Consider the following 144,179-nt stretch of genomic DNA (forward strand, 5'->3'; position numbering starts at 1 on the left):
AGCAAGAGCGCGCGCTCAGATGGCAAACGCTCCCCAGCGTGGCGTTTTACCTGAAACGAATGTTAAGTCGCGCTGTGCCTTCAGTCCTGTCCCAGGAGTCATTAAAAATAAAAAGATAAGAGAAGTTCGCCCAGCAGTTGCCGAGCGGGATTTACCACGTCCTCTTGAAGCACACGCTGAGAGGTGCTGGTGAATCGAGGCCGGGGGGCGGCCGGGACCGGCCTGGCACTGCCCCCCAGCCGCGCCTCGGCCTGCGGGAGGGGGTGTCCCAGCGGGGGTCGCTGCCGGGCGGGGGGCAGGGGAGGGCGGCCGCCGGCCCAAGGCCACAGCGCGGCTCCGGCCGCGGCCCCGCCGCGGGGCTCGGCAGCGCGGGGCGTGTGCTGGGGCCGGGGGCGCCCCGCTCGCCCGCACGGCCCGGCGCTCACACCGCCCCCCCGCCTCTCCCCCCGGGCACCCCCCCGCCCCCCGCCGCGGTCCCTCCGGCACCGCCCGGCCCCGGGGCCGGCTTCCCCCCTCCGCCTCCCCCGTTCCGCCGGCGGCGGCGGCGGCGCAGGAGCCCGCGGGCGGCCGCGCAGGAGGCGCGCTCGGGCGCCGCCGCCTCCCCGCCCCGCCGCCGCCGCCATGGCGGTGCGGAGCCGCGGCGCTTGGCGGCGGCTCCTGCTGCTGCTGCTCCTGGCCGGCTCCGCCGCCAGCCCGGCGGAGGAGGGCGGCGGGCGGCGGGAGGCGGGCGGCGGGGAGCACGGCGAGGAGGCGGCGCGGCCTCACCACGACTCCTCGTACGGCACCTTTGCCAGCGAGTTCTACGACCTGCGCTACCTCTCCGAGGAGGGTGCGGCGGCCGGGGCCAGGCGGGGCGCGGCGGCCGGCGGGGCGAGCCCGGCGCGGGGAGGGAGGGGGGGAGGCCGGGCCGGGCCGGGCCGGGCCGGGCCGGGCCGGGCCGGGCGGCTGGTGGCGGCCCGGCGGGCGAGCGGCGGCGGCGTTGGCGTTCAGCACGAAGGCCAGCGCCCGCCGCCATCTTCCGCCCGCCGCCGCCGCCCGGGCGGCCTCTGGCCCTGCCGGCCTCCAGCCGTGCCGCTCGGGGCCCGGGCGCGGGCGCGGGGGGAGCCCCGGGTGCCCTGCCCGACGACCGGACCCCCGCAGGGCTGGCGCCTGTCTCCCTCCGGGCCGCGGCGCGGCGGCACCCCGGGGCCCGGGCGTCTCCCCCAGGCGGGGGCCGGGCAGCCCGCTCTGGCGGCAGGGCCGGGGGCCGCGGGGGGCGGCAGGAGCCCGGCAGGGGACCGGGGGTCCCGGCTCCGTCCTCGTCCCGCTGAGCGCGGCCGGCCGGCGGGGGTTCGCCTTCCGAGGTGCAAAGCCCCTGGCGAACAGCCGTCCGGACCGCGCACTTAAGAGGAGTCCTGGTGTTTGTGGGTCTCGCAGTGTCGCGTGATGCCCCAAGTAGTAAGCAGCACGGTAGTCGCGGATTTTGGGGTGGTTTTTTGAATTTACAAATGGCAGAATGTTAAAACTCTGAGTTTGTGGCTAGGCTGCATTGAAAAGCAGTTGTTTGATGCATTTGGAAAAAAGGGAGGAAGAGAGAAGATAGGATGTCCTGTGACCAGGCTTCCAGTGGTGCTCCGCTGCCAGCTGCTGTGAAATTTGGCCAACTTAATGCGTTTAATTTGGGTGATTTACCCAGGCCCCTGATACAGATAATGGAGGCTCTAATTTGCAGTTTACAACGCGGCATTCTCAGAAATCTAGGAAAGCAGATCAATGGCTCCCAAATGCCTAAAGCTGTGCAGGTTAAACGCTTGTTTGCAGATGCCGTAACTGATCACAGTGTTTGTTTCCAATTTTAATGAAGCACTTCCAGTGGACTTTCTGGTTTCATAACTAGCACTTTGGTTTTCAGTTGGCTAAGTAAGAGAATGTCCTATTAAAATGTCTGTGTTCATGCGACAGACACAGACTTCTACCGGCCAAGACAGAAGTCTGTTGCAAACGTCTGCACTTTCTCTTTGGGGTTATTATACAGCAGACAGGGATTGCTTGGAATCATAACTCTCATTGTCCAGCCTTTCTGGGTCTTCTTTCACAAGTGATTGAAGCTTATAACTAGGGGCAATTCCCTGGTTTTTTTTCACCTTTTATTGCAATGTGTGTTTTATTTCACTTCTTAATGGAGGATGTATTACAAGGTCCTTATGGTATCCATTCCTACAGCTCTGAACCTGGTGCCCTGCATTTATACTTAATACTGTCATTTCTGGCTAAGGAGTCAGATTTAGTTCCCTTATGGATTTCCTGAGCGGACTGAGAGTGCACAAAAGGGTAGCTGAGTGGAGATCCCTAATTGTTAAGTGACTGTACTACTCCATGTTCCTGCTGCCTTAAGTTAACTTTTGCCCTTCGTGTAGCAAAGCCATGCTTCTCCCTTCTCGATGAACGTAGGAAACCTGAGAAAATTTTTGTTTTCAGTTATCAGTGTTACTTTGGTACCTGAATCCAGGACCACCTGAGCAAGGGGTTGTGTATGTGACAAAGTAGTCCCTCATCTGAACAGCTTAGTTATCAGCAAAGTAAACTGAAACCCTTTCTCTTTAGTATTACCACTTTTTATTCCTTGTATTTTATTTAGTAATGGTATATTCTGATTATACAGGTTACCCCTTCCCAACTGCTCCTCCTGTGGATCCATTTGCAAAAATCAGAGTGGATGACTGTGGAAAAACCAAGGGTTGCTTCAGGTCAGTCTAAGACTGCAGATACCTTTATCTTTGCAAATGCTGACTGATTGCATTGGAGACTTTGGTAAATGTTCCATATTCATTTTAATAACTTCATTATTTAAGAACATGCTTTGTAGTTATGGTCTATACTATCTGAGGAAACCAGATTATTTAAGGATATACATTTTAGTTATGGACCTACAGTTATGGACCTATGTTATGGACCTATGTTATGGAACTACAGTTATTTCATGTCTCTTATATTTTCATGAAGTACTTACAAAACTAGGGCTAGCAATGTCAAGAGTAATACTGTGTGTAGTTAATTGGTTGCTGTACTGCTCAAATACCATACATTCTTACACAAAAAGAGTAATAATTGTGAACACTTAAGTAATGGTACTTTGTGTATAGCATAATATAATATATTTTACTGCATTATACCAAAATTCAGTCTTTCAGTTTTTTCTTGCAAAGATGTAATTAAATTCCATAGTGGAAAATTGCAAGGAAAAATTTTACATACATTTCCAATTCCATTTAGGTATGGTAAACCTGGATGCAATGCGGAGACTTGTGACTACTTTCTGAGTTACCGTAGAATAGGAGCTGATGTTGAATTTGAGTTGAGTGCTGATACGGATGGCTGGGTGGCAGTGGGATTTTCCTCAGACAAGAAAATGGTAAGACTCATACAGTTATTCGTGTTGACAGTGTGCACACTTTTACGTGCTAGGCTATAAATGGTTTATATTAGGTCTGTGAGAAATGGAGCATATAAGGGAAAACTGACCTGCTGAAAAGGAAGCACCATTTGGTAGCTACCCTGAGAGCAGAAGCCAGGCCTACTGCCTCCCAGAAAACTGCCTCATCCTTCCTAACGTGTCCTCTCCCTTCTTCTCTGAGAATTACAGGAGTAATTTGGTTCAGCTCTGAATGTTATTAGGTTTTTGTCTTTTTATTAGAAAAGCCCTCAGGGATAAGCCAATTCACATGAGAATGTCCTGTTGCACTTTATAGCAGTGTTACTTGGACAAAAGGCACATCAGAAACTAAACAGCAACTTATTTTAGTCTTCAGTAAATCAGTTGACTTTCAGCAATATAAATATGACTTTGGCTGTTAAATTTTGGAAGTCTTTTTGTTTCTTTCATACCTGTGTATTTGTTGTTCAGGGAAGCCACAAATGTGTGACAAAGTTACTCCTGCTTATTTAAACATGCATATTTCAGAAAGCAGTCTTGTTAAAATTTCTTCTTCCATCTCTCCTGGATTTTATTTGGTTTCAGTTTATGCTTATTCCTGTATTTCTTCATTCAAAAGCTTCATGTTTCATTGTGTCTCAATGAGCAATACAGGAGCATGTAGTGTGTGACCTTCAAAAAACCTGAGCAACAGACAACTTAGGCAAAGATGTTTTGTCTGTGAGCCTGGGTAAAATGTTCAGGATTAAAATGCAGTTCGTAATGTAGGTGTTCATACACAGAAACACTCCTGAGAATATAAACCAATACTGAGCCTATCTCCTAAATTCCCTGTCAAAGGACAGGACTATTTCTTGTACAGTTCTGAGCAGTAGTCTGAAAAAATACAGAATTTGGACGTCCTGGGCTAGGACCCACAAACAGGAATGAAGAAACTCATGCTGACTTAACAGTGTTTTTATCAGAACCAAAATGAGTAATAGAAAGAAAATGTGAGGGTAAGTGCTTTTCATCATTACTATATATGTTTTAACATGACACTGTAAATACAGAAGTGTTTTGTGTCATACAGAACAGTTCACGTGACAAGAAACAGTTCATGTTTTCAGTGTGGTGAGAAACAGTTTTACAGCCAAATTTTGGGACTAGTTTAGATGCCTGGAAATACAAGTACTCAACAGGGTTTTCAAAGCAGCTCAGCACCTTTAATTATTTGGCTCCAAGCTATCAGAGATGGTGTTACCAGTTTGTAACTCTGATCTACCTGCAGTAGACCTCAGGGTCCCATTGCCTGCATCTCATCAGCCACTTGAAAAGCAGATGTTACCTTTTGTCCCAGGCACACCAAGCAGCATATTAAGTCTCAGCTTATTCTAAGAAGAATGAAGTCCAAAGTGTAAAGTTTTGCTTCCAAATTTGCTGCGTATGTGATCTAATGCCCACCAGTCAGCTGGACTAAACCAGCTAGCATCTGTCTTCCTCTCTTGTTCTCCTGCTGACTTCATCCTTTCTCATAACTTCCAGGATGTTTTGGTGTCCTGGGATGCACATGCTCTAATGGTAAAATGACTCTGGGTCAAAACAGCTTAGCTGTGAGAAGTGAGCTGTGCTTTGGAGGCCCTAATCAAAATGGTATGGCCTGGATAGCTACAAGAGTTCAGGGGAAAAAAAAACTATTTTGTGTCCTCAATATATTTTTTTTTTTTCCCCAAAGTCCTGTGACCTATTCTTTGTCTTAAATAACATTATGCTTTTCCACTTGCAGGCTTTTGTGCCTAGGCAGGATTTTGTAATATCATTTTGTTAATTGAGATTCAGAATGCTTTTTACTTTCCTTTTTATTTTTTCCCTCTGTGCAAAACCAGCTTTATTTTTGCCTCATGGTACTTAAGAATGAGAGATTTCTACTCAGAGATACAAAAACTAAACTTGGAAAATAAGTTATGGAGAGCAAGGATAGGCTCAAGACAGAAGCTGGAAAGGTTGCTTGCAGCAGCACCAAGATGCACAAACTATTCAAGCTTGTTTTACGTAGTTGTCCCCCTTTTCCTCACTTTTGGCACATCTTTTACAAATCTAGATAGCAATGTTCTTAGAGAGCTGAAACACACCCTTTTTCTTTCCTTTCCCTATAACAAAGAACTGAGAGATGATCATGCTAGTAAGCATCGTGTCTATCATCAGCATGACATATCAGAAAGGTGAGTATTGGAGAAGTAGGGCCTGCATTTAATATGGCACTGATACCTGTGGCAGTGCTGCTCAGTAAAATGCCATTTGTCCAACTTGGACAGTGTTTTAATGGCTCTTGATACTAAGGCTTCTGTGAGAGAATGCCCCTAAAATTAATGCTAATTCCTGAGTGATACAGTGCTCTACCACTTTGATAGTGACCTTGAGTAACTGAACTGTTCTAGCAACTGGTTTAATATTTCTACAAGTCACCTTTACAAGCAATTGTCTCACACTTCCTTCTGTCCGTTGTTTCTTTGCTTGATTGTAATGCTTGGTGGCTGTTTATGCTATGTGAAGAAGCACATACTGTTACTTTTTTTCTTGTATCTTTTGGTATTCTGTGTTCTGTTAGTACATGCTGATCATTTTTCATTTTCTCTTAAGAGATATAGAAGTGATGGTCCCTTAAGTGAACATGGGAAGAGATTAGAAAAGACAGGCTGTGATTTATTCTGTTATTTTCCCATATTTGGTAGATTAATCTCCTCTGTTATACTAATTTATATTGGTTTTCTGTTCATGATCTGATGCAATGGATTTGGTACATGTCAAGTATTCAAAACTGCTAGTTTTTATGAAGCAGGATCCCAGAACTTCACGAATTATGAAAGAAAACAGCCTTCTGCTACTCAATTAATTATGTGATGTCAGGTTGATATCGTATCTTATAAATATGTTATATCTAATAGATAAAATAACTCTTAGAAAGATCCAAAAGAGGGTTCAGAGATAGTAAGGCTAAGTAAATATTACTGTCTACTTTGTGCTTTTCAATCTGATTGAAGACACATGGTTAGGGAAACAAATACATGTGTATATATAAGTTAGAGAGAAGGAATGAGAGCCCTAGGTCTTGATTGGTTTTTGACGATTAAAATTATATACATGTGGGAAATGCTTTTCTTTTCCTTCTACCAATATTTTTTACCGTGTAGGGAGGAGATGATGTCATGGCTTGTGTTCATGATGATAATGGAAGAGTCCGAATACAGCACTTCTACAATGTCGGTCAGTGGGCTAAAGAAATCCAGAGAAATCCTGCTAGAGATGAAGAAGGGGTTTTTGAAAACAATCGTGTAACATGTCGATTCAAGCGTCCTGTATATGTTCCCCGAGAGGAAACCATCGTAGATCTGCACTTGAGTTGGTACTATCTGTTTGCTTGGGGCCCAGCAATTCAGGGTAAGTTGATATCTGTGTTACTGACAAAACAGAGGTGTCAAAATTGATAAATGTCTTTCAATTACATTATTCTTACTGGAATCTCTTTTTTTAAATGAACTAAAATTCTGGCACCATGAAGCTTGAAAACAGATAAGAAGAAAGAAAAGATAAATAACAGAGTCCTACCTGTTGTGTTCTCTTGGCAATATAGTTATTACCCCTACTCCCCAAAGCTAAATTTAGAAGAACTTCATAACTAGAAGTTCTGAATTCCTTTGAAGGATGTTTATTGTTTATATGAATTTAAGTTGTTTTATTCAGAAGTTTAATTTCAAAAAGCAGAGAAAGAGAAATGACCCTATTCATTGACGGTGTCATATTGCATGCTCCTGTAGGCTTGAAAATTGTTTGGCTGTCTACCTGTTTCTTTGGTAGAGTTATAGAAAAAATGCATCTGACATAATTTCTTTCTGCCCTCTACCTGTTAAAGGTTCTATAACTCGTCATGATATAGACTCACCACCTGTATCAGAGCGTGTTGTCAGTATTTACAAGTATGAAGATATTTTCATGCCATCAGCTGCCTATCAGACCTTCTCGTCTCCATTCTGCTTGCTCCTCATTGTTGCACTGACCTTCTATTTATTGATGGGAACTCCATGACTGATGAAAAATAGCAAGAATTTGTCAGTGGAAGTTTCTCAGGGTGGACGGCTATATGGATGGACAATGCATTTTTCTATTGGAATTTATATCACACCACCATCCTCATCTAGCTGCTTTTGAACATAGTTCACGTCTCAGAAGAGTGAAATAACCATCTCCTTTAAGTGGCAGAGTGGTGACAAATCATTTAAAAATAATCAGTGAACACAGTGAACAAATATTTCCAGTGTTGTAACTACTTGCTTAAAGAAAAGGAGACTTGTAAAATCAATGTTTATGCGTGTGTGTGTCTGTGTGAGTGTTTGGGAGGGGTGTCTGTACATGTGTTTAGGCAAATTTAGTGATGGACATCTTATCAAATAACAAAATTGCCTTCCAAATGGCTCCAAAAAAGCAAATTTGGGAAAACATTATAATGCTGTTTGGTACTTCTGGAGCAGACAGCACAGCTCCAAGTGCAGTTTCTGAACTTAAGATCCGGATACCGACACAGCAGTATAAAGCCTGCCCTTCAGTAATGGACAGTTCTCCCAATTTTTTTTTTTTTTTAATATATATATTTATCAAGGTTTACTTGCTCTAGAATTAGTACTTTCCAAAATTAAACTTGCATAATCAAGCATTAACATGATTTTTTTTTCAATGGAAAATAAGTGATGAATGTCTTCATAATAATAGTGTTTCAATAGCCTCCTTGAATGAAATGGCTACTTCTTTTACAAGTGAGATATAAAGTTATTTAAACAAGGGGAAGGGAGAATACAGTAATGTAAATTCTCCATACATAGGAAAAACCGATGTAAAACATAGAGAACATAGAAGTTCCCAACAAGCCATAGGACATCCTCCCAATCAATTTTTCTCTTTTTATGAAAAAACAGTAATTTTGCTGACATGTAAATATATTTTTAAGCAGTTGTGTAGTAGTATGAAGTAATCTGTTCTTCTGTGTTGTAAGCCTGCGTATCCTGTTCATGTTAAAGATGAATATGGACAGCTGGTGTTAATTTTCAAAGAAATGAAAATATAACTGAGATTATTTGTAAGGAAAGATAGGGATTAATAAGAGCAGGATCTTTAGTTTCATCAAACCATTGCTAAGATGTAGTTACTGTGGAAAATTATGAGCTAAGGAGAAAATACATTAGATTTTTTTATCATCAATAAATATTACAAAGATGAATGCTAAAAATTACAGAACTGGAATTTGTCAAAATGTATTTATGAGCCACAGAATATTATGAAAACTTTGAGTTCCTGTGGAGAATTCCTGTTCTTCACATAATAGGAAGTGTATGACACAGTTCTACATGTAGCGATTAAATGTGCTTAGATAAGGTTGATCATTCACTTCCCAACCTGCATTAAGAGTCTGTTTAGATAGAATTAAAGCTTCAGTTGGGCCAAAGTTCTATGTAACAGAGGACTCTGTAACATAGAATCTGGTAAAGTATGCGATGGACCTCCTTTTTATTCTCGTTGCTGCATAGAGTGTAAAAAGAATAACTAGCTTTGTTGGGTTTGCATCATTATTCACAGACTGAAGTTTGCAGGCTAATTTTCTTTAGGCTCAGCATTCTTCAAACCTGTGCTTAAAGTATGTGAATTAGATTGAAAATTAATTTAACTCCATCACAAACACCTTATCCCTATTTCAAAAGAATTATTGCTTTGTAATAGATATTTTCATTGATGTCTTTAGGGATTTGTTCACTTGAAATTACAGGTCTAGAGTTCAGGACGGGGAAGAGAAATCCAGAATTAAGTGAACTTTAAAAGTGCATATAGTAGCTTTATTTAGTATGAATTCTCTCGAGTTGGATAACCTATTCATCATCTGACGAAATATGTAGGAGAGACCACCTAATAAGGAAGGTCTGCTTTGGTCCACGACGACTGTAAAATTTAGCCTTAAGATTGGCTGAAGCGGATAGCTGAAGCCTGGATAATGAGCTTTCTATTCAGCAACCAGTTGAAGTGAAGAAGTCATTAGGGCAAATTATTTCTTGTTTGTGCTAATTTGTAGGCAGCTGAGATGGTGTAGCTCCTTCTCAGAGATCACAGCTATTTAAAGTAGCCTCAGGATTGTTTTAGTTTATGGCCTTGTATTTGCTATTTTAGTTTCAGCCATTTACTTGATCACCCGCTAAAGGGCTAAGCTAATAACTGAAAGGTACTGAAGTAGGATAGAAACCCATTTTGGCTCCTCTCCTCTTCTCTTCTTTAATGCAGTGCCGGATTTAGGATAGCCCAGCTGGACCTGAGGACAGTGGTATGTTAAAGATGACAATAATAATACCAAGCTAAATGTGCAACACCCATAGAACTGCTTTCCACTTACACGAGTCAGTTGTGTTTAAGTTCAGGCTATAAAGCAACAGCAAATTCAGAGCAGGGGCAGAGCTGCTTAAGGATACATCTGCTGCAAAGTATAAACTGCCTCAGACTTCAGATGTACCCATGTTCTCGGTTAGGGTAAAAAATACATTTATTTTTTTTTCCTCTTTCAGTTTACTTCTCAGTGTGCTGTCTAGTGTTTTTGTCATTGAATTTTCCTCTTGTTGAAGTATTAGCAGAAATGTGCAATTCTATGAAAACTGTCACCCAAGCTTCAAAGTACTTAATTAGCACTAATTAAGTTTTTCTAATCAAATGGGAGGAAATAAAAGGCTACAACAAACAGCAAAGCAATTTAATCTTTGGCATATCAACTGATGGTTGAGAGTTGCTCTTCAGAGTGGGAAAAGCAGAATAAGAGATTCAAGCTGACAAACAAAGAAGGTACAAGTGTTTAGAAATTACCAGTTGGGAAGGAATATGAGAAGGAAAAGGCCGTAAGAGAAATGAAAGAGCTTTAGCTCAATGGTATTTAACTTTGTCTGATACTTGGTAAGTCCTAATATTTTAGTGGACGTAGTAACTTGTCATGGAAGGTATTTTGGTTTTCATCTGGTTTTTAAAATTATTTTTAATATTGAAAAGCAGGATTTATCTATGTTATACAAAGTTACTACAAAGTAACTTTCTTCAAAGTAGTTTTTAAAAGATGATGGCATTTAAAATTGTTTTCTGGATTTTTGTAATTAACAGATACCAACACAAACTAGAGAAAAAGGCCTCCTTTGGGAAAGGAAGCAGACATTTCCTTCTCCAAATGAAATAGTTTTTAGTTTCTTTATGGTGACTACTAGCAAGGAGCTGTTAAAGAACACATTTCCAAAGTGCTTTTATTTTGAGAATTACTTGCTGCAGGGTGACCTAATACAGAAGCACAGAATTTAGAAAGTGCATGTTTACAGTATGGTGTCCTTTGGAAATTTAACTTTGATTATTAATTAGAAAGATAGGACTGCCAAAGACCATAAGATATTAATTAATGTCCTTGAATATGTTCTTTCCATGCAGAACAAAATATAGTTGTGTTCATTGCTTGTTAAATCAACCATAATATCACCTTCTGCTCACTCTGTCCATCTTATCTACAATGTTTTGTACTTAAAGTTTGTAAGTTAGTTGGAGGAGAGATCAACTGCTTGTATTTGTGTCAGTGCCTATTGCAACGGGGCCTTGTTTTTGACTGTAGTATCTGACTGGTCCTGCTACAAATAATAAGCTAGGCCCAAAATAACATTAATAGTAAGTAGGATAGGAAAGGAAGAAAAATAAGTGGAGAGGGCAGTTACTCAGAAATTCATTTTTTTCTTTGCTGGAATCAAATAATTGTATATTTTTATGGATAGTTGAGATACTCCTAGATGCTAATTGACACACCTTACCCCCAAAACCAATCAAAAAAAAAAAAAAAGGCTGAGGTGATTTGATAATGTCATTGCATACAGGCTGATGCTTTCTTCAAAATTATATTATTAGAAGGAAAATTCAGCACTGGAGACCCCAACATGAGAAGGACATGGATCTGTTGGAGCGAGTCCAGAGGAGGGCCACGAAGATGATCAGAGGGCTGCAGCACCTCTCCTATGAAGGCAGGTTGAGAGATTTGGGATTGTTCAGCCCAGAGAAGAGAAGGCTCCAGGCAGACCTTGTAGCTGCCTTCCAGTACCTAAAGGGGCCTACCAGACAGCTGGAGAGGGACTTCTTACAAGGGCATGTAGCGACAGGACAAGGGCGAATGAGTAAACTGAAAGAGGGTAGATTTAATCAGATATTAGGAAGCAACCTGGTCTAGTGGAAGATGCCCCTGCCCATGGCAGGGGGCTCGGAACTAGGTGATCTGTAAGATCCCCTCCATACCAAAGCGTTCTGATTTTTTTTGCTGAACTGTGGATGGTGTTCTAGTCTTCCTCCAAAAAGTACTGTGATCCTTGTCAGTAGCCTATGTCCTGTGCATGTTTTCACAGATGCCTTATGCTATTTAGCAAGGTGATCCTGAGAAGTCTTAGCCCAGCTGTGAAGAGGAGTTAGTAGGTAAGGAGGACTGACACACAGCTGTCATTATCTATGTTACAATTAGAAATCTGTGTCATTGATGATACTCCAGTTCTGTGAGTAAATCTGTAACTAAATGACTGCTCTAAGGGAAGACACTGGCCTCCCTTTTTTTTGTCTGTCTTGTCCTCATTTTCCCATCCCTCCAATGCATCAGACATACGCAGAGAAGCAAATTATTATCCTCTTAGAGAACAGATCCTCTGTCTGGTCTTTGTGATCTCTCCTGGGTCCACTGGAAGTTAGTACCATGCCATACTCTAGAGGCAAAATTAAAGCTTATACACAAAATTCATAACTTTTAGTAGCATTAAGTTGCATTATTATGACTCTATGTTTTCATGGGTTTGCCACACCGATATGTAGCAGGCATACTCCCCCCTTACCCTTTTATTTTTTTTTTTAACATCTCCAAAGAGTTTCCCCAAACAAAAGTATTGGGTAATATCTTTAGGAGCAGGAAATGTGTTTCAGAGAATTACAAAAGGTCTGATATCACTTATTTTCAGAGATAACTGTTGTGAGAGTGCTAATATTTTCTACAACGTATAACTTTGTATAGAGCCTTAGATTTATGATAGAAGTGGAAACATGTTTAAATATTACAGTTGTTTCACTGTTTCATGGAGTTGTGTATGTGCATAACTCATAAGAATTAGCATCCTCTATTTCAACCCTGACTCCACAGTGTGTAATGAACAGGTAAAGCAGTCTGCTTGAATGTTACACAGTGGGTCATTGGTGACCTCAAGTAGTTTGGGACAGAAGAATGGAAAGACTGGTAGTAAGGCTGAATGACAAGGAAGGGCTAACATTTTGGCATACTTCCTATTTTTGCATGAGTCTGCGTGTGGCAGAGCACATCTGGACTCTTAATCACAAGTAACTTACTTGATGTGAACAGAAGGAACGGAGTGACTCTAATGAGAATTTAGCTTTTATGCAGGTCCTAGCTGTGTAAGGGCTGATGTGGGCACAAGGTCAGACTATGCCACAAGATACGTACTCCCATCAGAACCCAAGGTAAGAGGTAGAGGCTTGACCTCACCTTCAGAGGTATGAAAACCTGTCAAGACCCTGTAGGCAGTAGTGGCATTGGCTGCTGTGGGAAGCACCTGCTCACTGGCCATTTTACAAACTGTCTTCTTGGGGCAGTTTGAGTATCAAAAGATGGGGGCTCTAAATCTTCATAGCTTTCATTTTACATTTATCTATTTCCTTTAATTAAAATTTCATCATCAGTATTTCTGTACTAGTGTGTTAGGGCCTAATGCAGCTGTCCCACAACCTGTCCAGCATAGACATGGATCTGACTGGAAGGCTTTAAAGAAAATTCTGATTTCCTGAGCACAAAAACTAATCAAAAGAAAAGATTTTTTTTTGCACCATATGTCAATTTTTCACATCTTTTTTCATATCTAGTTATTTCTGTGTAATTTATGTTGAGGTATCTGATTTTTGCAGGTACAGAATAAGATCTAGGTAAACCTTCCCTTTCATAAACCTGTTTTATTAGTATGAAATAATAATTTTGGTAACTTCCTTTTTCTTTTTTTAATTTTTACAGTGGGTTTGGTAAAATTATATCCTTGAACTTGGTTATTTAACTTATCTAATTTGGGCTCAGATAGTGAAGCAAAACCAGTGTAATTTTGAAATGTCAAGGAGGACGTGTGCAGCTTGTGGAGTTGATAGGTGTGAAAAAGCAGACTTAAAAGATTACTTGCTTTGAAAAATCTGTGATTTGACTTGGCAACAGCAATGAATCTGCTGTAAGGAAAGGGGCAGATTTTAATTTTTTTTTTTCTCCTTGGATTGCTAAGTAGCTTGAATTGCACTCATAGAATATCTCAGATTGGAAGGGACCCATCATCAAGTCCAACCCCTTGCTCCTCACAGGACTACGTAAAACTAACCCATATGACTAAGAGTGTCATCCAGATGCTTCTGGAACTCTTGACATGCTTGGTGCCATGACCACCTCCCCGGGGAGTCTGTTCCAGTGACTGACCACCCTCTTAGTGAAGAATCTTTTCCATTATGTCCAATCAGAACTTCCCCTGACACAGCTTCATAGGCACTCACAACTGCTTTTGCCCTACTTCTGTGTTATCTAAGTAGGAATGTTCTTTCAAACCAACGTGTGCAGGACTTCACATACCATATTTAGAACAGCTGCTGCTCCGTTTAGGCTCGTTTTGATCTGCAATTAGAGGCTATTTAGGAATGTCCTTACAAGGTGAACTTTTGTGTGGCGCTCTTAGGAAACTTTCTGTAAAAGTGTTGTGCTCTTTCTAGACTAGAGTGTTACAGAATTACCTGATAGCGGTACTTTTCTGAGCTGTGTCTAAATGATACTCAGATTCATGTTTACATTTTTAAAGTAGTAATTGGATTTTTTAAAAGTGCCGAACAGCTGCAAGTCTTTTATGGCTCCAATGCCTACTTGCAGCAGAGAACATTTTATGGCAACTAGTGATTGCAACATGTTGCCTAATTTAGTTTCACATCTTTCTTAAGCCTAGACATTCAGTTCAGTTTCATAATATGGTATTAGTAGAAGACTAAATAAAGGAACACTTCACTTCAGTTGTGTGCCAAGGAATGCAAATATTCTTGCGGATTTCTCACAACATCTGCAAATCAAAAATATTTTCCCAAGAATTAATATTTAGGCAATGTAATTTTGCTGAAGGTATTTGTGTGTGTGTGTAAGTCTAAGAACTGTATAAGGGAGTTTAAAAACAGAAAGCTAGACTCTGCTTTGGAGACAAAAGAAGACAAAACACAGAATCCTACATGTTCTGTGACTCCTAGCTGATTTTTTGGGAGGCAGAATGATCCAAAAGAATATATAGAAACCTGAAATATTAAGTGCTAGGGTATTATGTTTGCAGTTTTTATATACTAACCTTCTGTCACCTTCTTCAGTATAAAAATTAGCTTCACATTAGTCTTTTTACAGTATTATTTTAATTGTTTTTCGAGACAAGATAAAGCAAAGATAAATTCAATAAGTCAAGAAAATATTGTCATATAGGGTATTAGGATAATCGGAAAGGAAGCACAGATGCCATATTTAAATCTAGGAGGAAAAAAACCTTATTATTTAAGCCTAAAATACGATACTTGCTTCTGAAATATTGGACTGTTCATGTACAAAGCAATTACTACTTCTTCAGTTTTTCAGTTGGTGAGATGAAACCAATGATAAACTTTGACTTAGTAAAAACTACCACAATAGATACTCTCTAAAACTTGAAGATTCATTCAAGTCCTGACTCAGATTCAAAGATGAAATTCCCAAACCTATTAACTCATTAGAAAAATGAAATGGTGGGGCCCTAATATTTGTGTGTGATGTCCCAGCCTTTATTTAGGCAAAATATATTTTGTTAGCATATTTGAAGCAGCATGACTTCTGTTTAGGTTAAAACAGATGCCTAGTATGCCTTTGTATTTCTGATTAATGTGTTCGGAGGTCTGGTTTGCTTTAAACTCTTTGCAAGTAAGCAGGCTGTTGCAACTATGTTAACTCTTGCTACTTGTTTTGTATTACATGAAGTGCAGTGGTTGAAGCTGAAATGTCACCTCTTAACTTTTGACTTTGTTCAGCATTCTCAAGATTAATACATAGAGAAAATGTACAAATAAGCAACTTGTAACTATATTGTTAATTGGTGTTCTGCATTCTTTATGCTAGGCTCTGTTCTGTATGCCAGTACCTAGCACCCACGTGAAGTCAATGAGCATTTGGTTGGATAGGAGTGCAGAACTGGGGTTTCGTAGTCCAGAAGTAATCCTCCAAATTCTTTGTATTTATGCACTAGTCTTTTCAGGAAAATAACACTGAATGAATACATAATGAAATCATGGTTATCTACGGGACTACTTTACAATCAGTGCATGCCCTAAAATGTTGCTTTGTAATGTGTGTTTTATACTACATGTTGGTGTTCAAGTGAGCCTTGTTAGCTATTCGACAGTGACAGACAACAATATTTATAAACCTGTTACAATAAATGCCTTTTTAGTTTAAGAAAATGTGTGGTATGGCATTTGTAAAAGGGGAAAAATAAAAATCTCTGTGAGGCTAAAGAAGTTGCTGCTGCTGCTGCCTTGTGTTAACAACTCCATCCTGTGCCATGGGCTTAAATTTATTACCCTGAGTAATTCCATTTAAGTCAATGAGGCTGGTCACAGGAGCAAATTAACAGATGTGGGGGACTACATATTTTTTTTTCTTTTTCACCATCTGAATAACAGTGAAGCTGTAAATAAATGTAATCATCTGTATTTTAATAAAGTATTAACCCAATTGTCACTTACTATAAGTAAGTAGAATGTAGAGGTTCCTGTGGTAATCTCTGTGCTGTGTTTTTGTAACCTATTGGATGCAACTATCATCACGTTGCCAATGTAACAAATCTGGGTGTTCTTTACTTGCTGGCATTGCTGCCCTGTTGCTTGGCCAGGCAGAGTCACTCCTGAAGCAGTCACAACAGGCTTTTGCAGAAAAGAAGAAAATGAAATTATATTAGAGATTGGCAATAGAGAGGAGGAAGTCCCGTGATACTCAGCAAGCAAAAGCAGCTGTAGAAGTCTCTCCAACAGGGATGCTTCAATTTCTGAGATCTCTCAGGTCTGAGCAGCTGTTTTAGCTCCTTGGTGGTGTACTGCAAAAAGTTGCCTCAAGGCACCAAGAAATGTACTTTTTACACTGTGTGCTCTGTTTGTTTTGTTTGTAGTATTGCTGCCCTGTAGTTGCAGGCTGCAAGAAAGAATGAATCTCATGTGTGTCAGCTACTTGCACACTATCCAAGTGACCATGGTCAATAAAGGCCTTAAATATACTCAGTAGAAGGCCTTATATTATATTCTGTTTGTCTTCTGCCACATGACACTTGACAGGTTGGTAAGCCATTTCGTCACAAACTTGACTGAGGCCAAAATGTTCTTGTTACTTGGATCTCTGTATGTCCAACTCTTGTTCATGGGCTAACCCTGCAAGACAGTGCTCTGGATTTTGTCCTCCCAAGGTCTTCCTGGTGCTGTTTTGCATGCGAGTCCACTGAGTGAACAACTCTGTGTTAGTGCTACCGACTGCTTTGCCTTACAACCATGCATTTCGTTCCCCTTGTTAACTGAACAAGAGTCATAGTCTTCTATATGAATCATTCAAGTATAGCACTGCTGATAATGCCATGTACTTTAAGATACTGAACGAAGTTTCTGCAGTAAAGTCAGTCACTGCTATAATCACTGGGTACAACCAGAGCTGGTGTTCCTAAGAGCTGGTCTTCATTTTACCCCTATTTTGCAAATGGCATTTAATTTGGAGTCATCTCATTTTAGCAGTTGATTTGCATAAAGAATTTTCTTTCTTTAGCCCAAAATTCAAATGTATGTGCCAATGACCTCAACAATGACTGAAATTTAAAGATTATGTATTTCTTTCTTTGGTTCTGCTACTGTTGAAACTATAGTAGTTTATGCTGAGTATTTTTCATTCACCTGAAGAGGATATGACTTTGTCATTAAACTGAAGTGAATTAATGAAGTGTGATTAACCTCTACTGGATGTTCACAAATGTTCAGTAACAGGTTAAAACAAACAAAAAGTGTCTCTAGCAGGTATAGTGAGTTATTTCCTTAATACACAGGCCAGTGCTGACACCTTGTGGCTTCATTACTGAGTTATTTCATAGTTACGTGTAGTTATTTCAGGTATAAATCATTATTAACTTGCTATTGTCAGCGCTGTCTGTTTTCTCTGCTTCATGGCCACCTCAGTACCCAGTATTTTGAGTATTTAGGTATCACATGTAAGGCAGCTTGTACCTTGGGGATGCATTCATTGCATGTTGAGTAAATAAGAAATAGAGGTGCCTGGGATCTCTGGAAGGAGACTCAAAAAGATTCAGTTCCATGCGCAAAATCATGGGTGCCAGTGTAGCAGCAGACAGAAGTTACAAGCTTCTCTCTTAATAGGGAATACCTTTTCTTATATTTTCCTCTATAGGGGAGAGCACCAAGGACTATTAATACTTGCCATGTGTACTTTTGGGCACATACATGTTTTCTACATTGACACAAAAGCATTCCTTTGCTGTCCTTTTCACCCCTGAAGAATTACTTGCAAAAAGACTGTTGGAGAATTTCTGGTAATATAGGATCCTGAGGTGCACTACTTATCTATGGCCATAAAAATGCCTAAACCACAATGTATTAGTGCAATTTATACCTAAATGGGTATCTAATCTAAAAATCACATAGCATTTCAGATCTTAAACAAAACCAGCTGTTAAGGCTGCAGTCACTGTTTGGTATCTGTTGTGGAATTCAGTTTTCATAGCTTGAGGTATGTCTTGTGAATATCATACATCCTCTCTCAGCTGTCACCTCAGAGATTGTTTTCTAATGTTTATGGCTGTGTCCCTGTTCTTAAGTGTTTGTGTTGTAGTAAGACATGAGTTAGAAATCTTTATTTTATTGCATCGTGGTTTTGTTGTTTGTGGTTTGGGTATTTTTTAATTTTATTTCTATAACAGAAATAAGTTTAGTTGCTTATAATGAATAGTGGAACAGAAATGGAAAGGAAATGTTTCCTAGAGGAGGGAACAAATCCTCAGCTTATGTAAATCAGTATTTATAGCTTCACTCAAGTCAAAGAGGTGATATTAATTTCTGTTCCTGAAGAACATGACTGCCAGAGCCTGTTAAAAAAAAAAAAATCAAAGGAATAAAGATGTGCCTATGAAGACTAGATTTGCCAGCATCTCTGTTTACCTAACAGAAGGATTTGCTCCCAACTCCACTCCCCCCACCCCCCCCGCCACCCATGTAAATCTTAATTGACACCTGCTAATTGAACTTTAATGCAACAAATGTATTATAATGAGCCATTAGAGTATCTTTTTGGCATGCTTCCTCTGCTGTGCAGGAGCTGAAGGAAAAAAAGTTTCAGGTAGCAACGAATACTTCTACCTATTTCAACACCCCGCCAGGAGGCAGATCTGTCTGACCAAAGAGCAGTGAGTGACAGTATTGTTTTAAGGTGTAATAGAAGCTTCTCATATGGAAAATTGCTTGTAATGGCTCACGACTGTCCGGATCAAACGAGGTACCTGTGGGTCTATAAATACCTCTGCTGCATGAAATTAAAGCCCTTTGTCGAACCTACATGTGATCTATTCAGCAAAGGAAAACAAGGAGCTGCAGCAGCCAGGAGGGACCTTCAAAAGCACGGCAGGGAAGGCTTTGCAGCGTGGACAAGTCGGGACTGCAGTTCAAAAGCTCTAGGAAACCCGCTGGGCCCAGCCCCACCTACAGCTGTAGGGTGGAAAAGAGTTACCGGAAGAGTGTGGAAAAACCTTTACCTTTTCTGCTTGGGATGGTGATAGGGATAGGTTTCGCCTATAGATTGTTTTCTTTCTGTTGTTTTGTTTAAAAGCTGGGCTATGAACAGCTGTATTCCCACTTTACAAGTTTAAAATGTGTGTCCAGGTAATTTCAGCTTTAGACATCTGCATTGTGCAAGAAATGCTCCACCAAAATCCTGGTGGACAGACATCTACCATGAAATTACAAAAATCCTAAAGAATACCCCCCCCCCCCAAAACAACAAAACCAAAAATCAAATTTCCATATCTATATACTTTTTACATGCAACCTCTGTAATAAGTTATAGAAGCTATGTTGCAACTCTTGTTCAGAAGAGAGGGAAAGATGCCAGTGCTGGGGGCTTTACGGTAGCGTTGCCAGTAACTTTAGTCCCTGCTGAAGGGTTGCATTAGGTGTGAAAGAAAACTCTTTGAGCAGCACAGTGCCAGCACTGAGCTAGTTCAAACGTCATGGATTCCAGCCCTCACAAAATTTGCTCAGGCCAAGCATGTTTATTTATAGGGGCATTTAGACCACCTGTAAAATGTTAGCTGTCACCCTCCTGCGTGGATACAGGGGTCTGGTGTATGCCAGATGCAGGAAATTAGCTCCTCTCTAGAACATTTGCAAAAAAAAAATAATAAAAAAATATGCAAAATAATGTCACAAACATCAGGTCTAAATAACCAGGCAGAACAACTACAGTGGGGCTAATTCCCAGTAAAAGCGCAGAGGTTTCCTTGTTAAATAATTTGATGCCAGAACGTGTTCAGACAAGGCAAAATTCTCCAGCTGGTCTAACCAGCCCTGCTCTCCCCCTTGCGATGACACTGCAGATTTCCGGGTATTTTCTGCTTCCAGAGACTAAAGCAGCAGTGGGAGCGGGAGCGCTTAACGGAGCCGAGACAGGGCTGTGCCGCCGGGATGGGGACCAGGACGCGAAACGAGCTGCTGAGCTCCCCAAGGGCCAGCCCTCGGCCGGCGCCTTCAGCGAGGGTAACGCGGGCGCCGGAAGCCTCGGCCCGCGCTCGGCGGTGCCGGCAGCGGCGGGGGCGGGATAACGGAGTGCCGGGACAGCCCCCCGCCGCCCCGGCAGGCCCCACCGCCGTGCGGGGGGCGCGGCCGCCGGCACTCCCTGCGCAGAACTACATTTCCCAGAACGCTTCGCCACCGGCGCCTCCCCTTCCCTGCCGGGCTGGGCGCACGCCCGTGCCCGGAGCCCTGGCGGCGGCACTACAGTCCCCGGCAGCCCCGGCCACCTCCGCGCCCTCGCCCGTGGCGGCGGCGGCAGCTGCGCGTCGCTCCCTGGCAGCGGCGTCCGGAGCCGCGGCCGGCGCTGCGCGGGAGGGAGCGGGCGCCATGGCTGACAGCGGAGAGCCCCCGGCGGCTCCGGCCGCCGTCCCTCCGGGCTCGCCGGAGCAGAAGCGGCGGCCGGGCGGCTCCCCCAGCGCGGGTGCCGCCGGGGCGGAGGGCGCGGCGGCGGCCATGCCGCGGCTGCCGGTGGGCGGCCCGGGCGGGGCGGCGGGAATGTCGCTGCCGCGGCTGGAGAAGCCGATCAAGCAGGCCTTCTACAACACCGGGGCGCTGCTCTTCGCGGGGCTCTGCTGCGGCGCCGCCGTCCTGGTCTACTTCATCCTGGAGGCCTTCCTGCGGCCGCTGCTCTGGGCCGTGCTCTGCGGCACCTTCCTGCACCCCTTCAAGAGCTCCCTGACGGCGCTGGGCCGCCGCTGGCTCGGCCGCCTGCACCGTTCCCGCACGCCCGTCCTGCTGGCCGCCCTCCTCCTCCCCATCTGCTTCGCCAACTACGGGGTGGAAGCGCTGGGCGAGCAGGTGCTGCGGCGGCGGCGGCTCCTGCTGCTGCTGGGCGCCGGCGGGCCCCTGCTCTACGGGCTGTACTGCCTGGGCAGCTCCCTGGGCGTGCAGGTGCTGCTGGCCCAAGCCGCCCGCCTCATCTGCCAGGGGCTGGACTACTTCAGCAGCCAGTGGGTGAGTGCCCGCCTCGGGCGGGAAGGGGCTTCGGCGGCGGCCGGGCTCCTCTGGGGGGGCGGTGGTGGGCGCCACTTTCCCCCTCCCCGCCCCGGGTGTAGGGGGCCCGCCGGGCCGGGGCGCGATGTGCCCCCGGCCTCCCTCCTGCTCTGGCGGGCCGCGGCACCCGCCCTCCGCCTGCCCGCCCGGCGGCCCGTGGCTGCTCTGGGGGCCGGCGCCGCGGGCCGCCATCTCACTTGTTGCGCGGCGGGGTTGGGAGGGGGGGCTGCCTGGGCGGGAAGGTGGCGGACCCGGAGGTGAGGCGGCTGTTTGAAGTCACCGCCGCGCCTTTTCGTTATTTTTTAGAAACTTGTATTTTATTGCGCTGCAGAAGGCAGAAACTCCCCTGGCAGCACGTGGGTGCGACTTGGGGCGCGGGGGCGCACAGCCCCGGGGCGGGCACGGGGGTACCGGGGCACAGCCGACCTGCGCTGTGGAAACCGGGTGTGAAGTAACTTGGGGAAAAGCTCCTGTGCTGTAACCCGGGGCGCGGGGAAGTGTCCTTTGTCATCACGTGGGTGCAGCTGGAGCAGAAGCCTTGCCTCGGTCGCTGTGTCCCGTCCAGTTCAGTCCTGCGCGGTGCTGGGGTGCTGTGAAGCCTGAGGTAATTCAGGTGAGGTGCTGAGCAAGCACCGACTCCTGTGGAGGTGTGAAATGTGTAGTAAGTGTTGTGAAGTAGCAGCTCAGCTCCGCGAGTAGTTAACTTGGGGGGGGGATGGCACCTTAAGGCTTGTCTCTCAGTGTATTTTTTTTTTTCTTTTTAATGTATCAAACGATGCAAACAGTTTGAACGTTGAAAAGTGAAGCTGTTTAATTTAGCGATGTTATTTAAGGTAATAAAGATTCTGGCAGACTACTCTCCCCGGTTGTTGTCTTCAGTAGGTAAACTAGTTAAAACCTCCGGCAGAACTCATTTTCACTTCGTTATGTAGTGGGTTTTGCACTTTTAATTATATCTTAAGTAAATGGATATGTGAAAGCACAGAAGGAACAGTAAGTTGTACTTTTATTAAATACTGGTGTACAATAGGCATGCTCAAATTGCCTGGTGTCAAGGATTTGTTATTTTTTTTAAGCTGCTCTAGTTTTTTAAACAAACAAAACGATGCCTCCCCCTTGAGTGGAGAATGACGTACACATTTGGTTTAGTGGTTTTATATGTGGAGATAAAACTGAAGAACTACCTAAAACTGATTTTATGTGGACAAGAGAGAGAAACTGTCAAGAAAAGTCGCCCAACAAACTAACAAGCTTGTGCAGGCTTCTGATTTTGAATTACACATGTTCTTTGAATACTAGTTTTATTCCCTTAGTGGAGCTGGTGCATGCTGGTATCTCAAACAAAACTTTGGAGGTGTGTACCAGAAGCAAGAGCTTTCCTGAATGCTCTGACAAAGGACACTTTGAGCTTTTTCTAGTATAAATAGGATGGAGTGGAGAATGTGTTTTGTCACTCGAAGGTAAACATTGGAAGAAGAGATTTTCTTGGCTATCTATTCTGAGATGTCATATGCTGGAAAGTGTCGGGAGATCTGTTTCTGGTGTGTTTTGTCTTCAGAAGTATAATTAAGACTGAGTAGACAGACAGAGACACGCTCTCTGTTTTTATGAAGAGGCAAGATACAACCCAACCATCTTTACCTTCAGCTGAGAGGTACAAGAATCTAAGCATGGCTTGATACTGGTGGGAAGATTTGATTAGTTGTCATAAAGTTTACTTTCCTTTGCATTGGCCTGTTTTATTTTTAACAGATCAGCAATATTACTACACTAACTGACTTGGCTAAGTCCAGGCCTTTATTCAAACTTTGTTAATTAAGCTATGCTTACATGGGGTGAGTATATGGGTACTAAAGGAAGCTGCACTGATTTAACCTCGTAACTATGGTTGTAATGCACTGGTCTATGTGCACGCTCAGTGCAGTTTCGGTTAGCAGTGCCTGATACTTCTGTTTTGCACTAATGTTTCTGATGTGATACTTGTGTTCATTGAAGTGCTGTAAGATTTTAACTGGGCAAAAGGTAGTAAGCTCCCAGAACTCTTCAGACCTGAGTTCCTTGGGAAGATTTTGGGTTTGTGTCAAACTGACCACAGATGTCCTTAAGCAAACCAGTTACAGTAGTTTTTTAAGGAAGCTGCCGGTGTCTCTTTCTGGGGTGCTAGATGAGAAAGAAACTGGACTTCCCTTTGTAAATAACCTTAACCTAGTCCAGTTTTTTTGAATGTTGCTGTTAATTAATATTTATTATCTCAGACCTGTAGCAGGATAGTTTAATTTTCTTCGTGCTGTTGAGCCTCGAGGTGGACCCATTAGTAGTATCTGGTTTAACCTCGGTTAAGCATTTTAAGCCCTTTAATTGCCATATTATATTGCAGGACTCTGTTTTCATGCATAAGTTCTGTTGTTAGTTGCACAGGAATTTTGGTTGTCACAAGTCAGTTTGCTCCATTGTACTTCTCTGGGATGTGAATCCTTCACGGTTTCTTCTGTATCTTATCTTGCATGAAGATTATAACTACTTTTGTTTGTAGATACTCTATGTGATATGCAGAAGTAATGGTAATTCCATTTTTTGCACTGTTTCTTTTAGCAGCCCACTAAGCCAATCTAGATTTCTGTGTTTCAAAATACTTTAATATGCAGTAATGTTATTAATATAAGTAGATTTTCCCCTTAGCAAGAAATATTTTTTTGCCAAGAATACGATATAGAATTTACTAAAAGCATGAAAAAGACAAGCAAGCATGGTTTGTTTTAAGTGTGAGACTAGTATCTGACTAGCATAGTGCAGTTGTTTGTGGTAGGTTTAATCTTTTGAGCTATGAATGTCTGTGCTCCAGGTACCAGTGAGCCTGCCTTGGGCTGCAGAGGTGTACAATGTATTTGTTCTTGTTTGGAACTTTGCCCCACCTGGATGGCACTGCTGCTTACAGAGGGGAAAAACATGCACAGTTGTCATTTCCCTTTCTCATTCCTTCTGCTGTATGAGAGAAGTGAGAAGATGCCTATCATTAGAATTTGACTGAGAACAACTATGAGGTTTTTGGGGTACCAATTTGGTGTTCTCTAGCTAAAGGTATTTTTATGGTATCTACTAGGCCATGAAACAGACATTCTTTTAAGTTCCAGAAAGAAATGTTCTCAAAATACAGCAATTGCATGTGATAATGACATGGTAAACTGTTATCTTGGCACCAGTGTGTTACTGAGCTTTCTTGTACTGTTGTCTTCAAATCTAGGAAAGCCATTCATGGTGTTGATGAATTAAGGTTTGGAAATAGCTATATTCCTGTCTGTGGTTCTTCAGTCACACCTGCAGTTTAGGAACTGGGAATCCTAGATACCTCCATGATAGGACCGTTTGATAGGTGATTGCAAAACACTGCATTGAAGAAAAACTTCAAGATCTTAAGCTATTCTACAAGCATCTCGTTCCCACGGTCTCCTTTTCCTTCCCTTTCTGCTTTACAGTTCTTGCAATGTCTTTGAAGAAACTTGCTCAAGAAATGTAGTATGCTTCTGGGCCTTAAAGCTAGGAGCTGGTTATAAATTCTAGATGAGTTCCTTGCTCTGATTCTGACCTTCTCTAGGGTTGTTTTAGAAGTCTTACGTAGAGGACATGCACTCTACATGAACTTCACAGATAATAGGGAAGGTGAACATTTTTCTGTATATTTTTTTTTTTGTAGGAAGGGAGAGTTTATCTCATAGCAGGCATAATATACCCTTACATGTTTACCTGCTCTGACAATTTCAATGTGGTTACACTTGCAGTTAGCATACCTTCTGAAGACTAAACTTGAACTGTCTTGTCATCCTAGTTTTATAGGAGGTATGCTTGTATCTGGTGCCGTATCTAAGGTACAGGAAACTCTTCTGCTTTATTGCAAGAGTTCCATTTAGCCTGATGTTTTACACTTAGAGTACTATACAGGAAATGCCAGCTGTATTGGTTGTATTTTCTTTTTTTATTTTTGGTAGGGTTCACATGCTCGTATTTATTTAGAAAATGGTTAGTTTGTAGATCCTGGCAGGTGACATAAATTACACAGCTGCTTTACATTGACTCTGAAGTTCATTTTAGTAAATTAAATATGATATAATTGGCAGAATTATCTGGAGTGAACTTGGTTATGGGGCTGTCAAAATCTTTCTCTGCTGGCCAGTCTTTCTTCCTCGGTTTGTCACAGCTATTGGTCAGGATCAGAACTATGTACTCATATGTGTGTGTCAGTCTGTTTTTGTATTTCTAACTGTGCTAGGTACAACTCATGTTCTAGCGGTTAGCATGCAATTAGAGGACCTAATCAATCTTTTTCTCACTGCGGTGCTGGGCAAATCTGGAAACACCATTTGCTGTGACCACTGCATTGGAATATGGTCAAAGTAGGTGTTTGTTTTGGCTAGTGGACTGTCTGCTCCCTGTCAGGGAAGCTATCAAAGACATCAGTCAGGGAACCCTCCATCTGTGTTGGCACTAGATGTCAGCAGTCCCTAAACTAACCCTTGCAGACTGAAATTCTCAAACGTGCTCCTTGGCAAATGTTTTGGGTCACAGGCTCCAAGATGCTTGTCTTCCACAGTGCTATTGAATATCACCTGTGGAGGCAAAAAAGCATCTACATTTTGTCAAGTTCACCTGATGGGGCAATTTCCCTTCTAGCAAAGGAAGGGGGTAAGCTTGACTATAATATTGGATTAACTATAAATGATAAAAACACAGTTCTGATTTTTGAGGTGTATATAATTTCTATTTTTTGAGTGTTTCAGGTAGGTCCCCCCAGCTTAGAGCAGGCTTGCTCTGTAATAAGAAATTTAGGTTCCTAAATCTATCCAGCTTAAAAAAAACCCTAAAAACCCACCAAAAAACAACCACCTGAAAAAGCCCTTAAGTATTCTTTCTGCTGATTATAGTAATCCTTTCATTATTTGGTCTTATAGCTTATAAATCATACAGCCATGTACTGATCGTAAACACCTCTTACCAAAACCACAGGTTTTGGTTTAGAGATAAACTGTGTAGAGACCACATGTGGCCTATTTAAAAACATGATGGGGAGGGGCAGGGAAAGACTGAGTTGATAGTAGGGTTTTTTTCTGCTTTTGTTTTTCCCTTCCACACCCACCTTCAGTTTTGGGAGAACCTGCTGTGTGATGTGTTCTTGAAAAGGCTTAGGAGCTTGTTTAGATTTATACACAGGAACTGCAGCCTCAGGCATTAAGCTGATTCTAGCCTTGAGCCTAATGATCTATACTACATTATGTTAATTATTTTTTGGTATTTAAATTTTTGAACACAGTGATACTACATTTTCTACGACCTCTGAAAGGAATGATTGTTACAGAACTGTCCAGCAAAATTTGAACTGTGTTCTGTATAATAAAGCGAGAAGGTAAAGAAGTTCCGTTGTTTGAGGAACCATCTCTTAAGAAAGTGTCATCATGAAGCATGTCAGAGGAGTGGTACTCCGTCTGCAGGGAGAGAATTTTATGTGCTTTGAAAAGCCTGTTTCCACAAGTGAATCTTGTCTCAATAGCATTTTTATTAACGGAGTTTCTCATAAATAACTTGTATTAAGACAGGAAAAGTGAACTGAAGAAGAACCATTTTCAACATCTATAGCTGCAGTCTTCTGGGTATCTTAGATGTAATAGATTTCCTTTAATTCACAGTGTAGGAAATGTTTCAGGGCACATCAAAAATACTTTTAACCTGTGTATGGCAGTATTGATTTTCGATGATCAGTTCCCCTCTGCCCCAAGTTTCTAGTTATAGGCTCATACTTTTGTCCCTTCAAAAAGGGGTGGTCTCAGTAAACACTAGGTTTCTGTTTGACATGGTTTAGCAGTCTGCGTGTGTTAATGCCAGGCATACCTACATGGATATGTTTCACAGTTGGGGGTTCTAGAAGAAACAGAAAGGTATGCTGTTCTAGTCGTTTGGACTTAGGAGAAGGAATAACCCAGTCTTGTCAAGTTTATCCTTACTTGTGTTCACTTAGAAAAAAAAAAATCAGGATGTCATTTACCAGCTTAGGTAAATGACAGCCCCCTTAATGCGGGGAAGAGGTGGTTGAGTTTGCTCTGAGGTGGGCATTAGTGTTGTAGGTGTGATCAGTTGGGTTTGGTTTTTTTCCTGGTTTTCTATCTGTTTGGCAAAGACTGTCTCCATGCTAAATGAAAGGCAATTACACTTTCTTCATTCTGCAAAACTCTGCACATCACAGGATATTTCCTCTTGTGTAATAAGGAATATACAGTAAAGCCACATGGAATTAATTTTGGTTCTGAAAACTGGAATCAGAATGACATTTTTGTAAGTCCTCGCCTGTCCCTTTATTGTCTTTTTTTATTGTTTAGAAAACTTTTTCAAATGAACAGACAGATAAGGAAAACACTCTGATGTTCACAATGGCAAGCACAGTTTGGCTTTTATTGATGCGTTTAATGCCTTGTGTCACTTCATTTTTCAAGTCCAACACTGCTCTGCTGAACTTCTGCCATGGGTTTGTTTTCCTTCGCCAGCCTGCATCACCACTGAGGAGAAAGAGGTAGAAATAATGAACGACTGTCTTCACGTCTTCAACCAGCTTCACTCAGTGCAGCACTGTTTTAAAAATTTGAGAAAGTGGCATGTGAATGTTTGGTCAATGTTTTTAAGGTTTTTCATTAGTTTTTCTTACAATAGAAAATCTCTATTTCCAAATGAAAACTTTATTTTTACGTGTTAAAGGGAAATGGTAAAATAAGACTTTTTATTCAAACCCTGAAACAAACTGGAAAATAGGAAATGGAATTGAATACATAGTTTTGTCAAACAGTTTTAAATCTGAATTAAAAAAAAACCCAAACAGCACAACAAACCAAACCATAAAAAACTTTGCTGTATGATTTCCAAGTGGGAAGGAGGAGCCTGGAAAAAAAGACTTTAAAATGGCAAAGGGAGAAGTTAGAGCTACAACTAGAAAATGAAAGATTTGAAACAATACCATTTGGTAGGTCTTGACTTGTTAAAAACTGAAGCTTTTGGAAGGTTGTCAGGGCACATATCGAAAGAAGCTGTTGGTTATTCTACTCAGTCTTCCCTGTTATGTTTACCGTGGAGTGGTTTACATGAAGCAGGTAGGAAATGTGTTTGCTGCTGGCTGTTGAGTTGTTGGGGCAATATTCCATTGAAGGCTGGGTTGTTTGGAAGCTTTGCTACCAGTGAAGAGCTGTTCTTGCTTACCCCATTTGTGACATATGCTTCAGTTGCCTTGTTGGTGCCCATCTTACCTGTGTGAGCTGGTTTAGCTGTAACTGAATTAGATCTTAAACTCTTGTTTAGTTTTTTTCATTTGCTTTTTTTCTGGATAGTTTTTTTATCAATGTGGGGAGCTTGAGCTAGCTCCGTGAATGTTGGAGCTGGTGTGCAGCAGATGTGGGACTGTCTGACTGGCGGTGGAAGGGAATGAACTGCCACTTCCAGTAGCAGTGAGCTGTTAAATGAGCTCATCTGTAAAACCTCTCCTGTAGAGATTAACTTGCTGATAGGAGAAAAAAAAAGGGAGTGAACTGTGTAAATAAAGAATTCCATCCTTCAGTATAAATCAATATAAATGTTGCAAAGAGCTGAGTAGTAAGAAAGAGTTCATTCTTAAGAAATGATGCCAAAGCCAAAACAAGTGTCACAGATTTTCAAATTCTCTCAACTTGCAACTGGAACTGGAAACAAACTTTCAGTAACGTTGGTGATACAGTCATGCTGATAAATCCTACACTTTCCAACACTGAAATTTAAAAGAAAAATCAAAACGCTGCATACTTCTGTGGTGTAATTTTGCCTTCAATTGGCAATTTAAAGAGAACTGAAACCCTTCAGACTTACCTTGATGTGTCTAAATCTGGCATTTTAAATTTACCACTGTAACCCAAAAGTGGATGCTGAAATCAAAGAAGTTATACTGTAGTTACAGCTATGTATAAAGGAAAGCAGGCAATTTTTCTTTATCTGTCTAAAGGCGAGACAACATTTTGTTCAGTTTGTGAGGGATGCTACGAAGTGCAAAGGAGATGTGAGAAATAGGCAATTTGGTTTAGCATGGAATTTGTATCCACTCTAGTTTCAGTGCAGTAATTACAGTAGCTTAATTTTAATAAAAGTAGGCAGTATCTTTTATTCTTTATTTCCATTATGTCAGTTGTTGAGATGGACATGTGATAGTAAAGAGGCCATTAATATTCTTACACTCTAGTGTAGCTAAAGCCTTTGGAGACCATTCAGAAGAACAGTGGGAAAGGTTATATAACATCCTTCTAAAGAGTTAAGGAGGAAAAAAAAAAGTAGGCTGTTGCCAAGTTAGTATGGGATGAAATCCTAGTCCATGTCAATTTAAGTTAATTTGCTTTGTCAGTTGCTTTCAGCTACGAATTGTTGGAAGTAGGCTACCCAGGTTCCTCTACAGTGTATTTCTTGCAGTATAGGGAAGTGCTTGGCCATAACATTAACTGATAAAGAACTAGTTTCTCCGTGGTGTCACTGAAATTATACCTCTTGCACCAGTCAGTTAACTATATATGTTTTTTACAGGGCTTCGGGATTGTTATTCCTTGATCTCCAAAGCAAGATGTCTTGTTTATTTTAAAATAATCTGTTTCTCACTATTCAGTAGAAATAAGAAATATTGGGTCATTTGCTAAGCTTTCAGAAATGAGAGTTGATGAATTATTGTAACTTACAACACAGAAATTTATTGAATACCTAAACCCTCAAATGCTAGCTTTTAGTTCAGCTATATGCATGGCTAAAAGTAGTGCAGCATGTTTCACTTTGTTGGCTGTTAAATGTAGGCTTATGCTCTATTATTATGCTTTTCTGGTGTAATTTTAATCAGAAAGTTTAATTTATTTGATTTACTGAGTCTCCTATTAGAAATTTATTAAATTTAAAAGCTAAAGAGAAAAATTGGCTTGATGCTGGAAAATTTATCATGGAATGATGTTGTGTGGCTGACATTAGGGAGTTAGGATTGCATTTTCATGCTGAGTTCTCTCTTGCAATTACAGTTGTGCTGTAATATGCCTTGTGAGTGAATTTGTTACGAGCCTGTGCTTTTAAAGGAGTGCTGCTGTGCATGTCAGTTCACAACTTAATTTTTTTTTTTTAGTCTTATTGTCTAAGGGTTGTGTTAGTTCTAGACGTTTGTCTCAAGTCCACATTTGGCCACAAGCATTATCCAGCTCCGTTGATGCAAAACTAGAGATAGCAGTGGGAAGTTGGGCTGATCAGCTTTGATGAGAGAGATTAGTATGAAAAGGGTGTAAGTTTTTTCACATTTAAGTGATTTTTAAATTACGTTTTGTGTATGTGTATGAGTGTTCCCTCTGAAGTTATCACTGCTTTGCTGCTGCATTCAGTACAATTAAGATTACCTTTGCGCCAATTGGGTGCATGGGAGATGTCGCACAAACTTGCTTTTTACAGGGACTGTTGCCTCCTCAGTGTGAGTCATATAATGTGCAAAGTAAAGAGGTGAAAGCTCTTCTGGTGTATTCTGTTTAACTACTTGTGCTATGTCTCTGCCACTACATTACTGCTTCTTACAGTGACGTCTGATTCGGCAAATGCTGTTAATAGAGGTTCTGTTTAAACTTCATTGGGATTTATGGATTTGTAAGTGTAAACTTGAAAGTGTCCTTAACTGGTTATGGATAGAGAATGTTTGTTGAATTTGGTTGGTGTTTTGTTTTTTTTTTTTGTTAAGGATGGAACACTGAGTTTCTATTTTCACAGGTTTTCATACCTCTTCTATTTCACATCTTCTGCTGAGTAGCAGCTTTTGACCTCCTGTTGCCACTTCTGGTTTCTGCTTTCTTCTTTTCAGCATTTTCAAGCTCAAATTCTTCGTCTCAAGATTCTTAATTGGAATTCTGTATTGTGATTTATCTGATGATAAATCTGAGTTACTGAAAGCAGTTAGAAGCAGCAAAACCAGTATGATCACATCTGTCTCTTGATGCATTGTCACAGACATTTTTCTGTCTAGTGTTTTTAGTTAAATATTTGATTAAATTTCATGTCACAAGTCATTAAAAGACATGACTGGTTTGTGGACCAACACTGCTCAGAAACAGCAGTTCTTGTTGTGCTTCTGAATGGCTATCTGTGACTTAAAACCCCCTTTGTCTCTTTGGACTGGAACACAGGAGCTGGCAAGCTGCTCTGTGCTGGAGTGAGCGGTGCTCTGCTGGCTCTGTCTCCGTGTGGCCCTGTTGGTGGTGCTGGTGGCCCTGTTTCATTTAGTTTCTCACCTTTCAGTGGTAGTTCCAGAATAATTGCTTGGTCTCAGGTGCAAAACCATCTTCCTTCAGGGTTTGTGTCCAGGAAAGCTTGTATACCCCCTGACATTAGAACCATACTGAAGGCAGGCCAAAGGCGTGTCTAGCCTGCCCTTATGCTTTGCACAAACTTTACATTTCTCTTACATGGAGCAAACCCTCATGTAATTAATTGGCAGTTCTGAAACACAGGCTTCTTGAAGAATTAGAACCAGAAGTCAGGTTCTAACTTCAGTTCTCTCGCCACGGCAGTTGGGGGTGTGTGTGTGTATATACACACGTATCAAAATACAGTTCTATTGTGCTCGTGTATGTATACATACCTGTGCGTATCTTTTTCTTAAAGATATGGACGCTGGTTGTTGGTTACCTGCTGATGGTTTCATTCAAGTGGAATATAAGCACTGAACGTTACTTAAAAGCAATCTCAGTCCCTGTCTGGATTATGCTGCTCTTTCACTTGGGTGAGTAACAAGGAGTTACTATTGTAATGCATCCACTGGGATTCTGTTGTCTTGCAAACAAAGCTAGTGGCTTACACTTCTGCTAAATCTTTATAATGGAGTCTTAGCTGGGGTGCATGCTGTTTTCTCTGCTCAGTAATTCTGGCTACATGTGTCCTGCAGGGACTGCTGGAGTAGGGAATGGGAAGGCATCAAGATGCTGAGCAACATGTGTCTTCAACTCCTCCTGCACAGTTTGTACTTCCCCATGGTTTTCCCTTCTTTGGCTGACAGACCTGGTACTTACTCCCTGACAGTGAAGGAGGGCTGGGGTCACATGTTTCATTTTCTGTTGTTAAAATTGTTTTCTTGTGTCAGCATAGTCTGAAGTTGCTGAAGTTAGGAATGGTAACAACTTGGTTTATTCACCAAGAAACTTGTTCACCTGTATTTTCTATTCTTTTCTGTCAATGTGGAAAACTTGTTTGCTTTATGATGTATTTTAGTTTCTGTCCAGATTGTTCTTTGTTGATGTGGTGTCTTTCTTGGTTTTGCTAAATGTAGAGTTTATTAATGGCATAATTTTTCTCATAAAAAGCACAAACCCTTGGATCTTTCAGCTTCTGTGGCAGGTTCCTGGAGAATTCCTGTGTTTCTGGTTATAGTTGTTCTGATGACTGTAGGCATGTTGCATGAACAGCAGAATGGAAAGGAGTCTTCTGGTAAGGAGAAAGTCACTATTTCTTTTATTGTTGGAGGCAAAAGTTCTTTTAAGTCACATGAAAGAATCTGGATTGTTTTAATGTAAATTCAACGTCATATGGATTGCAAGAATTTGAAACTAACAGACTAAAAATCTTACCGTTTACTCATGCTGCAATGAATCTTTTAATTCTTTACAGAAAATCATTGGTATGGATGTTTCCTTTTCATAGCAAAGGAGCAACTCTAATGATCAAGCCTGATTACATGTAGGATTCTGCAAACTTAAGTAGTTTCAAGCATAAAGAAAGCCCAGGAAATTTGGAATCGGAGGCTAATTTTGAAAGAGATGAGCAATATGGGTTTGGTAGCTCCTGTAGTATTAAGTATGAGAGAAGCTTGAGACAATTGCGTTCAGCAAGTTTCTTATAGCCACTCATTTGTTTTTAAAATACCAGTTTCTTAAAACTATGTTTTGTGTTCAGGCCAAGCAAAATTGGGTTTTCCTGTTGTGAGTCAATTTTGCATGAAAGCAAATGTCAGGTGTTGCCTTCTAGTATCAGCTATATGATTATTTTGGGGAAACTTTTTTCCTGTCTTACTGTTTTCTTGGAAGTTGTAATAAACTTGGTTAGTAAAATTTGAGTATCTGATACAGAGATTTTTAGGTTAATCAGACTGCCAGCAACTCTGAATGGCTTGGAAGCAGTTCATTAGCAAGGATAGTGCTAAGCAAATAACTGGTTTTGTATTTTGGCTCCATGTGTATTGTAATATTAAAATTAATGGCACTCATTCCTGATTGACCATATTGAATATATATAATGCATACTAAAAACAAAGTGTCTACCCATATAATTTCTGTTGGTTCACTGCTTTTGTGGACATCAAGCAACAAATAAAACATTTTAAGATTAAGCTTTTCTTTATTTACATACACATATATATTTTACAGGGGCAGAGCTTCCTGGTCAGATGATTTCCATTGCTGCTTCAACAATTGCCATGGCAATTTCAATGACAGAAGATGAATCCAATAATGAACATTCCTCACAACCCTCAGGTGACTGAACACTCTGTAAGAAACATTTGAATTTGCTCTAAAGGCATGACATTGGAGGGAATGAAGAAAAAATTTAAAATAGTCCCCATCCTCTTCATTCTGTCCAAAATAGCACATTTACACTTGCTTTGTGAAACAAGTTTTTTAAAATGTTAATAAGGAGATAATATAAAAGCTCTCTTGCAAATGATAGTTTACGTGGCTGTGTCTACATTTAGAAGGCCTGACTAGAAGGATTTATTATGGTGGTGGTGTCTTTTGGTTGTTTTTTTTGTGGGTGGTTTTTTGTGGTGGTTTTTTTTTTTTTTTTTGGAATGAGGCCATCTTTTTTCCTATTCTTTATTATTCATTTTTTAGTTTTCCCTAGCTGCCTTTTGATTTTTTGGCAGTTACGAGATATAACTGGATTTCAGGACAAGGTACAGACAGACTGGAATAATTTTTGTGTACATCAGAGTGAGAAAAAAACCTTTGTTTTCTGTTTCACTGTGGCATGCTCAAAGTCTTTCCTGTAGTGAGTGTACTTGACGTTATAGCTTGAGTCGCAATACTTCCACTTGCAGTAACCAACTAGAAATCTGTAAGAAATGGCTTGAAAGAGTTGCAAAGAAGGTGTTTAATTGTCCATCACTGGTTTTGAACCTTAGCATCATTTTTCTAGGTAGACCTTTGATGGAATGTGATACTAGAAAAATAAGTTATTATGAAGATCTCTGGAAATTGGAAGGGTTCATCCATTTCCCACAACTAGACGAAACGGGTCATTCAACTTGACAGAATGTGAACTTACAAAACTAAATATGAAAAGGGCAGTTTCAAACAGCTTATTCTTTTCTTACCTTTGTTTCTACATTGTACATGACTATTATAAAAATATAGAACCCTATGGATATATGTCCTGAAAATTTGAGAATGGAGCTTTGTGGTGACAGTTCTCTTACGTTGCTGTCTCTAATCTTTAGTTTTGTAAATGAGATTTTTTTTTTTTTAGTTGAATTTTGAACATCTGGTCAAGCAACAGTCTCCCACAAATGTGCTAATAAGTGGTTGAGTTCTTGTTTGTTGCCCCTGCTACTTCTTTTTTTTAAACTTATCAGTTTTTAATTTTTTTCTCTTTAAGACAGTTTGGTTTTTTTTCCTCTTTTCAAGTTGTAACCTTTCTTGGCCAAAAGAAAGCTACAGCAGATTTAAAAAGGTGTCTTTTACAGTGTATTTATTTTGACATAATTTCTTGAGACAGTTTACTGGATGATTTTTTTGTCTTCTGAATTCTGTTGTTTTCCTTCACAGCAGGAAAAGAACAAATACAGTTTACTGTTTTGTGTACTGTTTACTCCTAAACAATAGTTCAAACAATTTTACAACAATCTGTTGGGAACTAGCATTCTATTCTTTGATATGTGTTAAACACATCCTTTTGGTCGTCTGGTTTGGATGTTCTGTGTGAATGGTGATGAAATGTTATGCTTGTACAGCAAAAGGTTTTACTTGCAAGGTTAAGAAATTACAGCTCTTTCGTTTTTCCTTTGCAGTGATTTTTGGATGTTTCGTTATCTTGTTTTGGAACTTGTAATGCACATCTATTTTATGAGAAGCGTAATATTTTGAAAGCTTTCACATCTTCAGGCAGCAGTTGGATAGCGAATTTCAGGAGATCTTCCTTTTTTATATCTATTCTGTCAGTGGTTGTCAAGGTTAATTAGTTGTCAGTAGCAACAACAATGCTTATACCATATTAAATCAATTATAGAACAGTCAGTGCTTTGAGTTTTCACTGTTTTCCTTATGCTTAAATTTGTTCGTGAAAAAAACAGGAGGGGAAGTAAGCTGTATTGATTTTATAGTTTTTCCTGAACACTCATGCTTTTCCTTATTTCGTGGTTGAATAGTGGTATTTAGTGTTGGAGGTGAGGCGTTTAATGATACCAGTGCAGGTGGTCTAACTTCACTTTCCTGGTGTTCTAAGTATTTCCAGAGTATATACAGTAAATGAGAAGTCCACAATTGAAGAAGCAGATACCACTGCACTATTTTTTTAGCTGCCTTGTAGGCAAGCTTCTGTTGTCTTGTTGGCTTTGAATATGATAGATACTGAAAGCCTTAAATGTATGTACTCATGACTCTTACCTGCCCTTTCTGCCCCAGTTTCTTTGTTTTCTTACAAATAAAAAATAATCTTTTTCTCTTGAAATTACAGAAAGATGTGGTTATTCATGAAGGGGTACCTTCGTTCTGGTGTTCTGAAAGATTTTTTTCATTGGTAATAATAACAACACTGTTTCATCTAACTGAAGATTTTATTTTGATACCCTGCTGCATGGTGATAGACACTTGCCTTCCTGTTTATGCTGCTGTGCCTTTTCCTTTTATTTAAGGAAGGGGAGGATAATAATTCAAAATGCTATGTCAGCAAGAAGTTGACTTGACAGAGAACACATTGTGTGAAGAAAAGAATGTATCTTAACACAGCCTGGAAAATTGACTTTGTTTTTATTATATTCAAATAAGTATCATACATTCTGATTTTGCTAGAATTATACACTAGCTATTATGTTAGCCATTTGGGAAAGACTGTCATGCTTTTGTTAGCTGGAAGATGGAAAGGTGCTCTTCAGGTTTCATCTCTAAAAATATCATGAAGCACGCTAAATGGGATTTTACAGAAACTGAAGTTACTCTAAATCGATATTGTGGTAGGGGTTTTTTTTTTCCTATTTGTGTTGATAAGGCACGGTTTGCATGAGTCATGCCTCCGTTTGCAGAACATACCTTGCCAACAAAATGTGTCTTTTTCATTTTGAAAGTTTGGTGGTTTTTTTGGATGGATCAGCTTTGTGAACCAACTGGATACAGACATCTGAATGGCAGTTCTGATGTTAAGGAGTCTGTGTTTGTCACGGGGAGAATACTGTGTCATTGGCAGTGCTGATTCAGTTTTGCTTAAAGTGCTGTGGAACTGCATTCTGGAAAAGCTTTCTTGTCTTGGGATCCTCTAGGAGTTTTTAGTCTTTTTTTCTTTTTTTCCTTTCAACTCTTTCCCATCTGTGCTTTGCATTCTGTATACAGTCTGCATAAGTTAATAGGGAAACTGTAAGGGAATGAGGCTGTTTAATTGGTACTGCTCTTAACATTACTGTTATTTAATTAAGGTTTTCTTCATTGCAAAAATACATTGATCAAATTTTTCATTACTGAAAGAAGGTGTATTCTTTTTTTCTTCCATAAAAGTGACTCTTATTACTTTTTGCTCCAAAAGCCCTTATCAGATAACTTTAATCTTGAGGCATAGACTTCAGCAGATTAAATTCCTTTGTTTTTTTTATTTTAGCTTTTAACACTCCCTCCCCTGTAATAAATATTTGAGTTTCTGCTTGTTGTCATGTCACTTCTGTTTATTAATTTTGGAGCAAAAAGGTAAGAAGAAAAGTGCTAAGTGAGATGAATTGATAGGGGAGATTTCTCAGTTAAGGATGTACTGCTTTCAGATTAGTGTTCCTTTAGTGCATAGTAAGCTGGATCCATTTGTTTCTATTAGTACTGTTCTGCTTCTTTGAAAGCAGACTGAGAAGTACAGGGCAATGTACTCTATCTCTTACAACAAAAATACTTTGTTTTTTTAGGAAAACTTCTGTTTACAGGTAGCTTCCTGTCCCCTTATTAAAAAATGGACTCGTGTCTTTTTCTCCCAAGTCTAGTTGGTATGATAGGCTTCCTCCCTTTGAGACATGAGTTGATCTGCCCATAAGCACTCCACCTGAAGCTTCTGCTGTGTTTAGCTGCTTGCAGAGTTCCTTCTTTTAGGTTGCATGCTGTAATTCCTTTGGGAATATTCTGAAGTTTCACCAAATACGGTTACCAGCAACCAACTGATGTTTCTGTCATCATTCCAGTGTCCTATCAGTGGGGTTAATCAGTAGATCTGCATTATTGTATTGGTGTGTTGGGGGAAGTGTTTATAAGCTCTAAAAATAATTCCACTTACTTGTAGAACACCAGTGCAGATTTCCGCAACAAAAGAAGAGTGTTCATCCAATGTGTGAGGCTGCAGAATTTGTCACTTACCACTACTGTACACGTATGACACATTGGTCTGGTCTTTTTGTACATTCTAGCTGTCATGCTAGGCTAGGAATGGCTTTAGTGATACATTGCAGCTAAAACTGCATGTGTGGAACACGAATTGTTTGACTGGTATGCATGTAGTATATAACAAGAGTACAGCAATTTTTCTTTGTGGGAGGGAGGTGAATTGGTATTGATGTGATAAAAGTCCAGTGGAAGAGTTGTGTTCATTGCTTACCTACCTGCTGCAGTATGTACCAACATAACAAATTGCCTTTTATTCTTCAGTATAGAGTAACTTTAGAGATTTTTCTGTGTGTGTGTTCTCTATCTTGGCTGCAAATTTTTCTCAAGTACTGATGTGTGGAAAGCGTGTACATTTCATCACCAGCATGGGGCCTCAGTAGAAGTTTTTACCAGTGTTGTCCAGGAGAGTTTCTACATTGAGTGACTGAAGGTGGATTTGGTGTCACCCATACTAGGCAGATTTACCAATTAAAAGTTAAATAAATAAATAAATGACAATGTTCTCTATACAAGAATTTTAATTTGGATATAATATTTTGGCCTGAAATGACTATTTACTGTTTGTTTAGAAGTGCCTTTGACACATCAGCTCACATTTTTAAATTGAATTCCATGTTTACTAACTTACGAATGACAACATTTGTTACCTAATTTATGCTTGCTGTTGTTACTAAAATATGTTACACAAGCAAGTAATTTAGGGTCATGGTGCAAGTGCTATTTTTGTAATGTGAGTGTTCACGAAAAGAAAAAGTGTAGTAAGAAAGCTGTAAGATACAAGCTCTCTCTTCAATGTATGTTGTATTTTTTTGTTTTCTTTAAATGGGCTAAACCTAAGATTTGTTTTTCAATACTTGAAATAAAGAGAAATCAAAGATTTCTTTTAAGACTTTAGATTTCTTTTAGAATTGAATTACATTAGGTATTTTTCAGGGTTTTGTGATTCTTTGATAAAATATATTTGGCTTGTAACTTACCTGCAGTGACAGGAGGCCTCTCAGAGGCTGCAGCATCTCTTCTTCTCTCCTGCTCCCAGCACTGCTTGGCATGGTATTGCATGACGTGGGAGAGCTTACACAGCCCTGTTCTAGCTTTTCAAAATTCAGATCAGTGCCAAGGCAGTCTCTGTCTTTTAAACAAATTTAAAGAAAACCAGCCAAAACAAAAATAAAGAGCTTAATTTGGGACTAGGGAGCATATTCTGTTCTGTGGTGAACATTAATCTGATATTTCCACTTCTTTGTTTGCATTTCTTTGTTTTAGGAGCAACAGAAGGTGATGAGCCTCCACATGCTTCATCATCTTTCTCCTCTTCTTCATCTTCTGGGAGCAGACAAAGACCTGAGATTGGATCTTTTCTTAGAAAAAAGAAGACTAGTGATATTTACTTTGTTACACTTGTGTGGGCCATTGTCATTGTCCAGATCTGGCTAAATTTCTGGATTGTGCAGCTGTTGCCAGTGCCTTTTGCAGGTAATAATCCAATTATTAGAAATGCATGTTAAATAATGACTTTGATAGCCTTGGGCTTTCTGTTAAATAAAATAGAAGGAAAGGCTTGTAGGCTTGTATGAATTGTGATTTAAAACTTTTTCAAGGCTTTTTGTTAAGACAAGATATGAATTGTAGCTTCAAATAGGAAGACTGATTTGTACTGTCACCATGTAGTGAACAACTGTGTAAGATTGCTTTGTCTCTTGTAGTTACCTGGAATAATTTAGTGCCATACCTTACATTGTAAAAATACTTCTGATTTAGAGTACTTTTGTTTTTCTTCTTCGTGATGTCTTTGGTTTTGCACCTATAGAGAAAAAATATTTTAGCTGTTATTCAGTAGTGAAGTACAGCTCATGTTAACTTAATTTCCATTAAAAATGGGTTGCTAGGCTCTGTGGACAAGTGACAAGATAAATTTGGTTCTAATTCTAGCTCTAAGGTTAATTAGCTTTGTTGCTTCACATCTACATGCATCTGTTCTCTTATATGTCAAGCAAAAATGGAGTAGTTATGGTAGCTATCTAAAGAGGTGGTTATAAAACTGAATGCCTTTTTTTTTTTTTTAATACTCTTTAAGGGGAGTGAATAGGGAAGGCGGGAACTCTGGGAATATGCATGAGCTACTATGAATCTGAAGGCATTTCCTCCCACCCCCCTATTGTAAACAAAATGAGTTTCCTGATTTGCTTGGATTTTCTTTAAACTTCAGTTAAAACGCTAATTTTCAGCATTTTGAAATCTATGTAACACTTATATGTAACTATTTTACTTTTTAGCAAGTGTGGTGGGTTGGCCCCAGCTAGTGCCCAGGCGCCCTCAAGTCAATCGCTGTTTTTCTGTCTTCTAGTGTGGGCTCATCCATGTGCTGCAGTCCCCTTGGGGAGGTGCCAGCTCAGGTGTCTCCTCATCCCTCGGCCACAGTCTCTTCAATAGGTGTATCTGCTCCGGCATGGGTCCTTCGCGGGCCACGGTCCCTCTGAGTGATGTGCCTGCTGTGCTGTGGAACATTTTTACTCCCCTGGCCTTTTTATTCCCTCTGTTTCTTCTTCCTCTATTCACCTGCTCTCTCTGTGTTCCTTCCTCTTCCCCCTCTCTAGTGTTTTCTGCCCTTTCTTAGGTATATTTTCACAGAGGCACCACACCTATGCCTGATGGGCTCAGCCTTGGCCTGTGGTGGGTCCATTGTGGAGCCACCTGGAACCAGCTGTGTCTGGCACAAGGTAGCCCCTGGTTTCTCCCCATGGAGGCCACCCCAGCGGCCACCCTGCTACCAAAACCTTGCAATTTACATTCAATACACAAAGCCATTATAAACAAAGTCTAGTTGTGCATCTGGAAATTACGGCTGTGGGGCCATGTGTACAGGTTCAAGGAGCTGTGGGCACTGTGAGGCATGGTGATTGAGAGGCATGGTGCAGGGAACAGCTGCACGTTTGGTTGTGGTGCTGTAGCAGCAGCTGAAGGGTAAAGCGATGGTTAGATGTATGAACAGCTGAACGCAGCGTAAGAGCAGAGAGGGGGTTCATCTTTGTTTCATTCCAGCGTAGTTCCTACAGAAGAAACTGCCCAGCTTTGGTGTGTGGGCATCCTGGGAAATGGCGATGCCAGGTTGGATGTAGCTCATAAATAAATCATAAAACTGATAAAGGATTAGACAATAAATTTTAGACTTGCTAGAAGCAGAGTTGACATGGCTTAATTTATTGAAAAGTCAAGGAGTGACATAACCGCTGTTCAGAAATACATACTTGGCTGGGACGAAAAATGGATGCGATAGTTTTACAGTTAGGCAGACAACAATGAATGATTTTAAACTTGAGCCAGACAAATCTAAAAAGCGCACGTATAGAACTGAAATGGATGAATACTGCTGCTGCCAGCCATAAGGTCTAAAAAGGCTATCTGAAAAAATAAACTCATGTCAAAATATAAATCAATTTTGAGAATATTTGTGACTTGCCTTAGCAGTGACACGGCCGTTTAAGTGCTTTTTCTTGTGATGTAACTGATTATTACTAGATCACCACAAAAATACAGTGAAGAGGCAATATAATGATGAGGAGAACCACATTTTTAGAACAGTGGATCACATTAAGCATCGGATGGTGAATGATGATAACCTGGATTGTTAGAAGAGAGGTGGTAGTAAAAATAGGAGGGCTTATAAAGGAAGTTTCCTTGCAACTGTTCGAGTTTAAGGAGACTAATAACTAAGCATTTTTGAGATGCTAGGGAGAATGCTTCTATGTTTAGTAAAATAAAATAACCCTTCAAAGCCTTAAATAGAAAGGTGTTAAATTCATCATTGTGTTTACGAATATAAGGAACACGAAGCAGCATTTAGAGTATTAGAAATACCTTGGTACCGTTAACATATTTTTTTTTTTAATGCATTTGTACTTCAGTATAATGGGATGCTCTTTTAAAATTGCTTAATGTAGAGAGGGTGGAAGAATTATAATTGCACCATCAAATGAAAAGGTGAAAAGATTACTTTTGAATTCAAAGGCTAAGCAATAAAGCTGGTTGTAGAACGCTTGTAGCCTTTTGTTCAGTAATGTGAGCCTGGGAATCATGGTATTGTCTCTTTTTAAGCGCTTTCATTCCTTGTTTGCTCTGTTACATCTCTCTTTTTTGCTTCTGTTTTTGTCTGTCTGCAGGTCATTTTCTGCTTCCTGGAAATGTGTGGAATCTCTTAATTATGCAGCCTTTCTCTTTTGCTCAGAACTTTCTAAAAACAGCCCTCCTTCAGCCTTTTCTCTCTTGCCTCTTTTTAATCTAACATAGTTACAGCTGTGTGGCTGTAGCACCTTCTGACATCACCTTTGCAATGAGCGTGCACTCAGTTGTTCTAGAACATACTATTTAAACACTTAATAGCAAAAGGTTAGAATGCCGTTTCAGGTATGTTGTTCACCTTGTAAAATGCAAGCTTGCCTTCTTTTGCTGAGCAGTAGTTTGTGTATTTGCCGTGAGTTGCATTTCATTATACAAAATTTCAACCTGTAATTCAGGTGCTGGCACTTGCACTGTGTTTTCTTCTTTTTTGTATGTTTGCCACGTGATCTTTAGTAGAAAGATTATTTTATTTAAGAGAACAGAGCCCGTATTGGCCACAAGGTGGTGCCAGAGGGCAAGTCAACCAAGTATCGGCAAATCCTTGAACGAGCTCTCTGAACCAGTACTTACACGAGTGGCTTTGCAGGTAACCGGGGCTTGTGGAACTTTGGTAAATGCCCTGTAGCTATTAAAAGTTAAACTTTTCGGCTATGTATGTCATTGTACACATCTCCAAGTAGAAGCATGAGGTGAATTTTTGAGGCTGAAGGAGTTACTGTACTGTTGATGTATAGCGGTAATTAATGGATCTAGTTTGGAGAGTAGTCCTTCATACAAAAAAATCCCAAAACACTTTATTAAAAATATGCTTGAATGTATTGATGGGGAGTTCAGTATCAAATGGTGCTATAAATATGATACAATTGGAGGCGTACAGGGAGCATTTTTGCAGAAAGTGATTTTACTGTGTTAAGTAGATTTTTTTTAACACAGACTGTAGTTTTTGGTCTACGTGTGACATTCGCTGTTACTGAATTCTGGTATAAAAAGGGAGCAACTAGGAGAATGAAGTGACTGTTGATAATAGGTTCACTTTGTTTACCTTTAGAACCACAGTTTTCAGGTTTTGGGGATGGAGCATAGTTTTGTTCAGAGGTTTGTGTGTAAGTAGTTCATGCCAGGACTGGGTTATGAGACCTTCTGGTCTGTTACTGCTACGTAAAAGTGTCTTTGTGACTGATACTTTTGCAACAGTACTCCATTTAAACCAGTTGTAATACAAATATTTGTTTATAATGTGATTTAATTAAGTCTTCTGTTAGTAAATTTGCTAGTGGCTTTGGAAGATTACTTGCTTTTCTTATTTTCAGTGATGAGAAGATAGATAATTGGTGTAACATTATGTTGAATAAAAAAAGAATATGGCAAGTAGTTCATGGCTGTTAAAGTTAGAGTCCAAAGAAAGTTTCATCTGTGTCATGTGGGTTTACTTTTACGTTCCTGATTGTGATGATTCACAAGTTTTGCGTGTGTACTCGGTAAGTCAGGGAGAGCAGTGCCATCACAGAACTGGAACAATAAGCCTTATGCAAGAAGTCTCTGGGCCTTATTTCATGGCAAGTAAATGGACATGAGCTTTTATTTCTGTAACTGTAATGCTGGATGTTTCTAGGGTTACTGAGAAGCTCTATTTTACAGTGGAAATAGGTTAAGACTGTTGGAGAAAAGCTGCTTGTGGTAGCAAAATTCTTCTTTTGGGGAAGAAGACTTGTAACTATTGTCTGGTTTTGAGGAGTGTTATGAATTTTTCTGAAACTTTGTGCGATTGTTTTCAACTCAGGATAATACACTGATCTCAAAACAATGTTTTTGATGTTTAAAAGCAAAATTAATCAGCAGTTGTGTTTCAGTTGTAGGTTTATGTGATCTGTGAAATTGCATGTGATCTGTTAGTTCTTAAAGGAAAGATAAGAGCTTGAACAGTATAGAAGGCCTAAAATTTAGGAATTGAAGCTGAAAATTTTATTTTATGCATAACATACTGTTAAGTTCTGAATGTGGTATTTTATGTGTAGTCGTGTGGCGTGGTGTATGTGTGAAGATGTTATAAATCCACTTTACTGGAATTGTGGAATGGCACCTGCTAATGCCAGGCCTTGCTCAAGTCTGTTAGCTGTGTGTTTGGGTAGTGCGGAGGCACCTTTCTTCTGCTGCCATCTAAATGCCCTGTGGATAAGCACAGCTGTAAAGTGAGTGAGGAGATTTGGAATTTTCAAGTGATTTTAGTACTAAAATGATGTCTAATGGGAAATAAAACTCAAGAATATTTTTTGTTCTTTTTCATAGGTCTTTCAGAATGGAATAGTTGCATAGTCTTGTGGAGCTCCTCTGAAATCTCTCATAATTAATTCCCTTCTTGTGGTTACAGTTTGGGCACTTAAAAAACTTGTGGCTCATTTTGGAGTTTTGAACTTCATGGCAAACCGTTGCAACAGTTGGTGGCAGCTTGTTGAAAATTTTGTGAAGGAACGTCAGGAAGCTCTTGCTCCACGGCCCATCAGAGGGCTTGGAAGAGTCATGCTAAAGCTTGACAGTAAGGTATTTCTACTTTTTTCCTTAAGCAACCTGAAAGTTTTTTATTCTCTGTTCACTGTATGCTGAGACGCTTTAATTCTAAAATAAATGTCTGTCACTAATGGACCTGTCTCTCATGTAAGACTATATCTGTTTTATGGCGTATTTTAAACCATGTCTCTTCTGTCACTATTCACACTTAAGTACACGTTCAAACTTCGTTAAATGATTACATACAAAGCTTGACAGAAGTTGATTTTTAAATTTCGAGTTAGCTTTAGAAGATTCCTTATCTGAGTAAAGCAAACTTTTCATGGTTTACCATGATCGCAGAGATTTTGAAGTTAAACAATGAGCTTTAATCTGAAGGATGAGACATTCCGACTTCTGTTGTGAAAACTTAATGTAAAAAGTAACCCATTTTATTCTGTAAGTAGGGCCTGAGCTAGTTTGAACGCATTTATTTATATTGTGTAGAAGTACAGTTGCTGAACACAGTGGAGTGATGGTACAGAAGGGAGGCTCCCTTCTGTAAGAGAAGAAATAATGTGGCATAAGGTACCTGGGAAGTGCCATAGAATGAGGCTTCTGTGCTCCCCTCCCTTCTCCACTCAAAATGCACCCACATTTGCATTGCAAATGGTGGAGTTGGAAAGCTCCACAAAGTTATGAAGGCTCCTCCATTCAGAATTGTAAGTTTTGACTTAAACTGATAAGATTTTGTTTGTAATACCAATGCCAGTGTGTAAAAATGTGCTTTCTGTAACTGTTGTTGAAGTATTCTCTGATTTAGAAAAAGCTGTTACTTCAGAGTTTGTAGAACTGAAGAGCTGAACCTTGTAAGTACATTTGTCAGAGCATCTGTACTTTGGCAGAACTGTCTGCAGTTCATAGCTCTGAATTCCTGCAGGAAAAGGAAGAGCTGAAGCCCAGATCTAATGCGTAGATGGATTCAAAAGGTCAACAAAAGCATTAAAATGGCTGTAGGAAATAAGTAAGTATTTCAGAGTTCATTGGGGAAGTATTTGAAAGAGGAAAAGCCTTTCAGAATACAGCTATGAATGAGATAAAGGGTTTTTTTTCAAAGGTAGTGGAAAGTATTAGCACGTGAGGATCAAAGCTTACCTTATACAAAGCCTTTCATTAAAAGCTTTTGTAAGAAGACTCTCCAGACATAATATTGTATGTGTTACATTTCATGAGTTGTCATGTTTAGTATCCTTGTATGGCATAACTATATGATACAGTGTCCTTCTTAATTCCACTAAGTCTTTTTTCCTTAAAGAAGGTAGGGCTTTTGTTGTAATGTGCAGCAGAACTTCCTGCTTTTTGGCTTACATGTATCTGAGGTCAGTTTATATTGGTGGTGTTCTTGTCTAAGCAGAAGAACAGTGTTGGCAAAACTCATTTCTCCATCTCCTCCCCCACCCCCATTTTTTAGATGACAGTCATATTCTTCTGAGTCTGTGCTCTGTATATTAAAGAAATTCTTGCTCTTCTAGCCATTACAAGAAGGACATTTGATACTCTGCATGATTCTCTTGTCCTTGTTTGTGCCTGTTCTAATTACAGTTCACCTGGCTTTATCATGGGTGACTGGAATTATATGTGGTCTTCCAATGTTTGTCACACTAATGCTTTCGTATCTTTTAAATTCTAGGGTATGCTTATTCCGTGTGTTCTAGAATCATGAATGCATCTTATCTCTGAGAATTTGGGAAGAAATGCCATAGATTATTGGCAGTTGTGATTTTTTTTTTTGTGGTGACAGGGAAAGGAGAGGAATGAAAATTACATCCTTGTAATTTTTTTTTAGGAAGGATGGAAGAGCTGTATTTAAGAGCTGTATGATTACCAAACATTTTGGCTTCAGTAGGCACTGTTGAAGAGCAAGTAAAAATATGCAAACACAAAATAGAAATTCATGGAGTATATTGTTACAGCTTACCTTTTTTGTGTGTGTGAGAAACCAAGAATGAGAGATCATTTCCTTTGCAATTAGATGTTTAATTTTTTAGTATTATCTGTAACTTTCTTTTCCTGGGAGCTGTAGCTGCCTAGTGATTTTTTTGGTTTTGCTTTCTGTATATGGAGTTAATTGCAGGCTGAATCTCAGCATCAGAATTCTTGGGGCTCTTGTCAATGGCTTCTTGTACTTAGCTGAGGTCTGTTTCACATAAATATCTAGTGGTACTACTTGGTCTTTCTAAAGTGGTATGCCTGATTAGGAAATAATTCCAGTTTTGAGTAAAAGGCAGTGAGGATGAGGAAGGCGTCTTAGAGTGGCATGTTGTCTTCTCCCAGATGAAGTGCAGGAGGCTAGTGTAGATGGTCTGGAAAAGGACCCATTATGAGAAATTATGGGAGAGTACTGCTTACGCATGCCAATCTCTGAGCTTTACTGATTATGTCTGTTTCTTAAATAAAAGTAAGAAAAGAACTGCTCTGCTTCTTTCCCACTGCTTGTCGACCTCTGGTTTCCTCTTGGAAATGCACACAGATTTGAACTGAAGAGAAGCTCTGGTCCAGAGGAAAGAAAGTAGGGCATTGCTTTTCATTTTCTTTATAAATACTAGGTCAAACTGTGCCTGTATGTGCAGGCCTGCTCTAAATATGGACTATGGAAATAAGATGTCCTTACTGTATTCCTTAGTCCTTGGTTGTGCATTGCCCTGTGGAGCCATCAGATGCAGCAGTTCAGGTGTGAGAGACTTCTTGGAGGAAAGATTAGGAGGTTTTCATCAAGTCATCTTAAAACTTAGTAGATAGGATATCATACATGTTTTTATCAAGTCAGGAACTAATAACTTTTTTTTTTGTTTAAAAGACAACTGTTGTCTTTAATATTGAGACTGTAGTTTTGTTTTTTATTGGAATTTGCGAGGGAGTTGAGCAGTATAGGCTGTTGCTCAACTGCATGCACTAGACTTATTAATTAGAATGTACTAGTATTTTGCCTGCATGCTTTCTGGTAGACTTCAGTGAGTCATGTAGTTGTTACGCTTTTTCTAGGTATAGCATACTGGAATTTTTTTATATGGAGGACAGTAATAAAGTGTTTGGACTTTTGGTAAAGTCAAGGTTTCATTCTTCTGGTACCAAATTTAGCAAGTGGTTAAACCAAGCACAGAAAACGAGCAGAATCTCTACTAGTGCATGTATTATTTTAGGAAATACTTCCTAAGATGTGTAAGATCTTATATAAATAGTTTTCCAATAAAATAATGCAAAAGTGACTGTGGGCTTAGTTTTTTTGGATAACTTGAAGATTAAAATTAAGCTGTAGCCTATTTTCAGATGTGTTTGTTTACATTTATAGAACTACTTAACATTGGTGTTGGTAAGATAATAGGCAGGTAAACTCTCCCAGATAGCATCTTAAATGTTAATAAAAAATTGCTGGTTTTTTGACGTATAATGTTATTTCCTAGTTACTGTATTTATGATCCAATGCCAGAAGGCTGAAATAACAGAAAAATACCAAAGACTTCCTTTCACATTCTGCTAAAATCTCAGGCTAAGAATAGAGCTCTAGTTTCTATTGCATTGGACTTACAAAGTGGAGAGGTAAGAGCCATGAGATCTCTGTTCCAAAACAAACCTAAACCCCTGTAGTGGGTTTTAATGTGCAGAAGTGAAGTTAGAGGCAAAAGTGTGTTGTTGAATCAGTAAACAACTTCACCTTTTTTGACTGATAAATTATCCCATAGGTGAAGAGGTGAAATAGAAACAAATTTTATAGTGTCAGTTGGAGGCTTTCGGAACTTTGCCGTCTTTACATTACTGTGATTCTTTCCACGAGTAGTAAAAGCGGATGCTTTGTGACGTATTTTATTTTCACGTTTCCTGATGTTCATGTTTCTTCGTAAACCTGTTTCTTGTTTCTGATTCAACTTAATTAACAGTCTGAGATTTATTTTTTTTTTTATTTGAATTGTTCTTAGATGTTTTCATTGAACTATTATTTTCTGGCAACTGGTGAAAACACTAGATTTACTTGAGCATTCAGTGATGATGTTTTCCGGGAGAAGCAGACTTCACTTACTTGATTTAATCTCTTAACACAGAGGAATAACATTGAAGCTTTTGACTGTTGTGATTATGCTGCTAACTGATTACTAATGGCTAGAATTAAGAGTATAGTCCTACATCAGCTAGGTCCTAAAATGGGTGTACTTGAGCAGCATGGGTGAGAATTAGCAAGGAAAAATAACTGTAGCACAAAAAGAGAAATTGACAGTTGAGAAGTGGAGAGCCTTCTGCACAAACAATAAAATTATATGAAATCTGTACATTTATTTGATCAACAATTTGCTGTTGTGTGTATATCAGATTTAATTAATTATATTTGATATTGTGCCATTGAATATCAATGTTGTAATATGAATGTGGTACTAAAAACCATACAAAATTTGTTTAACAGTAGTTGACATGATAGGAATGTTTTGAAATACATAGGAAACTGCCTGAATGGGACTATTAGTGCAATAAACAAGTATCTCATGTTAAGTTTTCATGTTTCAGTAAAGTGCCCTTCTCAGAGTACTTCTACAAATCCTGCTCTGAAATGTTAGCTCTTGGTATAATTAAAGTGGAATTGCCCAGATCATGCTGATAGCTCTGTTAATATGATTAAAATTGTTCTTATTTGTTACATCCCTCTTTGTTTCAAAAAGTGCATGTTAATAGTAAAATCTAGATTCTTGCATTAGAAGTTGTGATCTTTTCTTCCTATTGCAATTTACCTTTGTGTCTGGAACAAATTCATTTTCATTCTGTGGATGACTTTGCCTGCCTCTCATTGTTGGTTGGTTTTTTTTTTTTCCCCTATTACTGCATTTTCCAATAATTTTCCACTGTGTTCTTGTCTTTTTTTCCCTTTTCTTCCCTCTCCCCCTGCCACTGACAAGCTGTGGCACTGGCTTAATAAGAAGGTAAATAAACAGAAAAATTGTGATTCCAACTAATGGATTCTGTGGTTTTGGGGAGCGGTGGGGTTTTTTTGGTGTGCTGCTTTTTTTTTTTTTTTTTCAGCATGAACACTCCTTAACATGCCTTGCTTAATTTTTTTTTCTCTCCCAAGTGTTTCTTTTCCAGCTCTTGATATAAGCTACTGAAGGTCATAAATAATGCCTGATCTCTTGTCTTCTACCGAAATGAATGCACATAGTTAAATGTTTTGTACAGCAGGATATTGGATTAGCCTTTCAAGTGGTAGTTTCATTTAGCGACACTTCCATTTAACAACAGTTGATTTCTACCTGGTCTCCACTTGTATGCATAACAAACCCAGTTTTTTCCCAGACTAGAGAGCTGTTCTCTGCTCAGAGAAAACATCAGTTAACTACATTAACATGGGAGTGGTGAGGGTGAAGCACAGTTGTGAAACTATGAATGTAAGTGCTTGCAAATAGTGCATTGACTGGCTTCAGTCGGTGCTGTGAATCTTTTGCTTCTGAAGTGTCAAACTGGCCTGTGTACTTTGTGGTATTTAGTGTAGCAGGAGTGAAATGAGAATATGTGTGGTCTCAGAGCTGCTGAACCTAATGACAGTCTTCAGGGAAGAAAAAATAATTATAAAAGCAGTTGGTATAGCTAAAACGTGGTGGTTTTTTTTCTTCTTTTGTGTAGCTTTTAAAAGCATGTGATATCTTTTATAAGACATGTACTCAGTTCCCATGGTTCATCCTAGTCAACTAGAGCTAACTATTGTTCTTTGGGGGATTGTCATCCCAAGAGAAGTTAAAACTGATTCAGTCCATGTTTGGCCTCATGTGCAACTGAAATCTGGACATCATCTCAATGCAGTGATACCTCTCTGGGACTTGGGCAGTGTCATTGCTTCAAACAAGTGCAGAGCTGGAGAGGGATGTCTGAAGTGTATGTATATGTGCAGGACCTCAGAATTTTAAAGGTGAAAATCTTACATGTGATAAAATACATGAAAACTAAGTAGCTAAATGAGAGACAATCAGATACCATATTTGCAAATAGGTTATGCTTCCAGCAGTAACTTTTATCCTCACTTACCACTTCAGTATTAGTGGGAGAGTCAGGGTGGTTACTGTGGTTTTATAAACAACAACTCATCCTTTCCATTTGGTAGCTAGCACAATAGAAACCATAGATCTTGTTTGACTTGCATGTTGTGAAAGACACCTGAAATCCTGTAGTTAGAAACAAGTGGAACAGAGTAGAGCATGGAGGCACTGGCACAACTCTGCAAAAGGTTCTTGAAAACAATGAAATGGGGCTGCAGAGCTGTGGGTGTAAGATGGGGAATAACGCTGGACACCTGTGGTGTCCAGGCTGAGCAGCTATAATGAATTTAGAAAGTCTGATCTTCAGTATTTAATCAGTGAACTCAGGGTTATATGATGGGGGGGCTCTCTGTTTCTGAACAAGAGGGTAGAGTTGCTTCCTTCATGATTCAGCTGTAACTGTACACTAAGAGGGCAATTTTAAACGTTCTTTTGCCCTTGAATATAGTTTGGTTGATTTTAAATTACATTTTTATTTTCTGACTTTGAAATGTTTGTGTTACGTGAGTGACTTACAATTAGTAAATATGTACAACCATAACCCTTCATAATTTTTTTTTAATTGGGTATTGGTTTGTTAGCACAGTTTGGATGAAGAGCTGAGTTCAGTGAGCCGCAGGTGAAAGTTTAGGCTCAGCTACTCCTTTTTCTGGCTCTGAGTTTGTCATTTGCTTGTTTGAAAATTCATGTATGTAGGTCGATTTTTTTTTTTTTTTTTTTTTCCCTTAATATTGATAGGTTGCAAAAATACTTTCTCTGTGATTGATTTGAACTCTGTAAGTCTAGATTTTATTTTTAGTATAGAGATTTGCATTATTGGGCAAAACTTATGGATATAGTTTCTTAACAGAGTTTTTTTAGATCCTAGGAGCTATTTTTGAAAACTACTGTTTAGCTTTACAGTGTCATAGGAGATCCTGAAAGTCCCGTAGTGTGAGCAAGTAGTAATAATATTATAATCCAGATGGGAAGGGGAAGGAAACAAAAAGAAGGCAAAAAAATACTGTGCAAACTGTATCAGGTTCTTGGAGTTTTGTTTTGTTGATTTGTGGTGATTTTTCTAAAAATAATTACGTTTGGAAAAAAAAATCATACTCTACAAGAGGCAAAGAAAGTAGGAGTTTTGTAATACAGAACACTGGATGCAGTTAAAAGGTTGATTTCTTTGCACCTTTCTCCTTTTTGTCTGTCTTTGAAGGGAAGTACTTGGTGGATTATCAGATATTTATCTTTGTGTTCTCCCAAGAAACTAAAAATATGCCATCTAGAGGCGGCATAGTTTGAAATGATGGTTGGTTATGGCTGATAGTGATAAACTTTTTTCATTTTTGGGTTGGTTTGTTGTTGTTTTTTCTGTTCTAAGAGCTTCTGTCAAGGAGCTGCTTGCAAGTCTCTGGTTTTTGTTGGGTTTTTGTTGTTGTTTTGGGGTTTGGTAGTTTACCTGTGAAGTTTTTGGTGGTTTGGTGTTTGGTTTTTTTGGCAAACAATAGTATATAATTACTTAGTTTAACACTGTATATGTAGCCTAAAGAATAGAATAAGTTTGGTTGAACTAGCATGACTTGTTCTTTATAACATTGTCTATGGCAGGAGTCCTTAGAAAGAGTTGCTGAATTCTGCTGTTGCTATTGGAGGAACAGTGGTTGTGAGTAGGCTTGAGACCTCATATAGACCATTCTGTAGCTTTTCTAACTTAACTATTCATCTGACTCATTTTAACGTAACCCTGAGATGTGTCCTGATTGCAGGTTTCCCCTTATTCTCAATCAGATGGTATTAATAAGATGATATCCTCAAATATTAACTGAACTAAAAGGAGATATCAAGTCTAAGAAATGTCTTGGAAAAAAATCCTGATAGACAGTGAAGTTGTTTAAAGAAAAAAAAATAGTCCTTTTTGGTAATTTCATGTAGATTTAATTGAAAATGAAGTAGATGTCCAGGTATGCTTCACTGTGTGGGTAAAGCAGTAAATAAAACATAGCAGAAAAACTAGTATTCTGATGGCTATGCAGTGTGAAGCATGAAAATATGAATTCATAGATGATGTATCATTCTGCGTAACATGGAGAACCTGACTAGATAGTAGGTTTCTAGATTGTTAAGCGTGAACTATAGTTCTCTTACAGTTCAGTGTAATACAGTTTGTATCATCATCCAAAGTTGAAAGCAGAGAGTACTTGCAAATTATTGAGAAGCATTTGAACAGAATGCAACTTACCTTAAAAACTTTTTTACAGTGAGATAAATTAAAAAAAAAATAAAGCTGATACCTTCGCCTTCAAAACTTTGGCAATTGAGGATATTTTTTTGGTGGACAGTATTACAAATCAGTAACATTTCAGTTTGGTTTCAGAAGTGTGACCTTCTGTAGCTTAGGAGCCTGGCTTTCCTTTTACCTTTGTGTAATTTTGGATGTTGTGACAGCATTGGCTTCCTGCTGTTGACTAACCATTAGATTAGAAGCTTGGAACTGAATTTCATGATCCCTGGCTAATGACTAGTGTTTAGTTAGTACATGTTTGTCTTTGTGTGCATGCCCATGGTTTACAGGAAGGATGTAAAGGGAGGTCTGACAGGGTTGGGGGTAAGAACAAAGTCTGGACCTGATGCAGTGGTAAGTACGAGCACACAGGGATTTAACAGTCTAGCTTACCTGCAGCAGCATAGCACCTCTGCATTATTTAGCGTGAGTGCGCAAAGGTGAGTGCTTCTTAAGGAAGTATTGTGGGTGAATGTAGAGGAGGGATGGGAGGTTTAATAGAAAGCAAATTAAAGGCAAAGGAGTAAATATATCCCTAAATGAGTGTTGGGCATCTGCTTTTGCTTCTACAATACTCAATCCAATTCAGTCTTCTCCTGTGATGTCTGTACCAGTTGTATATCTTGAATTTCCTTAAGACTATGGTGAGACATGTAATTGCAGTACCTGTAGGCATATCAGAGCTGGCTTTCATCTAGCTTGCTTGGGCTGCCTGCCCAAGTAAATAAACACAGGGTGGGCTTGCATGGCTGAGGCTGCTGCCTGTACTGTACATCAGTGCTACCATTACTAACTAGATTAAAGGTAGTTTAGGCTTTACATGTGCTGCAGCTGCACTTCAGTGGCTGTGTAGGTGTACTCCAACCCACAGTAAAGAGTGTCAAGGAAAGATCAGCTGTTTGTCACGTTCCAGTTCAGAGAGAGTCCTCCACTATTTGCTACCATGGTGAAACATCTAAAGCTTCCAGCTTCAGCTGTACTGAGATTTTATCTATTGGTTACCACTTACACAATCATTGAGGCTAGTGTTTTTTGAAATCTCTTCACAGTACCTCCAATTTCTTGGATTCAGTGAGTCTGATTAAGGTACTATGTGTAAGACTAGCCAGTGGATTTCTTTCATCTCTAACTTAGAAAGTAAACAGCAAATAGTTTGAACCTAGTTAATTAAGAAATAACAAGGGCAGCTTTAATTTTCAATAGCCTCATTTTGAAGCCCATGCTAGAAAATTTCCACCCCCTGGCTGTCAGTTTTTCAGTGATACTTTTGTGTTCTGTCTTTTAAAACAGGGAATTTTTTTCTATCACATAATCCATAGATGTATTCGCTTGGAAGGGCACAGCAAATTCTGTTTTCGGTCTAATTTCCAAAGAGGTAGCAGCCCTATGTAGGGTCTACTAGAGTTTTTCAGAAAGCGTACAGGACTGCTGCAGGAAGGTACCTTCCCTCTAGCACTGGCGAGGCAATATCTGATGGCTGAATTATTACAGTAATGCTGAAAAATGTTAAAAAATATCTAACCCAGAAGATTTTGCAGTTTTCTTCAGGTTCTCGGAATTCATTTCTGCAGGTCATAATATAGTGCAGATTTTGTTACAAAAAATTGCTGGCTCAACACCTTGTTTCTTGTAAAAGGATTTTGCTTTTTTTCCATTTTTTTCTTTATAATTTTAAACAACAGTTCTCAGATGCTGAATATAATCCTTGTGTTAATTTAGGTAACGTGAAGTTTAAAAATAATTGCTTCATGCACTTAACTGTTCAGATTCTTCAGGATGAGCATAAAAAAAATAAAAATCCTTACTTTTGGTTCAGATAGGAGGTGTTACTTCCATGTTAACCAATTCAGTCATCACAGAGCAGTCTGTGGGAGTGAGTTGTTCCAGGGCCCTCTTCATGTGTAGGGATGGGATAAATAATGAAGAAAGAACTAATGTAAACCGTCAGCAAGCATATTAGTAGTTCTGTAAAATCTTTTAACTGAGAAGTTACCAGCTTAATTGCTGAATATATACCTTGTTACTCACTTGGAAATACTTTCATCTACTGTACATTGGCTTTGACCTCAGTCCTCTTAAAGCAAAAGTTTTACAGCTGCCCTGCTGCTGCTGCTTTTTCCTGCAGTAGTGCTAAATGGAGTAGAAATAGCCTTTGTATTTGAACCATAGAAGCTAGGAAAATTTATTTGGTCATACTTGCATGGGCTTTCACAGCTTTTTATGTAAACAGTCAGTTTTGTGTATGAGATGAAGCTCAGCTTGCTGTGTTCTAGAGCACTGCATAGTCATGTTGCAGAGCAGTTTTATTGTTTTAAATGGTGTTATCAGAATTTCTCTCATCTTAAGTGCTGTCACTCTTTGTGGACATGTATAGAATGGGTCTTTCCATAAACTGACAGAGGAACGTACACACCTCTTTCCTCTATCAGTAGGTTTAGCTGATGCATGTGTAATACTGAGCATCCTTTTGAGATTGAAAGTGGATAGAAATAGTCACTGCTGAATAATTGGCCTGATGTTCAATCATGTAGAAAACCTCCCGTCCCATTTCAGTTCAGAAGGTGACGAACAGCTTTAAAAGTTTGGTTACTTGCAGAAATACCTCATTTGCTGTTTAGATGGCCAGTAGCTGTTCAGGGTTCAAAGTCATGGTTGTGCATTACAGTGTACTTTCATGGCTTCCAAGGCCTGTGCAGATAGTATCTGTAAGTTTCCAAGTTGCTGAAGGACAAGAAACAAAGGCAAATTTCTAGGTTCATAGCTGACATGAATGCTAGCTTCTTTAGTTCTAGTACGTAAATGTTGAATTATTGCTTGCTTTGCAAAGAGCTTGCTGTGTCTTGTGGTAATATGTAAGTGGTGTTTGCAAAATCACATGTCATACCATGATCTTAATCATGCTAACATTGCTTGTTAATTGTTCATCTCCAAGCTTGGGCATAAATGCTGTTTGATTAGAGCCTGGTTTTGCACTGTGACTGTAAATAAACAGAACAATACTGTCATGTAACATTGCTTTCATTAAAGGTTGATTTATATGCTACCATTTGTCTTTTTTCTTTTTTTCTGCACAGATGATCGTGTGGTTGGAGAAAATGCTAGATAAAATAATCAGCATTTTCATAATATTTTTGCTAGTGATAGGAACCCTTCTGCTAGCCCTGCTCCTTACTGCAAAGGTACAGTGCACTAAGGAATATAATAACAGAGCTTATTTTAAATGCTGAATGAAAGTTACTGATATTTATGCAAAATTGTGTAGCTTAAAGAATTATCTTAAAAATGTAGCAACTAAAATGTTTTGTAGTTGAACTTGTTACCATTCTAAGACTTCTTATATGTAAAAATCTATGTGATTATGTTTGTCTTTATATGTTTATTTACATATATGACAACACTAATGCATAGGCACTTGGAAAAATGGAGTTTATTCTAGTGAAAGAATTACTAGCTTATATAATACAGGAGCAGATCTGTTTTGCATTCTGTTACACTTTTCTTGTCAACATCAGATCCGCTTAGATTTTTTTTTTTTTTTTACAATTTACCTTGCATCAGAAACATTTGCAAAATGCGTAAGGTGTGTTTATCGATTTGTTTGTGTAATTGCCTGTAATAACCTTATGGTATTCTGTTCCGAGTTTAAATGTGCTGAGATACATGATCAGATGTTCTCTGAAATTGAGTTTTGGTTTGTTAGGATTTTTTTTTGCTCACCAGAAGAGGTCACTGGTGTACTTTTTTGTTTGGTGTTTTTTTTTTTTTTTTTAATAGCGTGTGTTCATACTTTAAAAGAGTCAGCGGAGATTGAATGTTTGACTTGAATACAGCTATGGAACAAAAATCAATGGGTTCTGATGTCAATCTTCCCCCCCCGCCCCCCCCGATGTAGGCTTATATAATGTATAATGTCGAGTACTTAAAATTGAAAACCTTTAAGAGTTGTGCAAACATTCCTGCCTAAAGCTTCCTTATGTTCATAAAAGGAACATTAAGATATTTATAAAAACTATCTTTTATCACTCTTATCAAAGAATTAATTGCTGAGGCACTTTATAGTGTGGTTAGTCATGTTAGAGCTGCGCATTCATTAATTTTTACACTTATTTGATCCATGGCTTAAAGTATATCTGAAACTGTGCTCTGTATTTTAGTACTTTCCCTGACATCACTATTTTTTTTGCCACTGATGAGATAAGCTTTAAATTTCTGTTTGCTATTACTAGTCACAGAGTGTGTGACCAAAATTGTCAGAACAGACTGATGATTATTGTATTGACTGCTTTTTTTGGTTAATGGCACTTCATTCTTCATAATGGGTTGTCTGCATTGGAAGAGTTATTCTTTGAATGTACAAACTGGTCCTCCCCCCACCCCCCCAAAAAAAAAGTAGCCTCTCAATGTTGGAACAGTTCTAGTTTACATTACATAACATTTTCCCTCTCTATATTTAATTTAGGTACATCAAGAGAGTGTTCACATGATTCAAGTCACAAGCAGCTTGATCAATGAGACAGTAGCCAGTCATCCAGAATGGGCAAAGTAAGAATGCTGAAGTTAAGCAAATAGTATAGGGTGGATGAGCAAGCTTCCAGGTGCTCTTATGCATAGCTTTTTAATTTAAAAAAATCCCCTAGGTGAGCGGAAATGGCAGTGACTGTTGCAGGCAGATGTAAAAGCTAAACTCCTAGGCAGCAGTAGGGTTTATGCATTACTCTGGAGGACTGTCAGTGTGGTATCTCATTTGAGGACTCGGACTTTGTTGGAGAAGGACAGCTGTATAAACTTACGTAGTTACAGTTTTGGAGAAAAAACTTGTATAGTGCAGAGAATAAAGAGGTCAATATTCTTTTCCCTTTTAGCTGCAAAAGAAAAGTAATGGCAAAGAGTGCTCTCTTATAGAAAGTTAGGATAGGAGAGCTGAATTACTTTTTCAATGTGGAAAGCTGGCTGCAGAATGCCTTTGAAGGAATAGGAGTTGAAGAAAATGTTTTTGGAGTGAATCAAAGAAGAGTTCAAGGGTGGAAAGAATGGTAGATAGGGAGAGTTTTGTATGAATCAGTTGGGAAGGGCTGTTGCTGTTAAGAGTATAGTGTATGTAGTGGGAAGCTTGTAAGATCTGGTCTATGTAATAATTAAAGCAAGCACTAAGGCAAATATTAAAGGAGAATAAAGATTTTGAGAGAACTGCATACAGAGAAAAACAAGGGCACACTGGTAAGCAAAGAAGTATTTGCACGAACAGCAGAGGGGGAATGGGCAAGACTGAAGAGTGTGATTTTGAAGGGGAAGATGTTAGTTTGCTTTCGTTTTGCTTCAGCTAAACAGACATGGGGTAGAGATGAGTCCAGGTACTTAGTAGCAAAAAGAATCCTCTCCTGGACAAAAATGGTTGACTTCTTTCAAGGGCACTTTCTTAACAAAAGTGATGATGGTTATAACAGGATTGGAAGAAAGTGCATGCTGTATTGTAAGAGCAAGAGAAATTTTCAAAACCAGAACTAAAATGTTACAGTTAAAATAAGTGCTTTAGCAATACTTAAGTAATCACAATCAAGAGAACAGAAAGTACTTCAAAATGTGTTTTAGTCCTTCATGGCATCTCTGGTGTTGTTCGGCCTTTCCGTCTTGCCATAAAATGGAATATAAGTAGGAAAATGGAAATTTGACTGTCAGAAGTTTATTCGCATAATGAAAATACTGGAGTACTATTTAAGTAATTAGCAGAATTTTAGCTAAAATTTTTACTTCCAGTGTTTGCATCCAAACACTCTCTTTTAATTCATTAGTAGTAAGTACATGTCTTGCTAAATGCATCAAGCTTAACCAGCTTTCAGAGCTTGATGCTCATTATGTTTAGAGGTGACTGAAATTTCTTGGAATTCCTATGTAGACCATTTCTGAAGTGTTACACAGACAGAAGAGCTTCCATGTTGATCTTCAGTGAAGTAGAACAAATGCAGCAGTTTTATTTCCGGAATTATTTCATGTTTTGGAAGGGCTGCAACATGTGCCATTGAATTAAGATGTAGAAAGAAGGTCAAAGCAGAGAATGTGTGCCCTGTATTCACAAGTGTTGAAATGCTGGCAACTCAGTAGGTCCATTGCTTGAAAGTGACCTGATGCTGGGGACTTAGAAATAACTAGTGGCCAAACCTGTTGCTTCATCTGGTCACCTTTTCAGGGAAACTACGTGAAGAATTTACATTCAGCTTGTAATTCGAAAGGTTGTCTTTGCAGCCAGATAAGACTGCTTCGTATAGTATTTTCAGAAAACTAGAACCCTAGGAAAATTTCTAAGAATGTAGTGTGAGTAGCATGCCTACAGATGGAAGAGCAGATCTTTCTTGAAAAGTTGAGATACCAATTTAACTAAGGTTTAAGGAACGTTGGAGAAGTCTAAATTCAATGACATGCCCGAAACTTACTTGTGCTTTGCTTTGAGAAAATCTGTTCCTTGATATGTAAAGGAAATATTCTAGTTGTAGTAAGCTTATATGTATTAAACTTTAACTGTTTGTTTGAAAATGTTAATTTTTAATGTGTTTTGGATGTAATGAAATGAGTAAGATATGTAGCAGTTAATTTTTTTTTTTCCTTCTTAAAAAAACCAACAACTAGCTGGCTCCCAGAAGCCCAGGTTATTCAGAAGGCACTCAATTCGGCAGCTAACAATGTATACCAATATGGCCGAGAATGGATCACACATAAGGTAAGAGTGAGCTCCCCCACCTTTTTTCATGTTTTCATTTCTTGTATCTCATAAAAGTAAAAAGAAATAAAAAGATTTTTGTTAGTGATTCTTTTCTGTGTGGTTAACCATTTTGGTGACAGATCTATTCTTTAAACGCTCCGGTTTGTGAGTTGAAGGAAGAGTGGGAGTGATTTCAGTAGTCTTTTCTGCTCAGAGAAATAATTATTTTTAAGAGCTGAAAAATCTGACATCATTTTAATACTATTGCCAGCAAAAATGCATCAACTAAAGGTGAATAATTTTTTTCATTTGGCTTTAGCTGTCCAATTGCAGACAATGTTGATTCCTCCCTTCCGCCCTGCCCTTCTAATTTCTGTGTGGGCTGGGTGTGGTAGATAAATAAAAAAAAATCTTATTTTTCAAATTACAGTCTATTTATTTAAGTTAACTTTCTTCAGGAGAATTTGCCAAGATCCTTATTTATACCTTTTGCTATCTGGCACACATCTCAGATTATTGGAAATATTTAAAGATGATCAAGGATTTTGGATTAAGCATTTCAGAGATGGCATTGGTTTTTCAGTGTAGAAAGAAGTCCTTGTCTTAGTGCAGCAGAATATTTATTTTGCTGATAAAATCTTCATGTTGTGAACAGTGTTGTCTGAAGTGTGTATTCCATACTGATACTCAGCTCTTCTAATAATTTGGTTTGAGCTATGCCTTTACTCACAATCTTAGGTGATTTATCTAGCTTGGAGTTTATCGGTAGATGCCAGCTTCATAGTGTCCTGTATAATAAAAAGATTTCTATGTCTTTTAGCTCCACAAGATTTTAGGGGAAAAAGTGAATAACACCGCTGTGATTGAAAAACAAGTGCTAGAGCTCTGGGACAGGCTTTATCACTCTTGGTTTGTGAAGGTAGGCAACTTAAATGGTATTTATATGAACTTTCACTTAGTGCTTTGAGGTAATTATTCTAAGTATGCGTTTCTGAGAAAGATCAGCAAAAAGTTGGAATGCTGAGTAAAGGTAGTCATAATAAAAAGCTGGTAAAGATTTTGGGTTTGTAAGAAGATATATCATTCGACAGTCACGGTTTGAGTACAGCTAGAGCTATGTCCTTCGCTTAAATAGTTATGTATGTTTTTATGTATGCCATTTAATTTAGTCCTTGCTTAATTATTATATTCAGTATTTCATAGTTCAGAGCTTTCTGTTGAATTTTTGTTATGTTGAGAGGTTAGGAGGAGAAACTGGTGTTCTGCATGGTTTGTGTAATTTTTATTAGTTTGAAATTTTGAGAAAGAAATTGTCCTTTCACTAAGTTTCTTACAATGCGTTTTTGCCAACTGTATTAGTCTTCCTATAATAGGTTCTGCATGCTGAATCTTGAAAAGTTGGTAAGAGTTAAATCATTTCCATGCTGCCAGTGCTGTTTGCCTTTTAAAGGAAAAAGCAATTAATTAGCCATGGTGCAATGGAAATATCAAAATCCAGATGTACCCCTGAAATACTCCTGTATATTTAAGTAATTGCAATTATAGTATATTAACACTTTTCTTTATACGGTCTTTTTTAAAGTACTTGTAAAGTTCCAAGAAGATCTCTGTATTATAGCAAGAGTTTCAATATAGCAGTCAGAATAGAAAGGGAAAGAATCAGGGTTTTTTTCTGACAAGATAATGTTTTAGAAGAGCATGTAGAGAGACTACATACTATTGAGGAAATATGAGATTGCTGAGGAGAAAGGAGAGCTTGTATCTACAATAGATTTTGCTGGCCTTAAGCACTTTGGGAGTATTCAGTGTTAAATGCTCGACCAAGAAAAGTGCCTACTTTTGATACAGTTACACTGATAAACCTTTGTGTTGGGTGGTCCATAGCACTGTATCCTTCAGCAGGGCTGTGTGTCACCATGTGTGCTGTGGGAGTACAGCTTGTTTGTTGCTGCAGTGTGCAGCACAGGTTGTGTCTTTGTTCACTGCGTTAGGTGATTTCATTCCTGCAACTATTACTTGATGGAATGCTATGAGGCTTCTTTCTTGTAGGTGCTTTTGTGTTAGGGTAAGAAACAGCTTTCCTAGCAATCAAAATGGCAGAAAGAGCTTCAGGAACACACTGATGCTTGCTGCCTACAGTCTGGGAGCCTGTTCCCCTGGATGCTGTTGGCATACTAGACATCCTATGTTACCATTGGCTTCCTGGGCTGCAGCTGATTATCTGCAGGCTGCAGGTAACTACTCCAGAGTCTTTCTGATCTTGCCTCTTCTATCACACTCCATATCCACATAAATGTCTCATCTAAGTGCTTTCCACCTGGCCATTTCCTTCTGTAATATTACAATAGCCTTGTGTGGTCCTTCAGCGTATCTGAAAACTGGTAAACTGGATGATAGTGCAGTGTGGAGGACAACTGTACCATACCTAACTCACTCAGTACAGCTTTCAAGCTCCCCGTTATTTCAATTGTATGAGCATAATAAATACACTTCATTTTGAAGCCTGCATGGTGTTGCTCTAGTCTGTAGGTGACTGAAGAACCCAGGCTCAGGTGATGCTCTTCCACGGAAGCCATAGAGTTGAGGAAGAACTGCTGATGAAACATGGATTCAGCCATTAACTGGCTACTTTCTGAGAAGATCAGTGGGTAGCAAATGGTGTATATTTTAAAAGATTCTAGAGATGTGGTAGATCAGTTACCATTGTGTCTATGTACCCAGTGAAGTAAAATAGCAACAGACTAATAAACCACTTGGAAGGTGATAGCGTAACTCTGCAATCAAGCTGTCTTTTTCAAGGACAAGAATCTCCTTTTCCTAGCCCATTCAGGTGTGGGATTTTGTTTTGCTTTTAAGATCCAGTCAATTTGTTGAAAAGGAACCAGATGATAATTTCTTCAGATTCCTTATTTATCAACACCTGAGGCCTTTGGTACTACAATATATATATTATGTAGTTGCTGAACAACAATGAACTTGAAATGTTTATGAGTAACTGTTAGAAAATTTGCAAATGATATCTAATTCTGCTAGTTAATGGCAAGAGCTGTCTGCAGATAGAACTAGATGAACAGGGAATAGGTTCTTGATATTCTTAATACAGTTTACAAATACAAAGGGCCTATTGGAGGGGGATTTTCAACTACTCTTATGTTTCTGCTCTAAATAAGCTGCTAACTCAGAATAAAGATCTCTGCGTTGCTGTGGATTGTTAAAGGACGTTGCTAATCGTGCATCATAAAGTCTAACAGTGCATCTAGGGAGACTTGGTAGTAAGTGGAAGATGTAATGCTCATAGATTAATCATTGCAGGGACTTTGCTACTTGCTGTGTATGTCAAAAAAGATACTGTCGTTCTGATTGCAGACTGATAAAGCTAAAAGTTTTGGGAAGATTCTAACAATAGTATTGGGATGCTTTTATAAACAACAGAGTTGCGAACTTCAGAAGTCTCTTGTTATTAAAGATTAGGATGAGATCTATTGTAGTCAACAGGTTTGCTTAAACTTGCTTATGGTAGCATTTTGGTATCCTTCCCTGAAACGCTTGTCACAGTCTCAGACTGAGTCAAATAGTCTCATACTAGACGGTGATCAGGTGTGATGCCGTTGGACAATAGGTAACTTCATAAGTAGGGTGAAACCACTTAAAGAATTGGCTGCTGTGGTGATGGCCAATGTGTTGCTGAAGAAAGCCTCCATGCTTTCAGTTTAGCTTTTAGATTTTGCATGACTGAAAGTTGCCAGTGGAGGTGCAGACACTAACTGTGAGAAAACTACTTGTTTTGGCTTTTGCTTGAGTGTTCCTTTGTGGGTTGTACTGGGAAAAGTTGTATGTTGCAAACAGTAAATTAGGTAGGCAGTAACTGACATCATTGCCTGTTTCTTGTGTACTATCCTAAAGAGCAAGACAGATATCATTGTATCAGTCAAGCAGTAAAGTTAAACTGAGGTGAATCAGTACTATATACAGAACTGTAATTACATAGGATGATTAACTACAGTTTTCTGTCAGACTTTGATTTTTCCTGTGTACAGAGTACTTCCAGTATTTTTGAGGATGCAAATTAAAGCAGCTCTCAGTATTTAGATGCATGTTTGATCTCTTCCTCTGTAAGAAAACTTTAGTCTCTAACTTTCTTCTGTCTGTAAGTTACTCAAATGTCTCTCTTCTTTATGTCTTTGTCTCTCTTTTTAAGAATGTAACACATTCTGGAAGACACAGAGGACACAAATGGCACATAAACCGTCAAAACAGCTGGCTTGGTGATATTCTGGACTGGCAAGATGTTGCATCGTTTGTTCATGATAACATTGAAACATTTCTTTCGGTATGTATTTTTTGCCCTTATTACAAAATTGGTCTCATTTTTAGCTGATAACAATTCCTCCTTGGACGACCATTAAGGTTATGGATTCAAATACATAGAAAATTATATAAACACTGCTAGTATTACTTACAATTACCCAAGCGATTATTGTAAGCCTACTTAGGATCTGACCATACTCCAGACGGAACTGGTTGTGATGAAGAAGCCTTCCTGATTAGAGCATCTTCATTAATACTAGCTTTCTAGACCTCGTCCTGAGAGAGATTGTTACTGTAGGATTATGTGTGTCACCTGCAAGCTGATTTTAAATGCTTTTTGTTATGTAGTTGTCTCTTTTAAAAAATGAGACCAATTTGTCTAGGTTATAATTGTGGAAACTATTGACCAAGAGGTTGGAAAACAATTATTTTTTTTCCCCTCAAGTTACTATTCATTGGGTTGAAAGCAGCTTATTTCTGTCATCTTTTATGAAAGTTCTGTGGAGAATGAAATTAATTTTTTACACTCTGTGAATTCCTGAATAGATGAACTGGACCTTTCTCCTCACGAGGAGAAAAAGCATTGAAAGCAATCCAAACTGAAGCAACTACGTTTCTCTAGAAAATTATGTTAAGTCTGAAATGCTTAATATAGTCAGTCCCTGATATAGTTAATATTTAACTTAAGCTGTTGTCATAAATCAAAGTATCTTCAGGTTACTATTTATCCATTTTGCAAAAAATGTTATTTATACCTAACTGACAACGTAACATTTCTGTGGATGCAATTAAAGCTAGTATTTGCCTCAAGGCAGGTTTTTGTTTAGACTGATGGGCATGTGTGCTTTTTCTGTGCTTTCTCAACTGCTGCTTAAATGGTTACAGTTCCTGTCACAGCAGATGTGAGTCAAGAAAAAGTCAAGAGAAACTCTTTATTGCAGTGAATCTTTCTTCAGTTAATAGTGAAATTTGCTTAATACTTTCTGGAAGTTGACCATGCATGCTTGAGGCAAAGTTACAAAAATACACAACGCTTCATCATTTAAAATCAATATGGAGTTTCCTTCTAGGCAAGAGTGAGAGAAGAAGAAACTACGATAGGTGCTAGCCATGTCATTTACAGCTTTACTGCACAGTGCTCAGAAACCATGGTGGTAAGTGTGCTTCAGTAGTCTAAATAGGCTAGAATAATGCAGGAAATGGTGTAAAGAGGAAAAAATATTTAAGATTGAAAGATGTTAATATTAAAATTTTCATCTAGCTAGCATGCTTTGCTTTACTTCTAAAATCTGGTTGAGAAGTTCAGGAAAAAAAGTGCCAGCAGTTGACTTCCTTTCCTGTTTATTTCCATGAACTCGTTACTCATCATCTGTGGGGAAACACCTGCCCTTTTTCTCCATACACTCGTGTCTTTAATGACAGCCTCTAAACCAGTCAGAGTAGAGCTCTAAATCCTGATGTCACATCCTTAGCGGGCAGCATTTTCTTTGGGGGCTTGCTCATCCACAGTGCATAGCGTAAATATTACTCACACTGATATTGCAAATTAAACCCACTGAAAATCTGACTTCTCTGTTTGTTTGGGCCATTAAAACTTGGAGATGATGAAAATAAGAATAGTTTTTTCCTGTTTAGTGTTTCTAAGCAAGTTGTTTACCTACCCTAGGATACAATGGAAACTTGCTGTATTCAGGATTTGTGTTTTTATCAAAGCATGAAAATCTTTTGGTATGTTGAAGAGGAACAAGGAGTTATTAGAATGGCATACTGAAGTGGGAAGAATCAATGTTTGAGATTATGTGGGTGCTTTTGAGGGGGGATGTTTTTGAGCATTTCTTTTTTTCCTTTGGGTGGGTTTTCTTTGGTTTGGGGTTTTTTTTTTGGCTTTTTTTCTTTTTTGTGTATGGGATTTTGTTTTTTGTTTGGTGGAAAGGTTTAAATAGGTTAGCTGCAATTCAAACTGTAGGATGTTTCTGCATTTGGACACTTGAAATCAGTGCTAACCTACAATTCTTAAGCATACAACAAGACACAGTACAGTCCCAAAACTGCTTTGACAGTTTTTTAAAACACAAACCATTTAAAGACAATGAGATAAGTGGAAAGAAGTATATGTGGATATGCAGCTATAGTGAGATTTCTTCCACCTTTGGAAAAGAATAAACATTACACTGCTTGCACATAGGAAGTACATATGCATGGATTGAGGCTAGAATTTACCATAGAATAACTGTCTTGCTAGCCCTTTGGCTTTCTGAAGTGTTTCTGAATAGTACAGATGACTCTGTATTCCCTGAAAATACAACTGTTTGATGATGGCATATTGCAATCACAAGCAGATAAGCTCTTTTCCATTGATGGATATCATAGGAAATGTTCATCCTCTTTAAAAGAAGGAGCATTTTCTGTAAGAAAAATGTTAAAAGAAGACAGATGCAAGTGTTTCACTTTGGGCTTTTCCTGTTGTGGAAGAAACTTTAATATTAGTTGAAAGCATATAATTAAATCACTGGTATAGATGTCCTGGGAAATCACATGTGTTCATTTAGTTTATAAAAATATGTATCGATTCAGTACTTTTGAGTATCAGACAAAGCACAGAAGACTTATGTACTCCCCTCAAAATGCACTGTTCAATATAGCAGTTATGCCTAGGTCTAGTTTGATGTAGACAGACCTTAATTATTTTAAAATAATTCACTGTATAAACATGTAAATTGCCTGAAGATTTAATAAGAAGAGAAGCTTTTCCAAATCAGCAGCTTGCCTTTTTTTGAAAAGCTTTAGTGTTAGGAGCACTGCTGCCTTTCAGCTTTGGATTTTCCCAGTATTCTTTAGAAGTAGTATTATAAACTAGTTTGGCCAGCGATGTATTTCTGAAATGGGTTGGTTTTTTTTCATCCTGTTCTTAGTTTGGAGAGAATTTGAGTGGATCCTCATGTAGGCCTTGAATTTTGCACCCTGTGCTCTATTCTAAGGTAGTTTTTCAGGTGAATGAAATATGCAATCCATAGCTGGACTATTAAGATTTAGTTTCTGAAAAATAAAAAAGCCTCATTCCTTCCCCACGTACCTGCTTTTCCATTCATTCCCTTTTCCTCCATTCCTTGAAGGCTTGAAACCTTGAAAAAGTAAATTGCTGCTGGCTAAATCTCTGAATGATGGCTCGGAACTTCCTTGATGGTATATGAGACATTGCTAATGTCTCCTTAAATTAATCTTTCTGCTTCTCACACAAGAAAATTCATTGTTCCACCAGCAGCCAGTATCTCATTGAGAGATTTCCTGGACAGGAAGAAAGAAGACTTTCCATTAAGACATACACTGTGAGCTTCAGCTCAGTTAGATTTCTCTATCCTTGCCTTTAGCACGACTGATCTGTGTGTTCCAAATCAAGTCAGCTTCTCAGATATTTCACTGAGTTACCACACATCCTATTATTTTCTCTGATCCTGAGAATTTCTTCAGATAATCTCTGAAGTTTATAACTAATACAGTCCATTCTTCAGTAATAATTCAACTACCATGCATTTTTTATTTTCTAGTAAGGTAAGCGTTTAGAGGTTTGGTGTTCCCATCTTTGTAATGGGTGTTGGTTTTTTCAGGGTAGGTGAAATTCAACCTGATGCATATTTTTAGAGGAGGAGTTGATTTCTTCACAGTCAGAAAGTCAAAGGCAAGATGCTGGAGGATAGTTCTTTTTCTGTGGCTGTTTTGTCTCTGTTTCATGTAAAGGTCAAGCAAAGATGTCTTTTCAAAAATGAGCTGTTGAGCCCTGAAGGGTTAGCTCGGAACTTTATGGGTAAACATTTATTTGGAAATCAGCTTTTAACTGGAGCAGGGAGCTTTTGATCTTGTGCATACTGTATTGTTCTTCACAAAAGTCCATTGCTTGCCTTTTACCTTAAAGGTTTATTGACTCATTCTGTTGCTGTCATTTTTGAGTTGTCAGGATGATATGTCTTTCTGAACAGGAAAAAAGTAAAAAGTATACAGAAGGATAAAGTTTTTTATTCCTAATACCTTTTTGTGTCCAGTTTTATTCCTTTATAAATCTGTTAATGATCTCTATAACCAAATTACGTACATGAATTTACCTGGCTTCCAGAAGTGTGTTAAGTTCTCAACAAATAAAATGTACTTGACCAGAACAAGTTAAACCTTGCTTGCAGGTGTTGGCCAGTTTAAGTGGCCATTGGGACACCTTAGATATCAAAATTGCACTTAATGTTCTTAGCTTTCTTGCCTGCTAAGGATTGGAAAGACACAGCAACTGATGCTGATGGTGACACATCATGGTGTGATGCATAAGGGAGTCTTGAATTCTGTTCAGCTTTGTAGCTCTTATAAGCAGTGTTCTCTTAAGGCTACTTATAAAGCAGCGTTTTGGGGAAAGAAGTGTGGTCTTCAGTTAATTAAGAACAGTAATATTAAAAGTATCATTATTGCATAAATATTTGCAGTTGTGTTTTGGAGAACTTGTCTCAGCTGGCAAGGTGTTAGAAATCTTTTATGTGTAGTAAGTGAGCTCTTGAACTCAGCTGCGGTATGTTCTGAGTATCAAATGACATTACAAACTCTTAGGTGCAGGTACATAATCTTCCCTCAAGTTAAGGAGGTTGTCCTTTTACAAGGTGTTTTTGTTTCTGGGCACCTCCCACCCCTTGACCTATGACCTGGACTGTATGTTGTGTGATACTTGGAGAGGCATTACTTTTCCAGGTCATGGCAGGTAGCTTGTCCTCTTGCTTGCCTATTTGTTGGGTTGGTTTTTCCCCCTTCCTTAGTTGCTAGCATGTTTTCTTAAAGCAAAAGCAGTCTTTTCCTAGCTCTTAAGTTACCCATATTCAATACCTTCTTCCTCAATAAACTGCTTGTGTTTCAAATCCCTTTGTTTTCAACCCATGTCCCTATTTTCAAGGATTTTACTGCTGTTCATGATTAAAATCCACATTCTAATAGGAGCCCTGTGACACCAAGTTCTAGTAACAGGAGTAAATATCTGGGACTGGAGTGCCTTGCACAGTTAGCATACAACTTAGGGCCTGTTGTTAGCAATGGTGGTACTATCTTTACTGAAACCACCTAGAGGCCTCTACTTTAGCTACAGATTGTTCCCTCAAAAGTCGTTGTCCTCTATGTTTACAGTCCTCATAGTGTAATGTACATTTAATAAAGTTACCTGGTGGATGCATGAACGTATACTGCTGCTGCACCCCAAGAATGAATTCTTAATCCATAGAAGAAGGAAAGGGACAGGTACCAGTGAGAGACATTTTTCAGCAGAATGGTCTCTTCCCTTCTAACCTCACTTGAATTTTCAAGAGACTAATAAAATCTGTTCAAAAGATGAGCTTTAGAATTAATATTTCCCATTAAATAGTAAGAAGCATGGACTAAGTGGATCTTTCTGGTTTTACTATGTGTTGTAATTCCCTGTCACTTCCCCCAGCATTTATTCCCTCCCAAATTATGGCTAATAAATTATCTTCTGTATGTTTCATTCAGTTGCAAAGGAAAGGTGATCACTCAGCTCACACTCCTTTGTCTGCTCTACAAATGCCATCTACTAGAGTTTTTTTGTGATTTTTCTTTTTTTGTTTGTTTTAATTCAGTCTAATTAAGCTGTTCATTACACCAAGAGTAACTGTTGCTAATATTGAAGTCTTCACTTGCAGCTTTGAACCTGGAGAAGGGGTTTTGTGTCAGAACTTTTAGTTTTTTCTAGTTATATTAGTCTGAAAGAAGGTATATCTTTTTGTTTGTAACCTTGCTTCTTTTATGTTTGAATCACTTTGGCTAATACATTCTTACTGTAGTCCTTCTGAATGAAATATTTTTTTATGAAATTACTGTGCATTGTATTTAGGGTGCCTCCATGTGCCATACCATACCATGTTTTTACGTCCTTAATGTCTCATGAAGTTGCTGCCCTATTCAGCTTGATGTGCCTGCATCCGTACATAAACTGATTTGCCTATAGTGGGTATTCTATGTTTAAAGGTATATCTTAAATATACTGTACACTGTCTGTAACTAATAAGCAATCAGTTCCTAAAGCCAATACCAAATCTAATAGATCGTATGGCATTGTTTATTTTACGTAATTGCTTGACTAACTGATGCATCCCTACTCAATCACAGTGTGTAGTTGTCTGCAGACATTATAAAAATTATGCATCTCATTACCATAAAACATTTTTAAAATAAATTTATTGAAGTAGTAATTCTGTTACTTGATTTGACACTCTCTTCAGATTTATTCCTACCTTGTGATGTTACTCCTTGTTCTTCGTGTTTTAGCATTTCTGCCTTTGAAAAGATGAGCTTTCTCTCCCAAGACAAGACCTGCTTTCTGTTGATGGTGATGTTAATCACAATAAACGAGTCAGTGCTTCTAGGATTCTTGCAGTTTTGCATAATGAAATAATTTTGAGCTTGGGAGGAAAACTCTAAAACCTTGTAACCATCTACCTAGAAACTTGTGTTTCATAAAGTAGACATTTTCACTTGACATTACCTGCTGTAACTTAGGAGTGAGGGAAGATGTTTTTTTAAAAAATGTCACTTTGTATGACTTGATGGAGATGCATCACTCTAAGCAGTTCTCTGTCCTAGCTGATACCATCTGGTGACTGACTTAACTTCATCTTCGATTCCCCCTCCTTTTCCAGATACTTGAGTCTTTGTGGATAGTGATGAGTCGCAATGTGAGCCTCCTGTTTACTACAGTTACAACATTGGTGACAATCCTCTTCCATAGTGGGACAGCTCTTCTCAATTTTGTGCTTTCAGTGGTAAGTGGTATGTCATCGGTTTACATGGGCTGTTTTATTGAAGGAACCTAATTGCATGTTATAACAATGAAAAATCAAACCTAAAGCATTGAAAACATCTTCTAACCTTATCTAATACCAAAATTCTTCAAGATTTTGCACCTTTCAAATCTGTTGCTTGGGGGGCATTCTAGGCAGAGGGCAAGATTTGTAATGTCAGTATTAGGGAGCTGGCAGTCTTCGTATCACTCCATTCATGGAAAGCTCTTGTTTCTGGCCTTGAAGGTATTGAGCTGTAACTTGTGATATCCTGCATAACTACTGAAATGTTATGGCATATCCTCATAAACGTATCCTTAAACAAGGCAATGTGCTCAGAAGAGGTGGAGAATTGTTACAGGGAAATGTCAGCAAAAGTATTTATTTCACAAGGATTACCTTGTATTCCCTTTTTTAATGAAGTGTCTTCAGCAGATCTGCAAGGTGGTTTTTGCATTGTTTTTATTTAACCTCTGTGAGGTCTGAGTTGTGGAATGCTTCTGACACAAAGTTCTTGTTAATGTTATTGCCCACACTGAGTTAGTAGTCTCTGAAACCTTTTTATTAGAGGTGTTTTGTTTAAAGGGGATATTATTTTTTAGTGTATTATGTAAAATAGATGTTTATAGTTTCTTTTGCTTCTAAATGCCACAGCTGTGTCGAGTATTTTATAATGGTAGAGGTAGCTTCTTTTGTCTCATTTGCTGTGACAGCTGTTACTTAAAGTAAAAAACTCCTAAAAGACTGGCTTGGGACTTTTTCCTGTTTTAACTAAGCAAATGCTGGTCTTGGAACCTTGACTGAAATCCATGTGTCCTAGTTTTTAGTTCAGAATTCAAAAACATTTGTTAGAAAACAAATTGTTTTGCCAATTCAGCTTCATTGCTTTCATTGATGCTTGCTCAGGAGGGAGGTCTTTGTAGACAAAGCTGCAAAATTGAAATAGTGTTTAACAGCACTTCAAGGCAGCTGTGTGGATTCTTTTCAATATATAAGAAAGAATGGATCACAATAAGACAATGGAATGGCTGTCTTGAACTAGAGAAAATCACTGTCACTTAATGTTCTTTAGTTATTTTTCAGTTAGTAAAGAAAAAAATTCATGGCAATATTTCATATCTCTTCTTCCTTTGTCCACAACTTCACCTGTCATGACACATTGAAAACGGTGTCTGAGAAGTTAGTATACTTGAAAGAGACAAGTTTGGGTTGTAATTGCAGATGATTTCAATGTGCTCACTGCCTAGACACAAGATTCTCCTCTAGATGCCTGATGGCTTATACCAAGTTCATTGCATGCTGGTGCTGTGGTGCGTGATCCTGCCTTTTTGTCTGTCAGTGGGTCCTGCAACTTGCTTGGGCACTGTGCAGTCTGGTTTAGCAGAGCTAGTTCGGACATTGCTGTGTGGAAGTTCTTTTAAGGATTAGATGCCTTAATGGCTACTGTTTCCTCCACTTCTGTTTTAGGTTGAAGGTGTAACTTAAAATGCTCATATAAAGCTTTCCCCACCAAAACACATCAGTCCTGCACTCCTTGTTTCTTGGATCTGACCATGTGTTTCCATTTGCACTCCTAGTGGTTACATACATAGGAAAGATTTGTTTTAATAAATGTATAGGTTCTTTCTGTAGATTCTTGATAATGGTAGTTTGAAATGCAAACAGCAGAACTGATAAATTTTAAGTTCATAAACTTAAGTTATGAAGTGAAGAAACACTTCAAATTTTAAGACATAAGGCAAAAAAAAAACCATCACTGAAGAGCATTGTCCTGTTAAAACTGTACTTCAAATACACAAGGGTAAAGGGATATGCTTGTCTCCATGTCTATGCACAGAAAAAGTAATGTATAAGGGTTAGTATTCTTGTAACTGCACTACCTCTCTTGAAGGTTTAAAATTTGAATGTCTGCCTGAAGAGTAGTTATTAATGCTGTTGAACACTGTGGGAGAGTGCTAAACTTAGTCTTGTTTGCACTGTATATTTCATAGGCCATTGTGTCTGTTCCGAGGCATAGTTTCTCATCTTTATGAAAGTCTTTCACAAAGGTTCTTGCTACAAAAGCTGAATGGATTTTCTTAAAACACAAAAAAGTATGTTAATGGAACTTGTGTTAATAGTGTTTAGTGTGGGTTTGTTAGCAGCTTATGATTAAAAGAGAAAGGACTTAAACTGAGGATATTCAGTAAATAGCCTGCGCTAAATGAAGACTAATGCAGCCCATTTGGGGTAAGAAGTAAATGAAAATGCTAGTTGTTGTGAGAACTTAGTTAAACCTTAAAGTACTAAGGACAACTCAACTGAACTGTTGCAGAGTCCATGTAGAAATAACATAACTGCTTCTTAATTTTTCCTTGTGTTTTTTTTTCTCTTTCCCTGCTGCAACAGCTTAATGTTGTATGCAGAGAAAATCCGTATGTGAGCCTTTGATAAATCACTGCAGCTTTGTTAACTTTTGTGATAGGCATTGTTACCGATTCCCATTTGGTGCTATGTCATTGTTACATTTACCTGCTATTCAAGTTCCTTCCTTCAGAGTTAAGGAAAAACACCCTTTAAGTGAGGAAGAAGAGAGAAGACCAGAAGGGACCTTAACGGTTCTTATTCTTCTGTGGTCTTGAAGCATATTTACATCTTTCAACATAGTGAGATTTCCCCCCACCGCCAGTAATTTGCTTTCTAAGGGTGGATATCTTTAATATTTTAGTGTTTCTTTAAGCTGAGATTTCAGCATGAGCTGTTTTCTGCTCTCTTCTGGAAAGTCTTGAATTAAAAAGTTCCTGGTTTCCTGGAAAAATTCTCACTATTCTCCAGAAAGGAGAGAGAGCTTCTGCATAGCGTTTATTTGCCTTGACATTAAAATGGTGTTGGAGTCTTTGATTATTCTAGTTTAGTTGCTGCATCTTTGATGGCTACCTGGCCCAATATAGTTTCCCCACCTCCACTCTTTTTTTTTTAAAATGCAGTTTTGGAATGGAATATTTACATTTTTAATGGACTGAACCCTAAGGTAGGCAACACGTGATCACATTTTGTATGTTGCCGTGGTACAGCCAGCACTGTCAGCTAAAAAAGCTGACTCTTCTGAAAATGCCGTGTCTGTGTTTTGACAAAAGATATATTTAGTGGGCTACTGAGGGAAGTAGTTCTTTTCTAAATGGGAAACAGAAGGAATTCTTGCAAATTATGTCTAGGTAGAGCTGTGTTTATAAGAAAGCACTACTCCAGCTTTAACTGTACTCTTTATTTTTTCATTTTGCAGGATTCTTAGTTGCTACAGAAGAGTTTTTACTCATTTGAAGTAGCACAAGCTCATTTAAATTTTCCAACAAGATAATTTCTGAAGTGCTTAACTTTTTAACTGATTGCATTCATGTCCAGTTTTATTCATCTTGAATAAAAATAGTGAATTTTATTTTGGTAAATGGTTTTAGAAAAATGTGCCTTAAAATACAGAAATAGCGGACACTTTGTTCAGAACCTCCATTTTGAAAAACACATCTACCATTGAAACACTCAGTAGGAAGTTACCTGTGTAGCATATCCATCCATGATCCAGTAGGACTGTATTCAAAGCCTTAACAGACATCTGGAAACTGATAATTAGTTAGAAGATTGGCACTTCTATTTCACTTCTGAATAGAAATTCCTATCTGCACACACATGCACATCGATGTATATAATTTGCCATTGTGTCCACATAATTTGCCATATCCACACATGCACACTCAGACATGTATGTGCACACTCACTCTCTCTGCTTGTACTCAGTTACAAAGGTCAGAAGAGAAGAGCTCCGTTTGGCTGACAGTCAACTACAGTCCTGTTGGAAAAACACAAATTTTTGATGCTGGGGGGAAAAGAAAAGCCAAGAACAAAGCTTTTGTGCAGAAAATTGAGTATGAAAGGCAGATACAGAAATAATTCCTGAGTCTATGGACCTGATGCACAAGCAATTAAGATATGTGTTCCTCAGTAAGTGTGGAAATGAGAGATGCTGAATTACCATTTTAGTATAAAGTGTTTACCTATAGCTTTCTCCTTGATTTCAGTCTGCTCTCAAATTAGAGTACTTAACGATTTGGTCTACGGAACAAATTCTACAGCAAGAAAGTAATCCATTGACTGTTTAACAATGGAATGATGTTATTATTTTATCTTTGTTCAATTCTTCCTCATAGTCATCAGCAGATTCTTGAATTGTTGCTTAGGAAACAATCTGGGAAACATTGGAAATCTCAGCTATCCTGTAAAAGAGGCCTGAAAACTTTCAGGCTCCAGTTGATATAGGGTAGGATGCATCTTTTTGCTGCTGAATGTACTCTTGAGGCTATTCTACTTGAAGAGTCAGCAAGCCACTCGTTAATAAATTATTAAATTCTCTGCTGCTTCATTTTGCTTTTCTGTACCAATTGAGCTTAAGTAAATATATTAATTCCCCCAAATGCAGATAATCTAAAATTCAGTTGAATTTTAATGATGCTATAGAATACATGCGTCTTGTCTTAACAGAAATGGAGCTAGGTTTATATCTTTTCTTGACTTGTAGTTCAGTTTAACACCATTTTATTCTCTTGCCGTTTATCCTCAGCTGTCACTTTGGCTTTTATAGTTCAGGTGGGTATGTGTATGTTGGTGTGCTGTTACTCCCTAAGAAAGCAAGTTTCTTTTGTAAACTGAGGAAAAACAGCTTTTCCAGTCAGTACAGGTGCTGTGTGTGTTGCTACTTGAACTAATCCCCAGCTCTTATTCATAGCCTGCCTCAAGTCAGCCGTGTATGCTTCTCATACCACAGGGAATCAAGCTTTGCCTGTTTGCTGCACTTAATTTGCTTGTTCCCTGGCTGCTGTATTGTTTTTAGAAGGCAACATCTTCAGGAGTGAACTGAGACTGTCCTAATAAAACAAGATCCGGTGGAGCTGTTTTTCACTTTGCTTTTTGTTAGTGTCAGGATGAATGGATATTGTACTTCATGCTGCTTTCTGTGTTGAAAACTGCACTGCAAGGAGGATCTGTAGCTGGATCCCCAGAGGAAGAAAGACAAAACACAACCTGGGTGCCTGCTTCAGTATAGGGAGTTTTGTAGCGAGATAACGAAATACTGAAGTAGCTTAGGAGAAATGGCAGGCCTTATCAAGGAGAAAATAACCATACTTGCAGCATTACAGAGGATGGTAAAATCTGATTAAAGTTTTAAGATGTGCTCGTTTGAAATTGTAACAAAACACAGATAATATTGCTACGGGCAGTGGATTATTTCCTGTTAAACCAAGGCATAATTCAGTTTGGGTTTATTGGTTGTTTTTTTTTTAATGATCTCAAAATGATTAACAGTGTGCTGTTTAAATGTGCTGATGTAATGATTTGTTTTGATAGATTTGTTTATCACCCAAGGCAGAAGTTACACACCTGGGAAGATGGAATACAGCCTAAATCTATATATGACATTTTGGTAGGGGGGTCACAGTAGGTGAACAGCTGAATGTGACTTCCAAGTTAAAAGCTGGGAGAGTGGAAGAAAGTAGTAGTAACATTTCACTGAGTAGAAAGGAATTGGGAACAGAGGCCAGTAGACGGCATTCTTGAGACTGGTAATAGAATACTGCATGTAATGCTGTCTGCATTTATTTTTTTTCTGAGTGTGTTCAGAGAGAATGCATGAAAAGGGCATGCAATGTCTGCAGACTGGATAAAATGCTTGAAAGTAAGGGACTTACAGAAGTCAGGCTGTTTGGCTTATCAGAAGATTAAGATGTGGTTTATTCTAGTATACGAGTAGGTTGGAAATAAGGAAAATAAAAGAATTCTTTTTAATCTTGGGAAGAAAGGAAAAAGATCTAAAGGCTACAGTTGAAGCAGATATAAGCCATAGTTTACCATTGGAGCACATAGAATGAATTTTCCTTGTTTGAGATATTCTGTTTCAAGCTGGACACGTTTCTGTGATGTATACATAGCCCAAGAAGTTGCTGAGCCCACTAACAGAAAAATGAGGAAAATGCAGTGGATTGCAACATAAAGGAAGCTAATACAATCTGATTGAATTTTTTTCATCTTCAAACTGAAACAATGGAGCTGCCATCGCTTCTGCTGAGACTCAGCTTCAGAATCACAGTATTGCCAGCCTAATAAATATTATAAATCTTCTGTTTGTGAGTTTTTTTATTTACTTCAGAGTTGATATTCAGCTGCATAATGACTCTTGAGACAACTCAGGCTTATTTGGTGGGGTTTTGTTTGTTTTGTTTGTGGTTTTTTTTTTTTAAGAATAGGTGTTACTATTCAGCAATTCTTTGATCTGCTGAACATGCTGGGGAAAAACCCAAAAAATCCCAACTAGATGTGACTTTGAGAAGAAGCTGAACGGGGCTTAGAGTTTTATAATGTTTAGCTATAATGGTGAAGCCCTTTGTCCAGCAGGGGAGAAAATTATTCTTCCAGCTCTGTGTGTTTCTCTAAATCCAAGCTTGTGGAATAGTATTTTGTGTCTTTCCAGTGAAGTTCAAGATATGTATTTATTGTCTTTTAATTTAAGACTCAAATTTGTTTTGCAGGTGATTTTTCTGACCACGCTATTCTACCTGTTGAGTTCCAGTGATGAGTACTACAAGCCAGTAAAGTGGGTGATAAGCCTGACACCTTTGTCTCAGCCAGGTCCCTCATCAAATATAGTTGGGCAGTCTGTAGAGGAAGCAATAAGGTATGTTGTTGATTTCTTGCCCTTTCAGGAAAATCCATTTTAAAATTTGATGTTTAACAACAAATATTTAGCAATAGTAACAGCTTGTTTCAAAGATGAGTTGCAAATCTCAAAGATTTTCAATAACCTAGCATTGATGATTCCCCCCCACCCCACCCCCCACCCTTGATTGTTAAAAAAGCAGTTTGATTGGACCTGCCTAAAAAATTTTCAGAGGTCTGTGCCATAGTGAATACTAGTATTTTATAAAACTGATACACCTATGACATCCTTAACCCATCAGGAAGCATGTGTTTGCTGCTGTGTTGGCATTAACAGGTCCTGCAGCTTAGCAGGAGCAGATTCATACAGCAGAACAGTTGACAAGGAGGACCTGACATCTGTGCTGTATGCATGTCAGAGTTACTTAGAACTGTTTTTAGTCTGATCTTGGGCACTAGGTACCCAAGTACCTAGTGTACATCTGAAGTGTATTTGAGGTGCTTCTGGAGTGCATTTTCCAGTTCAGTTTCATCCAAGAGAAATCTAGTTCATGATACACATGAATCAAATTACACTGAAGGGAACAACAGAGGAGCACTGTCCTTACCACACTTAAAACACTACTGTACTGCACCTCCAGAGTGCGTCCACAGTGTTTCATGCTTAGTTACCATTCTTAGGTTTCACTTCTGTACTACTACAGCAAGAGAAGGAGGATTTTTTAGTGTTTTTAAATATGGTTCACTGAGATTTCACAATACAGCAATTTTTGGGGTAGTAGTGTAATATATTTCATTACAGATGAATTAAACTGTTGGCTTTCACCTGTTAGCAGCTTGAGACACTCACATGTTGGTAATGTAATAAATGGATTTTAAATAAGGTGTTTAAGCCATAGCTCCCTTCTTGAAAAGTTGATGGACTGGGCAGAATCAACAGACTCCATGCTAACTTCTGTACAGCCATTGTCTCTTGCACCATTGCTTTCTGTGTCATCTTGCACATACATACAAAACATGAATAGACTTTAAACCAGTGATGTATTAAAAATGCTTTCCAACCTTATTTCCGTATGTTTGCCATTGTTCTTAGGTGTACTTTACAAGTGAGTGCTGTTGTCTAGTACTGGAATTAAACTGTTTCTGTGTACGTTGTGAAAATGAGAGGGTTATGTCATGTTGTGTAAGATCTTGAACAACAACGATAACTGCTGTAGCCATTTCAAATGAAGCAGTAATCCAGCTAGAAAACAACGAATTTGAAATTCTGCCAAAAAGTTAATAGCTCTTCTTTTGAGTGACTGCTGTTGAGTTTTCATTGATAGCATGTTTAATATCCCTGTTCTATCTGTTTTGAAGAGTGCAAGCAGATTTAGGAACTGAAACTTGTCTCACGAATTGTTCTTTTTAGCTCTCGGTAGAGGAGAGCAGTGTCAAAAAATAGGATAGGGCTTCTCTGGGCATGGATACTCTACAAAAGAGAATTGTATTAAATGCAGTTTTAAGTGTATAGGTCTGTGACACAGATGACCCAAGGTATTTGTCAGAGTTTAGGATGGTGAAAAGAAAGAGTATAATGTTAGAGAAGCCACAGGAAAATGAGCAGGGAAGAGCCAGCATGCATCAGTAAGTGCAAATAAGATGAGAAAAAGTCAGTGTCTGGAGAATGTGAAATGTAAATGTCATACACAAGGGAACTCTGCGTGTTCACTAAGGTAGCCTGAATCAGTCAGTCATATTTGTTTGTTTGGAGTAGTCTTTAGTTGGTGCCTTATTGAATTCTTTGGACTGCTTCTTCTGAGATACTCAGAAGTTCCTCTCTGTTGTTCAGTTGTACCAAAGGATTTATCACAATGCTTCTAGACTAGCTTGCATTCCATTCAATACTTATTGTGACCTTCAGCATGTAAATATGATGGAGTATAGTAACAAATTCCCATGAGATTATGCATGCCTAATTTGTTGCTATATGATAAACAATTGCCAATGCAAGCTGTTTCTTTTGTCACAAAGTAGCAGCTTTCATTTGTTTTTGAAGATCAATTGTTGCTGGAGGGGTAGGAACCTAAAAATGGCTGGTTCACCTCATCTATAAAAAGTATGCAGAATGGATGTTAATGCTTCGTGGTAGGGTGGGAGGAAGAGGCTCCATTTGTATTATGAATTATTAAATAATGATGTTTCTGTAGTTACTTTCATTATTAGACTTTGACAGCATTACACAACATGAATTCAGCCTCAAGATACTCATGCATTCAAGTTGACCAAAAGTATAGAAAGATTGAAAGTCACCAACTTTGTTCCAGCTCCCATCACCCTTCAGCAGGGCATAGCAGTGCACAGAGCTAAGACTGCGTCTACCTAGCCCTGTCTGGAGGGCAGGGATCCTCCTGGCAAGAGATGCAGTTACATCTCTGTTGCCTGTGGAACACATGAAATGAAAACACTCTTATTCCATGTTATCAGTTGCTTCTGTTGCTCTTTTACTTAAAATATGTTTGTGAAAAGCACTGGGGAGCTTGGATACAATCAAGGAAGTCTGTTCCTTTGAGTTCTGTGCCATTTATTTGTGAGCAGAAGAGCAAGGGGGAAAGCATAGGAGGGCAGTCAGCAAGTGGTTTCTGTAGTTCAAGAAATCCTTTAATTTGAACCTGTTATCTAGCAAACACCTAATCAAACCAAGAGCTTTTCCCACAGCAGTTGCTTTCATTGGAGCCGTGTTGTGATTTTTGCTGTCTGGATAATAAGTAACTATTGATTTTAATAAATATTTTTCTAAGTCCCTTGGTGATGAATTTGCAAAGACAGTGACAGTTCTGTTTACATGGATTGATTTATGAGCTGTATTGGGGTAAGAACAGCTTTCCAGTCGATTTTGAGCCAAGTGTTGAAGCTGACTCCTATTTGTCACAATACCTCAGATGTTAAATTTGCACTTGAGTAGTGGGAGAAAAAAATAGGCAGCTGTGGTGACACAGGAGTTTTAAAGTTGTGGAAGGGAATCCAAGAGTTACCTGCTTCAAGCCATGGGATGAAATGCCCTCTGGGCCTTCAACAGGAAATCTGTTTGTCCAGAATGGAAGGGAGGCAGAATGCCAGCAGCATGTAACAGGTGCTGGGAGCCAGCAGGGATTCACCAAGGCAAATCATGCCAAGCTTGACCTGAGAGCTTGCTTGGCTAGCCTAGTGGTACAATGGCAGAGCAGTGAATGACAGAAGATCGCTTGGAGGCACACAAAGGATGAGGTGACATCAGGGAGCACCCAGTACAGCTTCACCAAGGACCAGAGACTGCCCTTCACCTCTTCTTATGAGCCGTGGGCTCCAGCCCCCTCCTCCTCATGTGCCCAGGGTCCCCTTGATGAGACAGTGGCAGCCCCACGTTCCAGGAGAGTTGGGGGTCCTCGGTGACCCCCTCACCAACCCAACACCCTGCAAGTGGAACGGCCCCCACTCTGAACAGTGGCTGAGAGGTGACAGAGCATCCAGATTTCCTGCTGGCTGGAAAGGGAGGCCCAGCCGGCCTGCGCAAGGGGAGGAGAGGGCCTGCCATCCTTTGGGCTGCTGTGCCTAAACAAGGCAAGGAGCTGCTGAAGCACCACCGAGGGATGTCCCGGGCGGGGGTGGGTTCACTCTGAGGTGCACCCTTGTTCTCTTGGCTGGTATGAAGGACAAAACTTCTCACCACTTTCGCAGTCTCATGCTTACCCGTTGTGATAAAGAGCTCTCCCCTTTTGTAGGGAGCCTCACAGCCACTCCTCAGCTGGAACCTTGCAGCAGGTTTCCAGGAAGAAGCTCTTGTCTTTCTCGGACATCTGCTGGAAGATCGCATGGAGGCACACGGAAGGACAAAAAGACATCAGGGAACACCCAGCATAGCTTCACCAAGGACCAGGTGTGCTGGGACCAACATGAGCTTGCTTTGAGGAGGTGACTGTCCTAGCAGGACACGGAGAGAGCAGTGACTGCCATTTACTCTGGCTCTAGCCAGGCCTGTGACACAGTGTCCCCCAGCATCCCAGTGGGTGAGGCGTGGGCAGGAGAAGGGAACTGCAACACGGTGGGAGGGCCACTGATTTGTGCTCAGCAGGGCAAACCCCACCTGTGGGGCAGCTGCTAGTGGTGGCATGTGCCAGGTCAGTGGCGGGGCTGATGCTGGCAATGGTCTGAAGGAAGGGCCTGGGTGGTAATGGGACAGGCCACCTTCTGCAAGGTTGTAAGTGTTCCTTCCCATTTGGAGAAGGCAGGAAAGCTCAGCTTCAAAGAACCACAGGAGCACAGATGTTGGGATAGATGCTTGGCAGTCTCCAGTCCAAGCTTCTGCTCAGATCAGCCCCAGTTGGATCCTGTTGCTTGTGACTTTGTTCAGTCACATTTGGGTACCTGGAAGGACAGAAAGCTCTGCAGTCCCTGTGGGCCCCTATATTTTGTCTGGGCGGCTTCATAGTGACAATCTTTCCCTGTTAACTAACTGGGATTTCTCCTGGGCCTAGTGCTGCTCGTTCAGCTGTAGTCACCACTCGGGTACACCGCTGAACCTTCTCCTCTTGATGCAGACCAGAGGCAGCTCCCTCTGCCTACCCTTGTGTGTCCCATACTATCTCAAATGCTTTGGGCTTGACCCACCCCACAACAAAGCTTTCCCAGACTGGGGAGACCAGGAGCAGACAGAGGAGTGCAGATGAAGGTGCCGAATAAGAGAGGAAGCATGTGTAGCTTTTGTTGTTGTTTTATTGTTTGGGGTTTTTTGAATGGTTTCTTTCCCAGTCCTGAAAAGAGCTCTTAATGAAACAGCTAGAAGGGACCTTCAGGGTGAAGCCTAGTACTTCTTTCTGGCAGAACTGTGGTCTGCTTTTCCAAGGCAACAGCTGTCTCTCTAACATCTTTGCTTATCTGTTGCTACTCTTTGCGCTGCCCCAGAGTGTCTGGCTTCATCTTCAAGAAGCTTTTGCTCTTTTAAGATTTGACACTCAGAGGAGAAGTAGAGATGCCAAGACATCAGGGTGGAGCTTCTCAGCCTGGAAACATAATTCAGTGTTTCTAGGCTTCTTCAGGGACAATGAGGCAAAGGGAAAACACAAGGGATGGCCTGCTGCTTGTTTGGTCTTTTTCCTGTGTTGAGAATGTGATTTTGTTTGTGAGCTGGGCATTTGCCTTTGCCCCAGATACATGCCTTTGATGTAGTTGTACCAGTTCTCACAGGTAGGTCCTGCTGGCCTCCGAGTAATCCTCCAGAAGGGAACTGACAGTGTTTGGACTATGGAACAAACAGTTTTGCAGATTGTTTGTACATCAGTTTTCCCAGTTTTGAGTAACTTCTATGATGAAAATGCTCCTGTCGTTTTAGAGTAAGCACCTGTGTGTGCTTTGTTACCTTTGCTCCTCCTGACTGGTTGCATCTTGGGGAAGGCAGCATTTAATCTGCAGGAGAGGGAGCATGAGTATTTCTGTGATAATTCTATAAAAAAGTAGTAAAGAGCCTGGGTGGAAGATCACTGCTGAAGGCATGTGTGACTGCAGGGTTTTCTGTCTGATTTGTGAAGTACTGGTGCTACAGATAAGCAACTAATTCAAAATTCACAATGTCAAATTCTGAGCTGGAATTTCTTGTGCCATTGCCTGCAAATTAGATGGGAAATAAGATTTTAGGGAATTAATAATAATCCTGAATACTGCTAATGCTTAGCAAAATAGCTTCTTTTCTCTAATAGTTTTGGTCTTTCATGCCTAGTTGGTTTATCTGTTTCTCTTTTTCTTTGGTTTGCAATCAGTCTCGGGTTTCTCTTATCCAATTTTAACTTTCATGGTATGGCCACACTGTTACTATTTCTTCTTGATAAATGCTTTGTTTGCCCTTTGCCTTTCTCCCTCCTGTCATTCTCTCCTTTTTTTTCCTATTTTTTTTTCCCTGTTTTCTGCGTTATGTAAGTGGGTTTCAATACGCTCAAAAATGTGATGAATTAAGAAGGTAGCATAGCACCTTCATCGCATGCAAGAGTCTCCCTTGAGTGGCAGTGATGTTTAGTGGCCTGTGAATATAGTAAATACATGATTTCTTTCACTGAAACTACTGGAAGTCAGCTACAGGAACCAGTGGAGAAAGGGGAACAGGGAGGGGACTGGTGAGTGTGGCAGAAGGCTTGAGCTGCAGCATTGTCAGTCAGGGTTAGGAAGATGTCTTGCTTTAGGAATGTGGTCCAAGTGGTTCTCAGTCTACTGTATTTAGATAATTTGAGTTCTCAATACTAGTTTATGAAATTTCTCATTGTAGTTATATTAATAAGGTAGTATTTTGAGGATGGGGAGAAATCATTATCTGCACATATCAGTGTGAGATATGCTTTGTTCAGAAAGGTTCTTTAAAATCAAGGTAGTTCCTATGTCCCTTACCTCACTACATACGTAGGAAAGTCCTGTCCTTTACCCCTCAATTACATAGGTGGTACTCTTGTCTTGGATGAAGCAGTAATTCTCCAATTAACAGGTCTCCAAAGTAGTAGCATGCACACCTTTGCCTGAACCATTTTCCTTTCCCCGAGCAGCATGTCGTTCTCTTCCTGAATGCACCATACCCTTCTTCCCTGAAGCTCCCATTCTGCTTGCTCTGGTGGAGATATTGCACATTACTAAGTTGCATGTTCTCACGGCCTCAGTGCAATTTAGTGTGTGCGATACTTTCACATGAGTGCATGCACACGGGTATGGCTGTGGCTTAAAGTTACTGCAGCTTTCAATTTTGGTGGGGCCTAATTACATTGTGAAATGGTCTGAAACCCATATCAGAATTTTGAGTGATGCCTGGAAACATGTGTTAGTGGAAGTTTGTTCTGTAATGCCAGGAAGATGAGTACCGTTTGTTTTCAGTTTGAGAAGGGTTATCATTATTTGCTTCATTTTCTTCACTTGCCATGTACACCTCAAATTTGATCAGATTTTTCATTGGCTATATAAAAGTCTCTTAAAATATTAGGCGTTTTTAAAGAAGAAATAGCAATTGTATCCTTAACTGAAATTTGCCAGAAAGTCAAAGAGAGATTTGATATGAAGAAAACCTATAGCGCCTTGGTGGCTGAAATAGGTTTGTACTGGATTTTTAGCTTTTATTTATTAGCACTTAAAGAGATCTGAAATGAGCTACGATGCAAACAAATAATAAAAAATCTCAGCTGTTTAAGCATCTGGCTAGTTTGGTGTGGCATCCCGGCAGTGATGATGGAGAAAATGAGATAGTGATACAATTCCCTCAGAAAACAATAATCTTCCAGCATGTTAAGGTAATGCTTAGAAAAAGCAAAATGTGTGATCTTGTTTATTTTACTGCAACCTTAATAATGTCTTTCAGATTAATTTTTTCAACAACTGTTGACTGATTATGTTTTGACCGAATTTTTGCATGCAATATATGTTCTTTAGTAGCAGGAGTATCTTCTGCAGAAATCTCTTGTCACAGGAATGCATTGAACAGGGCCTTACTGAAATTCTATAAGCTGTACTTATGGTATATGTTACAAGATGGGAATAGAATTGAAAATTATTCTGTCTTAATGAAATAATATCCTAGTGTAAAATTGGAAATAACAGATAATTATTTTTTATTTTTTTCAATTACATGGAGGAAAGGAAAGCTTCAGTTGAGTTACTGACAAAAAGTAGAATGTAGTCTGTAAACCAAGAGATGCCACAAGGTTTCAGTACATATGCAGAACCAAACTGACAGTAACTGTAACTTGATTATCCTAGTGGGATAAATAGTAGTATTTATCAGCTAATTGGTTTAGTAGCAATAACCAGAAGGATCACTCATAACACTATTTTAGTCTTAAATACTCTCCTATATGCAAAAAAAGAAAAAAAGGGGAATTTGTCTTTACCTGTATTTCCTTTTTCTTTAATATCAAAAGTACTTGTTATTAAATGCAGCAGTCTATGTATTGCTTTATGTACATGATTTTTAAAAGTTACTCAATTGAAAGAAAATTTCAGAAAATAATTCATTTGCTCATGCTTAATCTTTATACTCTTTTTCCAAATTTACCTGAAATTATGAAAAAATGTTCATTATTGTACACACATAATTTGGGTCAAGCAAGTCACAAAGTCTGTAGGAGTTTAACAGTTTACTACCCCTAATTCACACGATTATGTAAGTGCACAAGCTGATGCTGAAACAGTTCTGTTCTCTACACCATGCAAACTGTTATACTATATTTTCAAACATGTTGATGGATTATTGAGGGCTTCCTTAGTTTATATCAGGCAGTGCCAGTATTCTGCCATTTGCTTCTTTGGTATTCCAGATGGAGCGTTCTGTATGTTTTAACAGCAATTTCTCTTTGTCTGTTTTTGTAGTTTGTAATTCTGTGACTGTCCAGTTTAAGTCATCTGTACTGAAGGCATCTATAAACACATAGAGGGTGTGGGTTAGTGCATGCATGTGTGTGCACGTCTGCAAATTTAAACATGTAAGCAGGTGAGCGGGCGGTCTTTAAGAATTATGTAAGTGTGTTGCATCTTAGATACTAGTCCTTTAATTACAGATTGCAATTCTGCAATTATGAATATATGCTGCTATTGTTACAGCACCAACTTTTTTAAATGGTTATTTGTATGTCAGAACTTACAGTCTTTATTTGAATGGAAGTGTAGCTGGTATGTGACATAGACTGTACCAGCAAAACCACTGACACTTGCATCTGGAATTCAGCTCAGACAGTTAGTTTTTCTCCTTGCTTCTAAGGCAGGCCTAGTAGATAACTAGGAGGAATGGAAAGACAAGGATTGCTGAAAGAATTACTAAAATACACAGAAGAGATCTTCTATCGGGCATTTCTAAGAATTCTGGGATACAATGAAAATGATTTTTAATATAACATACTGAAGGATTCTATGCTTTCACAGAATGTGTGTATTTAAGGTTGCAGTATATATTATTATAACCTTGGTTAGATTTCTGCTATTTAAAATACCGATCTATTGTAATGTAAGAAGAAAACGTGAAGGTTGATATAAAACTTCAGGATTTCCTGACATTTCAGACTTTAACATCACAACTTTTTTGTCATATTAGATTGAATTAAAAGGTCAATCCATTATTTGTTCTTTACACCAGCATAAGCAATCAAAATACCCTCTTTCCTATGCTTGTGATTCATAATTTTATAATAGTAATAATCTGAACAGACTGGAAGCTTCTTAATATAGGACTGAAATGGATCTTGAGCTTTATTGAGTCCAGCTAGCTGTTGCTCTCATTCATGAACTTTTCAAGCTAAAATAGGGATCTAAAAGAATTACATCTTCCAAGTGGTGTGGAGAATAATAAATGTTCAGTGTACAGTGCCAGCACATGCTAACAGCTAAGAAAGGCTTGAGTATGACTAAAGGGAAGACTGACTGCATAGCTGAAGAGCAAACTAACAAAGGCCAAGGAAGTGGGAAACCATCCTTTTAAAAAGCTGAACTTTTGGCTAAATGAAGAAGAGGATCATAAACTTTAGCAGATAGGAAATAGACCTAAAGTGGAAGGGAGGAGGAGTTTGATTCATTTCCTCAAAGCTCCACAAAATGCTGCTGAAACAAAATACTATTTTTCATATGCAGCAGGAGCAAAAAGCACTTAGGGCAGCTGAGGGATGATAAGGAGTACTCGGCAACAAGAAGTCTGTTGCAGGGGAGAGGTAAATTGACGCTGTGTTCTTTGTTGCTGTAAAGGTAAGTGAAGGGAGGGAGTCACATTGCAAAACCATTCTTATGGATGAGCTGCACCAGAGTCTCTCAGAATTTACAGTGACTGTAGAAAAGGTTGTGGAAGAAACAGACAAAATGAGCAGTAGCAGATTGCTGAGAGTGGATGATACAAACTCACCAGAGAAAACTGAAGGGCAAAATAAAAATAAAAATATTCCAGGAAACCCAGGAAGTAGACATGTAAGCTGGACGTCAGTACTGTGCAGCTTAGTAGGAACTAAAGTTAAGGACATACCAGCACCTGGTGAATATGATTTAGTTGTGAAGAGTCAATGGAGTTTGTTCTCAGAGTTCTGCCTTACTCCATACTCTTCCTGTTTTTTGAAGTGGTTCAGCAAGCAGGACCATTAAGAAGTCGATCTGGCTGCTATATCCTGATGAACTTTCATAAAGGCTTTTTATAGCATCTCTTTCCAAAGACTTCCAAGGAAACTAAGTAGTGATGAGATAATAGAGAACGTTTCTGCATAGATAAAGAATCAGTTCTAAAGAAACGGAGAGCAGGAGTAAATAATGCTGTTGAGGTGGGGACCTGTACTGTCCTATCTATTCATAATTGTCCTGGGAAGGAAGTAGAGAGGGACACCTCAATGATGCTGCAGAGCTAGTAGGGGTGAAGACTGATTGTGGAATTGCAGCAGGACTGTATGCAAACTCAGATAGCAATGTTTGTGGAATAAAATGACTGATGAAATGTAGTGTAGATGAAAGTGATGCATGTGCTTGAAAACCCATCCTAATTTCACACACAAACCGATGGCCTCTGTGCCAACTGTTACTGTTTGGGAGCTGTATTTTCAGGTAGGCATGCTAGCTCAGTGTTCAGCAATACTGAAGACATCTGCCAGGCTTATCAAACACTAAGTTTTGTTACAGAGGAAACACAGAATGTTCCTCCCATTGTATGAATCTATGGTTTGCCTATACCCTGAGTTGCTGAGTGCAGTTGTGGTTCGTGCATCTCAGAAAGCTAGGAGGGCAACAAGGCCGATTAGAGAAATCAAACTAAATGTCGATTTCTGTATGAGGAGTGACTGAGCTGGTTAGGACTCTTCAGCCTGGAAAAAGGGTGTTACAGAGTTCAGGTTTGCAAAATCAGAACCAGTGTGAAAAGGGTAGCTGGGGTTTGACAGCTCATGGTCTCTTCCAAGATAAAATCTTGGGACCACGAAACAGCAAGCAGGCAGTTTCAAAAATTAAGAAAGGTGTGTTGGTTCACGTAACAGGCAGTAGACATGGGGAAGGTCTTGCCAAAGAATGTTGGTTGCAGGAACTTGCAGAATTGGACAGGGCTAAGAGTAGATACTTAGGATTACTAAATAGACAGCCTGCATCAGGTTCATGATATCCCCTGATGTGCAAATAGAGGCTGGAAAAATGGTGGATTTTTAAATATGTTTGTCCTATTTCTTTTGTTCCCTTAGCATCTGCTTCTGGCCTCTGCTGGATATGGGATGCTGACCGGACAGACCTTTGGTCTGAACTGGTTTGGATTTTTCTGTTATGTTCCAAGATCCATTTTAAGCATTGTGGTCTGCTCACGGTGAAGATCTAGAATGTTAGAAATAGTTGATTGAGAAATAACTAATGCATTCAAATGTGCTTCTCAGAAGACTAATTGTAAGTTTGTGGTATATGTGACTAAACCAGACCAAATTAATAATTAAAAATAATTTTAAAATATTGCAAACATGAAAGTATTGCAAAGAACTAATTAGATGTAGAATTTCTTACAGGTTGGACTATGTGTTAATTGTTCTTTTCCAGAAAATTGTAGACTTTTCTTGGTTAGAGAAGAAAGTCTGTTTTCTGCTGTGTCCTTTGAACTAGTTGCCGCTGTTTAAAAGTCTGAAGTTTTGATAGTCACTGGAGCCATGTCCTGCCTTGAGAGATGTAATATTTGCATCAGTTAAACCATTGCAAGGACCTATGCTTTGTTCAAAACTACGTTTCTTTATCTGATTAGTGTCATTACTAGTCTCCATATGTTGGCACTGTTACCTCTCTTTGTTCAGTTGTATTATTCCTAAGGACAAATTCATTTCAACAGCAGAACTGTTGAAATCTCATCATGGAGTTGTCTCTGAAAATCATTTGCATGTTTATATGGCTCCTGAGATGATCTTACTCTGTCAAGAAATGCATCTGTTATATTTATAGCTGGAATATATTTTAGTGCTCTTTGTTATTTTTATGTGTAATTTGGAACTGAAAAATGAGGGTCGTCATTATTATTAAAAGAAGAGAACCCTTAGAGTCATAGAGCAGCTTCAGAGTTTTCTTGCAAAGGACTTCTTTGAGTTATTTCATTTTTCACTGTTGTTCTGGTGATTGCTTGAAATTTGGGGGATCATTGTAGAAGAATACTTCAGTCCTTGTTAAGATAATAGCTGTCCTTTGATTGCCACTGGTAGCTTGTCATTTGCAACAGATGTTGATGTCTGAAGGAAAAGTGACTTGGTTTTGCAGTTAGGGTGACAGAGACTGTTAGTTTCAGCTGGGATAAGACAGCACTAGTGTACAGGTCAGAGTTCCTGCCCTCCAGCTGTGTGTGCTGGCTCCTTTCCTGGTGGCAACGCAGCTATTTATGCCGCTGCTCTGAGTTGGGTGGGGAGTAGAGAGCTGAGTTATTAAAACTAACGTGGCAAAAAATAATTATTAGCTGAATTCATTGTAAAAATTGTCATGGCACATAAAAGAGACTGTGCTCGCAGGTAGACAAAGGAAAGGTGGTCTGGGGCAGAAATGAATGCTTGAGAACAGGGGGATGGGAGAGCTCGTGTTGTGGCAGTTTTGAGTTAACCTGATTTGAAATAAATTGTGAAACTGTGCTGTGAAATTTAAAATGCATTGCATTTGCTTTTATGCCTTGAACTCTCCACTTTTAAGATGTGAAGGTTGTGTTCTGAAAAGAAATTGAGTAGCTGGTGTTTCTTACAGCAGCATTGTGAATTGGTCGGGTCTGAATGCAGGAAGGTTTTGCAATGAAGATACAGTACAGGCTTTGTAATGTCTATTTAGAGAATATGGGAAAATACAAAACATCAGTGGGATAAAGAAGATGACAAAAAATGAAATTGTCTTTTTCTAATAGTATTTTTGGCTTAGGTGTTCCTTTTATCAAACTGACATTTTAATTGGATTGTAAACCACTGTAGGGCTTGTGAAGTGTTTTTTAAGGTATTTAGGGAAATGCAAATTCTTGCAAATGTTTCCAAAGATAAATACCACTTTTGTTTAGTTTTTATTCCATATGCCCATTCAGCGGCCAGGGTCAATGTACCTTCACTGTAAATTTAGTATAGTAAAGTCTTCTGAACTTACTCTATGCTTACTCTAATCTTATTGGAAACTCCAATTCTCTTCATTTCAGCCCATGTGCTCTTTTTTCCTCCAGTGCTGTGGGAACAGAGAGATCTAGAAAATAAAATTAATTCTGTGGCAAAAAAATGAACGCTGTGATTTGAAGGTTGAGGTTATGTTGTGCATCCCAGGAGTCTTCACTTTTCTGCCTCTTTCCTTTCAGCTGGGGTTGTTGCAGTGTTAAGCTGAAACTTTTGAAATTTCACCATGTTGCTAATGGTGAACAGATCTTAACCTGCAGGCTACGCGAAGTGAACCTAAATTCAGGTGGACATACATTTAATGTAAACTTTGGTAGAAGCAAAGGGGAAGCAGTAGACTTTTTTCGGTAAATCAGTAAGAGAGAAAAAACATAATCCACTAATACCCACAAAATCCATAAAATGAGAAGCTGGTCCTTTCCCTTGTCAAATCTGCAAGCAGATTCCCTAGCTTTTCAGTGAAGTGGAAAGAGCTTTAACAAAAAAATATTTAGGCCAGCTATGCAGAAACATTTGACAACTTGATGGAAGTTTCTTCATTTTTAATCTGAGTGATGTGAAGTATGACCCATGTCCTCTGATACTTTTGAAAATTTTGGGTTTTAATTTTACATGCATTTCAAAGCTCAGTAAAATGGAGTATGTATGTCTAAGTATGCCTTACACCAGATTGCCATGAAGTGCTCATAAATTACACATTTGCAGATGACTGTTCTTGCAGGTAAAGTGGTTCATCTGGATACAGTGCCAAAGTGAGACATGAGCAGCAGTTGGATTTTCTGATTTCTGAAATGTGTAATTACTTTTGTATATAAAAGGAAGCTGTATGTATGCCAATGAGGTATTAAGAGATGAAATTAATTTATTGTCATAATTTCACCAGGAAGGTCTGCGTTTTATAGATGGTAATAAATTCATTCAGCATTTCCACTAGTATACCACATCACCTTGAGGTTCTGGTACCGCAGAGGCAGAGTAGGTGAAGCATACTGTTGATGAAGATTGTGATTAGTGTTTGCAGCATTACTTTTTTTAGCTGCCGTAACCATTACGTGAAATGGGTAAGAATTTCTAGAGACTTGAAGGTATGAGTCTTAGTTTTTCTGACAGAAGTAACAAACACAAGTCTTCAGAGACTTGAGAGTTCTCCGGGGCTACACTTGCCACAAAGTAGGAACCCCTGTGCTTTTTTTCTGACTAGTTTAAGCAGGCAGAAAGAAGAAGAGTGAAACTGGATATAGCCTTCTCTCTCTTCCTTCTTGACCACTGGCACCTCACAGTTTCTCAGCACTGTGATGCTTCTCCTTTCAGCTTACTAGTTGTGTGTGCTTAGACGCAAGGAGCTAGAGGGAGTGCTGTACTGTTCCACAGTCTTTTAGAGTTATATGCTATTTTGCTGTTAAAATGTACTACATAACAGCTTGCAGGATGACGTCAGACCAGAATATACCCGTTGGTCCGTGGTTAACTTTTCTGCTATTCTGTTAGTGTATTTGTAATGAGTAATGGACATAAGTGTAACGTTTTCTTATAAGCTGCATGACTACATCGGCAAAAGACATGGAGACTTTGCATTTAAATTTAAATAAAATTAATCTGAAGATAAAAATTATGCTTGTCTGAACTGAAATGTTAAACTTGTGTAAATTAGAATGGCACTTTTGTGTGCTTTCTTATGAATGAGAACCAATTTTGCAGTTACACCCTAACATTGTTAAATTCACAGCAACTAATTCTGGCTGATGAAATAGTTTTTCTGGGTGGTTGTCTTTCTCTTGGTTACCATGATAAGACTGCCTTCTCTTCTTTTGTAGTGTCTGAGAAAATCTGAAATGACTCTTTACAAAGTCTTTTCTGTAGTTGTAGATGGATATTTTAATTTCAAATGAAGTTGATACTTCAGATACCTGCATCAAGCCTTCCTTGCCCCCTGTATATTGAAGTGTTGTTTTGGGCCATACTTACAAAAGTTGTTAAAATCTTGCTAGTTTTACTGCAGCACAGAAAATATCTTTATGTGGAAAATAAGAAGATACTCAAAGATTTTGAAATATTTTTGACAACTGAGATGTATTTGTGGTGCAGTTCCTGTTTGATTGATAGGAAAAATATTTACTTAAAGATTTAATTACAGCATGTTGAAATCTGGGTTCATATAGATACTACTAAATATTTAGATTTAATATTCTTATGAACTTCTTATGAACTGTTCTGGATGTGTGGGATTCTTTTTCTTTCTGGTTTTGTTTTGGAAGGACCTAGCAAATTGCACTCTAAAAAGTTGAAAAAAACTTTGTGTTGCCAAATAAAGAGTTTCAGAAATTGTGAGATACCTTCTTTATAGTGCAAAGGGGTTTATGTGAGACAGGTCTAAGATTTAAGAGACCAGCAAGGCTGAGGAAGGGTTTAGTGGGAACAAATGTATCTTTAGTGCAACCAGCAGAAATGATGGGGGTTTTTTGTTGTTGTATCCTTATGATCATTGCAGTACAGATAGCACTTCATTTATCCAGCTGCCTAGAGGTTTCCGTTGCCAAAGACCCCGTTGTAATTGTTCGTGTTCTAAGTTCTTGGATTCCAACCACAGATAACTTGCACATATGGATTAAAGTGGTATTTAGCCTGTTTTTGTAAGGCATCTTTAAACAAAACGTTGATAGATTGATTTTCTCCCCCTTTTTATACTTGTTTATACTTGATGGCTGACAGAATCAATCAATTAATAAACAGGTTCTTGTTACAGAAATATTATGTTCCTTTGATATCAGAAAGAAAAGGCATGAATTAAATGTCAGAGAAAATGCAGAAGATTAAAGACTGCGTATCTAAAGTATGAAAACATCTTGAGGTTTTTAATGCAAACTCACATTTAGCATTCTTACTGTGGCTTTTTTTGGGGGGGTCGTCTTGCCTTTTTTTAAAATTATTTATAACTAAAACACAGGTCAGTATTTCGCTCTTCAAAATCTCTAGATTCTACATATTTTGGTCTGTGATTTCCTATTTTAATATTCTAGAAGTTTATCTGAACCGTGAAGTATTCAGGCTATTTTCACTGAGGCCACCATATACTTGTAAATATTCCTTCTTCAAGCACCACGTATTTGGCTGTCAAAGGTTGGATTTATTGTTTCAGGTCATTCTTATACACTTGCTTTTTTCCATATTTTCCCTTCTCCTCCTCTTTTTTTTTTTTTTTTTTGGGGGGGGTGTGGGGGGGGTATGACTGACAACAGCTTTTCGTAGTTAATCTGTCAAGAGAATCTCGCATTTCAAACAACAGTGTTGGTGTGTGAGGCTTATTATGCAGTTATAACATCCAGTGGGGTTTAAATTAAAATTATCTTTAAATAAGGTAATTTTGATGCAGCAGTCACTTGGGTATCTATGTGTGCTTTTAGGTGGGAAAGGAGGGCAAAAATATGCAAACTGCGCATGGAAGTAACATTGAGTATATTGCCCAAAGAAGCAAAAACTGGGAATCTTGGAATTCTTGCTGTTAGTTTAGAAGATAAGGTTCTACCTAGTAGTCTAATAGCAGAGGAAGTTTATTTTCTAGAAAGTTTTCTTGATTCAACAAAGGAAAGAAAATTTGCTCTTAGTGGCTTTAGTTCCAGAAAGGGCTGTTTTCTGTGCAGACTGTGTTAACTCTTCGAAGTGCAGTGAAAACCTTTCTGCTAATCGTCTGGCTCCATGATTTCTGTTACATGTCTTCCTGTCCTCTCTGCCCTCCTGCCAGAGTTCCCAAAACTGCAAAGGCACAAGCAGCGTAACTAAAAGCATGACATGTAAAATGGGAAGTTAACATCAGCAAGCTTTGCATTTGTCTCTGCTAAGAGGGTGTGCGTGCCACCACTTCTGCAATGATGTAACTGCTAGAACTGTTTGGGGGAGAGGAACTCAGGGATATGTAGATCCAAGCTAAAATAGTGGTTTCAGGAAACTTCATGCCTTTCTCAAATAAGGCTGAGAAACTGGCATAGTAAGATGGCTTCAGAGTATGGTTTTTGTGACTGTAGTCCTAAAGCACAGGTTTTCAGTTCAGTTTTAGGATACTCCACATGTGTAAGTGTGCTGTAAAAATGATACAGCACTTAGCTGCCTGTGTGTCGTCTCATGAAGCTGTGGTCACACTTAAGAGAGAACTTTGTTTTGTGGCCAGCAAGCTGGACATAGATTCAGCAGGATTGAATTAAATTGCCAGATTTCTGTTTGGTTTTTAGTAGTGTAACCTGGTAAGCAACCTAAAACCTGGGAATATAAAGGTATTGAGGCTAAAATCTAGTAATAAATACAAGGTGCTTAATTATTTTCATCGGGAAAGCTGAGTAAGTATGTAGGAAAGTAGGAGTTTAAGCAGTCTAATTTCACTTAGTAGACCAGTGGTTTTAATCTGATGAAAATGAGCAGGTATGTAAGCAGATTAAAAAAAAAAAAAAAAAAGAATGAACAGGTAGAATGGGAAAGAGCGAATAAAAAGTAGTTCATACTTAGAATGTTACTGCTTCTCGTAGATAAAATGTTATCTTTATTATAGAGGATATGGTCTGATGCTTGAGCAGTTTCTTTCAAGGAGTTTATCCCTGGAACTCACTACAGCAAAGAACAGTCTGGGGTTTTTGCATCTAAATGCCTTAAATGACAGATGCAATGGATGCTTATCCTTTTCGTAGGGAACAAATGCATAAAGGGTTCAGTGTTACATTTTGAGTTGTGTTATTTGTGGCACTAATGGCTTTGCAGTTTTTAAAAGCAGCTTGTATATATCTTAATAGTTCCCAGAATCCTATTGCCAATAAAATTTAACAGAGTTTCTTTGATTGTTTTAGAGGTGTATTTGATGCTTCCCTCAAAATGGCTGGGTTCTATGGACTCTACACTTGGCTGACTCACACTATATTTGGGATTAACATAGTCTTCATACCATCTGGTAAGAATTTGAACTATGGTAATCTATTTATAGATAATACAACATTATTCATTGTACAAGGGCAGTACAGTAGGATTGAATGTTGCTGATAATATTAGTCTTGAAGTTATTTTTAGAGCATGACTATGGGTCGGGTGGAGAGAAGCCCCTGACTGCTGTCTTACCTCAGAGCCTTGCCTCTTTCTGTTTTCACAACACATCCCCTGCCAGCTATTTTACTTCTGTCTGTTTCTATTCCTGAATGTAATTCTTTTTCCCTTATATTCAGTCCAAGTCTTTCCAGGTTTTAACTTCATTCTGCCTGCCTTGACTTTTGTTTCTTCCATAGTTGGCAAGTGCTGATTTTTCAAGATGTCTAAATGCAGGAAGATGTGGTGTGAAAACGTGTGATAGAGGCATGCTGTCTATTCTCAGTGATGTGGCCGGACTGTATTACCAGCCTCTAGTTTTCTTTTATTTCTTAATCTTAGCTTTGGAAATGTCTGAACAGTTTTTACTGAACAGTCTTCTCTCTTGTTCCTCTTTTCCCCCTCTTCCTCTAAAAATAATATTAATTATAGTAATTTAAAAAATGGTGTACCTTCGTGTACGAGGGAACAAAAGGGGAAGCTATCAAGCAACAAACCCCTATATAATAGAAAATTACTATATTATAAAATGCAGCTACCTTAGAGGCTATTGTTTGTTATGAAGACCTACTTAGAAGGTTATCGGTCGGTTTCTTTCAGCTACATGCAAAATCTTAAAAGTTTTTCCTTGGGGTTAATGACAGCAAAAGAGAGAAAAATATTTTTTTTGTATTACATTCATTCCTCTTGCATTTAGTTAGAATGACAGCAGTGCTGCAACACTTGAGATTACAATGGGTATTTGTATAATCAGAAGGGCATATGCCTGTGTGTATACATCTGCATACAGAAATATGTCATGGATTTGATATTTGCTTAGTTTCTCACAGTACTACCTACTTGCAGTTAACTGCAGGGGATGCCTTAAGTTACAATTAAGACTTTTGCTTGTATGCTTTCTTGCACATAGTTGCTAGTGTTTAGTTATGTGAAAGTTTGAAATGTGCGTGATTGGTAGAACTTTAATTTTTTTATGAATTGGTGCCTCTTTTGGAAGTAGCTCCTTATGACTGGCAGTTAGTGGAGCTTTTATATATGGGGAATAGTGTAATTTTCAGTTTCTTCCTAAACCACAGCTATAAAATGCCAAGAGCCTTATGTGGCACTTCTCCAGTGTCTTATTTACAACAGTTGATAAAGTGGCACTGCCAGTGTGGCAAAAGTGTCAGAATTTAACTACAAATATATTTATGAAATATGTTTCTCTGGTCTTTTTGATACCTCTGCTTCTGTGTGCTCTAGCATTAGCAGCAATCCTTGGAGCAGTGCCGTTTCTGGGGACATACTGGGCAGCCATCCCTGCAGTCCTAGATTTGTGGCTTGTGCAAGGACAGGGATGCAAAGCCATTTTGCTCTTGGTTTTTCACCTCTTGCCGACCTATTTTGTAGATACAGCAATTTATTCAGATATATCAGGGTAAGTACATTGAAGACTTTTCAAAGTTAATATTGTAAAAATGCTTAATGATCATCAACACCTTTAATTAAACTTACTTTCTGAAGCATGCAGAACAGTATCTTCAAGCATAGGAATAGATGAAGTGATACCACCTTTTTAACTGGCCTAAGTGCCTTTACTTTCCCAGGACTCTCTTCTGTAAACTCTGTCACTTCAGAGGTCTTGAACTCACTTTCAAAGTCAGCAAAATCTAATTCTAACAATACTTTTGCTCTTTATCTAATCATTGTCTAAAGCCGTGTAGCATTTTCCTTTACATCACCTAACGCCAGATGATGCTACAGAGCAAACAAGAAATCCATGAGCTGTTTAGGGACCTAAAAATAAATATTTCATTTTTCAGAATGAATTGTGAGAATTTTGAGGATTTTTTTTTTTTAATTCAGCTTTTGTGTTGTGTCACCATACCCCAGTGTAAAAATCTATTGATTATGGATTGATCTTTAAATGTGTTGAGACAGATGAAATTGCAAAACTGGAGGTGGGCTTCTACTGAGACAGTAGCTGTTCTGTCGTGGGAGGTAGGCATAGATTTCTTGAAAAATCTTGCTAGGTATTTTGCTGTCTCTGTTGACTTGAAATGTCTCCTGGTTTTGACTTTGAGACTGTACACAAACGCACTTCAATCTGTGGAGTCAAAGTCAACATTTGCAGTTGTGTATGGAGTGCAACTGAAATGCCCACCGATACTGGCTGCTGCTGAAATACCTAGTGAATCCCTTTATGCAATTCAAGACTAGAAGATAAAGCAGCACTGTTTAACAGAGCTGGCAAAGATATGAACTGTAAAGTCTTGTAAGTGCAAAACAGGTTCACAACCATGTACAACAAAGATAGAAAGCTGGACTCTAGTTGCTGCTTCAGTCTTGATCATCTCTTAAACTGTTTGAATTGAGGACCTGATGGTCCAGACTTAGTTACGTGCTGGTACTAGTTCCTCATTTGTGCAGATTTTTATTACAGTAGAGTTAATGCAGAATAAAGACATGAAATGTTTCAGTTCTGTGTTATTAGAAATTATTATTTTTGTTCACCAAATACAATTACACCGAACAGAGAGAACCTAATGATAATATGCACAATATTATTAATTCTCCTAGGCCATGGCATTAGTTATTTTGCATGAATTAAAGCAAACAGTTGAAGTATAATCAAATGAGGATTTTTTTTTCCAGGAATAAATTGTGGTTAAATTTTAAGCTAGTAGCTATTTCACCAGCCAATAATTGTTCTGCTTACTATAATACATTTTTTGACTGGAGAGGATGCAGGATCTGTCTACTGTCTTCCCCGTAAATAGATCAGTAAGCATGATGCTGTCTTGCAGATTAGATTAAATCTATTTGAAATAGATATAATAGTGTTATGCAGGATTTTCCAGATGCATTATATTTATCCTGTAGCCCTATTTCATCAGGTGATCTGTTGTTTAATGTAGCAAACTAGCCAGAAGAATGTTTGATGCGAATGCTAGAAAAAAAGTATTCAAAGTTTTTAAAGATTTAGAAATTAATCATGTGTCTACTGTTGGAGAAGCAAAACTTCAAGGTCAAGTCTGTCCCCTAAGAAAAACAATCTGGCCCTACCAGTAGGTTAAATTTGATCTAGGTAAGACATGACTGAGGTGTGTATGATGTAAAGTTGCATGGTCTCGTTCCACACACAGTTGTGATGAAGGCAAAGACTGCCAGTGTGGGAGCTGGGTAGAAGTCAAAACCATAGTAGAAACCTGGCAGAAACTGCCAGAGCTCTAAACTGACTACCTGGTATTTTCACTCCATTACACACACAGTTTAGAGCAACTTTCTGAAAATTGGATGCTAGGTTTCAACTGTAGCTTTTCTTAGATAATCCTGTATTACCATCTTTATTTTAGCTATAAAGATTAAGCATGATGAGCAGGTTTTGTGTAAATGCTGTTGATTAAGTTTTGTCTTGTGCACCCAAACTGAAACGTGGAAAAGATAACTGGCATGGCTTACTTGCTGCCATAATAGCTTTCTATCAAAAGCTCCATTGGCCCCAGCTTTCCAGTAAATATTGTTTATAAAAATCTGGTTTTGTTTTTCATCTGAAAACATTAAAAGGTAATGATAGCAAACAGTCTGAGAGGTTGTTTATTAAAAAAAAAAAAAAAAGAAGAAATGACTATTTATTTAAAGAATATATGCTTACTGTTCTTTGAAAGATGGGATGCAAGTTGCTGTCATTGTGTAAATTAATGTCTTTGCTCAGTGGTGATCATAGTACATGTTGCGAGTTGTCTTAAAACGTAACAGTTCTTGACCATAAAGCGTGAATAGTCTTTGTAATCAATCATCTCACTGTTTTCAAAATGGAGATGTTTTTGCCATCAGCTTCAGGCATTTTTCAGCAGATGTCTATGAAGTGGCTACCTCATTGTGGATGTTACTAGTGTTATAGGCTACAGTACATTGTTTAATCTGTTGTGCAAATATAGTGCAGAATACAGCTTGGAATATTTGTGCAGTCATTCAGAAAGCAGTTTACAATGTAAATATGGGTTTCTATAGCTAGCTATGTTATTTTCTAGGCTTAATAAAACATTGAGTAATTCGCATTTCATAATTGATAGTGTTGTTTTTTATTGTTCTTAATTTAATTTTATTCTGCTTGTGCCATAATTCCAGAGGTGGTCATCCTTACCTGACAGGTCTTGCAGTCGCTGGTGGAGCATATTACCTGGGACTGGAAGGAGCCATCATAGGACCAATTCTACTTTGTATACTTGTGGTTGCTTCCAACATATATAGTGCCATGTTGGTGAGTCCAACAAATTCAGTGCCCACTCCATCACAAGCAGCATGGCCATTACAGATTTACCGGTAAGTTATAAATGCCTTACATGTATGCATAATGCTTTTACATGGATCAGTGTATATATGCATGCATATGGGGAGTGTGTGTATGAGTTTTATATATGTGCATACACACCTACACACATATTGAAGTATTTGGAGAGGATTCAGCTATCCTATATTCTAGAAATAGAAATTGTGGTAAAGTAAAACACTCCCTGGAACTTGTAAACTTGAAATGTTTCTTTAGTGTTCCGCAGCCTTCTGTAAGAAGGCTGCTTTCGAAAATTCTCTGATATTGTACCATATAATTTATATGTTGCTGTTGTGCTAGGAGGTGACTGACGTCCTTCTTTCTGTGTAAAACTGTTATTCATAGATATTAAGAACAATGAATGCTGACTATTAGATAATAGGCCTGCCTGCAAATATTGCATTTTCTGTGTAACTGTACAATACTGCAAAATATAAATAAACGTACTTGAACTTTACAAATGGGATAACATGGTATGCCATTATCTCATTATAAATTCGATCTTGATTAATCTCTTTATTAAAGTTACCAAACATGGAATATAGAAACGTACATTTAAACTGTACTGTTAAGGAATGCGATGAATAAACTCCTAATTGAATAGTTAATTAGAGCTGGAAATCGTATCATGAAGTTACTAATGACAGTAGCCATTGTAATGTTTCTACTGTCTTGTTAAATTACATAGGTTAGCTCATTATACATATCTCTTTAAGAGGATTCTGTGCTTGTCAGAAATAATCCTTTGCTTCATTCACATGAATAATGCTGTCCTCTTTCACATGGGTAACTTAGGAGAAAAGCTGCTAATTGGACCTGTCTGTAGTCTCTAATTTGTAGAAGTTATGTTCCAAGATTTTCTGTATACGCAATAGATAGACCTTCCTGCAGTACGCACAACAAATCTGTATGTGTGTTTGTTTCCTGTTTAATTTGTAGGAAACTAGGTATTTGTAATCACTGAAGAAATCTGAGTCTTACTTTTCCCACCCTCCAGGTCACCTAGAGAGAGTCCTGAGGAGTTGAAGATGGCTGCAGAGTGATGAAGGTGCTGTGCCGCAGCTACGCGACATGGGAGAATCGCTGTCTTCTGTCTTGAGTTCACAACAGCCATGGCCTTCTGTCCCTTTCCAGCTGCACCTAGGGGCAGCTCACAGGGAAGCATAGCTTGGGTTTTAGGAGAAAACACTTCTCGAACATCTGCTGGCCTTACATTAATGCACACTTTGCCTCTTCAAGAGAGAATGTCTACTTCCCATGGCTTTGCACACTAACAGAGTTCAACTGCCTTGTTGAAGACATTCTGTCTTCATAAATGGAATAGTTAAGAGGACAGGTATATCCACTGGAGTCGCTGTCTTAACTGCTGAAATGAGTAACTTGGCTTTTATTTATTGGGTTATTTGTATTATTAGATTGTAGTATCTTTAAAGAAAGCCAATTCCAAAATATTTATTCTCAATCTGGTGGCAAAAAAGGTGTAAACCACTCATTGTTAAATGAAAATAGAATATAATTATTTGCTGCTCCTCAGACTATTTCTTAGAGGCTTTGACCATCATCCATAACTCTTAATAACACTTAAATATTATAGTTTTATATGCACTGAAATGTAACGTTGTTAGACTGGTATTATATCTTCCTGCAATAAGCAGACACGCGAATTGGTAAATGTGGGGTTTCTTCCTATTGAAATAGGAGGACTTGTTTAAATAGTTTAAATCTTGCCCTCATTTGCAGTGAAATCTAATAATATTTTGCTGTTTATCCACCATCCCAGTGGAGTCATCTTGTCAAATAGATTTCATCAAAAGCCTTAAGTGTCTTCAGGCAGAGGTAATGTATGATTGTCATGTCTAGTTGCAGTAATAGGAAGAAGTTGAATGGGGATTGTTTCATGCTGGTTTTCAAATGCTGTGGCTAAGTTCAGTTAACTTTTCAAACAAATTTAAGTTTATTTCCAAAGAGGAATAGGAGAGAGCATGGATTTTGGTTCAGGTTTTTTTTTTTTTTTTTCCTCTGTAAGCCTCTGGCCAAATATCTTAAGATATATCTTAATGTTTTAAGATAATAATAAACAGAGCTCCTATATTCCTGAAATGGTGTGTTGCCTAGGTCACAGCATCAGACTCCTCTAGTGCTTTTCTTTCGTATGTAAGTTTTTTTTTTTGAAATTGCAGTTTGGTGGCATTTAAGGCCTTTTGTATTGATTGTTGAAACAGTTTGACACAATGGATCTTTATAAATGGTTCCTGTTTATAAATAGGAAGTGGGTTTTTTTGGTAGAAATTTCATAATTGAACACCTTTTCCCCAAATAGGGTGAGGCCCTGGCTACAAAGTAGCAGATGCACATGCTTAACCAAAGAACCGCCTTTCAGTTTCTAGTAACTTCTCTTGCGTTTATTTCAGTTTGATTGATAATGAGTTACACAAAGTACAGGCATCTCTTGCATTTATTGCTGACGATAACACAGTGTTGGAACAAAAATCCTTATCTAGGGATAAAGATATCTGGGATTTGTGTACAAACAGTTTTCAGTAATGTAGATGTTTTGGTCAAGTTGCAAAAGTGCTGATAGATGTGGAAGGCTCCTGTTTTCATGATACTGCATGTATTTTTACATTGTTTCTAAAAATACATTGCGGTGAAAAGTGATCGGAAGGTAATCTGATACTCACTAAGGAAGAAAGTCCTGGCATAGGCTTGCAGTAGCCAGGCTCCTATTAAGACACAAATAGCCTACTCCTCAGATTCTGAAAATCAGCTGCTGCAATTCTACTGGTGAAATGTTACGCTTAAATGGGGGATTTCAGGTATGCTGTTTTTCTACTTGCAAATTTGCAGGTATGTGTTTGGAGGACAGACTCAGGCTTCGTTTCGTGGTTTGACTCGAGTTCATTGAAATACACAAACATCCCACTTACTATTTTAAATTCAGAAAGACCTCCACATCAATTCCAACTAACTGAAGAGGAAGGCTATATTGTTTGAATTAAGTAACTGTCCTGTGTTTTTATTTCCTTGGTTATGGGGCTCATGGAAAATCTTTAATGAAATGCATTTTTATAACTGTTACTGGCTGGAGTAGAGGATGACAAAGAGCCTGAGGCTGTCCCTATGTATTCCTGCAGCATGCTGACCAGCTTGAATGAGACCACTGTGATAGTTGGGAAACTTCTTTGTTATATTACTTTTTTTAGTTCACAGTTTTGCACTGAAATGTTGTGTTCTTATTATAGCTTCTTGCAGACAGCATTTAAAGAAAATTACTGGCAAGAAATACTGATGTTTAATGGATCTCAAGTGTTCCCTTGCTCCTCTTTTCTTACTGGTCAAGACGTTTCTTTTGTCCACCTTTGCTACCCCAGTTATTTCTGAGACTTTCAGATTCCTATGGTACTCAACATAGTCATTTTTGAAAGAGTCATTATAAGGCATTCTTCTGTTTTAAGTTTTCCTTTTCTCCCTCCCGATTCACCCAACCTTCTTTGATCAAAGAAGGGTCTCTGCAGTGAAGATTAAAACTGTATTTCAGACACAGTTACCTTTTGATAATGACAAATCAGTAAAATCAGCTGAAAAAATGTGTTGCTATTTCAAAATCATCCTTTCCCGGTTTGAAGAGAAATAATTTTGTATAGAGAATTCAGATCTGATGTAGTCTTGTTAGTTCACCCTCCTTTGAAACGAGGCTTCATACTGATGCTTCCTTTTTCAAATTCAGCTGAGACTTACCGTGAAGAACCATCCGTAGTACAGTCTTTCTCACTACATTTAGCTGATGGAGCTCATGCTACATGCTGTGCTGTGCCATGCTGGATTGAGGAACCAGTTGTATGGTTCAGCGGTGGTACAGTAACAGTACACTGCCAAAAAGAAAAGAAAAAAAAGAAACAAACCCTCTATAATAGCATATTAGAAAATGAAACAGTCACTGAATTTTGGCATGTTTAAATAAAAAACAACATACAACAAAAGACTACCTTATGAAGAAGCATACCTGGATTATTTAGGGTTTGTCTTTAGTAAGTGTCTAATTGCCAGTAGAAATAGAAGAACTTGTCCTTGCATATTTAACAGCCTTTTCTAAAAGGACAGCCTCTTTAAGAACAGATGAGTTTAAATCAACTTTGTGTTAATGTGAAATTAAAAAAACTGGTTATTTTGACTTCTCATCATTGTAAGCTACCGGTTCCTGGTTGTATTGCTTCATCTGCAAAAGCAGCCAGCAGCATTCAACTATGGCTTTCTTAGAAGAGGCCATCTTTTTCATAATGCTTATAGGCAAGAAATTGATGGCCTTTCGATTTACTGTAAACAGTTATTCTAGGAGCAGGTATTTACTTGTGTTTAGTATGTTTCGTATTCAATTTGAACATAAACAAATTAGATTTCAGAGGGGAATGCTTGTAGTGAACCAAGACAGTGTAGTCTCACAGTGTTGTAAAATACAACTGTGCTGGGTTTTCTCATTCTTTTCTAGCAAATCAGGCTTGCTGCCACTAAGTGTAGTGCCGAAGGGCTAGTGGTGACTGTTTCTTGTGCTGAGTCTTAAGTTAGCCCTTCTTCCCCTTCGTGTAGCTTAGCTCAATGTTGCTGTGCTGTAGCAGCTGTAGCAGAAGTGAATGTGTGCCAGTTTACAGCCCAGCGTATCCTTCAGGTCACTGTAAATACTGGCTTGTTGAATACATAAAGCCACAGGCTGCAATGGGCGAGAATCTGGCAGACGTTCATTTTGCCAGCCTCACTACAATATGGTGATTTTCAACACAGATGCACCGCGACCAGTTGGGAGCAATAATAACTTATTTTGAGACTGCTTAACATTATAGTCATACATACAATATACATTTTTCAGAAATTAAGTTGATACCCACGTATCTAATAACGGAGACAGCAGTCAGCTATTTCTGTGCGTAATGGTATGTATTTGCACGTCATCTAGGGTGCGTTTAGGCTTTCCTGATTTCAAGGACCACGTGGCTTCTCTTCAAGGCTTTGGGAGGAAATTATGTATATCTTGTCAGTGTTTATTGGATTAGGAATTCCATAATCTGTTTAATTAAATAAAATGAGAAAAAAGCATTGTGTAGGGAAAACTGGATGCTGTCTCCAGTATTATACGTTGTGGATATCATTTGAATAGGTGTATGGCTGCAATGTCAAAACATTTTTTCTCAGAAAACCTGAAAGCACAAAACTGGATAAATTTTTTTCCCCAGTAAAAGCAGCAGCAGAATTGCTATGCTGCTAATCCCTGGTACTGGTGACAGAATACTGCAGTGTGCTGCCTTTCCTATGGACCTGATACAGTAAGCATGGGAAAATACCATTATTCTACTGAGACTCTATAGCTTTGCATCAAGTGGTAGAAGATGCTCCCACAACTGCCTTTAACATTGTGTTTATATTATAATGGTTGAAGTTTGTCACTGCATATAGTGCCACCTTTATGGATACTATCTCTGGAAATGGCTACTGCTTCCTTCCGAAGGTGCTGAAAGCTGTTGGGACTGCAGTTAGTATTCATTATATTTAGTACTTCAGGTGGTATTCTTCTAGAGATGCAGTTGCTTGCAGTTTTACAAGTGAAAATTGATTTTCCAATTAAACAATCTTTACTGAGTGACAGTTGGTATTTCTTAAATCCATGGATGCATCATCTTTACAAACTACATTGGCTTGTATTTCAAAGGGTTTCTTATTATTTTTATTATTTCTTACACTTTCTGGTAAAGCATACTTTGGCAATTTCCTTCTTGTTTCTATTTCTACAAAACTAGAATTGCCTAAAACACTTAAGAAACCTTAGGGAGGCTTGATCTTTAACCTGATACTGTTTGTCACTTTTAGTAAAATACCTTAATGTTTTACTGTAAAATTCTCCGAAATTGCTTATAAATGATAAAACTGCAAATAAAAAAATAAAAATTGCAATGTGGAAAATGAACTTGATATTTTGAAACCAGAAACAATGCCAGAAGTGATGAGCATATTCAGGGATTCAGTGTTGGGTTTGTAAATATGTATGTTGATATGCAGTATTATATAAATATAAACAGCGTCTCTTCTATTAAGGCTTCAGCTGAAATTTTGTCCTATACTACTTTTTTTTAAAAGATAGAAAAGGACAAAATACTGCTTGTATATAGTGAAAACAAGCAGCATTTTCTAGAATTAATGTTTACTGGATAAAGGTTGGGGAAAAGCCAAGCAAATACTGGTAGGGTAACTAGAACTGTGTTGTTGTAGTTAATAGAAAGCTGGGAAAAGCTGTTCTTCCATCTAGTAATACATTGCTAAGAGATTACTGTTCCTGGAAGTATTTGCACATATCTACTAAAGAGCTGCCAAAATTAATAGGTCATGAAATATGTCTTTAGTTCCCCAGTCTCTTAACCCCGTCTGTATCTGACTTAGTAGATGAGACTGTTTCTTCATCCTCTTTTGGGATGTATTCCAGGACCTGAAGGGCATGCTTTGAATGTCCATACTGAAATAGTATGTCCAATTCAGGAAGGAATTACTAACTGGCAAGTAAATGTGTCCTTAATGTGCTCTGCGTATGGATGGACTTGGACAAACGTAATTCATGTTGCATTGAATTAGAGATTATTCGTTGGCTATAACACCATGTGGCAATACCAGAGCTAGGTTTGAGTTAGAAGCAGGGCATATTCGCTTGCTGCAGGATGCATTTGCAAGCTAATAAAGGCAGAGTGAGTGCTCTAGAATCCATGTATATATCTGAAGAATTTTCAGCATTGATGGTTTTAAAGCAAAAATGGTGATTTCTTTTCTTAGCCTCACTTTTTGCCACTAGACTACATCATTGGATGCCAAGAAGACCTAAATTCAAGGTGACTTTTCATGGTACTTGTGTAGATTAAGAGCAGGAGACATCACAGAGCTATAAAGTAGCCACGGAACAGAAGTTCGTTAAGCTTAAGAACTGACATCCAGGCTATGAAGTTGGAAAAACAAAATCCAAATTTTTGGGCCCCTTTCTGCCATTGTCAGCCCAAACCTGAAGCATTTCCAAGAAGTATCAGTAACAACTGTTTTTGTGGTGTTTATAACTTACTGGCTGTGTAGATCAGTGTTTTAAGTTTCCCTCTTCTGTCATCAGTATATTCTGCAAGCATTCAATTTGTTCAGTTACCTTTAAAAACAATTTTTCTATGCTTCAGTGATGGCTAGAAACCAACTTTTTAAACTAATAGTTTGGTGTTTACCTATATATATTTATAAAGTAGTGTTTGATGTTTTGGTCAGAAGACTAGGGAAGCGGGTGTTTTTTTTCCCCTTTGGTAAATTTGACCAAACCAAATCCAAAGAAACTTCTGATGCCGAGTCTTAAGACTGGCTAGACCCTACTCAAAACTAACAGCGGATCTTTTGCATTACAGAGCGCGGGTTGTTCTAAAGCGTGCATTCCTACCCAGAACCTGTGGGGATTTGGAGCAATAACTTCTGTTGTCTGTTGACACAAATTTTATCTGTAAATGTACATGTGATACATCTTCAGAATGGAACTATGTTCAAAAGTAACGTTGCCATAATTGGTTTTGGTACAGTACCTGGTTTTGCATGTATAATACTGAAAATGTAACCCCTGTGTCCATCCATGGCAGAACAAAATGTGTGAGTTAAGACTGAGAAGTATTCATGTAGACTGCAGAGGTATTTAAATAATTTTGATTGTACGCACTAGTCCTCTTCCTAATAAAAACGTTTTTTTGTAGCAGGTTTAAGAAGCTTTTAACTTAATATTGTATTCACACTGCAGTCCTTTGTAAGCACAGAATGGTTAATATATTTTGAAATAAAATGCTGTTAACGTAAAGATAACTGAGTTTGGTTTGAACGATGGGATCTTTGGAATGAGCCACAAAGGCAGAAGAAGTTAATCTGGTGAAATAACAGGTTTGCTGGAGACAAAGTGCAAATATGGTAGTGGACCTGCAGTCCCTGTGTATAACTTATTTCAAAGAGAGAAGCCATACTTCTCATTATTTTTTCACCCTTTCAGCGTGGTAATGAAGTACGTGTGCCTCAGCAGTAACTATGGCTCAGCTGACATCTGGCAACTTGCTGTACTGCCTGCAGTAACACATCCATGTGGCCAGACCCTACAAAAGCTTACATTTGGCAGCCGTAGGTAATTCAGGTTCCTGCTGTTGTGGCTTCCTCTCTGAAATGGAAATGGTTGTTTAGCATCTTAAGCATAATTTTAGATCATTCTAATGACTATAAAGCAGAAGTGATCAAACGCTCCCTGCATGACTGCTCGCACCTTTTAAAGAGGGATGTGGCTGATGTTCCACCTCTCATCCCTCGCACTATTCTGTGACCAGACTCATCACCTTGAACTAATTCATATAGCACGGTCAATCTTAGCCAATATCCCTTTAGTTCTCTGAAGGGATCAAACCTTGTCTAGTTTAGTGCTTACAGGGTGGGGGTTTTTTTAGCAATTGATGCTAGTAATGTAATAATGATATTTTTTTTTAACAAAAATTGGGACAGATTTTCCAAGATGCTCAGAATTTCTCTTAAGTTGGAACCAACACAAATGCATCTGTAATCAGGCAGCCCAAAGCACATACAATTCTGTGAGAACTCCTTAACTCTCATTTGTTTTTTCATTTTGGTGGTTATAATGTGCAGATACTTATTTTCTCTTAGGTCAAACAACTGTAGTTCTGTTCAGCACCCATAGCAACTTTATAGCGATGTAGCACCAGTGAAACAGCCTATTTGCTCAGTCTCAACTGTTCCTTCAAAGTCATTCAGGAGGTGCATGCCTGATATCGTTCATTAATATTTTGGGGTGGGAGACTAGAGAATATGAAAATTATCAGGCAGATATAGGCAAAAAAATGTGTTGAAAGACATACGTTGCCGATGTATTTTGAGCGTCACCAGAGATAAAATTTAAAAACTAATTGTTTCATTGTAAGAAGCCATCATCACTTCATCACTGCCAAACTACAAATCTATTCTTTGGAGAATTCAATTGGCTTGTTAATCTACACAAATATTTTCTAGTACAGTATCTTACACGGCAGTAGATTCCCTTAGAGATTAATTTCTCTCTCATGCTGATGCCCCTCCCCAGTTATGCTTGCTGCAATTTGTTTAGCATTTAAAAAAATTGCTGGGGAAGGGGTGGTAAAAGCCCCTCCATCAGATCGTTTCAGCTGTTAGCATTTAGTTAAAATGTGAGAAAAAAATCTGTGGCAAGTAGCTGGCTGCTACTTGCAAGATAACCTGTTGGTCTTTTGGGACTGGTGGGAATGAAACTGGAAGAGTAGACTTCACCTTATTGCATTTTTTTTCATCCAGTCTAAAATAATTATTGTATGTATTATAAATTGGAACCAAATTTTATATTAGGTTGGTTTCTAATTATTTTTCAGGGTGAGCAGTGACATGTGAATTTCCTCTCTTGTTTAGTGAGGCCAAAGCAAACGACTGCTGTACTAAATGCCATGTCTGCCTATATCAAAATACCCTCGCTTGTGTGTGCGTGGATGTTTATGTGTAGGTATGTTCAAAGCATGTAGTTCGGTTGCATTTATTTTGAGTAGATTGATGATGGTAAGAAATAGTTTTATCCAGCTTCAGGTCTGGACATTTGGCTGTGAAGATGTGTGCTTGGAGTATCTTCTTAGACACAGCCAGTGCCTTACACTTGAAAAATCAGATTGAAACTTTGATTGAACATGAGTAAATTTTCCAAAGGTTCCTTCCAACGCTTTTTATTCTTACTGCTTCAGAAGACTGTAGCGATACACTTAAGCTTGGCTTTTTAGTTCAACAGCACTGAAAAGTAGTAGCTGGTAAGATGATTTTTGTTTTTCAATCCCACGAACAGTAAAATCCCTGTTCACAAGGCAATTGCAGTCTTTTGGCTTTACCACTCATAAAAGTAGCAACTGGCATTTTGAGAAAAAGTACCCTGGACGTTCAAGTACATCTAGTTGACATACATCCAAACACACAACGAGTGATAACACTGGGATGGTATCTCATGCTGCCATATAAAATTTCCTGCGTTCTTGACTGAAGGGTGTTTTAAGTCCTTTGACATAGCTTTGTATCAAACAATAGCTTTTTTTCTATCGTTCAAAATCAGGAACTACTGCATATGCTAATTACTTTTCACAAGGAAGTTCATGTTTCACATCATAGCAAGTAGTTACTTTTATTTTTTTTTTTCCTTGATAAGAGGTAATCTTTGAAATTACAGTATTAATGCTGCCATCATTTGTGCTGTGATGGGCCCTGATGACTTCTTTGAGGATCTAGTTCCGCTTTTCTGAAATTCTGAGCATGCGCAGACATGAACGTTTTGATCAAGTTGGTGGATGCAAGATGGTTGCAAGGAACGTACCAGAAACGTGTTTAGCGGGTGCGTGATGGTATGAAACAGCTAATTCATGGTTCTGCTCAACTGAAAGAGGGAGTGTGTTTCTGGAAGTTGCAACCTGCCATGAGGTTACTGGTTTGGTGGCTGCAGGGGAGTGCTAGGGGAGTGCATAGCCCCTCGTAGGGCTGAACTGTCTCCAGCAAACAAAGCCCCAGCTGTTCTCGGTCTTCCAGAGCTCCGTCTTGTGATGTTGCATGCGTTTCTGCTGTCTTAGCACAGAAAAACAGGATGGCAGCCGTGAAGCAAAGCGATAATACGATTTTTATGTTTCCCAAACTCCCTTACTGGTCTCTTGGGCTCCTTATTTTATGTTCTTAATTTCTGCTGTGTTCCCTAGTGCTAAGACTAGAATAAGCCTGAGCATAGGTGTGTAGGGTAGGAGCACAGCACCAAAGGGGAGTGGGAACGCGAGTGGTGCCGAGACCAGGCTGTGTATGTGGAAATGCCCGGAAGCAGCAAGTTGTTGAAAGCTGCTTATGGAGATGTTGCCCTCGCTGTCACCCCATGCAAAACTGTGTGACCACATGCAGTGGAGCTGATGGTCTGCTGGCAGGGACACACTGCACTAGTCCCCTGTGCAATACACAACCGAAATGAAGGACACTAGACTTCTACGCTTTCTACACTGTTCTTTGTGTTGTAGTAATAGCTATAAAAATCTCCATCCATTCCCTCAGCTAGTTCCTTCTCTCTACCCTACAACTGTTCTAAGAAACACGGAAGGTACTTGGAAGGCATGCAGGTGACAGCTGAGGGCGCAGTAGGTACCAGCAGCTGCGCAGGGTGGGTCTTGTTTATTAGCTTGTAGACTTAGAACAGTGAACACGCATTCTTGGTTCACAGGTGGAATCAAATCCTTATGGCCTAGATAAGTAAAACAGGCTCTGTGCTTTGCTTTTGCCTTTCTTACCAGGATCTAATCTTTTTTATTAATAAAAAGTTTTAAAAATTATCTTGGCCAAATACCTGCTTTTATTCACTTAAGACAAACAGCAGAGAAAAGACGTGATAAAACTTCAAGAACCTTTGCGGCTTTTGTAGTATCTTTCAGCAGAAGTTGTCTGACAAGTTTTAGGGAAACTCACACGTAATCTTGGCTGGCCTTGGTTAAGGCTGCCTTTTTTTCTTTTAATGGGAGAAAAAAAGGTGTAATTAAAATCCTTTGCCTGACCCTGCTGAGCACATCCTTTTTAAAGTGCTGCTGTTGCTGACTGCTCAGTGTGATTGCTCTAAGAACTGGAGAGAGGTTGGGTTGCAAGTTTTGCATCTTTGTCTCAGTTTTCTGAAGACAAAAATTTCCTTGTCAGGGTTGTGAATGCAATTGGGCTTGTTTAGAAAAGGCATACTTCGGTGACTTTGGCTTGTTTGAATTTAAGCAGTTTCTTGGGACATTTGCCCTTATGCTGGTCAGCTAAACTTGCTGCCCTTGGTCTGTGATTATGGAGTGAAAAGCTAAGAGCATTTGATATGGAGATTTGGAAATTAACAAGTAACTAATGGTACAAACAGGTTAATGATTGCCAGATTAACAAGAAGCACTGTAGTAAAGAAGTATTTCCATATAATTCTATTCTACCTCTGTTTTACCAACTGACCTGTTATAATTTAAGTAATTAAACTTTTATAAGCGGCCACAGTTCATGAGTTATAATGATATATATGCATATAATTGCTATTTAAGGGAGATTTTATCCAGGTAGGTTTATCAAACTAAGGGGATTTTCAAGACAAGACCTGCCGTCTGTAGCTTTAGAACTGAAAGTAATGACGGCGAAGTTAGGAGATGGCAGCCCTGCCAGCCGGAACCATCCCGAGGATTTTGGCATTGGACTGACGATGGACGGGAAGGTGTTCTACGCTAAGTGTCAAGGTAACACGTGTCCAGTGAGTGTCAAGACATAGCAAATCCTGAACTGTCCACCTAGAGTTTACAAGTCTGTGGATCTCCAAATAGAGGACAAAAGAGTTGAATTATATTGTTTGATAGTTAAAGGTAACTTTGTAATTTTATATGTGCTGGTTGGGAATTTGCTGCAGTATTTTGTGATAATGGGGATATTGGTCTTGCAGTGAGAACAGTATGATTCTCCAAGGGGACAATGTGGGCTTCTGGTTTAAGATTTTGCTTAAGTGTGATGTGTTTCAAAACAATAGTCCGTACAATTCAGAAAGGGAATCTAGATCTGATTTTTATCAAAGGAAATGGTTGCTTAGATCCCTGTCGAAGAAAGATCCTGAAAAAATAATCTTTCCCTGAGGTGTTCTGGAACACTTCTTGGTCAAGGCAGTTCAGTTCTACTCCTTTCAATTCAACCAGGTAAAAATCACAACTTTTCAGATGTCCGAGTAAAAGCCTATAGCCAGTATATTGCCCCATCAGGAGGCAGCAACGTCAGATTTTCTTTAGACAGACTTTTTTTTTTTTTTCCATTAAGTTAATCTACAGAATTTTTTGAAGAAATTCTGTTCTGTGAAGAGCAAATCTGCTGGCTTTCATCAAATGCTGTTTTTGCTCTAGACTTTCAAGAACTGAATGGCAGGGAAATTGAAAAGCTTACACACTGGGAATGTCAAATATTTTCTTGTATACTTCTCAGTGGTCTGTAACTGACATAACAAGTTATTTCTTTGCTTTATGAAACACAGTTAGTAGATAGTTGTAGCTAGACTGTCATTGCTATACTATTGCAATCGTTCTAGCAGTGGTTAGTCTACTCGTTATTTTTTGATAGATCCTGAGAAATCATAAGCTGTTTGTACACTGTAAAGCAAATTTCTCTGTGGAGATTTAAACTATTAAAGCTATTTTTGTCTCAAGAATGAAATAAATTTGGTTTTCTCTTTAGAGTATTGCAAATTGATGAAGCCCTGTATCTTTTCCTAGCCATATTTATCAGAGAAAGTGTCAACCTTATGCCTAAATGTTCCTAATAAAGCTGCAGAGATTGCAATTAATGTGGACTTGTTGCCTGCCATCACCACTGGTTTACAAGCATTAAATAGTTTGCCTTCAAAGCACTGCCACTCTGTTATGATGGCAAACGATAGTCCTGTGGTGACAAAAACTTCCAATAAACTTAATTTTCTGGTCAGAGTGAACTACCTTGCGCTGGTAGTTATTAAGTAGCTAAACAAAAATTTCTCAGTATGAAAACATCAGATTTTCCTGTGCAATTTCAAATGTCATTCATCTCTTTATCTCTCAGGAATAAATATTTGAAGAAAATGATTGAGGTTAACTTCTCTTAGCTGGGAAAAATCTACTATATCCATGGCCGTAGAGCAAAGCCACTTGCTGCTTCCTAGATACAGCAGCTTATTTCTACAGTTATGTCCTGTCTTTTAAAGTAGAAGTGCTCTGAATGTTCATACAAATGAAATAAAATATGAAAAATAATTATTTGGCTAAACTGAAATGATCCTTTGATAAAGTGGATTCCTTTTTTCAGGGCAGTCGTACACATGACAGGTCTTGCCTAAGGAAATACTTCCATTTTGATTGATTAGATGTGAAGAATTTTCTTGACCTGGTAGACTCCTGTGAAAGCTGACAAATGCCGTGTCAAAATAACATCAGGATTAAAAAACTGGTAACGTGAAAACTAGATGGATTATAAACTAGTCAAGTAACTGTAGAAACCATAAATGAGAATACTTGTTCCAGAAAGTCTTGCACTAGGTTCCTGTGAAAAACTGTTCTTGGTCTATCACAATGTTGTTGATTTATATAAAGATAGGAAGAAAAATTCAAATTATTTGAAGGTTAAATGTAATAACTCAGCATTTGCAATGGTAGGTAGAAATTCCTTCTGAGAAATCTTGGTTACTTGTCAAACTGGTCTCATTTTAACAATGTATATGTTAATAAAGGCAAATGCAAGGTGATACATTCAGAATTATACCTCTGTTATGAGAATTATATTTTGGAAGCCAGTGCCTCCTTAAAGCAGATTTAAAAATCAAAGGGTCCTCGTTTCCAGTAGGAAAAAAAAGTCAGTATCAGGTGGCTGGAAGTTGATTCTAAATAAATTTGGCATAGAGTTAAGGCACGTGTTTGAACACTAATTAACCAATGGAAAAATCTCAGTGATGAAGGTATTAATCATCCTTGAGGGTTTAAAATGGTTCATTACACTGGATAGGACAACAGTTTCTGAATGAAAAAACCCTATGGCCTCTGTTGTGTAGGATGGAAAATAGGGGCTAGCCCAATCCCTGCGTCACAAAATTCTGTGAATGCTTAAAATACGGAATGTTTAATTCAGTTAAATCCCTTCGTGTACTTCAAGCATCTGTAGTTGTCTGCAAAGATAAGCAAGGCCTGCTGTCTTGGCAGCTGCAAAATCAGCACTTGAAATTTCATGATAGCTCCTTGCATTCTACTGATCTTTGTCCTTTAATGTATCTTTTTATTGTGACACAAAACTGGTGGTTGCAAAACAGCATTTTACTGGGGGTTTAGGGTTGGAAATGGGTTCATGAGTCATGCTGAAGCCAGATAGATTTTTCAGCTCTGTGTGGTTTTACTTTGATGTTAGCTTGTTGACTTTTATGTTTTCTAAATAAGTATCTGTGATGTCAAGTGAAAAAACATTCTGCTTTTTTGTTGTTTGTTTTTTTGTTTTGTTTTGTTTATTTTTTTCTTAAAAAGATGATGCCTTGTCTTGGTCTCTTTTAACAGTAACGTTTGTTTTGTGGTGCTTGGTGCTAGAAAATGCTGTCAAGTTTTCTGGCTTGCTTAGGTGCTTCTTCATTTTCTTCCAGAGTCAGTACTTTTCCTGGAATTACATGCCATGTCCACCTATCCTCCAAGTATTAATTGCTCTTAGGTGAAGCAGCAATCTAATCCACAGCGCTCTAGGGTGTGCAAGAATGGCCTTGTAGCTTTGCTGAGTTGATAAAACTATAGGAAAGTCCCACTGGCACTGACTGACACTTATTCTTGGCTTTCTTTTTTTCCCCCAGTGAAATCCAGTTCAGAAGAGCAACTGGGTAAACTTGCTGGCTGCAGCCCCTTTATCATGCTTAAGCGATACTGAGGCATTGGTGCTGGCTTGGTAAGGAGACTGCTCATGACTAATTGTTGTCTTTAAAACAGTTTTTCCTCGCATAATCCAGACGTTTTATTAAAAAAAAAAAAAAGTGGAACATTTTTGCTGATGCACAGAGTCCGTCATGGAAACAGATGGGATATTCCTACTGCCCGACAGTTCTTTTTCTTTTACTTCTTTCCAGATGAGGATGTTCGGGTAATTTGTGAACAGCTCAGCCCACTGAGAAGTAGGAGACTGTTGATAACTGTTGGTTATTCACAGGTACAATGAGGTAGTGGGAAATTCTGGGTAGGACGAACAGTGTTGATAAACTTTCACTACAAACAGCGGGAGCTTAATCGGATGCTTCAGTGGCATCAGAGTTAAACCAACGTACTGAGTAACTCTGACAAATCCCACCCTGCGGGCTTTGTGTCGGAGAGGGGGAAGCCAGCAGCCCAGTGGTACAAGGAACCGGGGGTTTTGTTTCCCTGTGTGCTCTGCCTGCGTACGGGATACATCTCGTGTCTGCCACATCCACGCACGCCTGCTGCCACCAGAGCTGCTTCATCCGGGAGGGGCTCTGGCACGTTACCTCTGCAGCAGGTGATGTGGGTCTGCGTGAGACGGCGCTGAGCGACCTGGGTAGGTGGTTGTTACGGGGGTGAGGGACCCCCTTTGGTGGAACTGCCTGAAGCCTCCCCTCTTGCCGCCAGCCACCTCCACGTCCCTAGATGGTGTGTGCCATCCCCTCGAGACGTGTGGCAGGGAACACATGCTTCTCCTGCCCTCCCTGCCCTCCGGGGCCGCAGCTGGAGCTCACGGGGGTTAATTATCTTTTGGGGTTTGTTCATCTTTTCCTTTCCAGGCAGCCCTGGGCTTTTGTGTGCCAACAGGTCTAAAATACTGACCAGCAAGGGAAGCTGGTTTTTGTGTGTTGATACACATTCATGCACAGACACAGAATGGAGGCACAGGCTAAAGATCAGATCTGGAAAGGGAATTTGGATTTATATGCCCAGTAACACAATTGTTACAATGAATTTTTGAGTTCATTTTAACCCTCGAGGCAGCTAATGTTTGTATGATTACTGTTTTTATTACTGTGTTCCCCAAAACTGGATGAGCCTAGAAGCCCGTAGGCTTGGCAGAGCTGAGCAGCTCGGTAACAGACGTGAACCTGAGCCCTCCCAAACCTGTAACCAAGTGTTGTTCCTCTGCTTCTCTTAGGTGCACATACTCTCAGTGGACCTACTCTGCATGTCTGAATTTGGGCTTTTGGCCCAACAGACAAGTGACTGCTATGGTATTGTAAAGCATGGCCAATATCAGCATTATATATGGGATTTTTTTCCTTTGTAAATTAGCCTGGCGTCTTAAATATTCATCGGGGATGCAAGTTCAGCTTAGTCATCTTCCTCAGAGCAGCCTGTGTGGAAGAGGATTCTAATTCCTTGCTGCTGCTCAGGTACTGACTTCATATGAAATAAGTGAACTTATTTTTATATCTAGGCTAGAGCCTGCTGCTCACTCTGATTTAATTGCTATTTAAATATTCAGTGTGCAACAGCACAGCTCCCGCTGAGAAAGGAAACTGCCTTCCCAGATCTAGATGGAGGAAAGTGAGGAGGAAGGAGTAATGTTTTAGTCTTTTAGGCAGAAAATAGTAATGAGTCCTTTCAGGCAGGTGTTCAGACAGTTGGGTAAAAAGGGGATGGATGGACCCTTCTTCATTATGGCTGCTTGATAAGAAGAGTTATTCCCTGCTGTTCTCCATCAGAAACATGCTTTTAGGAGGTCCCAAACTTTTAGTCTTAAGCCAAAAAGTGTTGCCCAAATGGTGCCAAGCAAAATTGCTTAAGCACCAGTGAAAAATGGATGCCAAACACATCTTTGCCGTGACTGTCTAGTACACAGTGCTCAGAGCACGTCTGTCCTTGTTGGAAGAGAATGGGAAAAAAAACGACCAAACCCAAGGGTATGATTCTGAATTCGGGAGGAGTTATTCATTTAACTTGCCATTTCCAGAACATCTGCTTGGTGGGTTCTTGAATGAGTTAGAACTTCATGAAAACCAAACATTGCTCTTCAAATAATAGCCATTTCTCAAAAAAAGCAGTGGCATCATGGCATTGGCTGTGTAGCACACCCCATTTTCAGCAGTAGATCTGTTTTCATGGAAGAGTGAACCATCGTAAAGTGGGCTGAGACTGCACAGTTAAAAATGAAATTTCTAATGAAGATCTGCTTGGCAGCTTACGTAACAGAAATTTGCCAAGACCTTCGTGTTTGGTGGGTTCTGATGTTGCTGTTTGCAGATGTGCTGATGACCACATGCTTTCCAGGAGCTGCAGTTCCTTAGGAAAGATGGTCATCGTGCAAAGAATCTGATGTTTCAAAATTAAGTTTTGATTAAAACAGGAAGTGAAACAATAGGAAAACAGTGCAAAATGAAAATGCAAAGTACCAATGCCAGGGAGTTCTGCTGTGTATTACTGTGGTGGCTGTTGACTGTGGGAGAGACATTCAGCATACAGTTTTATACTTAAATGACAGTCTAAAGCAGACTCTGAAGAAAGAGATTTCAAGACTCTGTGTTTGCTTTACTCCACCCTGATTATTTTGACCTAGACTAATACTGTGTGGTCAGGTAAAGAACGTTCAACTATGCTAGTCTGGAATGCAGTGAGCAGTAAAGGAGGAATATCTACGTATTATGAACTAACAAATTCATTCAAAAATACCTTCCTTTTCAGACCAATCTGGAACAGTAGCTAAGATAGGCACGTACACAAACTGTTAAAAAAAATAATTATTAGAAATTAGATATGAATAGTTGTGTGTGTTAGGTGGAGCTACTTGTAAGAAGATTGTAGGCACAGTGTATGATTAGTGCAATGGTTGATATGAAAGAGTGTAATATGACTGATAATAGAAATGTGTATTTGGAAAATATGCAGAGGCTTCAGTAAGTAAAAACAGATATAAGTGATGTCGTAAGAATTCTCTTAAGGCTGGTATTTAACATGCATACTTCTTACTGGCAATCAGTATTGTCATGTTCCGATAACGTTAACTAAGGTCACCTAAGTTTGCACTTGTGGCATATTTTCCTCATTAACAGAACAGAGCTCCTGAGGAAACCAAAAATGCTCAGAAAGTTTGCTGATGATACAAAAAGGGGAGGAGTGGCTGATAGCAAGCTGTACTGTCACTCAGCCAGACCTGGGCAGGCTGGAGAGCTGGCTGGGGAGGAACCTGATGAAGTTCAACAAAGGCAAGTGCAGGGTCCTGCCCCTGGGGAGGAACAACCCCACGCACCAGCACAGGCCGGGGCTGACCGGCTGGAAGGCAGCTCTGCGGAGAAGGACCTGGGAGTGCTGGAGGACAGCAAGGTGCCCATGAGCCAGCAGGGTGCTCCTGGGGCCAAGAAAGTCAATGGGATCCTGGGGGGCATTAGGAGGAGGGTGGCCAGCAGGTCAAGGGAGGTTATCTTCCCCCTCTCCTCTGCCCTGGTGAGGTCACACCTGGGGTGCTGTGTCCAGTTCTGGGCTCCCCAGTTCCAGAGGGACAGGGAACTGCTGGAGAGGGTCCAGTGGAGGGCCTTGCAGGTGATGAGGGGGGTGGAGCATCTCCCTGATGAGGAAAGGCTGAGAGAGCTGGGCCTGTTTAGCCTGGAGAAGAGAAGACTGAGAGGGGATCTTATCAATACCTACAAATGTCTTAATGGTGAGTGCCAAGAGGATGGGGCCAGGCTCTCCTCAGTGGTGCCCAGTGACAGGACAAGGGGCAACGGGCACAAATGGAAACACAAGAAGTTCCTTCTGAATATAAAGAAGAACTTATTTTCCTTTAGGGTGACAGAGCACTGGCACAGGCTGCCCAGAGAGGTTGTGGAGACTCCTTCTGTGGGTGCATTCAAAACCTGCCTGGGCATGACTCAGTGCAACCCACTCTGCATGAGCCTGCTGTCACAGTGGGTTGGACTAGATCAGAGGTCCTCAAACTACGGCCCGCGGGCTGGATACGGCCCCCCAGGGTCCTCAATCCGGCCCCGGTATTTACAGAACCCCCCGCCGGGGGTTGGGGGGGGGGAAACCAAGCAGCCGCAGATGGCTGCCTGCCACTGCATCCGCGCACCGGCCCCCTGGTTAAACAGTTTGAGGACCCCTGGACTAGATGATTTCTAGAGGTCCTTCCCAATCCTGACCATCTGTGATTATCTTGGAAGTGAAAAGCACTAGGTCAGCAAAGCGACAGATAGGCTTTGAACTTCGTTCACAGAAGTATTGTTGCAGAAAGGCACTGCAAAGGATCCTCTCCTTAGCTTACAAATAGGTGATTTTCCAGGGGGGTAGGGGAAGGTGATTTGAAAATACCGGTTGTTGTAGTAGTTTACCAAGCTAGGAGTTTCCAAGTCTACTAAATGTGGTGCCGAAGGTTGAGGTGGACTGAAAAACACTATGTCTATGTGGCTGGGTTCGGACAAAATGCCAAAATGGCCTTTATTGTTTATACAAATTGCTTATATATCTTAGACAGTACATGTGTCAGACCCTGACAGGTTTCTGTGTTCTTCTTCTTGCTTGCTGTTTGCTGTTGCTGTAGGTGCCCGCATGCTGCGGTTCTAAGTTCCAGTTCTCCACACCCTGTTTACATACCTGACAGTTTGTGGCTGTCTTAAAGGTACATGACTAAGTCTTTGAAGTCAACTAACTTGTCTGCAGACCCCAACAACTACATATTTAACATAAACTTGTCTGCAGACCTGCTGCAGACCCCAACAACTATATATTTGCCACACTTCTTTAATCCAAAATCTTTCATAGAATAGATGCTTAGCTGTGAACTTAGAAAATGAATATATTTCCTTTTGGTTCAGGAGAAGTGTGGTTTGCAAAACTTGTGTCTCTGTATCATTAGAACAAAGAGTGACTACCAGGGAAAAGATCCTGACTTGAAGTTAGTTTATATAATTACTCGCTGTGGTGTGATAAACTGTATAATCTTTCTAGTGTGTACTCTAAATACCTTGGGAGTGATATGTTGTATTTGCATATCCTACAGTTTTATCTCATTGACACTTGATAAATAATAATAATCTGGTGATCTTCAGCATCAGCAAATAGTTCCATCCTGGGAACAGCTGAGTATCCTATAATCTGGTGCAATTACTGGCTAACTCTGAAGCCGACAGTATTGGAGAAACTGCTACTTCCACTGAATTATTTCAGAATTTAGTATGCAGTGCTGTCAACAGGCTTACTGTTGTAAAGTAAGGCTGTTAGTTCTTGGGGAAAGTATCTCTATTGATTTGCTTTGTCTTAGCAGGAATTTGGAATACTGTTGCCTGATGCATAATTAACACCTGAAACTAAAGGTCACTTGAATGCTTCAGCATTTAACAGATAATGCTGCCATGTATTTGAGTCCTTTTTATTTTGTCTTAATAAAGTATTTTTAAAATCTAAACTATGGCTTTCACATATATAATGAAGCTGGCAGCTCTTCAGTGTACTCTTTTACAATTTATCATATAGGCACATATATTCCCTTGGTGGCTGAACATTTCTACCCCAAGTGGTATGTTTTCCATAGAAAATGTGACATTGCTGCCAGTTTCATTCTTATGTCTGTCAAAGAAAGGGTACTTGAAGTTTTCATTGGATTTTCAGGCATGGCTATAATTTTTACTGTTCTGTTTTATACTGTCTGTCTTGTCTTTGACCAAAAGAAAGGAAGAGATGCAAAGCAGAGAAGACATGAACTGCTTGGTAGGTGATTTTGAAACTGTTTTAGCATAGTGTTCTATCTGGTTATCTTTGGAGAACATCCCAAGGAAACAAGTTAGGAATCCAGAGAGGAAAATAAGTCAGAGCAAGACTGATGTGATTTAGTTGGATTTATAACATGAAAATATGAAAGACAACATTGACTACGTGTTTATATGTATGCTTGAAGAAAGATCCACTTGAGACAAGGAAGAGTGCTCTTCAAGCATTACTTTTCCTAACCCTGAGCAGAGTCCTAGCCTATTCTTGAGCCTAGCAGTGGAGGAGAACTTCTTGTGCAGGTAGGTAGTGTGGTCCTTCTCTGCTTTAGACACAGGTTATACAAATTTCTGCTTTCATCTCTAACAATTAACTTAAGCAGTAGAGAAATGCTGTAGCTACAGACACCCCAGCCTTTTTGATGGTGGAGTTCTAGGTGGAGGGCATGGATAAGAGATATTTGCCTTTTTCCTCAGCCTCTGACTCCAGTTAACATGGAGTTGTCCGACAGTCGCACTGTTGAGGCCAAGCGATCAGGCTTGGGAATGAGTTACAACATCTCTGCATGTCTCCATGTGTGCTCTTAGCCCAGGGCAAATGCAAGGAAAGTCGATTTAATAAAGGCTGGTTCAGCAGAGCTGCCTTACCTGGCATTTTCCCTGGTATTAGAGGATTCCTATCAGCTATTTTTAGTGCTCACAGGACCCATGGTAACTTGGTTGCACATCTGAGCCCTAAGGTGTCACCTCTGGAAAAGAGAGGGGAAAAATAATTTTGCATGCGTAGCAAAGCACAGAAATAAAATGTTTTATACTGTAACTTTGAAATATAATTTCTGCTTTAACAGGAATGAAGGGGTAAAGTTAAGTAACCACTGGATTTAGTTTGTAATAGTTAGATTTTAAAAGTGTAAAAGTTTAAAGATACTGACTTTTCTAAGTACTGCTTGCAATGTTCCCCGTGAAGTATAAATGATGTTATTTGGAGACTGTGTGGTATGCCATGTGAGAGTTGACTTGGGAGCTGCTAACATATATCCTTCCTGTATGATAATATTGAGGTCTCAGGAAAGATAGAATTCAGCCTGTACTTCAGCAAAGGGGTGTTCTGAGGTGCAAGAGAAAGGGGAACTCAACTGAATTGCATGTTAATTTGTCTTGGTTTCCTCTTGACTTATAATACTGCTGCAGAGGTCTAAGGATGACAGAGATCAGGTGGGGGTTTTTTGCAGGGAAATAAATATGAATAATTTTTTTTTTTAAATCAAGTATGTTTATCCAAAATAATAAAGTAATTTTTTGTATTGGATGAGCAGACAACTGCTAAGCAGTGTCCGAGGAATATCATAGCTATTGTGTATTTGTGCCTGCATTGCAGAGAGAATAAAGAATTTTTTCAGCTTTAGTGATCTATCTGAATCTAATCTGCAGTGATAATTACATCTGTGTGTTACTCAAACATCTGCAGATTTTTTCCATGTTGGTGAATGCAGCTAGTGGCCGCAACTGGTTATTTGTAATCAACCCTCTGAATCAGTATAATGAAGAGCTTAGATTTTTAGAGTATAAGAATGTGGTTTGCTGTTGTGGAACTAACAGAGTTACATGCTGCCTGATGAAATGTCAGCCAAAAGGTACTTCAGCCCTGCTGTTTCTCTGCGGGAGGGGAATCATCCCCCAATCACTCTAGAATTTTTCCTCCTTCCTTGGAAGCTTCACTTTTGATATAAGAAATCATGGTTTTGCAATCAGGATCTTTGTTGTTTTGTCTTTACCTATTAACTGGATAGCCTGACTCTTCATTTGGAATGCACTTGAAGAAGAATGTTTTTTCCTAATTTTAAGTTACTGAAGTTGCATCTAGGTAATTAAATTTGTGTTGGTATTTTCTATGTAAAGATTTTAGCTTTGAGAAAATTTTACGGGTGTTACAAATATCCCTTCACTAGAGATTATATGATGGAATTGATAAAAAATTGGAAAACAGTAGAAATTCCCATAATTTATACATTTTTGGTTTTGTTTCCCAACTCTACTGTAGATTTTCAAACCTTTTATCACATGAATACCTCTCAAATGTCTTTTCTCTTCCCTCAGCTGATTTATTTCCATTGATATGAGCTGTTGGGTCCAAAGCTGCCTGTCACCTAGCTGTGATCTAAGTGATCTTTCACAGTCATATACCAGCATTGTGTCAGAACAGAACTTAAAAACTCCTTCTAAAATGAGGGTCAACAGCTTTAAATTTAACAAGAGGGAGGAATCCAAGGTGCAATCAAAAGAATTAAGGGAGATCTTGGTTAGTGATGAAATTTGTAATTACTGCATAAAGTGAAGGGATTCAGTGCTGGTTAGTTGCTGTGTAAATGCTGTCTGTGGTATGCTCCAAAGACTGGTGGAGCATGTGAGATGAAGCTGATATGAATTTCTTAACATGAATCTTGCTCACAAGGCAAATAAAGCTAGGAAATGATGGTTCTGAAGCCATGAAGTGCAGCAAATCATCAGGCACACAAACAGAATTCTCTCGGCATCCCGCTTGCTCTGAAAAATTGTGCAAAAGCAGCACTATAGCAAAAAAAAAAAGTATACCAAAACACTTCATGCTACTCTTTTTGTGAATGGATTGAATGGATTTTTCATGAGGTGCTGTGGAAGAAAACCAAATCACTGTTCAGTATATCACTGTTCACACTAGATCTATTTTCTTATTTAAAGAGTTTTTTTTCTCTTACAGTAAAAGATGTTGGTTCATTTTGCCTAATTAGATACAATGTAATTACTATTTCATATTTGATTTTAAAGCTTTCAGTAAAATTTAAATAAGGAAATACAGAGGAAGAATTTGAGAGATTTAAGTAACTTAATGTAAAAAAATTTAAAAACCCTGAACAAACAACAGTTACCAAAACTACCACCATAAAACATAAGGTGTGAAATACTGCAAATTATAGGTGAGCTGGAAACTCTGTTGCAGCATCATCCACGATACATGGTGAACATACTCCACAGCTGAAATGTTTCTTATGGAATGGATTATCAGATTCCTTGATTTTAAAACTTCCGTTTGTTCTACATGAGTATTTGTCAGACAGGAATCTGTGTAAAGATTGAAATAAATAATTCACCTACCATTTAAGAACAACGTAGCAAGTTTTAAAACATTAAAACCAAATAAGGTCCATCATTTGAAATATGTTCAGCTCAACAGACAACTTCAGTTCCCCGGAACAGATAGGTGAAGTGAGGTTAATTGCATTTATACTGTCTTTAAGCCTGGATTTTCAGTACGTTGTGAAGGAGGAGGTATACATGAGGGTGAAAATTAGACTTGATTTTCATAAGAGTTTCTTTGGAATCAATTAAAGCTGATAGATTTAAGAAACGGAGAGAGAAACACTCCAAGCCTCTCTACTCTTCTGAGAGTCTGTAAGTGTAAGTTAAGTCTTTCAAGTGTATTTTGACGTTCTGGGCCTGATTATCATGAGGCACAGGCTTTGCATTTTTTGCATAGTCAGTCGCTTTTTTTCCCTCAGCCTTAGGTATGTAGCAGCTGAGATGGGGTCTCTCCCTGGTCAAGTGAGCCTTAAGAACCAACATTTTTAAAACTCTTCAGAAGAAACTAACTCACTCCAGTGAGCATCTATTCATACATTTGTGAATTTGGCTGGTTTTTGCCGTGGTTCAGTCATGCCACATGAAAGGTTTGTGTGCGTGTGTAGATTTTCCCAACTCCAGGTGTTTGATCTGTCTATCAGTGCCCCAGGAAAGCTGAGACCCTTGTGCCCGACCAGTCTGTCAGCGTCCCGTTACAGGGACCCTTCACCAAACAGTCCTACTGGATCGGAGGGCGATTCAACAGCCGTGCTCAGGGAAACACACCAATAGCATCAGGGGACCCCTTAGCAGGTCCCCCCACTTTATTTGAATGTGTTACCCACTGCCGGCAACTGCTAGCGCCCACAAAGGATTAGTACTAACACACTTTATTATAAAACCATGACAAGTTAAGATTCTTAATGGTCGGTGATAGGGACGGTCTGCAAATGCAAGCTTGAAATGATGATGTACAATGAGATTATGAATAATCAAACCATTGATCACTAATAACAGCATGGTTTAGTTATTTAGTGCACATAAGACAAAGCTCTCACCCAATAGGCATTCTTGTGGGGGAGAAGACAGGTTCAGCCCATCGACTGATCCCAGAAGTTACAATGGGGTCTTCCCTAACTTCCCCCCTCATTCATTCCTTTCTTATACTTTTCTTTACTCTCAGGTGGAGCTGGAGTGACTCCAGTCATACATTCTTTCATTACTGATTGGTGTAAACTTCTCTCGCTTTCATTTAAAGACCTATGTCTTTAAATTGATAAGAAATAGAAAGTGCATGCTTGGTGAGGGGTGGTCATGCCTCGGAGGTTGGTAACTGGGATGGAGGTGTGTGCTAGCATTGTAACGAGGTTATAAAGAGCAAGGTTCATCTAAGGAAAATAGTTTCATCACAGTTGTTGGCCAGGCAACGGACATAATCTCATATGTTTTCTGTTTGGCAGCCGCTATGCAGCTTATCGGCTGTGTGGTACCATCAAGTTCCCAGTCCTGCAGGGAGTACAGAGCCTGGCCGCCGTGCCTCCATCTGCTCCACCCTCACTGCTCCTCTAGGATAGCAGGTTGTGTTGCCCAGGGAACCATGGTGGAGTAGATTCCATGCATGCCAGCCGTCCTGAAAGTGGCAACTGTATTTTTCCCTAAAAAGGTTGTTATAATACTACAGTTTCTACTAGGTCCTAATTTTCTATAACTTCCCCCCCTCCAAGTGATTTTCCCACAAGTCATGAGCCACTTTCTGCAGAAACATCTTTGCTGGGATAGGTGATGCAGAAGGCTGCGAGCTAAACTGCAGAATGGTGGCGCTTTTGTAACCAACAGGCCACCCTGTCATCCCACCTGCTTTTTTGCCTTTGATTGTAGGAGAAAGGGTGCAGTAAAGTCACAAGAAAAGGAAAAGCTTTTAATGTATACTTTTAGTTTTAGTAGTAAATATGCATTCGTGTGTATAGCTTAATACAGCTTTCCTAGCTGTGGAGTGGCCTCCGTGTGTGCTTGCCTGTGTACAGCTAGTCTCTGATGCCTTGCTGCACATGCATTTGTCTTGTTAGAACCTTGCATATAGGTGTAGAGCTCAGTCCTGGAAACGAGCACCTGAAACTGCAGGAGTTCAGTAGCAGCCAGGAGTGTTCAGCATTCAGGAGGTCAAGCCCTGGGGTGGGGTGTGTGTGTCTTTCCACTGATGAAGAAAGATGCACGAATGTCTGAGCACAGCATGCATATGATGTGAAACTATTTAAGAGTTAGGTATTACTCATATTGTGTATTATTAACATACATATGCATAGTTAATACACATACTAATTTTGGGAGCAGAGGCACTGTAATTTCTTATCATATTTCATTTCGTTTTTGAGAAAACGTAGGCACAAATCCAGTTTGTTAGGTAAGTAGAAGCTTACAAAGAAAGTAAGTGTACATCTTCATAAATCTCTGAGGTGTTTTTCCATTTGAAATCTGGGAAAATGTGGTATTTACTTTATGTAAAGCGTTCATGGCTCTCTTCTCTATTCTGAATGCTGCATGATGGTCCAATAGGCAGTGCAGATGATTTGCTCATACCAGCATAGCAAAAGTAGATAGGAGTCTCAGGGTGGTGGTATGTGATAGGTGGAAGAAGCCTAATGCTTTCAGGCAAACACTTCAGTTACTAATAAAACAACTCTCTGCCACAAGCAGTGACAATACAGTGACGCCTCCTAGAAGCTGGTACAGAATATTCTGATGGAACATAAATTCACTAGCCAGTGCACACAGATTCTTGCAAAAGAATCACCACTGTAAGTGTGTGTGTTTAACAGAGTAGCTGTCCAAGTTGATGTTAATAGCAGATGTCAAGGCCTTCAAAATTCTTAAATCAGCTTCAGTGGATGTTGATTTCGTAAAAAGAAATGTATCCTTAGGGAAGCACTTGATTAAGCCAAGGGGAAGTGATCTTGCACTGGAGTGAATGTGAAGAAAGAGAATATTTAACCAAACAGCAATCTCTGTGATCAGTTGTATTTCTAATTTTTTATGCTGCAGCAACTGAAATGTTTGAGTACGTCCCCTGGAGCCTGCAAGCGCTGCTGTCATCAGGGCGGTTCTGCCTTTGAATAGTAGGAAGGCTTCCGCTATTCCTGTGTGGTTGTGAATTCAGCTGCAAGAGCTCAGCTGGGAGAAACGGGCAGGGCGCGTTAGCCTGTGTGTGAACACAAGGCTCTAGTGTCTGCTTTTGGGAAAGGCTCTGCTTCTGTGAGCAGGGGCTGGGGAGGGCACTGAGGCACAGTGTGGCTCTGCAAGAGGCTACATGCCCGATGGCAGGAGCTGTGTGCAGGGACCTCCAGCACCCACCCCCAGACCTTCAAGACTGAAGGTCCAGTCTTCTGCTGGTCTGAACACATGGCAAAAATTAGGAATCGTTACAGACAGACCTTGCCTCAAGTCTAGACTGTTTTTTTCAGCAGCCCAGCTTCTGCTACATCAGCCTTTGGGACTGTGTTCTGTGCATGTTTTGTGGTTTAACCCCGGCCGGCAACCAAGCCCCACGCAGCCGCTCGCTCACTGCCCCTCACCCAGAGGGATGGGGAGGGGAATCGGAAAGGAGTGTGAAACTCGAGGGTTGAGATAAGAACAATTTAATAGGTAAATTGGATGAGTTTTGGTACACTTCTGGTGTAACTGGAGAGCTTTGAGTGATTAGTTAAGGCTGGGCAAGTTGCAAAAGCACCTTGATAATGTAGTTAAGGGATAAAGTGATGTGGCAGGGTACAATATGTGATTATTTTCACCATGTCAACACGATGAGAGAGAAGTGAAACAGATGAGGAGATCAGAAAGGAGGAAACACATACACAGCAAGAGGCAAATAAAGGATTTAGAGGCGGAAAAATGGAAAAAGTGTGGATTTTGTAATAACAGATCATTTTTAAATTATCCTTAGAATTGAAGAACAGAGGCAAAGCTTGTGGAGTATTTTATAAATGCTATGATAAATAAAATATTTCTTTTAAATATCATAACAACTTAATGTTTACTAATAAGATATATACAGTAATATTAATAATATTTACTATTTTTTTTAATATATATGTGACATGCAGTTGTTTTTTGAGTAAACTGAAATCCAGGTTTTGTATACAGCAAGTTTCAGTGTGGTGAATCTAGGGTAGCTGTATATGTCAATCTTACTAGGAAAGCAGCTGCCTCATAGCTCTAGCAATAGCATAACCCGACCATTACGTAGAAAGTACCTTGCTAAAAACAGCCTGCCTTTTGCAATTCTCTGTTTTATATAGTAGGGGAAAAATTTTTCTGTATTACAGGCTAGAGGAGTTAGGACCATCAGGAACGCTTGGCTTTTGTTGAGTTTTCTGGAACCAATATTAAGCCTCAAGCAAAAACTGTCATCAATGCTGATATCTTTTTGTGTTGTACCAAACACAATGTTTAAGTGCATTTCAGTGCGTATAGAGGGCTGGATGCAGCAGGGAACAGGAGGGGAGGGAAGATGTTGTAGTTCCATGTAACATCTACTGTATTCTATGACCCAGAATTTATAAGAGGTGCTGATGGGAGAGGAAGAAGGAGAGGAGGTTTGGTTTGTGTTAGTCTTTGCCTGAGGATTTATCCGCAATAGGGTGCTCAGTGCCTCAGTCTTCCACTTCTGCACAAGGGGAAGTCTTGGATGCCTTGAGGAATGCTGTGACATGACATTTGATACACCTTTTCAAAAGCAACAGTAGCTTGGGACGGGTGAGGCTTTTGAGGGTTTGTGAAACTGCTCTTTGAGGTTGCAGAAGTGGATTGATTTTGTGACCTTCTAATAATAATAATAATTAAAAAAATCATATGTACAAAGTCTCTGTAATGAAGTTGACAGAAATAGAGATAGTCATGGAAGTAGAATGTTACAGATACAAGGTTAAAAAAAAAAAAGTCAATAAGGAAAGATCCAGCCCAAGCAATTGCATTTCTTCCATTCCCGAAGCAGGCATTGTTACCCATTCTTGTGACTGTGATGTCACAGTGGTGGTTGGGTTTTGGAGGGCTTTTTGGCTGCTTCTAGTTGACTATAAAGAGCATATTAAAGCACAGTTCTGTGTATCTTCCTTTCCCAGGCAAACAGTGATAATGAGAATTTACAAGCAATGTTACAATTAATAAAATATAGGAATTACAATGAGCCGTCCTTAAATTGATCAGTTTATTTCCATCTGTATGTGGCTCATATGCTATTCCATGGATCAGTCAGGCATTCTTTCAGACAGCAACGTTGCTTCTCTTTGCTTATAAATTCACAAGATCTGGCTGTTGCTTTTTGGGACCTTTTTGAGTCTTAGGGCCCTTTATCTTTCATCTCAGGGCATCGCCTGATTCTGCAGACGCGTCCTTTTTTGATGACATCTTTACAGAGTACTCTAGCTGTCTGGCTTTAACTGCTGGTTCCTCTGCAAGTTGTGCACAGAATTACTTCCCTGACTTGGCAGCAGCCCATGGGATTCCAAATTATAGTGTCTTGCTTTTCTCTTGCTTGTCTTTTTTGCCTTGAATGTTTGTAGAGCCCTAATGTGTTTCTCACAACACATTCTTATTTCCTGTTGAACAAAATGCCAGCAGTTCCCAGCTCAAGCATCATTCCTGCTATTCAAACCTCACTGTGCTTAGTCAGAGGTTTCTTTTTTTGCTGACAGACTTCCTCGGACTTCTATTTGTTTATTCATTGCTCCTCCGCTGTGTGTATTATCTAGGTACAAACATCTTCCAATCTAATCTAAATTTTAAAAATGGTGCTTATTCACCTTTGCTGTTTACTCACCTGTTTTATCTCACACTTCTAGTGAGGGTAGCTCACTTCTTCAAACCCTACGAACACGTTTTGTGACAACTCTTCATTGCTCATGTCCCTGTTTCTAATACTGCATTGATAGTGCACTTATCAAACTTAAGCCATCCCAGTTGCTTTCAGACTAAATTTGTGTTCATCTGCTGCTGCAAAGTTGTCCACAGCTCTCACTGAAATGTTTTTATTGACCTGCCACTGCTATCACATGTGTCTTGAGGATTGTTAGAAAATTCCAAGTGCATTAACATGTGAGAAGAGTGCCTGTTCTTTGATAGCGCTCTAATCACTATAAATGTGTAAAAAAAGCAATATTTCTGCCACTTTGCTTAGTTTTTTAATTCAGTGTGGTTTTTTCCCAAAGCTTCTTAGTGTTTCACAAATAGAAAACATTAATGTCATCTAAATACTTAATTTGATGTTCTTTCTGATTCAGTAATAAGTGTATGAACTACCTCCTGTCTCTGTGACCATCCTGCTGTGCCTTGCTGTTGATTTTGCCCAAGTTCAAGAAGTCAGTTGTTTATCTGTTTAGTTTCTGTTACTCTCCTGTCCCCTACTGTAAGCTAATGAGAGGACTCTTGACTAACTTTTCCAAATAAAGCTTCTGTGAGGAACATTAACAAAAGCTTTCAGAAACTCCAAATAAGTTCTCAGTGTCAGCATCAGAAATATCACTCTTGTATATTTTGTTACATGGTGGATAACTCAAAAGATGTTTATTCATTTCTTCACACTTTATTTGGATTAGGGAATTGTTTTATTTAGACCAAAATTCTGGCATGATCAGGGAAGACTTTGTTTTTACTTTCTCTGAGAAGTTAAACTTAAATGTTCTGGGGGTTTTCTTAAAACAAACCCCACAAAACCCAAACAAAAAAAACTTGCTTAACAAGGAAGTTGCTTACATGCCTCTATGTAAACCTTAATCGCCATAAAAATAATGCTCTGAGACACTACTGGCTTTCTCCCAAGGTCAAAATGAAGGTCATAGATTATTGTCTTATATATATTTCAAGACATGTGCAAAAATATTTATTTCTGAGACTTGAAAAATTTGACAGGTGAGGCATTAATTTTCAGAAACACTCTGTAGATATTTTTATACTGTTTCTAAAGGTATTTGTGACACTTTTCTGGAGAGGACTGACAGGTTGATAACTATGTGGCTGTTAAAATGTGTGTGCACAAGTGCAGCTTTCCATCTAGCTGCGATGGAAATATCTGTATTGCATGACCGTCTTTTTCTACAACATGCTTTGAGTTTACAGTCTTATTTTCCCGCTATCATGATAAAATCATGATGGCAAAGAGATGTTTCAAGGCTAATTACGTTAAATTCATTTGGTCAGAACATTTCAAGTCTCACTTCTTTCTGTCCTTTGATGGAAATAAAATACTGAGCTAAAATCAATATTGTTTACTCACTCAATTGTCGTGTGTAAATTTGAATTAAGTCTGAGCTTTTGTGATTTAACTACAACAACCTTTAGTGAACCACTCACCAGTCATCCACTGAGGTAGGCTAATTTTTCCCACATACTTACTTTTAGTTGGAGGGAAGTGAGAGAATGAACTTCATGTCTACCTGAGAGTAGTTATAAATGTACTGGTAGTGTTGTGACACCTTTAAGCAGTTTGTACCTGTAAGTAGAAATGTAACTTCCCTGTTTTCACAACCACCTTGCAGCTTAAATAAAGATTCAAAAAACCAGCCATGTATTCCTGAAGGCTTTGGATTATATCAGGCTGGATCAAGATCACTGATGGGATGGCAAATAGTCTAACTTTGGGTTAGGGGCCATAGAAATAAATTAGGTTAAAACATGGCAGTACTTAGAAATTTTCTTTACAGTGTCTTGTTTTTTTCCCCCTTCCCTAATTACGTCTAACTTTCTGGAGAGAAAGATAAATATATTACAATGCTGTGACTTACCTTTTGTTGATCTTATGAAAGAAACAAAGCCTGATGTGCATTGGGCTCTTTTGTGGGACAAACTTTATTTTTTTAGAAGCTGCCTGCAGTGATTTTACAGGTAAGGTGAACCTGCAACACCAGCATATATATCTATACTAGGTGATGTATTTTCTGGCTGTGGCCTCTCTTTTTATTCTGGCTGATCCGATCTCAGGAACTTCTCTGAAGCTGCTTAGAGAGACCTCCAGAACTGTTTGGGACCTCTTTCTTTAACTGCAAGCCACAGAAAAATACTCCTGGAGTAATTTGGCTGCCAACTACTGTGCATCTCTGTGTGTGAAATGGTACAAAAATCAGAAAATAATACCCTTCTTGCACTAATGATAAATCTCTTGCACATCACCAGTCATCCCTTTTTATTTAACAGTGTGGATGTAGTGCTGGTAAAAGATGTCCTCTTGATAGTGCTGTGGGAGAAGATCAGCTAGAAAAAGTGACTGTCATACATAAATGTGCAAACTTGCCTTTTGGGAGGGGGACGCTTAAGGAATTTTCTTATGAGCAGTAATTAGTTTAATCTCCATGGTCCATATAGGTCTGGTCTCTTCTGCTCGGTGTGTTAATTACTGGGAAGTGCAATGACGAGCTAGTTTTGAAACACAGAAAATATATTGCATCCGCATACCACCACCTGGCCTAAATGGAAATAGAATTTGATCCTGACCAACAGGTAAAGCACAGACAGTTGGTTCTGAGGTGATTAGCTGTGCCCTTGTGACAACACTGGTAACTTTTCAAAGGACATTGAAATTGTGTAGCTGAACACTCTGAATGGAAGAGGAAAGGTTACCTCTGTAGTCCTTATTCCAACATGGATCAACTCGCATAGTTACAGCCCCTTAGTTCTAGAACATACTGTGTTTTCCACAGTATAGGTGTCCTAGGCTTCTATCACTTAAGCCAACATAACTATGGTAACAGACTAGGGTTTCTCTCTTGTGTGGTTTGCTTGTAGAGGAAGTACCTCCAAACTTTGGCTCTAAGTTTAGGGATTCTGGTAGCCAGCATATTTTCAAACACTGTATCACAAACAGCAGCTTTGCTTTCTGGCAAGGTGTAGTATGGTGTCTGGAGCAGCGCTTACACACAAGACTTGCAGCATATGCAGGTCTGTAGCCTTGGCCTGTGTGGTGGTTTGTCCCTGGCTGGACACCAGGTGCCCACCAAAGCCCCTCTATCGCTCCCCTCCTCAACCAGACAGGGGAGAGAACATGTAACAAAAGGCTGGTGAGTCAAGATGAGGACAGGAAGATCACCCAGCAATTACCGTCACGAGCAAAACAGACTCAACTAGGGGAAAAGTAGTTTAATTTATTACCATTCAAGTCAGAACCATCCCCACCGCCCCCCGCCACACCCCCTTCTTAACAGGCTTAACTTAATTCCTGATTTCTCTATGTCCTCCCCCTGAGCAGTGCAGTGGGCTGACGAATGGGGGTTATGGTCAGTTCATCACGTGTTTTCTCTGCCTCTCCTTCCTCCTGACCTTCTTCCCCTGCTCCAGCCTGGGTCCCTCCTATGGAAGACAGCTCTCCATGAACTTCTCCAATGTGAGTCTTCCCCAGGGCTGCAGTTCTTCACGAACTGCTCCAGCCTGGGTCCCTCCCATGGGGTCACAAGTCCTGCCACCAAACCTGCTCCAGCCTGGGCTGCCCACGGGGTCACAGCTTCCTCCAGGCATCTACCCACTCTGGTGTGGGGTCCTCCGTGGGCTGCAGGTAGATATCTGCCCCACCGTTAACCTCCATGGGCTGCAGGGGGACAACCTGCTTCACGGTGGCCTGCACCACTGGCTGCTGGAGCATCTCTGCTCTGGTGCCTGGAGCACCTCCTGCCCTCCTTCTGCACTGACCTGGGGGGCTGCAGGGCTGTTGCACTCACATATTCCCACACCTCTCTTTCGCTGCAGTATTTTTGCAAAGATATTCCCTCCTGGCCGGCAGCGGGTCTGTCTCGGAGCCGGCTGGCGTTGGCTCTGTCAGACATGGGGGAAGCTTCTGGCAGCTTCTCGCAGAAGCCACCCCTGGATCCCCCCAGCTACCAAAACCTCGCCACACAAGCCCAATACAGCCTGTTTGTTCTGAAAGCAATACAGCAAAAGGAATTAGATTTGAGTCTCATTTCTGTCTCCAGTATGCCTGGAGTGCCTTTGGGCAACATCTCTCTTGTCCGAGTGGGAAAATCAGTGAGACACCATTGCAGAGGGAGATACAAGCCCTTATTTGTGTATGTGCCATGAGCTGTGCAGGGGCCTTTATATGGGTCTGTAGCATACACTGGGAAGAATCCATGGCTTCCTCCCTAGGCTGGAGGCAGTTATTTGGGGAGATAATTTGAAACATTTCTGAAAATGTTTCTGAAAAATGTTGTTTACTTCCATCAAACATCATGCTGCTGAACCCTGTGAACAAGTTTCAACAAGGCCAGGACAACCAGGGTGAGGTCTTAAATGGGGACTTTTCAATGGAAAGCGAGGCCCTCCAGCACATCATCGTTGTCATGACAGTATCTTTTTAACTGCTTGGTTTTTGTTGCTCTGAGGCTGCATAGCATGTTGCGGTGACACCTTCTCCTTTGTGCTTTATTTTCTTCTCTGAAACCCTGTAAGAAAATATTTCTTGCATATTGTTTGGCAGAAGGTTAAATTCCCATGGCTTGTCCTGTCTTACAAAGATGTGTGTCATTGTTATGGTCCTATCACTGGCTTGCAAGCAGTGAACTCCCAAGGATTTTTGCTATGACCCTGTGACTTCAAAAGAGGAAGGTAATGGTTTTCTAAGTGTCTTTCTCTCTACCACTTAGATGGACTTCCACAAAAACCCCACAACCCTATGGCTCATTTCATAACCTTTTCTATAATTGCAGGATTCAACCATGTTCTCTATGTGCCAGAAAGGTGGTGGTGGTAGGGGGGGGCGGGGTTGTTCCCTAGACATCTAGGGAAGCAAAGATCCATTCTAGATTTTGCACAGCAATTACCATAGCTATGAGTAAAGAATCCAGCAGGGTGGGCGGAAAGAAAATTGAATATCAGCTCTCCATGGAGTTGTATGATTGTTAAGTTGCAGGAGCAATTTCTGGACTACAGCCACAAATACCAATGCAGGTTGCAGATGCCTGTAGCAAAAAGGTAGTGAGAATCTTACGTACATTCTTCTTTTGTTGATTATGGAATGTAAGGTTGGCCAAATGTGGTTTTGTGGGGTTTTTTTTGGCAGTTGTGGCTGGTTTTTGTTTGTTTGTGGTTGTTCTTTTGTTTTTTTTAAAAAAAAAACACACAACACCAAGCAAAGCCCCCAGTGTTAGGGCTGCTCGTTTTGAAGAATTAACACATTATAACTGTCATGCATATACTTAGCTGCCGACTAATTTCTGTTCAGTGAGCATTTATGTTGGAAAATTGGAGAGCAACAGTGCTGTGGGTGGATGTACGGTTAATTCTTGCACCGGGGCACTGTTACCTTGCAATACTATTTTCTGCTGAAGGAAAGACATGAAAAATCAAGAGCAATTGCCCTAGGAATCTGAAGTGCTGCATTTGTGATGCTCTTTATCTCTGTGTGGGAGCCGGGTGGTGTCCCTCAGCTGTGAGAGCTTCCTCTAGCAGCTCTCCTGTCTCCTGCGGAAGCTGCCTGGTCTGAAAAGAAACAGTATGTGAATGTAACCAGGTCTTGGATGGTGGCATACAGGCAGTAAACGGGATTGCAAACAACTGTCCATACATGTGCAGTTTCCTTGTTACCTTAATCTTAATTAGGCACAATTAAGTTGAGTCTAATGACAGTCTGTGAGGCTTTGTGTGCCTACCTCACTTTTATCTGTAATCGATAATGAGTTAGGTTGAAATTTTCCCATTCACAATTTTCTCCCTCCTACTTGGTGTTTTTCTGGTATTTGAATTTTGTTTAGTTGTGGATTTTTTTTAATTAGGAAAACTTTCTCTGTACTGTGTGTAAGTCTAGTGACTTGAATGTGAGATTTGAATGATTGCCACTTGCATCTCCTTGAAAGTGGTCTCGTATTTTGAGGTGGTCTCTTGATTAGATATAGATGACTGAATCTGGTGGGGTGTAGGCATGAAGATGAATGTGACAGGGTAGTGTGTCTCATGCTGCTTTGGGGATCAGGAAGGTGGAGGTGCTGAGGAACTCCTCAGCAGTGTACAAGAGGGGGAAGGCTGGGGGCTGGCACCTGATGGAGGTTGGAATGAGCTGCTGTTTTTAAACCACCTCTTGACTCCTCCTGAACTCCAGCCCAACGTACCTGGTCTCTCGCTAATAGTAGGCACTACGCTGTTAGGCAGCTTAAGGAGGGAAAGTCATTCACTCTCTAATTCTGTTTTCTTTGCTACTATCTGTAATTCAGACGCATCAAATGCTGGAAAGAATCACTGTACCAAATGACTTAGTAGCCACTGTAGTAGAGGCATGAGTTTTAGGCATATATAAGGCATGAGAATAAGGTCTGTGAGCAGATTATTCTTACACTTATATCCTCATGCTAATAGTTGCTCTTCAGTGTTGAGCCAGCCCTGTTCAGTACCTTGGGTTTGTCACTTTTAAAACAGGTGGGAGTTTATGGACATATGGAAGATTACAATGGATTCATACTCAGATGATTGTTACGGCATGCTTGGTTCTCCTGTGTACACTTCAAGAATAACATTGAAAAAGGGGAGAAAGGGTTGCAAGGCCTGACTGGAAAACTGTAAGATACATCTTCCAGTGAAGGACTTCAAGAACTCCATTTGTTCAGCTTTATTGCACGGAGAGGTGACTAGTTGAGTGAATTTCACAAGTACTTCGATGAGAAGAAAATGCTGGGTTCTTAAAAGGCCCTTTAATCTTGGGGAGAGAAGCATCACAAGAAGCACAGGCTGGAAGTTAAAGCCAGACAAACTCTGTCTGAGAGAGAAACAGTTGAGTTTGGAAAACGGTGCCCATGTTTTTAACAGGAAGAGTGATTAACTACTGGGATAAACTGACAGGCTCTTGAAGCTTTCAAAAAAGAATGTGACACCTTGTTGCAAGATGTACCATCGCAAAATATACGTTGTCAGGTGGAAGCAGGCTTGACAGGCTTTCGTTGGGTAGCAGACTGAAGTAAATGATCTAGTAGTCATTTCTGGTTGTAAACCACAGAGCTCTATCCACATAATGGGTCCCTTCATCCATATGTATGCATGCAGTAATTTGAAAATAGTAAATATTGAACTATGTGAGTAGATTATACTTCCACAATAATTAACATTTTTTCAAAATACATAGTACAGAGGAGACACTTGCAATTTTTAATGATTTAATTTACATATGGAGTAAAAAGTATTCACTTTTGGGCATAAAGGTAATAGTCAAAGTGGAAATGCAGTATTGCTCAAAAAAAATCTATGTTTCCAGTGCTTGTAGTTGCTTTCATTGATATTTTTGCCAAAATTTTGCTTTCTTGTAACTTGGGTTTTTCATTATAATGTAAAAAAAACAAAAACAAGCAAAAAAAAAATAATCACAGGTCAAATCATGTATTTGAATTTTAAGAAATGGCGTCCTTCCAGTGTCTCAAGACTGGGACTCTGAAGGGCACTGTGTTCATTTTGGTTTATGTGTGCTTTTTTTCCTTTCAATATCAAAACATGATCTGAAAGTGTAACAAACAAAGGAATTAGCCACATGAGCTCTGTATTTTTGTGACTTTGAGGAGAACTTGCTCTGAGTCACTTGTGCTTTTAACTGAGGTAGCAGTAATCTTATTGTGTTGTCTTTTAAAAAAAAAAAATGGAGGGCTCAGGATAGGGCACTCAGTTTATTTGCTGATTTTTGGTTTAAGCTAAGAAAATATGAAGATTAGGATTACAATAGCCTTGGTTCTATTTATTTTAAAATAATATGTACCGATAGGAATGCTTTCACCTGTTGCCCAGGGGTTTCCCCATCAGACCTATTCTGCAGACATTCACCACCTTTTTGCCAACAGCCAGCTGACCCACCCCCACATAGTGAATGTGGTGTAAATACCGCAGCTACTGGAAATGCACTCTCCAGAGCTGCTCTGTTCTTCACTCTGCCCGCATTTTAGGGTATACCCTGAGCACTGATACTTTTGGAGGTCCTGAATGATGCAGACTGCATGTATGGATCAAGCTTTTTCAGTCTTCGCAAATGCAAACAAGGTGCTTGCATGGAGGTTGTTTTGGATATTTAGAATTTGAGGTAGGGCTTTGTGACTGTATGTCATCCAAAACGTGCTAGGTTGTGTGTATCGTGAAGAATATGGGAGGAGGCTGGTACTCTCAAGTTTTCATGTCAGCTTTGTTACCTCCTTTGTAGTAGAAAAATAATGAAGAGATCTCTCCATTAGCAGCAGCTGGCATGGCTGTTGCAAACTACTACATAAATATATGCAGAAAAGGGAGAGAGAAATGGCTGTGAATAAACAGAAGTTGAAGAACCGGTGCTTGTGTGTGCATGTGTATATACACATACATGCGCATGCACACACACAGGGAATTTAGTACACTTTACAGCTCCTGTAAAATAATGTTCTGCAACTGAAAAAGCAAAGAATGCTGGCACATGGAAGAAACCCAGAGGTGAAAACAAAACATATTTTTCACGGTTAATGCAGAACATTTCGAAGAAGAATGAGCGGCAGGGAGGGTTTTGGCTTTCTAAGCAGGCATAGAAATATTTGTTAGCTCATAATGAACCTGCTTTTGCCTTGCTTTCTGCCTGAGTTGTTAATGCTTGTGTTTCCCCTTTTTCCTTCCTAGCTGAACTTCTTCCTTGATCAAAGCTCCTATTTTATTTTTAAACTTTTCATTCCTGTAAGTGTTTGGAAGCTTTCCAGCGGAGCTCTGCTAAAGCCAGAGGGGACTGGAAGCAAAGAGCAAGGACAGACCCAAGGACAAAATACAGACACTTGGGGGACACTCCTTTAAAGCAGCCAGAAGCCACACCCCTTCCTCTCCTTGCATTTTAGCTCTTTCCAGTCCTTTCTAAGGAGCAGAGAATTTCATCCTACATCCTAATGCAGGAAGAGATGTCAAGGAGACAGGGAAAGGCCTTGGCAGTGCGAATATCTTAGATGTTTTTAAAGGATGTGAATAGTTATTTTTGGAAAGTTAAAATAGATGATTCATTCTGAAGTAGGCAGCTGCACGTAAGATTTAGACTGGAATGACAGATTTGAATGCAAAAACACTAGGACTCAGCCAAAGGGCACTGTCACCTGAACAGTTTATGCCCTAATGACCAAGGATAGCATCCCAGTATTTACCTGGCAAGAAGCAACAGACAATGGTATCCTTTCTGCTCTGTGTGACTGGATGCAAAGAAAAGCAATGTGCCCCGTAACCAATTCAGGCCCCCCTTTGCTCTTACCTGAGGCATGGAGTGTACCAGGCAGATGGAGAACAGAGTGAGGACAAGGTGCTTAGGTTGTTTACACTGCTGATGCTGGCCTTGCATGACCCCTCTGTCTCAGTTTCTTCCTCTGTGAAAGATCCATGCATAAAGGATGAATGCAGTAATGCCATTGATAGTTATGATGGCAGTAAATTAAAAATGTCTGTTAACATTAAAGCAGCATAAAGGTACTCCCCCAAAAGTTTCTTTTCAGACACATTTAAACAGCAGCTCTATCTTAGTAACTCAGTCTACCTAATTAATCATATTCTTGCTAGCTCTTAAGCTATTTTTTTTTTTTTTAGGATTGTTTCCCTATTGACCCACTGAACTACCTCCATTTAAGGAATGATATTACTAGTATTACTGCCTTATATTGGCAAGAGAGGAAGAGATGTTCACACTGATGCTAAATGGAAAGCAGCTGCTTTTCATCATATCAGTGAGATTCCCTTCAAAGTATAGTCCTGCTTTTGAGTATCTCTCCATTCCCCTTATTTGTAAAGGGACCTGATAACCTGCTCTCAAAGACAGACAAAGTCAAGCTAGTATGGTATGAAGGAGAAGTTCATATATTTATAGGAATGTTGAAGTTTATTAGACTGTAGAATTAACTAGTCTTAACTTAAGGAGACATTGTCAGCTTAAATTTCACCCATTGTTAACATCTTGTCTAAATAAGCTGTAAAAAAATACTAAGCCTGGTAGGGGGGGAGAAAGATATTCTCATTTTAAAATAAATGAAACATGCAGACATTTTCCTGAACTGTGTGAAAACCCAAATCCCAAAGCATAAAGGACTGACCTGATGTTGACAGTAAGTGTAAACAGAAGTAAAATGAATTTTCTGTTTCTGTGCTGAAAGCAGTGCAGCTAGTTTAAAAAGAAAAAAAAAAAAAAAAAGAAGAAGAAAATAATACTCTATTTTGGAGAGTAACAGGCCTTGGACACCACTGCTACTCTGCAGTAGTATCACAGTCCTGTCTCACTGTGTGGGTGTCAGGGAATGTGGGATACAGCAGCTTATGAATAAAAACCATTTCCTATGTTCTGTCCTATCAGTGGTGTAGATCTCTCCCATCCTCCCTGTGGGTGTAGATAGACCAGATGTTGTGCATGAGCATCATCATCCCACAGTCAACCCTGGTCTTGTTTTATCCTGCTGCAAGGTCAATAGCAGTGGTGCCGTAGCCCAGCTCTGTGATAGCTGCTCCTTGACCTATGTTCTGCTGAGCCACTGTGCATCTGTGTCTGGTCATGCAGTGAAGGATGGACCACAGGGCCATACTAGGACTAGGGAGATGTCTTTCTACTCCAAGATCCAGGCTCAAGCAAATCCTTTGAGGTTACGGTATGTGCCACAGTCACCACCTAGTAATGTGGCCCTTCTACCACCTTGTGACTTTACACTTACCTGAGGTCTCTTCCCCTGGCAAATTGTCCTGTATCTTTTGGGTGAATAAAGCTTTGAAAGACACCAAAGCTGTAGTTTCCTGTTTCAAAGAGCTGAGAGATTTGGTAGTGGTACTATATCTATATTGTTGCTACAAGAAATGGCTATTCTTGGTATCCTGCTGCTGCTACCCTTTGTTTCATTTCTCCATTTCGTCAGTGTCTGCCTTCACCTCCAAATGATCCTGTAAAGAAAGCTGTGTCTCTCCCTTGACTGCAGAGAGGACTAGCCTTGTAACTTTTCTGTCATCTTCATTGTTCTTCCTTGGCATTGCATACATAGAGAGGAACCAGAGGCTTTCCTACAAAGAAATGCACTCCCTTGTGTTGCTGTTCAAGTACACATGTAACTCTTGGCTTCAGCCCGTAGTACATTTGAGCTATGCTATAGGTTCCGTGAATTATTTTCCAACAGTGTTGCCATTCTTCGGCAAATTGAACATACTTAGTGTCTTCAGAGCAGGATCGGTGAGTATATCACAGTCTGACCGTAAAGCAGCCACACGGTACTTCCTGAAGGGAAGAATTTGGAGTTACTGAAGCTCTGCTGCAGCTAGAATGCCTAAGACTGCTGTTACCTTGACAACTGTAGACAGGACATAATTTGTCCTGGCCTGCATCTGAATCTTATTGTAATTCCTGGCATAGATTGGTCTATCAAACCTACATCAGTGCAACACCTGTTCTTCACTAAGAGTTAAAAAAAATTAATGTTCTGCGTTTTTCCTCAACAGGCAGAAGATATTTTTTTTGCCCAGAGTTCAGTACTCAGCCCTGCCACTTTGTGCATGACCTTGGGCACGTGCTTAGCTGTATCTCCTTGCCTGTGAAACACAAAGGATGGTCCTGTCTGCTCTTCAGGAAGTACTGTGGAGGTAAAGCAACTGTAGCTATTCAACAACAAAGCAACACACACATGTTATAAAAGCACATGTAGCATATATATATATATATATAAACTACATATACATATATATATATATGGGGTGGGGAGAGAAAAAGCAACAGGACTATTCCGTTCTTAGTGGAGAGTTTTCAATTTGCTGCATCCGTGACATTTTTGAAGGAAGCAGACATCCTTCCATTGGGAAATGATGCATACTCATACCTGAAAAGTGTATGTAAATATCCCTTATTAAGTAGCTCATCCCTTTGGTTAGCTTAGACCACTGGTGCTGAAAACTAGTGACAGATGGGAATATACAAATATTACTTTACACAGCTCTCCCTGTTCCTTTCACAAGATACGTATCTGTCCCCTCAGTGAACAAATACAACAGGAGAAGGACATACAAGGTCTATCCCTTTAGCTCCCATTTGCACATCAGAGAAACTGTTTCCTTAAAAGTTGTGGCAGATCCCATTTTAAAATTTAATTTCTTTCTTCTCTTCCCAAAATGGAAGTCCCTGTGACCTGTGTGCTGGTTAGACAGCTGATGGCCTTTGTGCAGCACTTAAAAGCTTGAGGTCAAATTCTAATGGCCCTGTAGGAACCCCACAGCTGCCGAGCATGAGACTTGGCAATATGGCCTTCGGAGGTATTTGCCAGCAGACGTCTGAGTTCCCTACAGAGAACAAGGAGAAGAAGGGGGTTTTTGAAGAGGCCAGGTGGGTTGGCTTCTTAATAGATTCCAAAGAATTTCTTCAGGGTATGTTCCTTGTTGGGCTCCATCATATTATGTTCAGATCTGTGTGCTAACTAATTTTCCTCCGTTTGAAAGCAATCTCCTGTATTCTTAGCAAACAACCTGTCGTACACTGAAAGGGATCAGAAATGCACAAAGTTCACAGTAAAATACAATGTAGACATGTGCCCTTATGGATAAGTTCTCATTAGGCAGATGGTGTATAAATACTGTGTGTGGTTGTGTTCCCTAGACATCGCTTGTTGTATGTCTTGGTTTCTAAGTAGGTGATTTAGACAGAAAGAAATCTACTGTTATTTTATCAGGTTTCCCTTAGGTACAGTGTATAATTTGAAAGCTAATGCCAGAATCCTTTTGTTGTTGTGCGGTACGTGTTCAGAGTGACTATTCCAAGAGGCACTTTTTTTCTGCAACTGCAAATTCTTTGAACATCTAATTTTTATATTGTTTTCCTTAAGGGAAATATTTGAAATTATGTGACTGTATGCTAGCATTTTCCATATAGCCACCTTTTATAATGGTTACTTGTGTTTATCACATTCCTTCCTCTTCAAATTTGCTCTTTAAATTATACCACTGCATACTTACATTCCCTTCTCAGCCTCTTCCTGCTAATGAAGGAGAAGAGAAGCCGTCAGGTTGTTCCAGAGAGGATGAGCATGAATTCTAATTTAATTCTAACATAGCTGGCTTCCTATGTGTCAGCACGTTTTTATCATTACAGTGTGACCTCTCCCATTGGAATGCAAGGATTAGAGAAACCAGGGTATTTTGCCACTCAGACTGTCTGAAAGCTTCCCGTGTTCTGCAGCAAGGTGGAAAAAGATGCCAAGAACAGAATTTACAGCCAGAAAAGTTGAATGTATATTTCAAATCCTGTATTTTAGCAGAAATAGAAGTAGCCTAGATCTTAACACAGTAAAGGCTCATGTCTGAAGGCATGACTGATTTCAGAGTGTCAGTAACATGGAAAGCGCAAAACCTTGCTGGGAGGTAAAACTAGAACCATTCTGAACAAGTTTTTCTCTGTGCTGTGAATTTTCAAAGTTGCTACGGAAACAGAGCTCAGAATGTACTTCCTCCCCTCTCCCTGCCAAAACTATTTCCCATATTCAGCTTTTTAAAACTATTTTGTCCTCCTCTTCTAAATAGCACTTTCTGGGTTAAAAAACCCAAATGGACAAAATCTGTACAGCAAAATTAAGACAAACGCATACTAAACACTGTTCCATGCTGCAGCCTGAGACTGCTGGTGAATTGCCCCAGTCAGTGTCTGGCTGTTGAACCTAGTGGTATAAATTTTTATATTGTCTGCAACGTGGCCAATATTCTGGCAGAAACATGTAGCTGATCCCAAAAGACTTCTGTCATGCCAAAGCCTTCAAATTCTTTCTTTTTTCCACTCTTCCACTTCAGTGATATAGCTGTCCTATGTCCGTGTACGCAAGCCTCTGGAAAAATCATACAGCATTTAAATATTTTTAATTATTTTTTTTAAAAATGGTCATCACACCACTACGACTTCAGCAAAATAATGTTTTGGAGGTTGTTTTGTTCCAAGTTCTTCTTAATTTCATCCCATGAAGTTCCTAAGCTTATGAACTGAATCTGCCATATATATATAATATAAAAGCATGTATAATGTGTTCCGATGTCCAGGAAGTCCTTGCTTACCATAGACTAATTCCTC

At 39.4% G+C, this 144,179-nt stretch overlaps 2 protein-coding genes across 5 annotated transcripts; both read left to right on the forward strand.

Annotated features, from left to right (window-relative positions):
* The first annotated feature begins 545 nt into the window (after positions 1-545).
* FRRS1L (ferric chelate reductase 1 like) lies at positions 546-11,282 on the forward strand. The gene is made up of 5 exons (XM_037381481.1): positions 546-829; positions 2,642-2,726; positions 3,253-3,391; positions 6,583-6,829; positions 7,302-11,282. The coding sequence occupies exons 1-5, from the start codon at positions 622-624 to the stop codon at positions 7,472-7,474; spliced, it is 852 nt and encodes a 283-aa protein (XP_037237378.1). The 5' UTR covers positions 546-621; the 3' UTR covers positions 7,475-11,282.
* Positions 11,283-20,523: 9,241 nt separating this feature from the next.
* Positions 20,524-107,691, forward strand: TMEM245 (transmembrane protein 245). Of its 4 annotated transcripts, XM_037379275.1 has the most exons (18): positions 20,541-21,292; positions 31,997-32,114; positions 32,714-32,815; positions 33,751-33,858; positions 39,211-39,420; positions 44,432-44,601; positions 49,488-49,511; positions 55,956-56,060; positions 57,341-57,423; positions 59,503-59,593; positions 60,396-60,494; positions 63,774-63,905; positions 70,558-70,680; positions 77,253-77,398; positions 95,300-95,400; positions 96,771-96,945; positions 99,639-99,833; positions 100,838-107,691. In XM_037379275.1, the coding sequence occupies exons 1-18, from the start codon at positions 20,666-20,668 to the stop codon at positions 100,881-100,883; spliced, it is 2,655 nt and encodes an 884-aa protein (XP_037235172.1). In that variant the 5' UTR covers positions 20,541-20,665; the 3' UTR covers positions 100,884-107,691. The 4 variants fall into 4 exon arrangements, with proteins under 4 accessions (XP_037235175.1, XP_037235174.1, XP_037235176.1 ...); XM_037379278.1 differs by lacking the exon at positions 60,396-60,494 and having other exon boundaries at positions 20,524-21,292; XM_037379277.1 differs by lacking the exon at positions 49,488-49,511 and having other exon boundaries at positions 20,524-21,292.
* The last annotated feature ends 36,488 nt before the right edge of the window (positions 107,692-144,179 follow it).

Source organism: Falco rusticolus, chromosome 3 (genome assembly GCF_015220075.1).
Source record: "Falco rusticolus isolate bFalRus1 chromosome 3, bFalRus1.pri, whole genome shotgun sequence".
Taxonomy (NCBI): Eukaryota; Metazoa; Chordata; class Aves; order Falconiformes; family Falconidae; genus Falco; species Falco rusticolus.

What these genes read in the sequence shown, in the direction of transcription:
- FRRS1L (XM_037381481.1), top strand. Translation starts at nt 622, where the DNA reads ATGGCGGTGCGGAGCCGCGGCGCTTGGCGGCGGCTCCTGCTGCTGCTG. An exon ending in GCGCTACCTCTCCGAGGAGG is followed by an intron (nt 830 to 2,641) that starts GTGCGGCGGCCG and finishes CTGATTATACAG; the next exon opens with GTTACCCCTTCCCAACTGCT. An exon ending in TTGGGGCCCAGCAATTCAGG is followed by an intron (nt 6,830 to 7,301) that starts GTAAGTTGATAT and finishes TACCTGTTAAAG; the next exon opens with GTTCTATAACTCGTCATGAT.
- TMEM245 (XM_037379275.1), top strand. Translation starts at nt 20,666, where the DNA reads ATGGCTGACAGCGGAGAGCCCCCGGCGGCTCCGGCCGCCGTCCCTCCG. An exon ending in CCCTGCTCCTTACTGCAAAG is followed by an intron (nt 56,061 to 57,340) that starts GTACAGTGCACT and finishes TATTTAATTTAG; the next exon opens with GTACATCAAGAGAGTGTTCA. An exon ending in TCAATTTTGTGCTTTCAGTG is followed by an intron (nt 70,681 to 77,252) that starts GTAAGTGGTATG and finishes TTTGTTTTGCAG; the next exon opens with GTGATTTTTCTGACCACGCT.